The sequence below is a fragment of the Hyperolius riggenbachi genome, chromosome 8 (genome assembly GCF_040937935.1).
Source record: "Hyperolius riggenbachi isolate aHypRig1 chromosome 8, aHypRig1.pri, whole genome shotgun sequence".
Lineage (NCBI taxonomy): Eukaryota > Metazoa > Chordata > Amphibia > Anura > Hyperoliidae > Hyperolius > Hyperolius riggenbachi.
Window position 1 is genome coordinate 254,084,479 of NC_090653.1, and position 144,179 is coordinate 254,228,657.

At 45.9% G+C, this 144,179-nt stretch overlaps 1 protein-coding gene and 1 long non-coding RNA gene across 2 annotated transcripts; one reads left to right on the top strand and one right to left on the bottom strand.

The window, feature by feature from the left end:
- The first annotated feature begins 36,886 nt into the window (after positions 1-36,886).
- On the top strand, positions 36,887-73,878 carry LOC137527767 (uncharacterized). The gene is made up of 2 exons (XR_011023214.1): positions 36,887-37,182; positions 73,697-73,878. It is a non-coding gene; the product is annotated as an uncharacterized lncRNA (long non-coding RNA).
- CYSRT1 (cysteine rich tail 1) lies at positions 67,817-116,131 on the bottom strand. The gene is made up of 2 exons (XM_068248641.1): positions 115,934-116,131; positions 67,817-71,442 (listed from the first exon to the last, which is right to left on the bottom strand). Exon 2 carries the CDS (start codon positions 71,382-71,384, stop codon positions 70,968-70,970), a length of 417 nt encoding a protein of 138 aa, XP_068104742.1. The 5' UTR covers positions 71,385-71,442; positions 115,934-116,131; the 3' UTR covers positions 67,817-70,967.
- Between the last annotated feature and the right edge of the window lie 28,048 nt (positions 116,132-144,179).

The following is a 144,179-nucleotide window of genomic DNA, read 5'->3' on the forward strand; positions in this document are numbered from 1 at the left end:
GAAAATGCCAATATTCTTTTCACATTCATTTTTGCGGTAATAATGTTAAATTCGATTTTCGAGCGAAAATGCCATCGTAAATACATTTTATTTTTCACACTTTTTTTTCACTGTAAAAATATGGATTTTCCGTGGTAAAAAGTGTTTGCGGTAAAAAATATAGTTTCTATGCAAAAATGACTTTAGCAAAAGTTTGCAAGCAACACTGGTAGCCACTAGTGGCCACTGTCACCCCTATGCTGCTAATAAACTATACTAATTGCATTATTTCAGTAAGTTAGTATCTCTCTAAGCCCCCTTTCACACCTAAAACCGCAACGCTGGCGTTTTGCGTGAGTGATTTTTCCGCGATTAACGAAGAAAAATCAATGGACACAGCAACGTTTTGGGAGCAATCGCGATTAGCGGTTCTATCCATGCTAATCGCGATTGCTAATCGCAAAACGCTTCATGTTACGCAAGAACACTGCCATAGGCTTACATGCAGGGCCGGATTTCTGGCAAGGCCACATAGGCCATGGCCTAGGGCACCAGAAATTTAGAGGCGGCTCAGTGAGGGTCAGTAAAGATGTTCTGTGCAGCCATCCCTATCTACAAGGATATCTTTAACCCTATGTACTCTGTGTCCTGTACTTGTGTCGTCCCTGCAAAACCTGTAAGCTCTATCCTGCAGGTACACATCAGCCTAACTTTCATGGTGACAAAGTGGGTCCATCATTAACAAGATGGCAAACATAACATAAAAGTTCTTAAGGAAAACATAATTTATAATCTATACGCGTATTACTAAACTACTTATTGTCTGTGACATCCAATGATGTAAGTGGAATTCTCATTGGGGCACACAGAGATAACAACCATACAGACAGTATAGTTGGCCTTGGGCGGTAAAAAGTACAAATCCGGCCCTGCTTACATGGGCTAGCGTTTTTTAAAAACCGCTAGCGTTTTGCGCTGAGCAGGAATTACATGATTCCCACTCAAGTGTGAACGAGCCCTAAAGATGCCTAGAATTGCTCTGAGGCCTGGTGCACACCAGAGGAGGTTTTCTGAGCGTTTTGAGTTTTTAAATCTGGTGCTAATGTTATCCTATGTATCTGTGCACACTGGAGCAATGAGGTTTTGTAAAAAAACCCCATAGCATTACATTGGGAAGGTTGCAGTGGACTCACCTGTGACTGGGCCCACAGATAGAAAATCCCACTTCTTCAAGACATGAAAAAGGTGATAGCAGTATTAAAGAAAACCTGTAACAGAAAAAAGTGCCCCTGGGGGGTACTCACCTCAGTACAGGGAAGCCTCTGGATCCTATTGAGGCTTCCCCCATCCTCCTGCATCCCACGGTGGCAGTGCTAGAGGTCCCCAAATGGCAGGCATGTAATTATTTATCTTTCCGGCTCCAGCGCAGGCGCAGTAGCGGCTCTCAGCTCGGGATCAGATGGAATAGCCGATCCCAGTTGGGTCTGCTCTATTGCACAGGCACAAGTCGTCTGTGCCTGCACAGTAGAGTGGACCTGATTGGGATCGGCTATTTCCACCTTAACCCATCGGGGAGCCGCGCCTGCGCTGGAGCCAGGGAAAGTAAATATTGCAGGCGCTACTGCCCCTGTGCCACAGCTTGACAAATTGTCGGCTGTGGCTTCGGAGGGGCCCAGCAAAAGGAGGACAGTGGAAGCCTCGATAGGATCTGGACTCTTCCCCCTCCCGAGGTAAGTACCCCCAGGGGCACTTTTTTTTGTTACAGTGTCCCTTTATGCAGCTCCAGCTGAAAAGCTTATCTCTACAATGCTGTTATATTTGGCATTATCCTAATCTTCCCTTTTTTTTATTGTTTTCATTTTTTATATTTTTGAGTGTTTTCTGAATCCTTAGTGATATGTCTGAACCACCACATTCTTGCAGACAGTGGCGGCATGTTGCCCAGAAAATGAGATATGGGAGTGGTCTAGCAGGGATAAGGTAAGTCTACTGCCAGATGTCACAGTTTGGAAATTAGCCAATCAAACTGGACAGAAAGTTCATTTGATTGGCTCAGCAGGTCTAAGATGAATACAAATCAGCTGAAATTGTCATGCAAGTTGGGATTACTGTATAACAGGAGGAGAGCGCTTCCAAATGCAGGCTGCACCCAAATTGACCAGCTGCATAGATGTGCAGAGCTAAAACCCGTGCAGATTACACAACTTGCATTCAAAACAGATGCAACAAATGGGGGATGTTAACTTCCAATAAACAGTTTGTGCGCAGCTTGTTCAGTACTAGACTCCTCCACCACGTTGAGGGGTCCTCACAGAAGAGACCTAACCTCTAACTAAAAATTAAACATAGTGCAAACCTGGGGCAGCTAGCCATAAAATGGTCTACACATTTTCTAAAGAACAGCGAAGGCATTGGCAGCGCTCCTATTCAGGCTGCAACTGAAATGAATACCAACAGAGGTGTGCAACTCCCCCCAGAGACTTAAATACACACCTTGAATTCAAAACAGATGCAAACTACGCACTAAACAATAAAATTGAATGAAAACTGGTAAACACATGAATGCCCATGAATTGCATTTTTTTTTACCAGTCTCTGCATAATGGAGTAGTACAGTGGACAAAAGTGTAATTTACTCTCTCAGCAAAAGAACCATTTACAATCTGTATTAGCAGCAGTCACACATTCTGTTATAGCAGCAGTAACAGAGTATCTGTAGCAGCTGTTACAGTCTCTGCAGCAGCAGCAGTCACATTCTCTGTAGAAGCAGTAGTCACAGTCTCTGAAGTAGCAGCAGTCACAGTCTCTGAAGTAGCAGTCACATTCTCTGTAGTAGCAGCATTTACAGTCTGCAGTGCAGCAGTCACAGTCTCAGTAGTAGCAGCAGTTACAGTCTGCAGTATTAGCAGTCACAGTCTCTGTAGTAGCAGTAGTCACAGTCTCCGTAGCAGCAGCAGTCACAGTCTCTGAAGTAGCAGCAGTCACAGTCTCTGTAGTAGCAGCAGTCACGTCACAGTCTCTGTAGTAGCAGCAGTCACAGTCTCTGTAGTAGCAACAGCAGTCACAGTCTCTATAGCACCAGCATTCACAGTCTCTGTAGTAGCAGGAGTCACAGTCTCTGTAGTAGCAGGAGTCACAGTCTCTGTAGAAGCAGCAGTCACAGTCTGTAGTAGCACTAGCAAGAGTCACTGTCTCTGTAGTAGCAGGAATCACAGTCTCTATAGTAGTAGCATTCACAGTCTCTGTAGCAGTAGCAGTCACAGTCTCTGTAGCAGCAGGAGTCACAGTCTCCGTAGAAGCAGCAGTCATGGTCTCTGCAGTAGCAGCAGTCACAGTCTGTATTAGCACTAGCAAGAGTCACCGTCTCTGTAGTAGCAGGAATCACAGTCTCTATAGTAGTAGCATTCACAGTCTCTGTAGCAGCAGCAGTCACAGTCTCCGTAGAAGCAGCAGTCATGGTCTATGTAGTAGCAGCAGTCACAGTCTGTAGTAGCACTAGCAAGAGTCACTGTCTCTGTAGTAGCAACAATCACAGTCTCTATAGTAGTAGCATTCACAGTCTCTGTAGAAGCAGAAGTCACAGTCTGCAGTGGCAGCAGCACTCACAGTCTCTAAAGTGGCAGCACTCACAGTCTCTAAAGAGGCAGCAATCACTTTGTAGTAGGAGCAATCACAGTAGTAGTAACAGTGTCTGTAAATGGCAGCAAGCTTAATGTGTGTAAGATGGAAGTGGTCACTCATTTTTCTGTAAAATTGTATTTTATTTGAAATCAGAAATGGGTCAGAGGTGTGGGATGGGAGGAACCTGGCATGGTGAGATGTAGTGTGGGACGAGGCAGGGTGGCCACAAGGTGCACTTATTGTTGATTTAGTAATGCCAGGGGCGTGCTCAGGTTCCTTGAAGGTCAATGGCTCAAATTTTTCTTTGTGATGGTACTTGGAAGATCACTCTTCTTTAACCAAGCTATTTGGGGTGGGGAGGGTGGGGGTAGGTAGGGGGTGATATTGAAGCAATACAAAAAAGTCTTGTAACAAAAACAATGCACATAAAGTTTTTGTATAAAAGTATCTGGGTGCCTTGGTTACTGCTGGCCTAAGCAATGACTCCAATATTATTTAGATAAAGAGCTCCATTTCTTAATTTTCTTCTGAATGTATTTCTTTATAGTCAATTTGTATTTAAAGCGGAATATAACCCTGCATTTTAACTTTGCTCTAAAACATTATTTAGGCCTGGTGCACACCAAAAACCGCTAGCAGATCCGCAAAATGCTAGCAGATTTTGAAACGCTTTTTTAAATTTTTCTATGGCGTTTTGCTAGCGTTTTGCGGATTGCTTCTGCGGTTTTCAGTATAGTAGATTTCATATATTGTTACAGTAAAGCTGTTACTGAACAGCTTCTGTAACAAAAACGCCTGCAAAACTGCTCTGAAGTGCCGTTTTTCAGAGCGGTTTGCGTTTTTCCTATACTTAACATTGAGGCAGAAACGCATCCGAAATCCAAAAAATGCCTCACCCCGGGCATTTTTCGTTTCTGCAAAACGCTTCCCGCTCTGGTGTGCACCACCCCATTGAGATACACTGACCAAGCACATCCGCAGCCGCAAACGGATCTGAAAACGCCCAAAAAGCCGCTCGGTGTGCACCAGCCCTCACTTTTTTACTAGACCAGCATTGGAAGGGTTAAACACAGAGGTTTAAAGTTCCATGGAGAGATATGCAGAAGTTCAGATTGTTACATTCTATTTAGTTATATGTATCTATTGAGAAATGTTACACACTCTTTGGCTGTCCTCCAACTCCTTCTCAGTAAGAGAGATGAGTCACATTCAACACTTAGATACATTTATGTAAACAAAATGTATCTATGTCAGCTTCGGATGCGTCTGCTGAAATCTCCAGGAACTTTAAAGCACTGTGTAACCCTTCTAATGCTGGTCTAGTAAAAAAAAAAAAAAATGCTGGTTGCATATAATATACTGTAAATAATGTTTTAGAGCAAAGTTGAAATGCAGGGTTATATTCCGCTTTAAATAATGTTTACGTTTTTGCAATGAAAAGAATGTAAAATACCTGGTGCATCATGTAATGACTGCTGGTCTCCTTTATGCAGAATACCAATTGATGTAGCTCTTCTCCCCCCCCCCCCTCCCTTTTCCAAAGGCAGGTCTCAGACCCTAAACTTACATGAGCAACAAGGGGGAGGGGCTGATTGCTCTCTCCAGTGAAGCCACACCTCCTTCTTAACTGACATCCTACCTGAGGAGGAAGATGGAAGTCTTTGGTGAGGAGCTCACCCGAAATGAACTGCTGCACTAGGTATTTTACTTTTTTTTATTGCATAAACGTAACCCTATAAATAACATTTTATATGTAGTAAAAATATGAAATGAATTGCTAAGGCTAGGTTTCCACTTGTGTGTTTTGTGTCAGTTTTTCTGCTCAGAAAATTCGCACTAATGTAAGTCAATGCAGCCGTTTCCACTCTATGCGAATTTTCGTACGCGTTCGCACGCATTAAAAAATCGGAGGTCCTGCATCATATTTTCGGACATCGCGTACGATTCATGTACAATGCTTTGTGTAGGCAATGCGAATTTTCGCGTTATTTGCGCGAAAATTCGCAGTAAATCCATGGTTACAGGAAGTTGTCAGCAATCATGACTAAGCTGTTACTAGGCAGATTATGTGTATTTAACTAATGCGTACGAAAATTCGCATTAAAATGTGTACAAATTTACATGCGAATTTTCACCAATCAGAAAAATCTTATACGATTTTTTGCAGGCGAAAATGTAACGCTACAGTGGAAACGTAGCCTTAAAGTTGTATTTTGAAGCCAGGTCCCTGAAATTGGGCCCTGATGGGCAGTTCCCTCAGTGTCCTGGTTTCTTCAGACACAAGCACAACAGGAACAGCAGAACCAGTTTTTGCAGCATATCCGCCTAGGGAATTGGGGTTCGGACACGGACTCCTCGCAGGTGCCTGTGGGCTGCCTGCTGATTGGAACATTTTTTGAGAACACCTTGAGCTCTGAATCGGAGCTGTTCAGGGTCTTGCTGGTGGTACGAAGGCTGTCCTTCTCCGACTTTACTGCTAAAAAGGCAGCCAGGTCCACGTCCAGCATGGCCACCCCTCCGCGGGGTGTTGGTGTGTTTTGGCGGCACTGGGGGCAGGGGATCCATCGCTGCTCATTGATCAGTGAATCGAGCCGGCGGATACAGGCCTGGCAGAAGGTGTGGCCACAGTACAGCCGCCGTGGGAGGCGGTTTGTAAGGTTGTAGCTGGAGAAGCAGATGATGCAATCGATCTTGTGGCTGTTGCGTTTTGTCTCCTCTTCGCTCGTCGAGCCTTCAGTGATAACGGGCTCCGCCTTCTCCAACAATTCCTGGTTGTTGTTAAACATGCTCACCTGAAAAGATACAGCATCAAAATATCAATATTGTAGAGACCTTTTTTCCCAGATATACATGCGTGTGCAATTAACCTAAAGAGACACTGTAGCGACATATAGTAGAACACAGTAAATTATTCAGGATACCCCAGTGGTGTCACTAGGGGGGTACGGTAGGTGCGGACTGAACCAGGTGTCACCAGGAGCGGGGGTGACACCAAGCTCCAGGCTAAAGCAGATTGTAATAAGGCTATGCAAATATAGACCTTTTTTTTTACTACAGAAAAGTATTATTGGTTTTGCTTAGCCTGGTGAGGTTGGAGGCTCATGGGCTAAGAAAGGCACCATCAGTTTCCACACCGGGTGACACCAACCCTACTGACACCTCTGGGATACTACCCACTATTATGGTAATTGTCCTGGTTTCAGCATCAGAAACATTTCCTATATCTATATATTGCTGTATATTGGTGTGCAGCTCTGCCCAGGCCACTGCCAGTGATCCTTTGCTTAGACTGTTTAGCTATGCTGAATTCTCCTCCCATAGCATTCTGGGAAGCCAGGCATTATTTTCACTGGCTTCGTAATTCTCTGTATGGGCTGGTTCACACTGTAAGGGACCATTCACACTTGTAAGTCGCAAAACGTTAGTGCTTAGCGGTTTTGGGTAGGGTTAGGTATTAGTAGAGGGAGGGCTTGTGTGAGAATAGGGGTGAGGAGGGGGCGAGGTTAGGCATCTGTAGAGGGAGGGCTTGGGTAAGGATGGGGGTGGGGAGGGGGGGTGGTTAGGCATCTGTAGAGGGAGGCATTGTGTGAGAATAGGGGTGGGGAGGGGGATTGGTTAGGCATCTGTAGAGGGAGGGCTTGGGTAAGGATGAGGGTGGGGAGGGGGGGTTGGTTAGGCATCTGTAGAGGGAGGGCTTGTGTGAGAATAGGGGTGGGGAGGGGGGTTGGTTAGGCATCTGTAGAGGGAGGGCTTGTGTGAGAATAGGGGTGGGGAGGGGGGGGGGGTAGGCATCTGTAGAGGGAGGCATTGTGTGAGAATAGGGGTGGGGAGGGGGATTGGTTAGGCATCTGTAGAGGGAGGGCTTGGGTAAGGATGAGGGTGGGGAGGGGGGTTGGTTAGGCATCTGTAGAGGGAGGGCTTGTGTGAGAATAGGGGTGGGGAGGGGGGGGGGTGGTTAGGCATCTGTAGAGGGAGGGCTTGTGTGAGAATAGGGGTGGGAGAGGGGGGGTGGTTAGAGTTAGGCTTTGGTAGGGCTCATGTGAATATAGTAAAATATCAGAAAAATGTAACAATATTTTACTCAGAATTACCTCTGCCCAATAGTAGAACATCAGTAATTTTACCGATATTCTACTAATAGTGGCTGTCTCCAGTGCCCAAATTAGCGCGGCACCCTTTTTACATGTACGTCACAGAATGGGCTCACATGTGAATAGAATGCTCTTCCTTATCTCAAGAGAAACCACCTCGCATTGTCCAGCCATGAATGTTTTATGTAGTGTCAGCTATACAAGGAAAGGAGATGTCTCTGGTCACAGAACAGAAGGACGGTACACGGGGATGCCGGAAGTTTAGAGGAGGGATCCCCTGGGCTGGGGGAGGGAAAGGATCATCGGAACAGACTCTCACCTGCCTTCATGCAACAAGCGATCGGCAGAATTCCTCACTGGTCAAGCAGTTATCTCTCATGCACCAGTCTTACATTAGCATTGATAACTGTATTACATCAGGCTGAGATGAGCAAGGCTGGAATTATACTTTTTTCATCCCTAGGCCAGCTTGTTGCTGCTCCCCTTCCATGTGCAGTTCCATGTCTACCATTCATGAACAACAGCCCCTTTCAGTTATATACAGATCCCTTGGGCAGCATTTCCCTATTTCCATGTGTTGCTCCTTATTTGCAACCTCTGCGTTCTTTTAGCAGCCTCTACTTCTTATGCAGCAATCCCTCTTCCATGTCCTGCCGCCCTTGGCCAACTGCCACCCAAAACCAGGGCCTTTGTGGCCTTTTTAGAAATCTGGCCCTGGAGATGAGGATTAGAAGGTAGCAGATTAATTTATGGCTACTGGCACAATATAGATGGATGTGTAATAGCAAAATTGAAGTACACCTAAACTGGGGGAAAAGAGTTAACTTTTACTTACTTGGGACCCCCCCCCCCCCCCCCATAGTCTCCCCTCTGCATGCGCAATTTATGAAGATTTGCAACCGCACATGCGTAGAACGCTGCCAGCTATGGGAGCACGATCAAGGAGGAATGTGCCTGTGCCATAATGCGGGACCAAGTCTAAGACGTAATAAGGTGAAAGTGGCACATCAGAGTGGACCTGGAGAACACTGAGGGTTCCCAAAGACTATGGGGGCTGGAGGGAGGGTTCCCATTGGTCTATTAAGGGACCAATGGGGAGCCCTGGCTGTACTCTTAGCGATGCTCTGCTGGGGCTTGCTATAGTTTAGTATGGCAACTGCAATGTTTGTCGGGAAAATTCCATTGAGGTATTCAGAGGATATTAACATGGGACCTTTCAAGAGATTATTGGCGTGGGAACATTAATTAAAGGCAAGTATTTATGGTTAGTTAAGACTATAAAAGCACTTTTTTCATTGTGTTTTTGTTTAACTTTTTGTAAATGGGTAAGGCAGGGGTGTAACTACAAATGACGGGGCCCCCCAGCAAAACTTTGATGAGGCCCCTCCAATGTTCACTCCCCTTTTCTTGCCTACCAGTGGTGACCCTCACAGCCTGGAAGGTCCATCTTACAAGGGTCTTAATACAAGTGTGGACATCGTAATCTTCACACCCATAACAAGTGTAGCCACAAAAACACCCGATGTGAGGGAGTGAAGTAGTTGGGGCCTCCTTACAGCGCTGGGCCTCCCTGCAGTTGCTGGGGCTGCTCCCTTGTAGTTGCTCCCCAGGATAAGGGCTACATCACTGCCCTATACCCATTTCACCTGGGGAGTGGACTCCCAGATTCTGGTACCATGACCCCTCCCCCCCCCCCCCCGGCCTACTGTTAGGAATAAGTAGATGGGACTTTAGTGTTAGGAGTAGGTTGGGGATGTTATTGTTGCATGCAAGTGTGTGTGTGGAGGGTGGGGGGTAGTGTTAAGCATAAGTAGTATGAAGTTGGTGTTAGGAGTAGGTTGGGGGAGGCTAGTGTAAGGGACAGGTGAAGGGGTAAGTGTTAGCGCAGGTAGAGGGGAGGTTAATGTTAGCGGTGGGTGGTGTGGGGGGTCATTTTAGACATAGGCTTACCGATATTCTATCGCTAATACTTTAACATTTAACCCAGCACCATCATTTCCTGGGTGGTTTTATTACATGTGGACTTTAACCCTTACCATCACCTGGGGCTTGCATTTTAGAGGGTCATCAGTTAACTTACTCAGGGGCCTAACTAGAGGAGAGCAGCCCCTGCAGGGGGGCCTAGAGCTCTAAAAGGGCCCCAAGTACTAACCTTCCCTTTCTCCGATACAGGGGACTATCCTTCAGATCAGGTGTTTGCTACACTTGTTATGGGTCTGAAGATTATGACCTCCGCACTTTTTTTATGACCCTTGCGTGATGGGCCCCCAGGTTGTGAGGGTCACCAGGGGTGGGCAAGGGAAAGAGTGTTAACATTGGGGGCCCATTAAAAGTTTTGCTGGAGAACCGCATCATTAGTAGTGATGCCACTGAACTCACCAGTATGTTTTTGGAATATAGGAGAAAACCAGATTGACCAAGGAACCCGATGCAAATACGCAAAGCCCATAGCAGATAGTTTCCTGACCAAGAGTCCATCCTTCAGGATAGCTTTAAAGTTACTCAGCTTTGAACAGAGTTAATGATTGATAGTAGAACTTGTGATGATTACTGTTACCACTCACCTGTTAAAGGTACATGATCTACAGCCGATTGTCCCCAAGGTAACGGTTTTCATCGATGATGTGGAAACATCTGAGAAGTCGAAGCCTTGCTTTGGTCTTGTTCTTCTGAAAACCCTTCATTTTTTCCTTGCTCTCTGGATGTGGGCCAGTGAGAATCCTCCTCCCCATCATCATCCCATTAGTGTTCCGAAGATAAAGGCCCTCACTGGTGACTTGACAAGGAAGGAATCTCAGAGCTCCAACGCCAACACCTTCATCTGGCCAGTGAGAACAACAGTCCACCACATTTTTGGGCTAGAAAATTCTGGATGGGTTGAAATCCTTCTGAGGACTCTCTATCTCCTGTAAGTTTCATCTTCTGCAGGAGCCTCTGTGCTCCAGGTTTCCAGGGCTGGGCTTATCGCTGCCGTAATTATGTCAGGCTCAAGTTACCGGCCTCAGCTAAAGTGTCACACAACACAGGCCGTGCATGGAAATACAGCCTTGCAGAAGGCTCGGCCTGACAAAAGCTCAAGAAACTCAATATATTCCTCCGCTCTTAACTGTTTTCTGTCCCTGTAGCTGAGGCATGAGAGTTGCTCTTTGGAGACCAAGACAGACATTAGGCAGGAAAAGTATGTCTATGTCTGTGAAGAATCTGTTACAGAAATTGCCACCTGCTTCCAGTGGTTTTGCCAAAGTAAAATTGGAAGGAGCACCATAGACAGGGGAAAGTGGAAGCTTATGGGAAAGCAACATCATGGCTGTCACTGGAAGAGCAAATGTGTGTGCTAGGAATGGTCAGAAATGCCAATTTTTAATTCAGCAGAAACTCCGATTTCCGACAATGTCGATTAGCGGTTCCACAGATTTCTGTTTTCTGACTTCCATGTAGTCGTTTTTTGGATCATTTTTTGCATTATCTGATTGGCAAAATACCTCAGAGTTGACTCTGTATTCTCTGATTGTGATTGGTCAAATGCTTCTGAGTTCTGCGATTGGGCTAAAATTAACGAGTTGTGGGTAATGCAATATTTCCATAGAAATACTATTTTGCGATTTCCGGCAGTAATGTTTGCAGGGACACCAGGCGTAGGCAGGCCAGCTCCATTCATCTATGAATCAGAACTATGATAGACCTCAACTGCTAACATCCCCTCCCTCCGATACTCCAGATCAGGTGTTTTTGTGGCTACATATGTTATTGGTGTGAGGATCCTGATGACCACACATTTTATTAGGATAAACTGCAGGAGGCGCCCTAAGGTATACTTTCAATTTGTATGGTAATAAAATTATGTGTAATTTGGCCTTACCTTCTTCTAGGAACAAACCACATGAGGTAGAATATAGTATTTATTTGATGTGCTCATAAGACAGACGTGTTTCACGGGTACTGGCCCGCTTCCTCAGGTCGATATAAAGTGCCTAAGTTTCAGCAGTCACAAGTGTGGGTGCCTCTGAGGAAGCGGGCCAGCACTCGTGAAACGCGTTGTCTGTCTTATGTACATCAAAATAATATTATATCTGGAGTATTCTCCCTGGTCTGTTAATAGACCAATGAGGAGCCTTAGAGCCAAACTTAAAGATTCTTTTGGCTCTAAGAGTGCTTCTGAAGATGGCCGGCTCCGTACTGCACACGTGCAACTGTGTGTTCACACATGCACACGCATTTTGCAGTATACAACCCGCTTCCTCAGGTTACTGTGCCACAAGGCTCAAAGTATCTGACTAAACTAGGCTAATAACAGGAATGCTGGTGCCTAAAAAAAATAATAAAAGAAGGCAAAATGAGAGAAGTCAAAGCTACTGTAGCGGAACTTTCATATTAATACTACTCTTTTGGCATTGATACCTGAGGAAGAGGGGGTGGATGCGCACAAAACGCATCCAGACCATACTAGCACTTAATAAATAGTGAATTATTTGTGAGGTATGTAGCTTTAAGTACTCTCGGTTTGCCCTCTTTTCTGGTGGGAGCCTCCTCTTGTGTGTTTTATTATTATCAGTACCCCTGAGGACAGCGGGAGGCCGAAACTGGTCAGGTTGAGAGCGGGCAATCGTTGTCAGTGTACATTTAACCACTTGTTATGGAAGGCAAATTTTTACAGCAGGGTCTTCATTTCATTAGAGCCTGGATGTGAGTATGTACTAAATTATGTATGATACCATTGTGTTCTATTAAAGTCTTGGACTGATTCTACAAGTTGGACAATCTACAAGTACCAATCTCTTTATTCTCTTCAAGTGGCTATACTGGGGATCCTTGTAAGCACTCTCCTTCCAAGACCTTGCGAGGAAAGTCAATTGGGAAAGATAGTGCCACAGGTTTCAAAAGCTGTTAATATTACTATATGGGATAGCACTACACAGCAGTATGGTTTTGGATTACAGTGGATCATCAGACAGTGCAGTGTATGTGGTGACTGACTGTTTCAGAGGCCTTACCATAGAAAAAAAAAAGGGAATCCCCAACAGCATAGATAAATGTCAGACGTGACAAGTTATTCAAAATTGAAAAAGCAACTTTATTGATAGATACACACTGACAGTAAAAACAATTAAACCATCATGTCTCAGAGGCCTAACTGTACTGTAGCCCCTACAACCCATGTGACAGTGGGGAAGCCTATGGGCCTGTGCATGTCCTGCGCCAGGTCCTCTCTGCTCTAATTTGCAGCCACGTGCTACATGCTTCCATAACTCCGCCTCCCAATGCACGTCATGTGACAGGAGCCAGTCGAGGCTTGTATGATGCACAGAGCATGCAGGGAAGAGTAGAGGAGAAACACAGCACAGAAACAGGAAATATGATGGTCTCTGTGATGTGGGTAGTGGGTGCTGGGGGTGATCAGAGTGTTCTGTACATGCAGATAGGCACCCAGTATAACAAGTCAGAACTCTTTACTGAAGAAAAACATACAGAGATAAATCATACACAACCATCAGGAATGCAGCTTACTTAGAACAGAGAGGAACATGGAGTGGGATAAATACAAGAAAATCACATCATCATAGAGATCTTTACATCATTCTACACACAGTGACATCTTGTGGTTGCTTTACTATACTGCTTTAAAGTAATTTTGTTGATGCTGCCAACAGGGGAGAAGGAGGGGGAGGGGTTGTGGTGCGGGGGGAGCGGTGTTTTACTGGTCACATTTGGGAAGTAGGGAGGGCACCCTATGACATTTTCGCTTGGGTAGGGGGGCTATGGGTTGTAGTGGTGTTTCGCATTGCTGTAATCTGCACTACAACACTTGTGTCTCGGCCCCTAAGTCAGCCATGACTGTGACCTCTGTGACCCCGGTTCTTAGGCCACTGAGTACCTAGTGTGCATTTATGATCCAGGTTTTTTGGTTATGTCACTAATCTTAAGGACATCATTGCTGTGGATTTCACAGAAGATCCCAGGACTTACCTGAGCATTATAATAGATTAGAGCGATCAGAACTTCTTAGAAACGTTCTTCTTCAAACAAAGACTTTTGTTCCAGGACACTGTGATGCAAGCGCACAACTCTAAAGCACACGGTGTTCCGCTTAAAGAGGCGATGCAAATATTTTACTTCTAAGCCAAGAAAAAAGATACAGGAGCTAGTACCGTATATTACCACGCAATAGCCGACTTTCAAAAAAAATTACTCAAAAGTGGGAGGTTCGAATTGTTTGCAGGTGATATACTGCGGGTGACATGTGTGCGCCCCCCCATGCAGGTCTAGTGTTGGGGGACAGGATAGCTACATCTCCTACCTTCAGCTTGCATCCTCTCATCATCCTGACGGCAGTAGGTTAAAAAACAAGTGTTAAATCTATTTGTTTGAAAGTGTCTGGATTCATTTCCTGCAAAGGGTTCAGATAAGTGATGAGACAAAATTTTGTGTTTTCGTTATTATGACACCAGGGGCGTTGCTAGCCCCAAAGATCAGTGGCACATGCCACCAGGGGCGTTGCTATCCCCAAAGATCAGTGGCACATGCCACCAGGGGCGTTGCTAGCTCCAAAGATCAGTGGCACATGCCACCAGGGGCGCTGCTATCCCCAAAGATCAGTGGCACATGCCACCAGGGGCGTTGCTATCCCCAAAGATCAGTGGCACATGCCACCAGGGGCGTTGCTAGCTCCAAAGATCAGTGGCACATGCCACCAGGGGCGTTGCTAGCTCCAAAGATCAGTGGCACATGCCACCAGGGGCGCTGCTATCCCCAAAGATCAGTGGCACATGCCACCAGGGGCGTTGCTAGCTCCAAAGATCAGTGGCACATGCCACCAGGGGCGTTGCTAGCCCCAAAGATCAGTGGCACATGCCACAAGGGGCGTTGCTAGCTCCAAAGATCAGTGGCACATTCCACCAGGGGCGTTGCTAGCCCCAAAGATCAGTGGCACATGCCACCAGGGGCGTTGCTAGCCCCAAAGAACAGTGGCACATGCCACCAGGGGCGCTGCTATCCCCAAAGATCAGTGGTACATGCCACCAGGGGCGCTGCTATCCCCAAAGATCAGTGGCACATGCCACCAGGGGCGTTGCTAGCTCCAAAGATCAGTGGCACATGCCACCAGGGGCGTTGCTAGCTCCAAAGATCAGTGGCACATGCCACCAGGGGCGTTGCTAGCTCCAAAGATCAGTGGCACATGCCACCAGGGGCGCTGCTATCCCCAAAGATCAGTGGCACATGCCACCAGGGGCGTTGCTAGCTCCAAAGATCAGTGGCACATGCCACCAGGGGCGTTGCTAGCCCCAAAGATCAGTGGCACATGCCACAAGGGGCGTTGCTAGCTCCAAAGATCAGTGGCACATGCCACCAGGGGCGTTGCTAGCCCCAAAGATCAGTGGCACATGCCACCAGGGGCGTTGCTAGCCCCAAAGAACAGTGGCACATGCCACCAGGGGCGCTGCTATCCCCAAAGATCAGTGGTACATGCCACCAGGGGCGCTGCTATCCCCAAAGATCAGTGGCACATGCCACCAGGGGCGTTGCTAGCCCCAAAGATCAGTGGCACATGCCACCAGGGGCGTTGCTATCCCCAAAGATCAGTGGCACATGCCACCAGGGGCATTGCTATCCCCAAAGATCAGTGGCACATGCCACCAGGGGCGTTGCTAGCCCCAAAGATCAGTGGCACATGCCACCAGGGGCGCTGCTATCCCCAAAGATCAGTGGCACATGCCACCAGGGGCGCTGCTATCCCCAAAGATCAGTGGCACATGCCACCAGGGGCGTTGCTAGTCCCAAAAATCAGTGGCACACACCACCAGGGGCGTTGCTATCCCCAAAGATCAGTGGCACATGCCACAAGGGGCGTTGCTAGCCCCAAAGATCAGTGGCACATGCCACCAGGGGCGTTGCTAGCCCCAAAGATCAGTAGCACATGCCACCAGGGGCGTTGCTAGCCCCACAGATCAGTGGCACATGCCACCAGGGGCGTTGCTAGCCCCAAAGATCAGTGGCACATGCCACAAGGGGCGTTGCTAGCTCCAAAGATCAGTGGCACATGCCACCAGGGGTGTTGCTAGCTCCAAAGATCAGTGGCACGTGCCACCAGGGGCGTTGCTAGCTCCAAAGATCAGTGGCACATGCCACCAGGGGCGCTGCTATCCCCAAAGATCAGTGGCACATGCCACCAGGGGCGTTGCTAGCTCCAAAGATCAGTGGCACATGCCACCAGGGGCGTTGCTAGCCCCAAAGATCAGTGGCACATGCCACAAGGGGCGTTGCTAGCTCCAAAGATCAGTGGCACATGCCACCAGGGGCGTTGCTAGCCCCACAGATCAGTGGCACATGCCACCAGGGGCGTTGCTAGCCCCAAAGAACAGTGGCACATGCCACCAGGGGCGCTGCTATCCCCAAAGATCAGTGGCACATGCCACCAGGGGCGTTGCTATCCCCAAAGATCAGTGGCACATGCCACCAGGGGCGTTGCTAGCCCCAAAGATCAGTGGCACATGCCACCAGGGGCGCTGCTATCCCCAAAGATCAGTGGCACATGCCACCAGGGGCGCTGCTATCCCCAAAGATCAGTGGCACATGCCACCAGGGGCGTTGCTAGTCCCAAAAATCAGTGGCACACGCCACCAGGGGCGCTGCTATCCCCAAAGATCAGTGGCACATGCCACAAGGGGCATTGCTAGCCCCAAAGATCAGTGGCACATGCCACCAGGGGCGTTGCTAGCCCCAAAGATCAGTAGCACATGCCACCAGGGGCGTTGCTAGCCCCAAAGATCAGTGGCACATGCCACCAGGGGCGTTGCTAGCCCCAAAGATCAGTGGCACATGCCACAAGGGGCGTTGCTAGCTCCAAAGATCAGTGGCACATGCCACCAGGGGTGTTGCTAGCTCCAAAGATCAGTGGCACGTGCCACCAGGGGCGTTGCTAGCTCCAAAGATCAGTGGCACATGCCACCAGGGGCGCTGCTATCCCCAAAGATCAGTGGCACATGCCACCAGGGGCGTTGCTAGCTCCAAAGATCAGTGGCACATGCCACCAGGGGCGTTGCTAGCCCCAAAGATCAGTGGCACATGCCACAAGGGGCGTTGCTAGCTCCAAAGATCAGTGGCACATGCCACCAGGGGCGTTGCTAGCCCCACAGATCAGTGGCACATGCCACCAGGGGCGTTGCTAGCCCCAAAGAACAGTGGCACATGCCACCAGGGGCGCTGCTATCCCCAAAGATCAGTGGCACATGCCACCAGGGGCGTTGCTATCCCCAAAGATCAGTGGCACATGCCACCAGGGGCGTTGCTAGCCCCAAAGATCAGTGGCACATGCCACCAGGGGCGCTGCTATCCCCAAAGATCAGTGGCACATGCCACCAGGGGCGCTGCTATCCCCAAAGATCAGTGGCACATGCCACCAGGGGCGTTGCTAGTCCCAAAAATCAGTGGCACACGCCACCAGGGGCGCTGCTATCCCCAAAGATCAGTGGCACATGCCACAAGGGGCATTGCTAGCCCCAAAGATCAGTGGCACATGCCACCAGGGGCGTTGCTAGCCCCAAAGATCAGTAGCACATGCCACCAGGGGCGTTGCTAGCCCCAAAGATCAGTGGCACATGCCACCAGGGGCGTTGCTAGCCCCAAAGATCAGTGGCACATGCCACAAGGGGCGTTGCTAGCTCCAAAGATCAGTGGCACATGCCACCAGGGGTGTTGCTAGCTCCAAAGATCAGTGGCACGTGCCACCAGGGGCGTTGCTAGTCCCAAAGATCAGTGGCACATGCCACAAGGGGCGTTGCTAGCCCCAAAGATCAGTGGCACGTGCCACCAGGGGCGTTGCTAGCCCCAAAGATCAGTGGCACATGCCACCAGGGGCGTTGCTAGCCCCAAAGATCAGTGGCACATGCCACCAGGGGCGTTGCTAGCCCCAAAGATCAGTGGCGTTGCTAGCTCCAAAGATCAGTGGCAAATTAACGACACAAAATTTGCAATAACAACACAAAATTGTAATTTTTAATTATCAGAAAATTCACAATTCATAATTTCCAAATTCGTAATTTCGCTTCATAATTTCACTTTAAATTGTAATTTAGTGTATAATTTAGTGTTATTCGTTTTTACACAAAATTCCTCCCGAAAAATACTGATAATCCCAAAAAATTTTGAGGCCGGAGACACACTGCAGCTAGCTTGTCGATGTGTTTTCATTTTTAAAAACACACTCCCATTAACTTGCATAAATATCGCAGGAAAATCGCAGCAAAATTCTAATGCAATGGAAGCTGCCCTAAAGCCAATGATTTAGATTGTATTGTATGAAAACAGAACCTGGTGGGCCCAGATCCTGCCTCAAAGAACTGGTCAATCGGCACGGCAGAATTTATTTTCAAACATGCAATCGGTTTTCTTAAGCCCCTTTTAAGCCCCTTTTAGGCTGGTTTCACACCAGGACGTTGCGTTAGAGGGGACGTTAAGGTCGCATAACGTGCCCCTAACGCAACACCTGGTGGTGTTGGAGCAGGACGCTACCAAGAGCCGCGTTACAAGCAGCTCTTGGTGCGCCTACTCTGTCGGAGGAACTGCGGAGACCACGTGAGCGGAGCTCTCCGCATCACGAAGTCCCACCAGCCAATCAGCGGCCGCTCCAAGAAGAAAACACTGCAAGTGCAGTGAATATTAAGTAGCCATGTGCCTGGCTACGTAGCGGCCTCTTCCCGCCTCCTCTCCTCCGCACCCAAAATAAAAAAAACCCACCCGTACTGAGCATGTGCAAGCAGTCTAAACGCGGCTCTGCCGCTTAGAAAGTACTGCATGCAGTACGTTGTCTGGTTACTATGTAACGCAAAGTGGGCACTGTGAACAGCCCTTTGATTTATCATTGCTGTGCGGTGGGGTGTGTTACAGGCTGCTCTAACGTGCGCCTGTAACGTCCCACTGTGAAACCAGCCTTAGACTTGGCTTGCAAGTGTGCATTGGGTTACCCTGTTTTTTCCCACAGTGCAATGGTGCCTAGCACGCTTATCAGACACGTTGTGCTGGGAATTTCCTGATCGGCTTCCGACCTGCTGCAAGGTCAACAGGACGCTTCCGTCGGACTTCTGCAGCGATGCAGCGGCGGCGGAAGTAATGTGAGTAGATGGGCAATGCTGAAATTTTAAATGTATAGGCAGTAGCAGCACTACAGTTAAAAAAATCCCTACCCTCACACTGAACCCTCTCTCTACCGATCCCTAATCTTCTTAAAGGGAATGTCCGAGGTACAAAACAAAAAGGCGAGGCGAGGGCACAGGATGGCTGCAAGGGGCTGGAGGAAGCCTCGGGTAAGTAGATTTTTTTTTCTTTTTTTGTGCCTCGGACATTCCCTTTAACCATTTCACCCCCACAGCTAAACCTTAACCACCCACCCCCATGGCTAACCTTAGCTCCTCGGTTACCACTAGCAAAGGTCCAAAGATTTTTTGCTATCCTTTCTAATTTATTATTGTTCTTGTTGTAGTTATTTCATTACAGCAGAGTCTCCTACAGCCATACGCAACTCACTTTTTCTCTTACATTTTCTCCTGTTATTTTCACACATTGTTCATAAAATGCCGTTTAAGCCACCAGCAAGTACTTTTTCACCCACTTTGTAGTACTTTTTCAATTGCAGAGTGCTAAAAACTGGTTGTATTTCTGCTATATGCATCAACCACCACTAGAGGTCAGTAAAAGCTTTGCCATTCTACAGTGCCATACCCAAGCTTTTGCAGTCGGTATGGTTAGCACCATAAACTGACCCAAAAAATGGCATCAGACCCGCACTATTTTTTTTTTCCGTAGTAACTGTTGAGTACATCAGCACAATCCCTTACAGAGATTTTGCTAAGAATTATTTTTTTCTAAATGCATTTTAACGGGAATAATAAATATTAACGGGCATTTTAACGGGAATATTAAGAAAAAAATTGAAAAAAAATCATTATTTCTCAGTTTTCGGCCATTATAGCTTTAAAATAATACATGCTACCATAATTAATGCCCACACATTTTATTAGCCCATTTGTCCCAGTTATTACACCATTTAAATTATGTCCCTATCACAATGTATGGTGGCAATATTTTATTTGGAAGGCCTGGAACCAGCTGCAAAACGCAATCGCTAATCGCAATCGCTAGCGTTTTGTATGAGCAGTTTGTAAGCGATTTCATGAGCGTTTTAGGGAGCGATTTTAAAAAGTGTATCATTTTGCCAGCGGTTGTGTAGCGATTAGCGTTTTAAAGTCTGATTACTTTTAATTTTGTTACAGTGTGCAGTAACTTCAAAACGCTAGCAAAATCGCTCCCTGCAGGTTTTGATGAGCGATTACTCCAGTGATTATATACTTTACATTGAAGCACAAATGCAAAATGCTGCATGTCCTGCGTTTGCGATTTTGCTAATCACAATCGCTTCTGTGGAATTTGCACCATCCATTTGCATTAGCAGAGCGTTTAGGGAAATCGCTAGCGATTGATCACGCTCCCTAAACGCTCAAAAAAATCGCTCTAGTGGGTTCCAGTGGGTGCATTTTCTCAGTTTTGCATCCATCACTATTTACAAGCTTATAATTTGAAAAAATATTAGTAATGTACCCTCTTGACATGCATAGTTAAAAAGTTCAGACCCTTGGTAACTATTTATGTTTTTTTTTTAAATTGTAATTTTTTTTTATTAAATTTTTTTAGTTAAAATTTTATTTGGGTATTTTTTGGGTGTGGGAGGTAAACAGTTAATTTTAAATGTAATTTATTGTGTTATTTGGTAAAGAAATGTATTTGCGTGTAGTTTTACTATACAAAGATTTTTTTTTTGTTTTTCTATCCTACAAGGACGACGTGATTTTTTTTTTTTCAGAAAGACCGCTGCCTCTGAAAAGGACTTAGATCAATGAATGGGAACAATGTTCCCATTCACGATCGCGTACGTGAAAGTCACGTCCAAAAGGCGAAAATGGTTAAACAATACCAGTTGCCTGGCAGTCCTCCTCTGATCATTCTGGCGGCAGTATCTGACTCACTGTCTGACTCACACACCTGAAAGAAGATGGCAATTAAAACAGTCACATTTTTGTCAGAAACATTTGATCTGCATGCTTGTGCAGGGTCTAAAGCCTGGTACACACAATACAATTTTCCGGCAGATTTACCTGAATTCCGATCGATTTTCCGTTCACTTCTATGGAAATTGTTCGGAAAAACGATCAAAATTCAGATTGGACATGTTGGAAAAATCGATCTGGCAGGTAAATCTGCCAGAAAACTGTATCATGTGTACCTAGCATAAAAGTATTAAAGATAACCTAAAGTCAAAAAAAAAAAATGAGATGAACTCACCTGGGGCTTCCCTCAGCCCCCTGCAGCCGATCGGTGCCCTCACAGCTCCGGTCCGATGCCTCTGGACCCGCCGGAGAACACTTTCGGTTTGGCCGTCACCGGCCGACAGGCATGGGAACGCGAGTGATTGTTCGCGTTCCCAGCTTGTATATCGCCCCCTATGCTGCTATTGCGGCCAGTGACGGCCAAACCGGAAGTGCTCGCCGGCGGGTGCAGAGGCATCGGAGCGGAGCTGCGAGGGCACCGATCGTCTGCAGGGGGCTGAGGGAAGCCTCAGGTGAGTTCATCTCGTTTTTTTTGGTAGGCTTTAGGTTCACTTTAACCTCCCTAGCGTTCTCCCGCGGGAGGGTTTTTTTAACGTAATTTTTTTTTCATGCAGTTAGCTTAGCGCTAGCTACATGATTCCCCCTTCCCTGCGGCATCACCCTACCTCTTGATCGCCGCCGGCGATCATACCCATCAGAAAAACCTGTTCTGAACGGGATTTCCTGCAGGGCTTCCCCCGTCGCCATGGCAACTAACGGAATGACGTCATCGACATCGTGACGTCACAGGGAGTCCCGATCCACCCCATAGCGCTGCCTGGCGGTGATTGGCCAGGCTGCGCAAGGGGTCTGCGGGGGGGGGGGGGTGGCAGGCGCAGCACTATGTAGTGCCTTGTGCGCTGTGGCATTAGAAGAATTATGCAATCTCTGTCTCTTTAGTCTAAGCAGACTGTCTATTACTCTGTAATTCCTCTAACACCGTTCTATGGAAGCAGTAGGTTTAAAGAGCACACCAAATACTTTAGAATAACTTCTTTAATAACTTCAACTTTTCTTCATATAACACTGCAACATGTGCAGCAGATAGTCCATGTACAAAATGTGGTGGATACAAATCACAAAGGGTGGTTTAACAGTTTAATCTTGTCAGATAACATAAGATTGTCAGATAATATAAGATGGTGGATGTATTTGACTCTCTGTGCTTGAATCTGTACTCTGGATCTGATTGAATTTGTACTCTGAAGATGAACTTACATCTTATTCAATTTGATTTGATTTGATTTGAATTGATTGATTTGACTTGGTGGAACTGCAAGTAAACACATAACAACAGATTCACTATATAGGCCTACTCTCACACTACTAAACAATAAGGGAACATAGATAAGTGTATTAAATACCTATTTGGCCTTCTGTACTTCCATAAAACTTCTCTGGAACTCTGGTCTTTTCTCTCTCTGATGAGCAATGACTCTAGAATGATCTAGCTAGGGGGTTTCCCACACAGGCTCAGTGTGTAACTAGCTAGGATTGGTTGAGGCTCTGGTGCAGTGTGAGGCTGGCTGTGATTGGCTCATCTATGTGATGACTCTTAAAGGCATATTTCCCCCTGTTGCCTTTGATAACACAATGCATATATATTCTGTTATATAACATTCAGAAACATACATTTCAGCAATAACTCTGCTGTTTGGCTTAAACTTAAGAACATGTGAACTGTACTGAGGTTACTGGCAGGTTTTGGTGTATATTTATATAAACTATAATGGCAACCTAGGACAGGTCTTAGCTGGCCAGCTACACTCCCACCAAAATTACCTATAATTCTATGTTCTCAGTAGTAGGATTTGAACATGAATTTGTGGAATTTTCTATCAGGTTCTCAACTCTCAAGTGTCTCTTGTTACTCTCAGAACAACTAACTTTTGTATTGGACGTTCCAACTTGAGTGGAGTTGTGAGACGTCTTCCTTTTTTGTCAAGTTTTGAGTCTCCTATTTGTAACAAAGCTCTTCTTACTAGCCCGTCTTTGTCCTTTTGAACTTCTAGGACTTTGGCCAACTTCCATTGGCTTCTAGGTAAGTCGTCTTCTTTTACTAACACTATGTCATCAACTTGGACATTTCTTCTGGGTGTTTGCCATTTACTTCTTAGCATGAGATGAGCTAAGTACTCTTTGTTCCATCTTTTCCAAAACTGTTCTGATAGATATTGAACTCTTCGCCATCTTTTTCTGGCATATAGATCCTCTTTGGTGAATTTGCCAAGTGGTGGCTGTATGTAATCAGACTTAAGGTGAAGTAGATGATTGGGAGTTAAAGGTTCCAAACTTGTTGGGTCGTTGATGTTGTCGACTGTAAGTGGACGACTGTTAACAATGGACATTACTTCATAGAATAGTGTCCTAAGTGAAGCATCATCTATTCTTCCGGTGTTCTTTTTCAACACTGAACTTAGCACGTTTCTTACAGTTCTGATTTGCCTCTCCCAAACTCCTCCTGTATGGCTTGCATTTGGAGCATTCATGTGAAAATCGCACTGTTTCTCTAACAAGTACTCAGTTACCTTTTCTTTATCAATCTCTTTTAGAGCCTTGTTCAATTCGTTCTTTGCTCCAACAAAATTAGATCCTTGGTCAGATCTAAGCTCTCTGACAGTACCTCTAATGGCTATGAAACATCTTAAGGAGTTGATGAATGCGTCAGTTGACATATCTTCCAACATTTCCAGGTGAATTGCTCTGGAGCTTAGACATGTAAAAATTAGTCCATATCTCTTGTACTCTTTGCGGTTCTGTTTGGTGATAAATGGACCAAAACAATCCATTCCAGTATAAAGAAATGGCGGTGATGGGTTTACACGATCAGCCGGTAGATCAGCCATTCTTTGTTCTTCTGTAGGTCTACGTATCTTTCTACAGGTTACACATTTACTTATGTACTTCGCTATGACTTTGCTTCCTTTTACTATCCAGTAACCACCTTCTCTCAAACAACTTTGGGTAGAGCTTCTTCCTTGATGTAAGGATTTGTTGTGGTAATGATCAATAATCAATCTTGTGTATGTATATATAAACGGCGCTACAAAGGCAGAGTAAAGTCCACTAAAAGTCCACTTTCCCTTCAAACAATATATTCAAAATGTTCTTGCGTGTTTGCGCTTCTTGCTGAGTGTAGCTGCACCCTTCTAGAAAATGTCCAATGTTGTCAATCTTGTGAAGGTAGAATTTTTAGGAAGAATTGCTGGATGCTTAACTCTGCTTGGCAACGATGCATTTTCCAATCTCCCTCCCACCTTCAGTATACCATCCTGCAGAACAAGATTAAGCTTGTACAATGGGTGGTTGTTTGGAAGCCTTTTTGGTTCTTGACTAATGCTGGGAATACACGGTTCGTTTTTGCCTTCGTTTTAGCCTTCGTTTCGTTCGGTAAACGAATCGAGTGTTGAAAACGTATGTGAAAATAGTCATAATCTCATTATAGTTTCGATTAATAGACCCCAAAAACGAACGACTAGTGATCGAACATGTTTGATATTATCTCTCTTTATCCATCTAATCGAGCCATTGGTAGGCTTGATGGCTGTTCAGATCGATTATATGTTCGTTTATGCTAGTCCGTCCCTGTAAAAAGGGATTTTCGTTTCGTTTCTTTGCAGCCTTCGATCATTGGAAAAACGAAACCATCAGAATCGAAAAAAAAAACGAAACCGTGGGTGGTGATATTAACCGTATGTTTGATTATTTCGGGATCGAAAAGGACAAAAGGCACAATCGAAACGAAGGTTTAAACGAAGGCAAAAACGAACCGTGTATTCCCAGCATAAGTCTCTTCAGTTCTTCACTGTAGAATCTCTGTTGAATGAGTCTTATGACTGTTTCTTCAGCTTTCATTCTTTCCTCTACATTCAAGGATTATTTCTTTCTGATTCCTTTTGCCAAGCGTTGAATTCGAGCTACTACGTTTATGACTGTATTCCACTTTGAACATCTGGCTAGTCTTTCAAGCATGTCATCTTGACACTTGGCAGCAGTGCTCATGTTTGAACAACCTTTACTTCTGGATCACCAATAGACAGTTCTGTATAACCTTCACTGGGTATGATTTCCTTTTCCCAAAGGAACTCTGGACCGGTGAACCAGTTTGAATTCTTCAATTCTGTTACATTCAGGCCTCTTGAAGCATGATCTGCTGGGTTATGCTTTGTGTCAACATAATGCCAATGTTCTGGATTTGTTGTTTCTCGAATTTTCTGAACTCTGTTGGCAACAAAGATGTGGAATCTTCGAGCTTCATTGTTTATGTATCCTAGGACAACTTGTGAGTCTGTCCAAAAATACTCTTCATCTATTTTCATTTCCAATTCTTCTTTCAGAAACTGGCTTACTGATGCTGAAACAACAGCTGCTGTCAGTTCAAGTCTTGGTATTGTCTGAATACTGTTAGGTGCGACTCTGGCTTTTCCCATAACCAGGGCACAATGTACCTTTTCTTCTCCTATCACTCTGATGTAGGAGCACTGACCATAACCATGACTACTGGCATCAGAAAAGTGATGAAGTTCTATCTTCCTGTACTTTCCGAAATTGGGAGGTACAACACATCTGGGTATTAGAACTTCTTTCAAATTTTGCAAGTCTCTTATCCAACTCTCCCACCTTGGCCTCAAACTTTCCGGTATGAGTTCATCCCATCCCAACTTCTGTCGGCACAACTCTTGCAGTATTTCTTTTGCTCTGAGGATTACTGGTGCCAAGAATCCCAATGGATCATATATTGAAGCCACTGCAGAAAGAATGGTTCGTCTGGTTGGAACTTTCTCTTCCATGGATACTTCAAAGAAGAAATTATCGTTTTCTACATTCCATCCCAATCCGAGTACATTCTGAACTGGAAGATGATCATAATTAAGATCTACATTCTTCATTGTTGATGCACGTTCAGAGTCGCTTATGGATTCCAGTATCTCTCTGTTGTTCGAGATGAATTTGTGAAGGCGTAGGTTTCCCCTTGCGCACAACTCCTGGCTTTCTTTCACCAATTGTATTGCAGATTCTGTGGACTCTAGACTTATAAGACCATCATCTACATAAAAGTTTTTCTTCAGAAAATTTGCTGCTGATGGACAATCCTTTTCATTCTCATTGGCCAGATACTTCATACAATAATTGGCGCAACCTGGAGATGATGCTGCTCCAAACAAGTGTACTTTCATCCTGTATTCCACTGGCTCTGTATCTGTATCTCCGTTCTCCCACCACAGAAACCTCAAGAAGTCCCTATCTTCATTCTTCACATGAAACTGGTGGAACATCTTTTCAACGTCACACATGACTGCTACGGGATACTTTCTGAATCTACAGAGTACTCCAGGCAGGGTGTTTGTAAGATCTGGTCCTTTCAGTAAATGATCATTCAATGAAACATCATTGTACTTTGCCGAGCAATCAAAAACGACTCTGATCTTATCGGGTTTTTTTGGGTGATAGACACCATGATGTGGGATGTACCACACTTCTCCTTCTTTGGGATGACTATCAACTTTCTCTGCATGTCCGTCTTTGATGACGTCTTTCATGAATTTCAAATAATCATCCTTGAATTTTGGATCTCTTCCCAACCTTTTCTTTAAGCCTTTCAATCTTGCTAGGGCAAGATCTCTGTTATTTGGCAGACGCGGTCGTTCTCTAAAGGGTAGGGGCATTTCAAGATGACCTTGTTGATTTTGGTGAATATCATCTTCTAGAGTGTGTACAAACTTTATGTCCTCTTGGGATACATTCTTTTCACTGGAACTTACATCTGCAAAGTCGGATTCTAGGATCTTGATTACTTTCGCTGGACTTACAGTTGGTAACTCTTGGACAGATATTCGATGACACAATCCTGTCACCTGTCTTGAGTTTGCAATCTGCTGTTTTCCTCCAACAACACCCCATCCTAGATCAGTTTGAACTGCGTAGGGTTCACCCTTTCCTCCTGTGATTACCTTTCGTGGCACCAAGGCTTCGGGACAGTCGTAACCTATCAACAGTCCTACACCAAACTCCTTCAGCGGGGACATTTCATGAGATATGACAGACAGGTGCTCCCATTTGTTGGCTGTTTCACAGGTAGTTATGCGATCTCGATCTAGAGGTATGTCATCTTTTGTATAAGCTGGAGGTAGATCTATTATGCAGTTTGAATGAAGTCCTCTAACTCTCAGTCCTTTGACCCTTTGACTGTTCACCAGTGTGTCTCTTCCCGTCATTGTGGTGAGTTTGAGTTTCACTGGTTCTGTAGCCACTTGTAATTTCTTGCAGATTTCTTGATCAATGAAGGTGACATCACTTTGGGCATCCAGTAGCGCATAAGCGTATACTTTCTTGTTCCTCTTTTTAGGATTTGAAATGCACACTGGTACAACCATTGACGTGCCATTGAGTTCTCCTTCCCTCACTCTGCAAGAGAATACAGATACTTTCTTTTCTTCCTCAGTTTCTTTGAGCATTAAGGATTTCTCTTTCTTTGGACGCTCTTCATGCAGTGGTGTAGGATGGTGTCCTTTACAAATGCTGCATGTGGCCCTTTTCCTGCATTCCTTAGTAACATGGCCTTTTCTTAGACATCCAAAACACAGTTGGTTGTCAAGTACAAACTTCTTCTTTTCATCTGCAGACTTTTCCTTCAATCGTTGGCAGTTATGTATGGAGTGGTTCTCTCCACAGAACATACACTTGAAGGTGGTCTGAAGATTTGACAGTTCTGACTCTTTACTATTTCCAGTAGTGACTTTGTACTTGCTCTCATAGGTATCTTGACCTTTAGTAGCTGTATTGGTTGCAAAGCTAGTTGCTCTTGCGCGTCTTGTCTCTCTTGCAGGCCTTGTCTCTCTTGCAGGCCTTTCTTCAAAGGATTTTAAGACGTAAGATGCTGTTACTGGATTACATGCTATCCTTGCTTCCTCATTGACAAAATCAGAGAACTCTTTGAAACTTGGGAAGTTTTTACCTTGATCTAACTGCTTAGTCACATAGCGATTCCATCTAGAAGCCACTTCTTCAGGTAGCTTGGCTAGCATCCTGTGGTTTTCTAGGTAATCGTTCAGCACTTCTAGTCCTTGAACATGTGGGATTGCATTGCTGCATGCTTGCAGGAAGTCACCATACTCTTGGAGTTTGAAATGTTCTTTAGGATCTATTTTATGGCCAGTTTATCAATTTCTCTCTGAAAGCTCTTTGTACTAAGAAGGGATGACCATATCTTGCATTTAATTTGTCCCAAGCTTGCTTGTAGGCTTCTTTGTCTTTTCTATAGAAGTTACCTTCAAGAACTTTCTTTGCTTCACCACCAGTATATCTCTGCAGGTAGAATAACTTGTCAACTGGACGGAAGCAATGATGCTCAATGATCATTTCAAAACTTGCCTTCCACTCTATGAACTTCAGTACGTCTCCGGAGAATACAGTAGGTTCCGGAACAGGAAGTCTAGTGAGATATTTTCTCTGAGGTCTCGTTGGGACAACAGTTGTAACATCCTCATGACCGTTGCCATGACATACAGGAATAGAGTTATCTGGTTCTATTTTCTCACTTGGTTCCGATTTAGGTGAGTCTCTCTTTTTGTCTCTCTGAGCAGGGATGGAAGGACTATGACTTATTTCTTCACTACATGCTGGAGATTTCCTTCCATTCTCCTGGTTGTATGGAAGAAAGTAGGAGTCAGCTTCTTCACTTAGTACTGATTTTGACCCATGACTACCCTGAATTATATCCTCTTCATGTACTCTGAGTCTTGCTTCTATAATCTTAACTTCTTTTTGCCTTTCCAGACTTTTCATTTGTGCATCCATTTCAGCTATCCGTAGACGCTGTGCCTCAATGGCAGATTCCATCTCAATTTCAGCTCTCTTGGCAGCGAGTTGTTCAGCTAATTCCTTTCTTTTGGCTGAAGTATTTGAGGACTCTGATATGCAGCTGGCACTTCTGCTAGGAAAGGAAGTCCCACTTGAGATTGTGGTTCCCCCTAAGGACCTGGCATAGTCTTTCATGAAGAGTTCATTCATACCTTTTCGTGCTCTAATTTCATCATAGTTTGCTGCAGATGATAGTTCTTTCATGAGCCTTACTAAATCTCTAGTGACTGCTGTGCATGTGTCCATGTTCCTTACAATATCCTGGGAAGGTGTCATAGACGACCGCAGGTGGACATATGCTGCCATAAGTTCTGACTCAGATTCCTCTACTGACTCTATCATTTCACTCAGGTTCCCTATTATGCTTTCTTGTTTTAGTTTTCTACGAATGCCTATAATGTATAATTTCCACCTCTCATACATTCTGGTGAACCTTTTTCCTTTCAGTGCTGCCTCTTGCTCTAAATTTTCTAGCACCTTTTGGGTAGGTTTTCTGTTACGTGATGAACGCCTCAGTTCACCTGTTTGGGCTATATCTGTTTGGGAGGCAACTACTGTTACATTAGACCTTTCTGGCTCTGACAGGTTCTCTTGCTCTTCACCTTCTGCCATATCTATCTTTGCATTCTCTAATGGTGGAGTGATAATTCTAGGCTCAGACATTTTTGCAATAATAATACAAATAACAGGGAACTGTCACTTTAAATGCAATACTGACAAATGCATAGAAAAAACAAATGACTTTCACTTTAAATACTTTAGAGTCCGTATACTATAAACTGTCCTTTTTGCTTTAGACAAAAAAAGAGCAAAGTCTGTTTTTCTTGAACACACACAAAAAAAAATGTCTCTTGCAAAAAGCTTATGTGCAAAGATAAGTTATAAACAGGAAAGCTCTGACCTTATTTGAAGAGCAGGATACTGTGATCTGAAAGTTGCGGGAACAAATGTCAGTCTTAAAGGAGACTTGTCTTTTCTTGATGTGATGACTTGCGATGCTCTGATAACTTGCGATGCGCTGGCTTGGATACGCTGCTGCAGGCTTTGGGCCTAGTGGCGGGAAACTAGCTGGCTGCAACACGTGGTCTCTCTGTGGATAGCGGTGCGGGCACTCTGACTCTGGACTCTGGCCTCCCACCATGCGTCTTTTACTCTCTCTAGGGATCGCAGGGAGGTTGGCACTCTTTCTCTGATTATCTTGCCTTTGCCGTTCTGCCACTTTAAGAGTTGGCTGCAGTCTCACTAATGCACACGTTCTATGGCCTGTATGGTAGCTCTGCTGCAGTGTCCCTGCGTGCTCACTCAGGGAACAGTTGCTGCGTGGCGGTATATGCTGGCGCTCCGCTTCTCTAATGCACTCTTTACTTTGCTAGTTGAGGAACACTTTGCTTTGCCCTCTGAGGGTAATAGTTCCACTGAGGGTAATAGTTCCACTGAGGGTAATAGTTCCACTGTGGCAGGCGCAGCACTATGTAGTGCCTTGTGCGCTGTGGCATTAGAAGAATTATGCAATCTCTGTCTCTTTAGTTTAAGCAGACTGTCTATTACTCTGTAATTCCTCTAACACCGTTCTATGGAAGCAGTAGGTTTAAAGAGCACACCAAATACTTTAGAATAACTTCTTTAATAACTTCAACTTTTCTTCATATAACACTGCAACATGTGCAACAGATAGTCCATGTACAAAATGTGGTGGATACAAATCACAAAGGGTGGTTTAACAGTTGAATCTTGTCAGATAACATAAGATTGTCAGATAATATAAGATGGTGGATGTATTTGACTCTCTGTGCTTGAATCTGTACTCTGGATCTGATTGAATTTGTACTCTGAAGATGAACTTACATCTTATTCAATTTGATTTGATTTGATTTGATTTGATTGATTTGACTTGGTGGAACTGCAAGTAAACACATAACAACAGATTCACTATATAGGCCTACTCTCACACTACTAAACAATAAGGGAATATAGATAAGTGTATGAAATACCTATTTGGCCTTCTGTACTTCCATAAAACTTCTCTGGAACTCTGGTCTCTTCTCTCTCTGATGAGCAATGACTCTAGAATGATCTAGCTAGGGGGTTTCCCACACAGGCTCAGTGTGTAACTAGCTAGGATTGGTTGAGGCTCTGGTGCAGTGTGTGGCTGGCTGTGATTGGCTCATCTATGTGATGACTCTTAAAGGCATATTTCCCCCTGTTGCCTTTGATAACACAATGCATATATATTCTGTTATATAACATTCAGAAACATACATTTCAGCAATAACTCTGCTGTTTGGCTTAAACTTAAGAACATGTGAACTGTACTGAGGTTACTGGCAGGTTTTGGTGTATATTTATATAAACTATAATGGCAACCTAGGACAGGTCTTAGCTGGCCAGCTACAGGGGGGGCCTCTTTCGCGGCGGTTAGCAGCGAATCAATGGCGGCGATCGGAAAAACACGCAGCTATTAAAGTGCTAGCTGCGTGTTAAAAAAAAAAAATCGGCCCACCAGGGCCCGAGCAATCCACCGCGGCGTTAGTGGACGAGCTGAGCTCGTCCGTAACGCCCAGGTGGTTAAGCCTAGTACACACGTTCAGTTTTGATTGGCCAATGAATGGCTAATTTTGCCACCTCCATGTACAGGTAGTATGAAAATCATTAGATTTTGAATACTATTAACAGATTGTGTAAGTAAACTCTCATACTACATGGAAGTGGTGAAATTGGTCAATTGGTAAAGTTGAAGGTGTGTACCAGGCTTAAAGTGAACCAAGCACCATTTTTAGCACCCAGGTCATCTCAATAGCACATTAAAAATGCATGCCAATAATGTATCTCATAAATATATATATATATATAAAAAAAAACTTAAGTTTAACCTCTTCTTTTAGCCCAATCTACACGATACGATTCTTTGTACGATTCGATTACGATTCTATTTACGCTCCGATTAAATCCGACATGTCCGATCGGGATTCGATTCATTTCGATTTACCATTGCAAAACAATGGCAAATTGAAATGAATCAAATCGAATCCTGATCGGACATGTCGGATTTAATCAGATCGTAAATAGAATCGTAATTGAATCGCACAAAGAATCGTATCGTGTAGATGGGGCTTTTTACATTTAAAAGTTTAGCAGAGATTTTTTACCACGGCCTGCCCAACCATAGAAAGAGGACACTATGCTTCAAAGAGTTTAGAGAAGTAATTGATGCTATCTTCACACCTCCCCTGGATAAATAATGGGCAGCCAGAAAGGGGGGGACATGACAGCTCCTTTAGTTATTATAAACCAGGAATATAAAGTGGTTCCCTTTAAAGGACTGCTATCACAAAAAAATGTAAAATTTTAAATACATGAAAACACATAAGTACATTTCTTCCAAAGTAAAATGTGCCATGAGTTACTTTTCTCCTATTTTGCTGTCACAGTAGTAGAGATCTGATGGAACAGACAGGTTTTAAACATGCAGACACAAATATGGAGTCTGCCCTATGTATTTCCTTTTAAACAATACCAGTTGCCTGGCAGCCCTGCTGATCTGTTTGGCTGCAGTAGTGTCTGGATCACACCAGAAACAAGCATGCAGCTAATCCAGTCAGATCCGATAATAATGTCAGAAACACCTGATCTGTTGCATGCTTGTTCGGGGTCTGTGGCTGAAAGTATTAGAGGCAGAGGATCAGCAGGACAGCCAGGTAATGTGTATTGTTTATAAGTAAATAAATATGTCAGCCTCCATATCCCCCTCACTTCAGGTTACCCTTTACTGTAATATCACAGCAAACACAGGCCACTCTATGGCTGTTATCAGGATACAATGCAAGGACATGTTGCAAAGCAACAGAAAAGGCCCCATGATTACGCAGAATAATCAGTACAGTACAGTATTAGCGGTGAATTGCGGCTGGCGTTCTGGACTGAGCAGCCTCGGTCAGTGATTACTGTGACTCATTGAGGCCTGGGGGAGAATTGACTGCATGTTTAACTAAGCAATGATCTGTAGTGCTAAATGACTGTTTGGATTAGGCCGGCAGTTTACTCCTGTTTATGGCATTTATCGAACATCCTGGGCTTTTTCTAGCATCTCCCACATGAATGAGCTGATTGTCTCAGCCACAAACACTGAGAACTCTGCAGGCCGAGGCCACAGCCTGTCACAGGCAGCACAAGGCAAACAAAAGAAATGTAATTTAAAAAAAAAAACTAAAAAGTTAGTCAAAATTGTGTTTGGTTACGGCGACCCAGTTTACCAGGCGTCCCAGTTTACCTGGGACACGGGGTCCCCCGTCCCAGGCATGAATATGTCCCGGCTGCTGGACTCTATGTTGCCGCACAATTAGTTCAGCTCCCCTCGGGTTTCCCTGTGCTCCGCCTATGTGCCCGCCTCTTGCCCACCCACACATCTGCTGCCTTGATGTGTGTAGGCCGGTCAGCCATACGGTAGGCGGGGTTGGGGCTCGAAGTAGCAGCGCCACTATTTGCTCACTCAGGGCGGGTGTTTTAAAGGGGAACTGAAGAGAGAGGTATATGGAGGCTGTCATGTTTATTTCCTTTTAATCAATACCAGTTACCTGGCGGCCCTGTTGGTCTATTTCTCTGCAGTAGTATCTGATTAAAACCAGAAACAAGCATGCAGCTAGTCTTGTCAGATCAGACTTATAAGTCTGAACCACTGAAACACCTGATCTGCTGCATGCTTGTTCAGGGGCTATGGCTAATAGTATTAGAGGCAGATGATCAGCAGGGCTGCCAGGCAACTGGTATTGTCTAAAAGGAAATAAACATGACAGCCTCCATATACCTCTCTCTTCAGTTCCCCTTTAAAGCGGAGGAGACACAGCCATCATGAGGGTGAGCCTGAGACTCAGTTGGCTGAACGCTGCTCTGCATGCCGAGCAGGAAGTCGGTGGTGTAGACCTCTGCAACGTCAGGGCAGCGGTAAAATCTTCTCAATCAGCCAGAAGCAGGAAATTTAGGTGCCCGCTAGTTGCAGAAGTTAGGGTTAAGGCTGTGGAGTTGGAGTCGAGGAGTCGGAGCAATTTTGGGTACCTGGAGTCGGAGTCAGTGGTTTAATGAACTGAGGAGTCTGAGCCGGGAGTCGGATGATTTTTGTACAAAATCCAAAGCCCTGGTAAGTACTATACTAAGGAGTCAGAGCCATTTTGGGTACCTGGAGTAGGAGGTTTCATAAACTGAGTCGTCGGATGATTTTTTTACCAACTCCACAGCCCTGGTTAGGGTGCCAGTTGTAATTATCGGCAAGGATGGCAGATATGTCTTAATATAGGTACCCAGATATGCTCCCATTATTAGAAAGGCCCCCAGTATAGGGAGCAGATTTGCCCCCTCCCAGTATAGGTAACGTGTTTTTCCAGTATGTATTAGACATTTCCCCCATTACCCCATTATACATAGCCAAATGTGCCCCCCAGTAAAAACAGCTCCCCTATTATCGGTAACCAGATATTATTATTATTTATTTATAAAGCGCCAACATATTCTGTGGCGCTGTACAATGTAAGAAAACAAACAAGGGATACATAATGATACAGACAATGATATACCGTATATACTCGCAAGCAACCCGACCCACATATAAGCCGACTCCCCAACTTTTATCTTAAAAAATAAAAAAAAAAGGAAAAAATGATTGACCCTCATATAAGCCGGGGGTAGGAAATGCTATTTGTGTGATCCCCCAGTTTGTCCCAGTATAGCTATTATAGTGCCCTGTATAGCTAGTATAGTGCCCAGTATAGCTAGTATAGTGCCCAGTATAGCTAGTATAGTGCCCAGTATAGCTAGTATAGTGCTCAGCATAGCTAGTATAGTGCCCCAGTATAGCTAGTATAGTGCTCAGCATAGCTAGTATAGTGCCCAGTATCGCTAGTATAGTGCTCAGCATAGCTAGTATAGTGCCCAGTATAGCTAGTATAGAGCCCAAGTATAGCTTGTATAGTGCCCAGTATAGCTAGTATAGTGCCCCAGTATAGCTAGTATAGTGCTCAGCAAAGCTAGTATAGTGCCCAGTATGGGTAGGTAGTGCCCCAGTATAGCTAGTATAGTGCCCTGTATAGCTAGTATAGTGCCCAGTATAGCTAGTAAAGTGCCCAGTATAGCTAGTAAAGTGCCCAGTATAGCTAGTATAGTACCCTGTATAGCTAGTATAGTGCCCAGTATAGGTAGGCAGTGCACAGTATAGCTAGTATAGTGCCCAGTATAGGTAGGTAGTGCCAAGTATAGCTAGTATAGTGCCCAGTATGGGTAGGTAGTGCCCCAGTATAGCTAGTATAGTGCCCAGTATAGCTAGTATAGTGACCATATAGTGCCCAGTGCCCAGTATAGCTAGTATAGTGCCCAGTATAGGTAGGCAGTGCACAGTATAGCTAGTATAGTGCCCAGTATGGGTAGGTAGTGCCAAGTATAGCTAGTATACTGCCCAGTATGGGTAGGTAGTGTCCCTGTATAGCTAGTATAGTGCCCATATAGTGCCCAGTATACCTAGTATAGTGCCCAGTATAGGTAGGCAGTGCACAGTATAGCTAGTATAGTGCCCAGTATGGGTAGGTAGTGCCAAGTATAGCTAGTATAGTGCCCAGTATAGGTAGGTAGTGTCCCAGTATAGATAGTATAGTGCCCAGTATAGCTAGTATATTGCCCATATAGTGCCCATATAGTGCCCAGTATAGCTAGTACAGTGCCCCCACCTATATCCCCCCCCCCCCCCCGCGCGGCCGCCGCCATCACCTCAGCCGGCGCCACATCTTCTATTATTCCCCTCTCCGCTCGTAAAGTAATTCACAGCAGCGCGCCCCACGGCGGCTGCTGTGAAGATGAGGCAGGAGCAGTAGAGAGAGCGCGGTTCCCGTAGCTACAGGAAGCCGCTCTCTCTCTACGGCTCATGCTTCATCATCACAGCAGCCGCCGTGGGGCGCGCTGCTGGTAATTACTTTACGAGCGGAGAGGGGAATAATAGAAGGTGATAGCGGCGGCCATTGGGGTCGGGGGGGGGGCGGACCGCAGGTGACTCGCAAGCAAGCCGACCCCCCACCTTTTGACCCCCTTTTTGGGGGTCAAAAATTCGGCTTGCTTACGATTATATACGGTACATCAAATATGAACACTGATACAAAATACAGAACTGCTGATTACAATAGCAAATTTAACATGACTAAAATGTATAAATGTCTAACAGAGTGGAAGCAATTAAATTAATAACATTCCATGACACAAAAGGGTGAGAGCCCTGCCCTTGTGAGCTTACAATCTAAAGGAATGGGGTGGAAACGAGGTGGGGGAAGTATACAGTATATGTACAGGCAGTGCGTAATTAGGTTATTTAGCGGGTGCATGGTCTAAGCTAGAGGTGCATGGCCTAAGCCCCTAGTATTAGGCAGGCCCCCCAGTACAGAGAGCAAATATGCCCTCCACCACCACCAGTATAGGTAGCCAGCGGTGTCACCAGTATTAAAGAGCACCTCCGTCCAAAAAAAGATTTGAATGGCAATACATATTTGTAGTCTACGCACCGTGTACAGTTAGATTAACATGTAAAGTTTACATCTGGTACATCATAGTGGATAGAACAGACTCACATTGATGTCTGTAGTAGCACCTCCATTTTTCTCCTTATGCTAAAGCCATGCCAAGTACACCCTCAGTATTATGTCCTCCCATCCACCCTAGTGCTCTTCCCTGCCCCTCCCTCCCTCCCCTACTTTCTGCCTGCCTAGATCAAATTACTTCTCTTTTCACAGTGTATAGGAGAGAGTTTAGACAGGAGAGTCTTATCCTATCTGTTTGCTTTAATTAATATTTCAGATGTTTGTCTGCTTGCTTGGATTAGATCACATAGACATGAGGGGTGGAGTTATGGCATCAATCCCCCAGCATCCTTTGCACATCACCCTGGCTCAATTTCACACTAGGGGTGGAGATTTTAAGACCATATGTGTGAAAAAGGACCCTGGGGCTGAGAAAATCACACCTTATTGTGTGTGATTTTATATATCTTGGCAAGTTACTAGGTTTAAAGCAAACTGTCATTTATAATTTAGGTACACTTTTTCCCTAGTATGGGTAGCAAATGTGCCTGCAGCATTAATCCCAGCCCAGTATAGGTAGCAGATATTCCCCTCTTTCTACCAACACCCCCCATTGCAGCGTCACAAGCATAGGCGGATCCCCATTGCAGTGTCTCAGCAAGAGTGGCTCTTTATCAGTCAGGGGTCCAGTGCCCTCTGTACAGCTTCACAGCCTCTCAATGTGACATGCTAGTATGTGTCGGCGAGTCACATGAGGAGTGACACCTGCTGTAACCATGGAGACAGGATGATGGACATACAGCTGGTAGAGAGCAACTACCTGCTGTGGCCGAGGCATCGTGCCGACGCCCCTGCCTATGTGATGCTGATGCCCTTAGCGATTGCTCAGGTCAAAGGCCGACCCTGTGGATAGGTGCACAGCTACAGACTAACTGTGGTTTTCGTACTACAAAGGTAACACTTGTCATTTACACTAATTAACGGTATTGCTTTGAGAATGCGCCATGTTCCATTTTGGCCTGAGTTGGGCTTTGTAATCGATACCTATATTTCTGATCATCAAAGCAGGAACGTATAATTTTGAAAGTTACATTGTATTATCGTGCTCAGCCGTCTGTGGCGACCTTGTACTGCATACCTGCGCGGAGGACAAACCAGTTCCTCTCCACAATGCCTCTATTCAGAGCCACCAGCAGCCAGACAACTTCAGTCACTGTTGACTTCCTGCTAAATAAAGAGGACCTTTCATGCAGGATGAGGAGTGGGCATTGTCTGCTGCTGCCAGACCATAATCACCTGTCACATAATAACATGTCACAATGTTATTATATGCTCCTGTCTGCCACTGAGACCGCCTTTGTACAATATTCAGACCTGTAAGTTTTTGCTATGTGTCACTATATAGACATAGCTTCCAACTGTCCCTCTTTCGGACAGCATCTGCAGTGGAGAAGACCGGTCCAGGAGCCACTGGAGCTGCAGCGAGGTTACAGGACGGCTTCCAGGGACTGGTGGAAGCCCCAAATAAGTGGATTTTTGGTTTATAAATTACCTTGTATGTATACTTTAAATTGATATAGTTCTTATTTTCAAACATTAATATGAAGGCTAATGAACCAGGATAGAAAGGACAAGTGTGGTTGGAATTATAAAACAACTTATTTTTCTTATGAAATCTTAATGGCATGGCTGACTAGGGTGGGTCATGGGTGTGGCTTAAGTGTCCCTCTTTCTTATCTCAAAAAGTTGGGAGGTATAATAAAGATACTAAATTCCTTTAGGGCGCTTTTCCACTAGCTGCAAATTTGCAGCATTTCCGTTGCGTTTTGAAAAATTCATTCTCATTCATTTGAATGAGAATTGCAGCAAAGTTGCTGTGATTTTGAAACAAATTGTGGTAAGCGCTCTTTTCCACTACGAAATGTGATTGCAATCACGCTGCGATTGTGTCTCTTTTTTTAATTTACACTGCCAGGAGTCCCCGGGTGTACCTTGTGATTGCGGTGCGTTTTGAGTTTACAATTTTCACCAGGGAATTACCGAATCGTGGGGGAAAAATCACACCGTAGTGCGATTGCTATGTGATTTGCCTGCGCTCGTATACAAAGCTTACGGGCTGAATCGCAGACAAATCGCGGCAGGATGGCTCAAGAAAAAATTGTCCTGCAAGCAGATCACAATAATGGATACAGTTGCATCGTCTTCCGTTGCTGTTAGTGGAAAATGGCCCTATAATCAAGTGTGACAATTTTGCCTCAATTCTCATTCATGAGAACGTGTTTTTCCATACGGAGAATCTGCAGATTTGCAGCTAGTACAAAAAGGACCTTAAAGGAACTTACCTGGGGTTTCCTCCAGCCCCCATGTAGCCCGTGAGGTCACTTGGTGTCCTCTGGGTGCCTCCCGTTCTCATGCTGACTTGGCCAGGAGCCGTGCACAACTATGCATATGCAGCTTGTCTACATTTCTGGTTTGATCGCGCACCTGTTGCCGTGAGCATTCTGCGCATGCGTGGTTCTCGAAAGAATGAACCAGGCTGGTGCAGACATCTTACGGTGACGGTCGCGTGATCGAACCGGGCACACAGACTCCCAGTCAAGTCGCGCACCTACCGGAGCCACCAGCGGGAGAATGGAGGGGACCCAGAGGACGCCTGGGGACCTCACGGGCTACAGGGGGACTGGAGGAAACCCCAGGTAAGTTCAGATTTCATTTTTATTGTGTGTTCAGGGTCCCTTTAAATTGTCTCTGTGCACAAAACCTGTGAAATATTTATATGCCTTCTATCTTATGGTTTTATGTGAGTGGATACAGACTTCAGCCTGAGTTATAAATTATGCCCGCCTCTTCCTCCCACACTAAGTTGCACTCATTGGCCGGCTGCTGCTATCTCTAGTCATGTGATTTTGGTGATGGGATTTGCAGGAGGCGGTCTGCAATAAACCTGCTGTTGCTCTACTTGTGAAAGAGATAAAACCATAACTCAGGTCACGTCCTCTTGTGCTTAGTACAGATCTTGGTATATAAAAGTTCATTGTTAAGCTTTTATATTGCATGTATTTAGACATGTTAATCACCTCTAAGTCATTAAATTTTGTTCCTGGTAAGTGATACCTTCCAACCCTTAAGTGTACCTGAGATGAGTCAATTTTTTAAAATATATATACCTGGAGCTTCCTCCAGAACCCTTCAGGCTGATCAATCCTTTACCGCCCTCCTCCTCCGCCTGGATCCCCCGCTAGGTGGCCTAGTATCTTCGCAAGTCGGCACAGGCGTAGTCTGACCGTGTGCACTCCCCTGTTGTACAGGTGCAGAACTCTCCCGGCGACAGGCAGGGATGCTCTCACGAATAACAAGTGTGTAAACACTCAAATTTGTAATTTAAATGAGCATTAATTAGCACAGGTGTGCAGTGGGGACATAAGGGGTTAGTTACCCATAATTCTGCGTCTTCCCTGCGCTCCAAATAGCCTGCATGCGTCCTATTGGATGCGTTGCAAGCCTTATCACCACGCACTTCCTCCTTCCGGCTTTTTAGGAGGAAGTGCCCGCAATGAGGCTTGCAACGCGTCCAATAGGACGAATGTAGGCTATTTATAGCGTAGGGAGGACACAGAATTATGGGTAACTAACCCCTTATGTCCCCACCGCACACCTGTGCTAATTAATGCTCATTTAAATTACAAATGTGAGCGTTTACAAACTCGTTATTACTCGTGAGAGCAGGCCTGGCGACAGGAGCGTGGCAGTATGCCCCAACTTGGGAAGTTACCAAGCTACATAGCGGATGATCCAGGAGGCAGAGGGCAGTGAGGGACTTGAAGTCTCAGGTACCCTTTAAAGGACACCTAAAGTCAGAACTACTAAGCCTGCGCAGTACAGCCCGGAGGACGTCCGATGACGTCAGCGCGCCGGCGTGAAACGCACCATGGAGCGCAGCAGAAGCCCGACCTGGCCGCCGGCCTGGCCAGGTCGGGTCGGCCACCGGAGACCACCGGGAGCCTGCGGAGCGGCGCCGAGGGCACCTCCTGCCTGCCACGGGCTGGAGGAAGCCCCAGGTAAGTGGAAATGGATTTTTATTTTTTTTAGTTAGTCCCTGAACCTTCCCTTTAAGGGTTAATAGCAAAGCCCCCTTAAGTGCTAAGAGCCTCAAATTTGGAGAATATATTAAGGAGATCAGAAGGAATAAGAGGAAATTTTTTTTTTTCAAAAAGACCTTATAGTTTTTGAGAAAATCGATGGTAAAGTTTCAAAGGAAAAATATATACATTTAAAAACCCGCCAACTTTAACGGTTAATAGCAAAGCCTGCTTAAAATTTAGGAACACCAAATTCCCAGGGTATATTAAGGGGATCAGTGGGAATAAGAGGAACATTTTTTTTTTCAAAAAGACCTTATAGTTTTTGAGAAAATCAATTTTTAAGTTTCAAGGGCAAAAATGTCTTTTAAATGCGGAAAATATCAGTTTTTTTTGCACAGGTAACAATAGTGTATTATTTTCATAGATTCCCCCAAGTGGGAAGAGTTTTACTTACTTCGCTCTGAGTGTGGGAAATATAAAAAAAAAACGACGTGGGGTCCCCCCTTCCAGACCTCTTTAACCCCTTGTCCCCCATGCAGGCTGGGATAGCCAGAATGCGGAGCACCGGCCGCATGGGGCTCCGCACCCTGACTATACCAGCCCGCATGGTCCATGGATTGGGGGGTCTCGGAAGGGGAGGGGCAGCCAAGCTTTCCCCTCCCCCTCCGAGCCCTTGTCCAATCCAAGGACAAGGGGCTCTTCTCCACCTCCGATGGGCGGTGGAGGTGGAGGCCGCGATTTCCTGGGGGGGGGGTTCATGGTGGCATCTGGGAGTCCCCTTTAAAAAGGGGTCCCCCAGATGCCCACCCCCCCTCCCAGGAGAAATGAGTATAGGGGTACCTGTACCCCTTACCCATTTCCTTTAAGAGTTAAAAGTAAATAAACACACAAACACTTAGAAAAAGTATTTTAATTGAACAAAAAACATAACCACGAAAAAAGTCCTTTAATATTCCTAATTAACCATTAATACTTACCTGTCCCTTTAAAAGCCAGTTCCCACGCAATATCCTCGGAAATTGGCTAATCAGTTACAATGTAACAAAGTTGTTACAATGTAACAACTTTGTTACTTTGTAACTCCACCGCACCCGACGTCACTCGCCGCTCACCCGCCGGCCGCCGCATACACTAATTACACTAAGTCCCCGCCGGCTCCCACCGTCCACTCCGCCCACACCTGTCACCCATATACATGCTGGCACCCATGGGTGCCAGCATGTATATAGGTGACATGTGGGAGAGGCGGGGAGGGCAGCGAGAGCCGGCGGGACTTAGCGTCCTGCACGGAACACAGAGCTCTGAGCTATATAGCTCAGAGCTCTCTAAGCATCTTTGTATTTGGGCTCCAAGGAGCCCCATTGGTCCTTAGCAGACCAATGGGGTTCCTTCAAATCAGAAGGTACCTCTGAGTAAGATCGGAAATGTAGGTTGGACAGGTTTTGTGGACAGATTTGTAGGTCAGACACAGTATCTTGAATCTGATTCTGGACTGGATAGGAAGCCAGTGGAGGGATTCAAGGAGGGGATCCGCCATGGTGGAGCGATGAGAGCAGTGGATAATTCTGGCTGCTGCATTCATGATGGACTGCAGTGGGGCTGTTCGGGTCATAGGAAGACCAGATAGCAGGGCATTGCAGTAGTCAAGGCGGGAAATTATGAGGGCATGGATGAAGAGTTTGGTGGTGGCAGAGGTCAGGAAAGGGCGAATCTTACAGATGTTACGAAGGTGGAAGTTGCAGGACTTTGTGAGGTTTTGGATGTGGGGAGTGAAAGAGAGTGCGGAGTCCAGGGTGACACCCAGACAGCGGGCTTGAGAGGTAGGGTGAATGGTAGTGTGGTTAACAGTGACATGCACATCTGGGAGGTTTATGGATGTCCGGGGTGGGAAGATCATAAATTCCGTTTTGTCTAGGTTTAGTTTCAGGAACCTAGCGGACATCCAGGAGGAGATGGCTGATAGACAGGAGTAGACCTTGTCCATGGTAGTGGTGGATATGTCAGGGGTGTGGAGGTAGATCTGGGTGTCATCTGCATACAGATGATAGTTAAAACCCATGGAGGAGATAACCTTGCCAATGGAGGATGTGTATAGGGTGAACAGTAGGGGGCCAAGGACCGAACCTTGGGGGACTCCCACCGAGAGGTGGTTGGGGGTGGATGAGGACTCATTGAAGGCGGTTGTGAAGGAGCGGAGATACCCATATCTGAGTCTGTTCTAAAACTTCAATGTCCTTCCTCTAGTGTGGTGCCCAGGGCCGGATTTCTGGCAAGGTCACATAAGCCATGGCCTAGGGCACCAGAAATTCAGCCTTATTTAGGGGCGGCTGAGTTAGGGGCAGTAAAGCTGTTCTATGCAGCTATCCCTATCTACAAGGGCAGCTTTAACCTTTGAACTATCTGTCCTGTACCGGTGTCATTCCTTGTAATTTGTACTTTGTTTTTGTAAATCTTGTGTATATATTATTTTCTGCATTGTTCCACTTTTTTTCTGGAATATTAAATCGTTATTTAATAAGTTTGACTTCTGCTGTACTAAGCCAACGCTCATAGCCTAGAAGAGACTGCAGTGTAACTTGCATTACAAAGTCAGTGCCTGATTGTGCCTTGTTACTGTACGATTGTACTGTGTGTCTGCGTGGCGTTCCCGTATTCGGCCTAAAGCGCAAAGCTGACCCGAATACAAAAACGCGGATTGCATGCAGATCACTCTACAGCAGAGTGGAAGTGTCTAGCGGCAGCTAGTGGTGGCAGTGAGAAGTGTTTGAGGGGTCACAGCCTTGTGTTAGCTCGACTAAGGCTGCTTTCCCTCTCGATCTGGTCAAACCCGCAGTCGGGAACCGTATCTGCAGGCTTGCCGCGGGGCTGGTTCCTGACAGAGATGGCAAGTGTAACATAAAAATTCTTAAGGAAAACATAACTAATAATCTATATGCTTATTACTAAAAATGCTATGGTCTGTGAACTTAACCACTTTACCCCCAGCGGTACGGATTTCTCCGTCCCTTTTTCCACCCTGTTAACACCAAGGGACGGAGAAATCCGCACCTGACGCCGCTCCCGCCGCTGTCCGTGCTCCTGCTCGCTCGTCCGCGCACCCCGCGCTCGTGCACGCCGCTGCCCGCTCGCCCGGAGATCAATGAACGGGAAAAACCTTTCCCGTTCATTGATCTCTGCCCCCCGCAATGATCAGCTGCTTCTACGAGAAGCAGCGATCATTGTGAGAAAAAAAACCCAGCCTCCTAACCCTTCCTGCAAGCGTACTTCCTGTATGCTTGCAGGTCGCATAAACAAAAAGTTACTGTGGCCATCTTGTGGCCAAATAGTAAAACTACACCCTAAAGCATTTTTCATATACAAATACATTACTTTTACACTAAAAATTAACTCATTACCTCCTACACTCCCCAATTATTTTTTTTGTAATTAAAAAAAAAATTACAATAAAAAAAAATACATAAATAGTTACCTTAGGGACTGAACGTTTTAAATATTTATGTCAGGAGGGTATAACACTGTTACTTTATAAACTATGGGCTTGTAATTAGGGATGGACGCAAACCTGAAAAAAATGCACCTTTATTTCAAAATAAAATATTGGCGCCAAACATTGTGATAGGGACATTATTTAAACGGTTTTATAACTGGGACAAAAGGGCAAATACATTTCATGGGTTTTAATTACAGTAGCATGCATTATTTAAAAACTATAAAGGCTAAAAACTGAAAATAAAATTTTCCCACATTTTTTCCTATTTTCCCATTAAAACACATTTAGAATAAAATAATTCTTGGCATAATGTCCCACTAATGAAAGCCTAATTGGTGGTGAAAAGAACAAGATATAGTTCATTTCATTGTGCTAAATAATTATAAAGTTTTAGATGAATGAATGGAAGGAGCGCTGAAAGGTGAAAATTGCTCTGGTGCTCAATGGGTAAAACCCCTCAGTGGTGAAGTGGTTAATGATGGAAAGTAAGGCAAATTCTCATTGGCCTCAATTTACTAAGCTTATCTCCTGTCTTTAATAACTCTTCTAGAGTTGTTACCATGGTGATAAGGCATGTAGTATTCAGGAAACATTTTACCTCAGGCAAACCTAAAGTTAACTCTTCTGTCTTTAAGTTAACTCTCCAATCCTTAAAATAACTCTAGAGTTAAAGACAGGCTGTTAATTAACTGTGTGTGAAAATAACTACAGAGGAGGTAAATTAACTACAGAGGAGGTAACTAAGGAATGAAGAGATAAGATATCTCTCTCACTGTGTGGAGGTAAGTTTTCTCTTGCCTTATTATCTCCAGCATGATCTTAGTGAAATGCGGCCATTGTGACACACATAGAGATAAGAAACTGTACAGACGGTATAGTTGGCCTTGGGCAGTAAAAAGTACAAATCCGGCCCTGGTGGTGCCCAAAAATATATCTGATACTCCAAACATTGCCTCAGAAGTGATTTATACAAAGGGAGTAGTATACTATGAACTTGTGACTTTATTTCACATTTTATATGCTTTAGCCACATTGGGTACACTTGTTCAAATTATTAACCAGAACTCCGAAATCTTATGTTCCCAGCTGTATGCCACTGGTTTATATGGTACTTTGCTGTTTGATAGTCCAAGGTGACATTTATCTACATTCAGTTTCAGCTGCCATATGTCTGCCCATATAGCTATGCTGTCAATATTGTTCTGTACTATGTCACTATCCTGTGGAGTGCTGATAATTTTACATAAACTTTGCATCATCCTTCCGGCATGAAGGAGGAAGTGCAGTAATGAGTGGTGGAACGCGTCACATACGTTGCATGCGAGGGGAATGGTATGCATATAACCCTCAGACTTCTGGGTAAATTAACCCCGTCTCCCGCAGTCACACCTGAATTAATTAAGATTAAAATCTGAGTAGCTCTGAACTCATAGCTACTTGGAAGCCCATCACTGCCTTGACGGACCCCTCTTTTAACAGTTTCCCATTTTAGGTATGTACTACTACCCTTTGCTTTCGGGGACACACTGGAGACAGAAGGGGACACACTGGAGACAAAAAATAGGGGGACACACTGGGGACAGGAAGGAGCACATGGAGGACACAATCTTTGGGGAATACATGTACAAGGCGCTCCTGGAACATGGACACACCAGGTTTAGGATACATTTTATTTCCTGGTTTTTGCCCTCTAAACCTGGGTGCGTCTTATATTCCGGAGTGTCTTCTACGGCGGCAAATATGGTAGTTAGATTAGGGACCCTTTCCATAAGAGGAAACCTCAAGGCTGGTGATGAAAATGTCTAGTACTGAATGCTTTTCTATGCAATGCATCTTGAAAGCGAATTTCTTCTTTCTGCAACTGAATACAATTTGCAATCTAGTTGGTTTTATTTCTGCTAGTGCTCCAGCTTGCAGCAAGTGTCTTGAGTGCAGGGGGGCTAATTATTGTTTGCATGTAAATTGACCACACCCTTGCATACATCAAAAAAAGGGTGCCAGAAAATGTGGGCGCCCTGAAAAGCTGAGAGTTTAATACCAGTAAATTAACAGATATTCTACTGTTAAAGTGGGAAAAAAAATGTCGGTATTACATACCGATGTCTTACTACAGCTGGACCTAAGTCTATTCTCACGCTGAACCCTCCCACAACCCCATGGCTAAACTTAACTCCCCCTTCCCCACACACCTAACTTCAACTGTCCTCGCTAACACAATGAAAAAAAAGAAAAAAATGCAAAAAAGGTAACATTTTCGAGCACTGCCCTAGGCTCCCATTGAATCACCATGAAGGAGGGGAAAATTGGGTGCCTGCAGCGCCCAATAAATATCGCGATTCGGGGCATCCTGCAAGGAAAAAATACAGCTACAAATAGTGGGAGCGCTTGCCTATGACGGCACTCAAACTTCTGCCACTAGCGGGCCCCCAAATTTCCTGTTTCCCCCCTCAACACCTGCTTTTCTCTTTTAAAATCATGGTCCCTAAGCAGGGAGAACATAGCTCCCCCCATTCTTGTGTATGTGTCAGAGATAGCTCAAACCTCAGATTTTCGGTTCGCAAACCGCGAACTTGTGAAAAAGTTTGCGAACTAGCGAACATCGCAAACCGCAATAGACTTCAATGGGCAGGCAAACTTTCAAAACTACAAACACTGTTTTTGGCCACAAAAGTGATGAAAAAGATGTTTCAAGGGGTCTAACACCTGGAGGGGGGCATGGCGGAGTGGGATACACGCCAAAAGGAAAATTTTGGATTTGACACAGAGCAGGGTTATAATCCCTAAAAGGCAGAAATCACATTGCATTCCTAAATTGGAGGCCTAAAGTGCTTGAAAGCATCTTGCGCGTGTATACATGGATCAGGTAGTCTAAGTAGTGTACTGCTTCACACTGACAAACCAAACTCACTGTGTAACGCACCTCAAACAGATGGCTGTGCTGGTGCGCACGTTGGTGAGAGTGCAGGTGATGGTGGCTTTCCAGCCCATATGGTCGGGTTGAGGTAGCTCAATGACAGAACAACAGTGAATGGCCAGATGATCGAATTGGGTCTGTCCACAATGAAGCAACGACCTTATTGTCTTGTGTGTGCCCCCCCCCCCCCCAACACACTCATATAGGTCATTACTTCATTGTGCTACGCAAGCCCCTTCACTGCGGCAAGGTAACGATCACAAAGGGGAATTGACACATGTACATGCTTTTTGTTTTGTTGTTGCAGCCGCAGTACAGCCAGAAAAATTAGGCAGGCATGTACATGCACCAGAAAAATTATTCTAGCAGCGGCCTTAAAATTCAGGAATCCACCTGGAGTCCTGGACCCTGTTGGTGGTGGCGGAGAAGGCAGTCAAGTGGCCTGCAAGCAGAGATATGTGTGGGGACTGACAGTCTTGGGGCAGGCACAGCGGCCGGCAGACATGCTGTGTGGGGACTGACTCAGGTCCTGTTCAGACTGTCAGCGTTTGTAGAATGCGTATAAATTCAAAGAAACGCAATTTGAAAAACGCATGCGTTTTTCTTGCGTTCGAATGAGTTTTCTATTGCGTTTTGCACACACACGTGACCCGGGGGAAAAAAAATTATGGGAACCGCAGAGGGAAACGTACGCTAAAATGCAATAGTACGCGTATTTGATACGTGTCCATAGACTTTCATTGCGTCCGCAGAACTGCGTGCAGCAATGCGGATGAGAACCGTATGCGTCTCATACGCATACATGTGAACGAGGCCATCGGAAAGCATTGATAGGCGTTTCTATATGTATATTGTACCCGTACATGGTCCCTCAAAACGGCTAGGAACGCACATAGTCTGAACAGGGCCTCTTGGGGCAGGCAGTCACACGGCGTCAGAGTCGGGACAAGGTCCTCCAGCACCCAAGGCTGAGACACCAAAGTGCGCCCCTCCATCCCTCCCACCCCAGCTGTCACACACTGATTGCTATTAGACTAAGAATCGCCACAGGGCCCACAACCTCCCCAACACCTTAATATCTAGTTATCTGGCTTGCAGTCACTGCTATGTATCCCCTTTTCTTATTTCTTTCTGCTTCAAACACAATTAGGAATGACAGGTGAATGAATTGTGCGCCCCCTCCTACACTGCGCCCTGAGGCTGGAGCCTCTCCAGCCTATGCCTCGGCCCGGCCCTGCACGGCGTGCAGGCAGAGATGCTGTGTGTGGAGACTGACTTAGTCTTTCGGCAGGCAGTAGCCCTCCGGGATCCATGCCTCATTCATTTTGAAAGAGGTGAGGTACTGAACACTTTTTTGACCTAGGCGACTTCTCTTCTCAGTGACAATGCCTCCAGCTGCGCTGAAGGTCCTTTCTGACAGGATGCTTGAGGCAGGGCAAGCCAAAAGTTGGATGGCAAATTGTGACAGCTCTGGCCACAGGTCAAGCCTGTGCACCCAGTAGTCCAGGGGTTCCTCGCTGCTCAGAGTGTCTATATCCGCACTTAAGGCCAGGTAATCGGCTACCTGCCAGTTGAGGCATTGGTGAAGGGTGGATTCGGAAGGGCTAATGTGCAGTTACACAGGTGCAGTGAAAGGTATGCAGTGACTCCTGGTGGTATGATATAATGTGCAGTCGCACAGGTGCACTGAAAAGGTATGCAGTGACTGCTGGTGGTATGATACAATGTGCAGTCACACAGGTGCACTGAAAAGGTATGCAGTGACTGCTGGTGGTATGATACAATGTGCAGTCACACAGGTGCACTGAAAAGGTGTGCTGAATGTGCTGGGCCTGGCACAGTATAGCAATTAGTAAGGGCCAGCTGGGACAGTCAGGGCTGTATATGCAGTGTCAGTGGGCCACACGCACAAAAAAAAAAAATCACCACAAGAACATTAGCTCTCAAAAGAGCTGTTTTGGTGGTGCTTTTCAGTTCAGCAACAAATATCAACAAGGAGCAATCTAACAAGACCTAACTAAGCTTTCCCTACCTCTGCAGCAACCTCTCTCCCTTTTCTCACTAATAACAGCAGCAGGCAGTGTGAGAAAATGGCCGACACTGCTGCCTTTCATAAGGGGGGGCCTCCAGGAGGGAGTGCAGCCTGATTGGCTGCCATGTGTCTGCTGACTGTGATGCAGAGGTTAAAGTTTAGCCCAATTATGTAGTATAGGGGGCAGGTCGAACACGCTAAATGTTCACGTTTCACCGCGAACGTAAACTCGCGTTGTTCACGTGAATAAGTTTGCGTGCGAACCGTTCGGGCCATCTCTATGTGTCATACTATCAGCTGAATTCATCTTACGTGTCTTTGCATGGCACTGTAAAATGTCCCTATACACATTGACTGATGATACATTGGAGCTGTAATACACATGTACATAGTTACCGTCCTTGATCTACACTGTGGCTGTGTGCCAATGTCCTATATCAGGAAACCACCGCAGTGGAGGAAGTAAGCAAGCAAGCATAGCTATTGCTCCTATGTTTCGCCATGAAAGACTGACTTCCTCAAGGAGTGTCACTACATGGTAAAAATAAAAGAATCTGCAACACTAGATCCAGGTAACTTATCGTAAGAGTGTACACCCCTCCCCCCCCCCCAAAAAAAAATCAAATACATTGCGCTGACCCTCCTTCCACTGTAGTGACCCCACATCTCCATGTACAGTCGCCCCTCCTATGTGCTGAAACAGCTCCCATTTCATTGGGAAGCCCCTCTTCTCATCTGTAGTAACCGCTCCTTCCCATACTTGGAATTCCCCATAGCCATCCCTCATGTGACCTTTGCTTATTATTGACTCTAAAAGGAATGTATTTTTTGCAAAGTCTTTAGGTTAGAACCAGCCACTAAAGACACAAGTCAAGCTAGTTCAAACTGAAGGTGAATTCGCACACACAATAGGTGTCACCTCACCTGTAGTGATTGTTGCTCAATCGACAGAGCAGTTATGCAACTACAATTCATCATGGGCCCCCCAGCTAAAGTTTGATGGGGTCCCCCAATGTTTACACCCCTTTCCTCTCCTCCCCCTGGTGCCACTTATAGCATTGGGGCCCATCTCACAAGGGTCATAAAACAAGTGCAGCCATCGGGATCTTCACACCCATAACAAGTGCAGCCACAAACACCTGATCTGAAGTATAGTCCCCTGTATGGGAGGAAGGGAAGGTTAGTTAGTTGGGGCCCCCACTGCTCTGGGCCCCCCTTGCCTGATCGCTGGGGTTGCTCCCCTCCAGTTACGCCCCTGCAGCAGCACCACAGTGGGAACAAGCGCTATGCTGACACATAGCTAGTCAAGCTACAGTACTTTCAGTGGAGAGGGGAGGAGGGACAATGGCTGCTTTTACATTGAAAATCACAATTACATTTTGTGATCTTCACTGGATGCTAGCAACTCAAGAAGAAAGAAAAAATGCAACATGCTTTTTTTCTCTCCAAAATTACATAAAAAAATAAAAATAATAATATCGGAGTTGCATGTAGTGTAAAAAAAGACCTTAGGGCAGGGTTTCTCAAACCGGTCCTCGCGACTCCCCAATGGAGCATTTTTTGCAGGCAACCTCACTTATGCATTAGTGTCTCAACTAGGTGGATTACATGCAGCTGAGACACTGATTATCGCACCTGTGCATAAGTGAGGTTACCTGCAAAACATGCACCGTTGCGGCGTCACAAGGGCAGTTCTGAGAAACCCTGCCTTAGGCCCAGTGCACACCAAAAGCCCTGAGCACATGGGTCCCCAACCTGGGGGCCGTGGCCCCCTGGGCAGATTTCTGGGGGGCCGCGGCTTCTCCCTCTCCCCCTGCGGCCGCCGCTCCTGTTACCTTATGAGCGGGCGGCCGCTTCCTTCCTTATATTCCTCCAGCCGCGGCTCTCCTCTTCGCAGCATGTCGTATTACAGCAGCGCTTCCTGCACAGCTGCTGTAAGGAGCCAAGGGAGCCGGGACAGCGGTTCCCATAGTAACGGTGATGCGTATCGCCGCTACAGGAAGCCGCTATCCCACCTCCTTCCCTCCTTACAGCTTACAGCAGCCGCGCAGGAAGCGCTGCTGTAATACGACATGCTGCGAAGAGAAGAGCCGAGGCTGGAGGAATATAAGGAAGGAAGCGGACGCCCGCTCATAAGGTAACAGGAGCGGCGGCCGCGGGGGGGCGAGGGCACCTCTGCTAGCTACACTGGGGCAGCTATACTGGGGTAACTACTGGGCTAACTGTACTGGCTATACTGTGGTAACTATACTTGCTATACTAGGCTAACTGTACTGGCTATACTGTAGTAACTGTACTTGCTATACTGTGGTAACTATACTTGCTATACTGGGCTAACTGTACTTGCTATACTGTGGTAACTATACTTGCTATACTGGGCTAACTGTACTTGCTATACTGGGCTAACTGTACTTGCTATACTGTGGTAACTGTACTTGCTATAGTGTGGTAACTGTACTAACTATACTGGGGTAACTATACTAACTATATTGGGGTAACTATACTACCTAACTAACTATACTGAGGCAACTATAGTCCTTATACAGGGGCAACTGTGTTAGCTACCTATACTGGGGGCAACTATACCTAGATACCTACTTACCTATATACTACACTCAAAATCAGGGAAAAGAGGGGGTGCTGCCACCGCTACTAACCACTTCCCCCCTCCCCCCGGGGGGCCCCAGAGAAAAGTTTGGTCGGGATAGTGGGCCCCGCGCTTAAAAAGGTTGGGGACCCCTGCTCTAGCAGATCTGCAAAACAGAGTTTTTTTGAAACAGATTTCAGAGCGTTTCTAGGCATGTTTAGAGAGGTATTCTAAACATGCCTAGCGTTTTTTGGAGTGTTTTTTTTGTAGCAGATGTCGTATATTGTTATAGTAAAGCTGTTACTGAACAGCTTCTGTAACAAAACCGCCTGGCAAACCGCTCTGATGTAGCGTTAGAGCGGTTTTCCACTTTCCTATACTTTAACATTGAGGCAGAAACGCCTCAGAAATCTAAAAAATGCTGCAGCCCCCGAGTTTGTGTTTGTGGAAAAAAACGAACCGCTCTGGTGTGCACCATCCCATTCACTTTCATTAGCCAAGCGGTTTTCTCCCTGCAGGTGTGCACCAGCCCTGTGTGTGACAATGTATCGGTGTAATTCAAGGTGCCCATTAACAATACAATTTAGTGAACGATACATCAGATAGGAGTATTGATGGTGCCAATCGACCACAAACTATTTATTTTATCAATCAGATGATCGATCTTTTTTTTGGATTGAAGCTAAATGATCAGATTGGTTATATTTTACATCCCATTTATGAGTCCGATCTTGCCTTTCGATCACAATTATCATGGACAGGTAGATTATTTGCTCAAATTGTTTCATTAATGGACATCTAAGCGATGTGGCAGAATACCGGTTCACACTCTAGATGGCACCCCAAGCGCATCTACGAGGCTTAATTAAAGTGGACCTGAACTCTTGCACAAGACAGAAGGAAAACAGAAAGAATTGCACCCTGTATGTATTTAGAGAGTTTGGCCTGTCTAATTTCCCCTCATCTGTGACTAATCACAACTGTAATTTGATCTCTCAGCTGTGGCAGCTGGCTGTCTCTGCAGAGTAGCTAATTTGTTAACCCTATGTCGGTTTCCATAAAAGCAGCAAGTACACTGCAGATTTATTACAGGATTTGTATCAGCTGTAACAAATCTTTTTTTTCTTTAAAGGGAACCTAAACTGAGAAGGATGTGGATTTGTCCTTTTAAAATAATACCAGTTGCCTGACTCTCCTGCTGATCATGTGTCTATAATGCTTTTAGCCACAGCCCTTCAACAGGCATGCAGATTAGGTGCTCAGCCTCTGACTGAATTCAGACTGCATTAGATGCATCCTTGTTTCAGGTGTGTGATTCAGCCACTACTGCAAAGAGATCAGCAGGACAACTGGTAATGTTTAAAAGGAAACATCCATATCCTTCTTAGTTTAGGTTACCTTTAGGCTGCTTACACACAGGGACGTTACAGGCGCACGTTAGTGCAGCCTGTAACGCTCCCCCAACGCACAGCAATGTAACTCAAGTGGGCTGTTCACACAGCCCACGTTGCGTTACATGTAACGCTGTACGTTGCCCGGAAAGTGCAGCATGCTACGGCGTTAGAGCGGCAATAGCCACGTTAGACTGTTTACACATGCGCAGTGGGGGGTGAGAGGAGGCAGGGAGATGCTGCTACAGTAGCCGCGCACATGGCTACTTAATATTCACTGCACTGGCGGCCGCTGATTGGCCGGCGGGACCACGTGATGCGGAGTGTCTCGCTCCGCGTCACGTGGTCCCACCGGCCAATCAGCGCCACTCTGGGAGACTTTATCGGAATAGAGCCGCCTAACGCGGCTCACTCTACCGTCGGCTCTTGCAGCACCATACGTTGTGTTAGGTGCACGTTATGCGACCTTAACGTAGCACCTAACGCAACGTCTTGGTGTGCAAGTAGCCTTAAGGCTGCTTTCACAGTGGGACGGTAAAGTCCCACCATTACAGCAGCCTGTAACGCAGCCCAACTCACAGCAATTAAAAATCAATGTGCTGTTCACAGTGCCCACGTTGCTTACGAGTAGAACGCTGCACGTTAAATTAAAGTGCAGCATGCTGTGCGTTTTACTCCTATGTGGCTGCGTTAGACTGCTTTGCACATGCTCAGTAATGTATGTCAGGAGAGAAGGGGAGAGTCGCTATTGTTCCTAGCCACATGGCTAATTAATATTCACTGCACTGTAAAGCTGAGTACACACGTACGATAACGATAGTTCGAAAACGAACGATAACGACAATTGGACCAATAATCGTGCGTTCCAAATTTTCCAACGATCTTTTTTTGGACGATAACGACAGTTATCGTTCAATCCGACCGATCCAACCCGGCGGATTTTTTCAAAAGATAATCGTTCAATCGTTGCAGTGTGTACAAAGATCGTCCGATAATGATTATCTGTGGAGTAGTACGCATGTTCTTATTGCCTGTCATAACGTCACTCCCGTTTGCGCACGCATTTTTTTATTGTTCGTCGTTCAGTACTTTATACTTATATCGTTCGTGTGTGTACACAATCGTTCATTCCGAACGATCTTTTCGGTCTAATTTGAATATCGTGTAAACGTCACGAATCGTTCGTAACGAACGATCTTTATCGGACATGTATACGAACCTTAAGTGTTGTCCAGATCATGAACGATTCGGATCTTTGATCCAGATCTTTTTTGTGAGTCGAATCATCCGGATCATCACAATTAACGATTCGGTTCACAGTGGATGTCTGGAAGAAACAGGAACTGCAGCTTCTGTGCACAAGCACAATCTTCCTGCTGCATCTCTCCCTTCCCCATTAGCACCCTCAATGTGCCCTCATTCTTCTGCACCTCTCACTCTGCTGCACCCCTGCTTCCTGCTTCCCTAGTAAAATGATTCAAAGATTCGGTTCAAAGATCCGGATCTTTTCAATGATCCGATTCAAATCATCCGAATCATTGAAAAGATCCGGACTTCCCAGGATAGAAAGTAAACGGCGCACCAAGAGCCGCATAACGCTGCTCAATCTGACGTCCAACTTCAACACCACCATGCATTGCGTTAGGGGCACGTTATGCGACCTTAACGTCCCTTAAAACGCGTCTTGGTGTGAAAGAGGCCTAAAGGTTATCATGCTGTTGCTTATCTTTTACATTATTATTATTATTTAGTATTTATATAGCGCCGACATATTACACAGCGCTGTACAGTGTATATATATATATATATATATATATATATCTTGTCACTAACTGTCTCTCAAAGGAGCTCACAATCTAATCCCTACCATTGTCATATGTCTATATTATGTAGTGTAAGTACTGTAGTCTAGGGCCAATTTTAGGGGGAGCCAATTAACTTATCCGTATGTTTTTGGAATGTGGGAGGAAACCGGAGTGCCCGGAGGAAACCCACGCAGACACGGAGAGAACATACAAACTCTTTGCAGATAGTGCCCTGGCTGGAATTCGAACCAGGGAGGGACCCAGCGCTGCAAGGCGAGAGAGCTAACCACTACGCCACCGTGCTAGAGAGGAAGTTCTGAGTTCAGGTCCAATTTAATTCTCACACATATAGTCAAAGAGCCACCTGCAAACGGTATAAACCTCCTCAGCAGAAGACTTTTGCAAGGCAGAGATAAAAAATTCCAATGAGGCGTAAAAGACAAATGTGACTGCCCTTCAGTCCCCGATCCAGTCACATTGCCTGAAGTTATCCCTGTAAGTTTACCTGTATCCATAACAGCTGCCATCTGATGTGAGTCATTTATCAGCTGACCTCTGGACTGTCAGATAAACTGGGTGACTCTTGGCCTCCAGAGAGATAGAGAGAAAATTTCCACCTGCTTGTCACACAACTGTCAGACAGATAAATAATCAACAAAACCAATCCCTTTATTGAAAAAGTGTGACAGCTTTATTGCTCGGTAAAAAGTCACGTAAACACTCCCGGTTACATCTATTTCCTCCTCCAGAGTTGTAGGGAAACTCAATGCAGAATGTACACACCGCAGGTACCCAGAGATGGATTAAAGGGTACTCGAGGTGATAGTTCCTGTCCAGGTCAGACTATTTACATAGCCCTCACTGATAAGGAATTACGGCCATAAAACACTTTCCTGTCAGAAAATGGCTTCTGAGAGCAGGGGGGGGGAAAAAAAAAGGGTCAACAGTTCGTAGATTTTAGCTCTGGCATATGTCCATGCATGTGTCATTGAACAGAGACAATGGAACAGTGAAAAACTTAAAAAGCAGATTTAAATATAAAATAAAATTGTGCGACATCTAAAAAGGTCATTTTTAGGGGGAGGATGAAAGATACAATTGTTTATCTTATTTTCACCTTGTGTTTCCTTTAAGATGGGCCCTAGGCAAGATAGATTTGGGGCCCCCTTGTGGTCTTTTTAGTAAGCACAAGTGGAGAGAGATCAGAGAAGGCTGCTGGTGGACCCCTTGACAACAACTAGGCACCTGCCTTGGTTGCCTGGTGGATGATCCAACAGAGAGAGAACGTCTGCTTTCACTGAGAAAAAGGTTTTCAGTTTGGCTTCTTATTATCTACCTACTTCTCCTCCTCACCTTCCATGAAACAATAAAGGTGACCATACACTAATAGATAGCCACCAGAAAAAATATTTGATTAGAGAGGGATCTATTAGCTGCCCACACACTGCACACAGATTTTCAGTTTTCGTGAACGGGTGGCTTCAGCTTACGGTACTCATGCTTCAGGAGGAACGCGGTGGCAAGCGTGGAATCAGACAACTTGTTGGGTTCCTTTGTGGTGGGGAGTACGGTCGAGGCTGCACTCAGCAACAGAGGATGACATGGGAAGCCTCTACACACAGCCATTCTCAACTGGGGTTTTGTGGGTAGTGATTGCTGCATTCGTAACTTGGGGTAATGATTGCTGCATGTGCAACTTGAGGTAGTGATTGCTGCATTTGAAATGTGAAGTATTGCTTTGTAGAGGAATAGTGCAATTATTGTTAAGGTGGCCACTAACTATACAATTCGGCAAATGATCGGTTAAGAGCATATTTACTTGAACGATCAGAAGTGAACATTTGGAACTAAGAGACGAAAATCTAACCAATCCGATTAATGAAACCGCTTTAACCACTTGCCGACTGCCCACAGCCGATGGGCGGCGGCAAAGTGGAGCCCGAAAGGACCGTAATAAGTCATTCGGTGGCGGCTCCTTAGGGCGTGTCGGGGCAGCTATTGCGTCACTAGTGACGCACTCTGCCCCTGGCAACAGGCTCCGCCCACCGGCAACATCATCCCGCCAGCCATTCGCAAGCGCCGACGGTTAACCCCTCGATTGCCGCATGCAAAGTGTATAATACACTTTGTAATGTATACAAAGTGTATACAGGCTGCCTCCTGCCCTGGTGGTCCCAGTGTCCAAGGGACCACCAGGGCAGGCTGCAGCCACCCTAGTCTGCACCCAACCACACTGATCTCTCCCCCCCTGCCCCCTGATCGCCCACAGCACCCCTCAGACCCCCCCCCCCCTGCCCACCCGCCAGACCCCTTTTTGCACCCAATCACCCCCCTAATCACCTATCAATCACTCCCTGTCAACGCTATTTTTTTAATTAGGTCCTAATCTGACCCCTGGGGGCTCCTGATTACCCCCCCCACCCCTTAGATCCTCCCCCCCCCCCCCGTGTACTGTATACATCTATCCTCCCCTATAATCACCCAATGGTCACCTTTCAATCACCCATCAATCACTCCCTGTCACCACCTGTCACTGCCACCCATCAGATCAGACCCTAAACTGCCCCCTGCGGGCACCCAAACACCCGCCCACACCCTCAGATTGCCCTCAGACCCACCATCAGATCACCACCAAAGTGCATGGTTTACATCTGTTCTTCCCTCTAATCACCCCCTAATTACCAATCAATCACTCCCTGTCAATATCTGTCAGAGCTATTTTATAGCTTTTGTTCCTAACTGCCCTCTGGGGGCTCCCGATCACCCCCCCCTACCCTCAGATCCACCCCAGACCCCCCCTGTGTACTGTATACATCTATTCTCCCCTGTCAATCACCCATCAATCATCCCGTCACCACCTTTCACTGCCACCCATCCGATGAGACCCTAACCTGCCTCTTGCGGGCATCTGGTCACCCCCACACCATCAGATCACCACCAAAGTGCATTGTTTACATCTGTTCTTCCCTCTAATCAGGCACAGACTAACCAGCAAGCTCATGGTGACCCAGAACTCATTGGGGTGTGTAAGGGACTACAATGGTCCTAAAAGCCCCCTTACTAAGATGTTAAGAAAAACAAAAGTTTGCTTTTCTGTTTTAGGAAAGCAAACTTTTGTTTTTCCCTCTAATCACCCACTTATCACCCATCAATCATCCCGTCACCACCTGTCACTGCTACCCATCAGATCAGACCCCAATCTGCACCTTGCGGGCATCCAATCACCCTCCCACACCCTCAGATAGCCCCCCAGACCCCCTCTGATCAACTCGCCAGTGCATTTCTTGCATCTATTCCCCCCTCTAATCACACCTTGAGACACCCATCATTCACCTCCTGTCACCCCCCTAGCACTCCTATCCATCAGATCAGGCCCTAATCTGCCCCATTTTAGAAAGAAGACACACCAAGGTATTCCGTTAGGTGTATGATGAGTTCATAGAAGATTTTATTTTTTGTCACAAGTTAGTGGAAAATGACACTTTGTGGAAAAAAAAAAAAATAAAAATCAATTTCCGCTAACTTGTGACAAAAAATAAAATCTTCTATGAACTCACCCAGTGGCGTAGCTAAGGAGCTGCGGGCCCCTATGCAAGTTTTACAATGGGGCCCCCCAAGCACTCTATACATAACCATTGATACGGTGCCCCAAAACCTGCCAATGGCAAGTAACGTGTCAGAGGTGCAAGGAGGGGATGGGGAACAGTTTGTTAATGATTACCACTATTCAAAGTGCCTATAGAAGTCATTATTATGAGCACAGGACCAATAGAGAGCTACTACTGTAGTTGAGGGAGGGCCCTTCAGGGCCCCTCTGGCCCAAGGGCCCCGATGCGGTTGCTACCTCTGCACCCCCTATTGCTACGCCCCTGAACTCACCATACTCCTAACAGAATACCTTGGGGTGTCTTCTTTCTAAAATGGGGTCATTTGTGGGGTTTCTATACTGCCCTGACATTTTAGGGGCCCTAAAGCGTGAGGAGTAGTCTAGAAACCAAATGCCTCAAAATGACCTGTGAAATCCTAAAGGTACTCATAGGACATTGGGCAACTTAGCGCACCAAGGCTACAAAAAGTGTTACACATGTGGTATCGCCGTACTCAGGAGAAGTAGTATAATGTGTTTTGAGATGTATTTTTACACATGCCCATGCTGGGTGGGAGAAATCTCTCTGTAAATGGACAATTGTGTGTAAAATCTAAAATATTTCTCCCACCCAGCATGGGTTTGTGTAAAAATACACCCCAAAACACATTATACTACTTCTGAGTACGAATATAATGAAAACTAAAAATCAAAGTTATGTCTTTTTTGATGAATATAATGAAAACTAAAAATCGCAGCAGCAATCAAATAGCACCAAAAGAAAGCTGTAATAGTGACAAGAAAAGGAGGTAAAATTCATTTAGATGGTAGGTTGTTTGACCGAGCAATAAACCGTGAAAGCTGCAGTGGTCTGAATGGAAAAAAAAGGCTCTGGTCCTTAAGGGGTTTTAAGACAGCGGTCCTCAAGTGGTTAAAGTGAAGCACCATCATGTATTTACCATATAGATCAGTTGGAACAATAGAGAAAACGTCTACCCTGCTCTCAGTTTCATTCTTCACTGCTCAGCCTGCTTTTTTTCAGCCCTGATAAAATCCCCAACTGAGCAGCAGTCTGGTTTTGCTCAGGAATAATTATAGCAGAGCCACAAAGGGGGCAGGCGTGGGCTTGAAAAGACATCACAGAAGACAGACTCCGCTATAAAGATTCCTGAGCAAAGCCAGACTGAATGCTCAGTCAGGGATTTTATCAGGACTGATAGGAAGCAGGCTGAACAGTGAAGAATAAAACTGAGAGCAGGGTAGGCGTTTTCTGTAATGTTCCCACTGATATCGTCTCTGGTTCACTTTAATACTTTCAATCTGATCGGATCAGTTAGGAGATTGTTAGTGGTCCCAAACATTCATACGAATAATCGTTCGTAAAAGAACGTTCATCAAATTGTATTGCTAGTGGTCACCTTTAAAGTGAACCAGAGACGAAGCACCCTCATGTATTTTACCATATATATCAGTGGGAACATTAGAGAAAACACCTACCCTGCTCTGTTACATTATTCAATGCTCAGACTGCTTCTAATCAGCCCTGATAAAATCCTTGACTGAGCATTCAGTCTGGCTTTGCTCAGGAATCATTATAGCCGAGTGTCTTTTCAAGCCCAAGCCTGCCCCCTTCTGGCTCTGCTATAATGACTCCGCTATAATGATTCCTGAGCAAAGCCAGACTGGATGCTCAGTCAGGGATTTTATCAGGGCTGATTAGAAGCAGTCTGAGCAGTGACTAATGTAACAGAGAGCAGGGTAGGCGTTTTCTCTAATGTTCCCACTGATATATATGGTAAAATACATGAGGGTGCTTCATCTCTGTTTGTGAGGTGTTCGAGAGATCCGCAAAATTTTGTAAGGGTTCCTCGACTCTAGCAAAGTTGAGAAAGGCTACTCGCCTGCTCTTTGGGATCCAGGGACTTGCTATTATGATTTTGAAATTTGATTTTGCTAAATCCATTCATAAATTTCATGTTACGTGAGATTACAAATGCGGCAGTTGTACATTTTATTACCAGAATTGTGAAAAAAATGTTTGTGCAAACGAGAATGGTTCGGGAGAAAATGTTATTCAAATTGGTAAAATTACATTTTGCTGTGGTACCATTTAATAGATAGGAATTCCAAATTCTGTACACTCATTTTTATACATTTTAAGAAAATGGATAGTGTTTTTGCACAATTACATGTAATCATGAATTCATGTAATTAGTTATGCACAAAATTAATGACACATTTGTCAGAGATTTTGCATTATGATTTTGCATGGCAATTGCAAATTTGATGCAGCATTATGATTATGCGAATTTCATGCTCAAGACTACAGAAGATGCATATAAAATTGAATTAAAGAGACACTAAAATGTCTTTTTTGCCTCATTTTATTATTCAGCCAGCTTCAGCAGTAAATTCCAAGTGGATTTGCTGCATTCCCGCAGCAAAACGAGTGATTTATGTCCCTGAAAGAGCCCAGCAAAGTTCCAGGGCTTGCAGATCTTCCTTACTGGTAGAGGCAGAGATGTGCGCAGTAGCTCTGCCTCACCTCTAGTCAATCTCCACCTCTCTGCACCCCTCTGTCTTCTTTCACTCAGAGAGGCGGGGAGAGGAGGAGATTGACTGGATAAGAGGCAGAGTTACTGCGCTCAGCTATGCCTCCCCCGGGCAGCAAAATCTGCGACCTGCAAAGTCGTAGAACTTTGCTGTCCTATTTCAGGAGCATAACTCACTCGTTCTGCCACAGGAATGCGGTGAATCCCACTTGGAATTTACTGCTGAAGTCGGCTGAACGATAAAATAAGGTAAAAAAAAAAAAAAAAAAACCACTTCAGTATCTCTTTAATGTGATTTTCAGAGGGATGTTTATTCTCTGAGCCTCCTTTTAAGCGTTCACAAATTGCAGATCTGGTTTTGCCAGTAATTTCAGAATGGAAAAGAGCAAATGCAAAGAAAGTTAAAAAATGTATTGCTCAACCTAAGCTCTTTGCTACGAGGCAGCCTGGCAGCCATGATGACGTATGTGGAAGCGTGACGTCTTTTATTTCATATGGGGAGAAATATGCCCCCTCCCTTGCTGCAGGCAAGTGGCCTTCATGGCCCAGTCTCCGTGCAACACACTTATTTTTTTTAAAGAGTTCATGACTCGGTTCACAAATATGCGTCTAACCAGACCCGAAACGGAGCTTGGGAAATTTGCAATGTGCGGGCTTCTTGCTCCTCTGTTTCTGCGGGCCAATATTTCTCATGCAGTCAATGCACTTTCTATAGTGAAAGGCGGACAATGCAAACACAATCAGGCAGAGGAGAGTAAGGGAGGAAATGACATCAGGATTGGCTTCAAGACAGACATGGTTAAAATGGGAATGCTAAGAAGGATTTTCTCTTTTTTTTACTGTAGAAAAATCTCTAAAAATCAAAACGTGGACAGAACAATACATATGTTATGAAAGTAGAGCAAATATTTAACATGTGTTTTTTTTCTGAGATAGTATGGCTGACAGCTCCTCTTTAAAAAAATTCAAAGAAAAAAAAAAGTTTTTTAAATTCAGTAGAAAAGACAGAGGTGGTACAGGGGGATACTGAAGGCACAGAGGAGGTATATAGGACAGAGATGGTACAGGGTTCCGACTTAAAGGGAAACTAAAGCCAAGTAAAGTGCGTTTCACTTACCTGGGGCTTCTACCAGCCCCCTGCAGCCTCCCTGTGCCTGCGCCATCATGGAACAATCCTCCAGTCCCCAGCCGCGGCTACGTTTTGGTTTTGCCAGCCACGCGCATCCTTGTCCTTGCTGATCTCTGTGGCTCACAGCCGGGCTGAGGCAGAGGTGAGAGAGGCTCCAGCCTCAGGGCGCAGTGTAGGAGGGGGCGCACCACTCACTCAGCTATCATTCCCCTATTGTGTTTGAAGCAGAGAGCAATAAGAAAAGGGGATACATGGCAGTGATTGCAAGCCAGATTAAGGTGATGGGGGCCCTGGGGTGCCTCTTAGTCTAATAGCAATCAGTGTGTGACGGCTGGGGTGGGAGGAATGGAGGGGCGCACTTTGGTGTCTCAGCCTTGGGTGCTGGAGGACCTTGTCCCGGCTCTGCTGTGGTTGGCAGTAGTATCTGAATCACACACACCTGAAAAAGCATGCAACTAATCTAGTCAGACTTCAGTAATAAAACGTCTGATCTGCATGCTTGTTCAGGGTCTAGGGCTAAAAATGATTAGATCAGCAAGACAGTATGGCAATGCGCATTGTTTAAGGCTAATTTCACACCAGGACGTTGCGTTAGAGGGGGCGTTAAGGTCGCATAACGTCCCCCTAACTCAACGCCTGGTGGTGCTGGATCTGGACGTCAGAGTGAGCCGCGTTGTGCAGCTCACTCTGGCGTCAGTGATGCCGTGATGCGCACTCTTGTGCGCATGCGGCATCACGTGGTCCCGCCGCCAATCGCCGCACAGAGCGGCTGCTCCAGGATGTAAACACTGCACGTCACAACGTGCAGTGCATAATAATTAGCCATGTGCCTGGCTGCTCTCCGCTCCTCCCCAACATTACTGAGCATGTGCAAGCAGTCTAACGCGGCTCAACCGCGTCCAAAGTACTGCATGCAGTACGTTGTCTTGTGACGCAGCGTTACAATGTAACGCAACGTCCGCACTGTGAACAGCCTCATTGATTTTTCATTACTGTGCGGTGGGCTGCGTTACAGGCTGCTCTAACGTGCGCCTGTAACGTCCCACTGTGAAACCAGCCTAAATAAGGAAATAAATACATCAGTCTACATATGCTTCAGGTTCCCTTTAATGGTTTGCCTGGCAAATATTTCAGTACAAAAAAGTCCTCGTTTTACTGCAGTACAGTAAAGTAAAACTAGGTCTATAGAAAAAGTCTCAGTTCTCAACCATCAAGTCTGGGGACTTGGCTTCAAACAGAGGTTTAGTGTTATAGGAGAAAACAGGTAAAAATCAGCTCAAGAAGCCAATTGAACCCAGCTCAACAGGAAAGCCATTTCCTTAAATACTCCTTTGTGATTCTTCCAAATACCTGCCCATGGTGGAGTTTGAGCGGAGGTCCGCCTGCAGCTTACAATCCATTGATTACGCACACCTGAATATGGGACAGTTCAGTGAATGACATCAGCACCAGGATTAAAATAGCCTGTCGTGTGCAAATAAAATTAAGCCATGTTCTACAAAACCACACTTTGCATTGCTTTGCATAGTTTGGAAGTCTTTCCTACACGCTACCAGAAAACCCTTCAGGTGAGATATATATATAACTTTGCATAGTTTGGAAGTCTTTCCTACACGCTACCAGAAAACCCTTCAGGTGAGATATATATATATATATATATATATATATATATAACTTTGCATAGTTTGGAAGTCTTTCCTACACGCTACCAGAAAACCCTTCAGGTGAGAATATATATATATATATATATATATATATATATATATATATATATATATATATATATATATATATATATATATATATATATATATATATATATATATATATATATATATATATATATATATATATATATATATATATATATATATATAATCTCACCTGAAGGGTTTTCTGGTAGCGTGTAGGAAAGACTTCCAAACTATGCAAAGTTATATATATATATCTCACCTGAAGGGTTTTCTGGTAGCGTGTAGGAAAGACTTCCAAACTATATACATATATACACACACACACACACACATACATATATATTGTATACACACACTCACAAGCTCCAAACATACAATTATTGTTATTTTATATGGGTTGACTCCTCTTGCCCTATGCTGCAGTCACCCCAGATTTGGGCATCGTTGGCGCATAGGGGATATTGGAAGCCAAAAGGAAATTATGAGCTTACCTAGACCAGAAGTGTAGATGGAGAAAAAGGAGAGGTCCGTGGATTGGATTTGAGCCTTCAACGTAATTAATTTTTTCCAGGGTCATACATCAGACTCCAGATTAACCCAGTTTGCTTCTTAATCAATAACATAAGCTGTGATGCATCGCCCCCTCCCATGAGATTGGAAAACACTCTAAGCAGATTGGGGAACTCACCAAGTTTTAGCCTGTCTGCCTATACTGCGGACACCTATGCCTGGCTACCTATACTGGGGGCATCGATACCTGGCTAACCTATACTGGGGGCACCCATGTCTGGCTGCCTATACTGCGGACACCTATGCCTGGCTACTATACTGGGGGCATCGATACCTGGCTAACCTATACTGGGGGCACCCATGTCTGGCTGCCTATACTGGAGACACCCATGCCTGGCTACCTATACTGCGGACACCTATGCCTGGCTGCCTATAAAAGCGGACACCTATGCCTGGCTGCCTATACTGCGGACACCTATGCCTGGCTACCTATACTGGGGTACCGATACCTGGCTAACCTATACCGGGGGCACCCATGTCTGGCTGCCTATATTGGGGACACCTATGCCTGGCTACCTATACTGGGGGCACCAATACCTGGTTACCCTATACTGGGGGCACCCATGTCTGGCTGCCTATACTGGGGGGACACCTATGTCTAGGAACCTATACTGCGGGGCCAAATACATCGCAAATAAAATTGCGCCCCCTCCCCTTTGGGCTCAAGAATTGTGACACCCTCGCCCTGAGAGGACTTTAGCTTAGAAACTGCCCTAGTTTGGAGCGGTGTATTATGAACTCAACATTTGAGGTGTTGTCTCTGCATCATATGAAGTTTCCTTAAATATAAAGGTTTAAAGGGACTCAGAGCACCTCTCATGGGTATGCCTTTAAGCATACCCACAAACAATTGAGTGTGTAAGCACACTTACCAGCCACTTGTTTTATCCAAACTCCCTCTGGTATTGCCGCTATAAAATGCATAGGGCCAGACGACTTCCAACAAAGTCGTGCTATGACCCCTCTGGAGGAGCCTCTTGCAATGGCCATGCGTGTCACTTCCTCTTCCTGCTTCATACAGTGATGCACTTCTCTAACAAAGACAGGGGTGACCCGGAAGTTCTATCATAGTCAAGATGGCAGCCACGATTTTTACATTGAAATCAAACGAAAACTATTTGGTGTAGAACATCGATTCAGGGATCCAATGAAAGAGCACAAGCTACAGAAAGGTAGGCATCAGGGGCGTAACAATAGACCCTGCAAGGGATGCAGCTGCAGGGGGGCCCAGGAGCCACAGGGGGCCCTGTCCTGAGAGACTGGTGGCAAGGAGAGAAAAAACGTTCTGCTCTCTGCACAACTGTTCTAACAACTGCATCTACTCAGCCACTGATAAAGAATCATACAAAGTTTTGCAGACAAAGATTTGTAGACAGTCCCTATTCAGTGCTCAGCAGGGTCTTGTGTACAGGGCTGCTGTACCCCCAGCTTTTCTACCCCTGCCCAAGTGCTATGTCCTGTAGTGATACTTAAGGAGTCTGGGCACAGAAAGAAAGTGCTTTCTGCTCTCTGCACAATTGTTCTAATGACTGGTGGAGGTGGGGTTTGGCGGGAGGGGGCCCCATCCAAAGTTTCGCAGGGGGGCCCAAAGATTTCTAGTTACGCCCCTGGTAGGCATCTTTAAGTACTGTGAAAATTAACGAAAGAGACTCCGACCAGTACTGCAAATACTCATTCCTGTTTTGGTTTTCCGCAGCTTGTTTGGGGAAAAAAAAAAAAAAAAAAAAGTGAAAATCACAATCCCTAGGCTTCAGTGGCCACCAGCACCCACTGCAACAGTCTTCACCTCTCCACCACGGTATGGGCTCGATTCACAAAGCGGTGCTAACCCAGTTAGAGACTTTAGGCGTGATAACCATTGCACCACGCTGGTGACAAGCCAGTTTAGGTGTGATAAGTTTAGGTGTGATAAGTTTAGGCATGCTAAGTTTAGATAAGTGTAGGTAGCGTGCAAAGTCCTGCACGCAAAGCAGCGCCATTAAACTCTATGCAAAGTGCACCAGACTTTGCTAGCGCAAAACTTTTGATCAGCTGTGCACTGCGGTGCTAACGCAGTTGGTGCTTAAACTTATCATGCCTAAACTTATCACACCTAAACTTATCATGCCTAAACTGAGTTTAGGCGTGATAAAGGGCTTTTCACCAGCATGCTAACTGTTAGCACCGCTTTGTGAATCAGGCCCAATGTGTCAGATTTGACTCCAGCACGTATGCATTGCTTGTACTGTGACTAGTTACACGCACTTTTTGGAATAAAGCAAGATTCAGCTGTGCCGACTTTTCCCATTTCTTCCCATCTTAATTATAATCACCACCAAACATCTTATGCATGCCCCCCAACCGTCCCGGATTGGTCGTGATTCTCACGATTGGGGGGGGGCTCTCCCGCTATCCCAGGAAGCCCCCTTAAGTCCCAGCCAGCTGGGGAGAGAAGACAGGAAGAAAATGATTGATGCGCCAGCCGCTAATAAGGGATGCGGGAGCCTGCTTTATTCATCCCTCCCTTCCTCTGAATGATGCCCCCACCTGCTGTGAATGTTCCCCCCCCCCCCCGTAGGCAGTGTGTGTGCGCAGCAGAGCAGAGCGGTAGGTCCTCTTACCACAGATCCATGCGCACCGGCAACTAGTCTCCACTTCCTGTTTACCATGACGTCACAGGAAGTGGAGACTAGTTGCCGGTGCGCATGAATCTGCGGTAAGAGGACCTACTGCTCCGCTCTGCTGTGCACACACTGCCTACGGGGGAGGGGGGGACACACACATTCACAGCAGGTGGGGGCATTCAGAGGAAGGGAGGGAAGAATAAAGCAGGCTTCCGCATCCCTTATTAGCGCGGCTGGCGCATCAATCATTTTCTTCCTGTCTTCTCTGCCCAGGGCAATCTCCGCCCCACACAGGGGCACCTTCCTCCCCACCCACGGGCATTCTCCCCCCCTCCACTGACAACCCCCTACCCACTAGCACCCTCCTATCCTCCCCACTCACTGGCACCCTCCTCCCCACCCACTGGCACCCTCCTCCCCACCCACTGGCACTATCCTCCTACCCCACTGGCACCTTTCTCCCCCACCCAGTGTCACCCTCCTTTCCACCCACAGGTACCCTCCTTCCCACTGACACCCTCCTCCTACCCACTGGCACCTTTCCCCTCCACCCACAGGTACCCTTCTCCCCACCCTCATCCTACCCACTGACACCCTCCTCCTACCCACTAGCACCTTTCTCCCCCACCCAGTGGCACCCTCCTTTCCACCCACAGATACCCTCCTCACCCAGTGTCACCCTTCTACCCACTGACACCCTCCTCCTACCCACTGACACCCTCCTCCTACCCACTGACACCCTCCTCCCTACCCACAGATACCCTCCTCCCCACCCACAGGTACCCTCCTCCCCACCCACTGGCACCCTCCTCCCCACCCACTGGCACCCTCCTCCCTACCCAGTGTCACCCTCCTCCCTGCCCACTGACACCCTCCACTTTCCACTAACACCCTCCTCCTACCCACTGTCACCTTCCTCCCCCACCCACTGGCACCCCCCTTTCCACCCAGTGTCACCCTCTCCCACTCACTGGCACCCTCCTCCCATTCCTGGAACCCTCCTCCCATTCCTCCCCTTGTCACCCTCCTGCAAAAGCAGGGGTGTGGCTTAAGGCCACACAGGGGGCGTGGCTTAAGTGTCCCTCTTTCCCATCTTCAAATGTTGGGAGGTATGTCTTATGTAGCTATGTGAAAGGAATACGCTGAACACTCATTTGTTATCTTAACATGGATCATTTAATTACACTTGCATATATAAAACATAAAAATGGCATTGCACATTAGTGAGCTGGCATCGTTGCCAATGGTCCCTTCTTTGCACTAATCCACCTTTTCACTTGCCAATATTATTGGATAAATAACAGATGATGGGTAAAACCAGTGAGGCTGCAGTCTTTATACACAGAACAAAATATGGGGGGCGGTTACCAAAGGCGTGATTAGATTTTCATGAATCCTTTGCCTGGAGAATAATGTGCTTTGGGTGACCTAACCCCGCTTACCCAGCTATCGTTTCGTTTCTCAGGTTCCCATACATTTTAGTTCCTGACACGTAACAAGCAAGAATCTATGAAATGCTACCTGCAATGTGGACCTGAATTCAGCACTTCCTCTCTGCTCTAAAAGATAAACAGCATAACTACCTTTACAGAAGAACATTTTTTGTTACAGCTGATACAAACCCTGCAATAAATCTGCAGTGTGTCTGCCTCCTGCTTTCATGGAGGCAGACATAGGGTTAACATCCTGTGGTACAAATTAGCTGCTCTGCCGTGGCAGCCAGCTGAGAGATCAAATTACACTGGCGATTAATTACAGACGGTGGGGGGGATTAGACAGGCTAAACTTTCTAAACACATACAGGGTGCATTTCTCGGTTTTCCTTCAGTCCTGTGCAAGAGTTCAGGTCCAATTTAAGGAGCCCATATATCTAGTGCTGTCATCTCCATTACCTAGAGCAGGGGTCCCCAAACATTTTGGGTCGAGGGCCGGGTCAACATACTTCAGACTGCTGGGGGGCCGGAGTATACATAAGATGATGTAGAAGTCTTTGTGGGCCAGGCAGTGAAGCATACCCAGGTGACAACCTGCAGTCTAATTGGACAACAGTGTCACCTGATGTGGAATTTGATTGGAAACCAGCAATTTACTGTTTTCTGGCTTCATTCTATATGCAGACCACCAATATTTAAAGATGTAGCTGACTGCATCTGTAAAACATTTTGTGTGTGGGGGGCCGGTAAAAAAGCCTCAGGGGGCCACATTCAGCCCGCAGGCCTTAGTTTGAGGACCACTGACCTAGAGGAAAAATGGCTGATTACAGGAACTTCATAAATTCTTGCCTTAGGCCCAAAATTTTGAGCAGGTACGGAAGAAATTTAGGACTGCACAGAGTAAGTTCTGATCCCTCCAACATAAAGGAGGTCCAACCCCACATCCCAACAAATTTGCAAGATCATTGGCAAGTAAAATCTACTAGGAGATTAGGCAGGAAACATCTAAAGAACGTTAAAACCGATAGTCATCAACAAGGACCATCGCTGCAAGAATAAGACCTTGACAGAGACAAGGATCATCGCTTCTAAAAACAAGGTTTACACAAAATGCCTTTTTGGGATGAGAAAACATACACAAACACATAAAAAAGACAGACGGTGCCCTCCAAAATTCAAGATTATGTGATGGTCATGTATAAGTGAGAAGAAAAAAAAAAAAAAGTAAAAAAAAAAAAGTAAAAAAAAAAAAAGTTATGATTACGTAAAGGTCAGTTTATTGCCAGTTTATAGATGGTTATGCCTATATGCCTTGGTTGAGCCATCTTGCCTCCAAGCCAATATGTCAAATAAAGTCCATCAATGACCTGAGAAGAGAGGAGTTTGGTTCTTTTGCTCCAACATTGCATAAACTGGACAAAGTTCCTCCTTAACACAAGTAAATTATATTCATGTCGTGGGTGGAGAAAAAAAAAAGCCTTCGAGGTAAAACAGGGTCAGATTTGTCTAAAAGTCTTTCAATAAAACGTGTTACCAATTTATGGACAGTTATACTTAGCCCTTAGATGAGCCATGTTTTGCCTGTCGGAACTATCCAGACAGACATGTTTTATCTCAGTTATGTGCTTCAAAATGTTCCACCTCGATCTTGACGATAGGTAGAATTTCTTTTCCCTTTGGTACCAACAAACCTCTTGTACCTACGCTAACTATCTCAAGACAACAGATTTTCTGTTTTGAAGATTGTGGCGATCACGTTTAAAAGATATTTCATACTAAAAACGGAATGAGGAAATAGGTTTACTTTTTTCCCCTCCTACTCTAAATATTGAGACCCAAAAAGCTCACATAGGAAGGTTCCACAACATCGACATGTCAACAAAACAGCAGCTCAATAGATAGAATGTATGGTGTGCCCAGTCCAAGGAGAACAAACTATTGGGATTACACCACCTTCCTTATGTCGAACACCACTACTGATTTAAGTGGGGGTTGGGGGGGGGGTTATCGATCCTTCATAATGCAGACTTAAGTCAGACAAAACACGTCTGATCTGCTACCGGAGTGTTTACAATGTAAAATACTGAGAGGGTATACAAGACATTTTTTTGAAGCCCAACACCAATTGAAAACAATTAGATACAGTAGAGAAGGGTTCTGTTATCTGTGTCTATATCAGAGATTATACCCGACTTCCGGTTTCTGTGACCTCAGTGGATAGTCTTAGCTTGAATGCAATCCCTTGTGGTCCTAGAATAAGGACACAAAGGACAGCGATAAAATCGATTCTGAAGCTTCTTCTGATGAGGACCTAGACAGTGAGACATTCTAACCCTTTTCACATTATCCAAAGCTAAAACTAAAATTTTTGATTCAAGTTGAGCTTATATACCAAGAGGTATATTGAATTTAGGCACCCAGGTACATCAGTTAAAGGTTTCTAGTACAAATTTAAAGTTATGGAAAGGATTTGGTAAAAATTGAGCAGATTGTGTTTAAAAGAAAGAAAAAGAGAAAGAGAGAAAAAGTAAAAATGCACTAGTTAAACCAGGCATGTTGGTGTTGAGAGTACTATAATAAAATCAAAAAGCTGATCCTGTGATTCAGAACATGGCATTCTTTTTCAGAATTCCACAGCATTTGGCAACTGAACCTTCTCTCAAGCAGGCAGAACCGTCCCTTGTGGGACCTCGTTGAACAAGCAGCATCCCGGCTAAAGTTTTCACTTTGGAACTTCACAAGTTCATACTTTGAAGCGAAGAACCTTATTTTGTTTGGTGTTGGATACAATCAGATTAGTGGGTCTTTTGTTTTCTGGCTCGGAGTAAAGTCACCACTTGGCCAGACCAAGCTTAAGAGATAGAGAGGTTTTTAGGAAATGACACAACAAGGTTTTCGACAACAGGAACAACAAGGGCACATGGGATAGCAACAGCAAGGATCCTCTTCCTTCACCTGCTGTTTGTGTTGTCGTCTGTCCAGATCGACGGTGTACATGGCACTGGAGTGACCCCCGTTTTGAGACAGGTCAGGAGCATAAGGATTGTACGGCCGTCTCCAAGATTCTTGGGTGCGGATTTTGTTGCCTTCGAAAGCAGGGTTTGGGGACTCATTGCTGAACCTGTCCTCTGTTATTTGGGGGGAGTAGGTTGGCACCACTGATGGGTTGGCAATGACTACCCCATCGAAATCCGCTCCGGTGGTGTTCCGGACAAAGCTGCTCTTGAGTTGGGCACGAGGTATGGCGACCCCAGCATAGGGATTCTGGATACTGCTTCCGTTGTTCATGATGGAGATTTAGGATCGCTGAGATAAGGGTTCAGGCCTTTCCAGCAATTAACAACACCTAGACAGAGAGAAACATGAAATTATACAAGAGCTCAAACAGAAGCAATGCATCACAAACAGTCCACACTTTGTTCAAATGCTGAAACTAGAAAACCAATCCATTTGAAAAATAAAAATAGAAATCTGATGGCTTTTGGATTCCCCAATCCAAAGGGGGGGGGGGGGGGGATTTTTCATTCATTAGACTCAACATGAATATTATTTACTAGTTAAAGGGAGTCTAAACAGAGGGATATGGATGTTTCCTTTTAAACAATAACAGTTGCCTGGCAGTCCTGCTGATCTATTAGGCTGCAGTAGTGGCTGAATCACACATCTGAAACAAGCATGCAGCTAATCCAGTCTGACTTCAGTCAGAGCACCTGATCTGCATGCTTGTTCAGGGGCTGTGGCTAAAAGTATTAGAGAGGACGGGATGTGGTACTAGAGATTTTGTTGGGTTATTTCCTTTGCAAACATTGCAAACTGTCATTTTCTGTTGAGTAGAGGTAGCCATACACTGGTCGATGTGCCATTAGATCGACCAGCTGACAGATCACTATCTGATCGAATCTGATCAGAGAGGGATCGTATGGCTGCCTTTACTGCAAACAGATTGTGAATCGATTTCAGCCTGAAACCGATTCACCATCTGCTGAGCTGCTCCTGCCGCCTGTCCCCCCCCCGTATACATTACCTGATGCTGGCTCCGGGTCCTCTTCTCCGCATTGCACGGCTCTGTTCCGGATCCACTACGGCGCTTCCTGTCAGTGGCGTAGCAATAGGGGTTGCAGAGGTTGCAACCGCATCGGGGCCCTTGGGCCAGAGGGGCCCCGTAGAGCCCTCCCTGAACTTCAGTATTTGCTCTCTATTGGTCCTGTGTTCATAATAATCACTTCTATAGATGCTTTCAATAGTGGTAATCACTAACAAACTGTTCCCCCACCTCTTCTTGCACCTCTGACACTGTAGTTGCCATTGGCAGGTTTTGGTGCGCCGTATCAATTGTTATGTAGAGAGTGCTTGGAGGGGGCCCATGTAAAACTTGCATCGGGGCCCACAGCTCCTTGGCTACGCCACTGCTTCCTGTGTTACTCCGTGACCAGGAAGTTCAAATAGAGCGCCCTCTATTAGAACTTCCTGGTCACTGCAGTGACACAGGAAGCGCCGGGATGGATGGAGCCGGAACAGAGCCGTGCAGCACGGAGAAGACGCCCGGGAGCCAGCCTCAGGTAATGTATACCTGATCGGATCGGCCGCCGTTAGCGAAGCGCACTTTACCCGCGGGCGATCGAGGGTAATTTCCCGCACGGCGCGACCGATCCGATTCCGGGAGGGAATCGGATCGGCGGCTGCGTTTACCGCGAACGATTGGCAGCAGATTCGATCCCAGGATCGAATCTGCTGTCGAAACGGCCGGGAATCGAGCCAGTGTATGGCTACCTTAACTGTTCTTGAGCTAAGCCTTTTGTTCTCCTGTCCTGGAATGCAAAGGGACACGAGCAACCATTTACAACCAATAACACGTAATTTTACATTTTAACTGTAACCGTAAATAAACACTGAAAAGTGGGTTCCAGCCTGGAACCCACTACAAATCGCTAGCAGAACCGCTAGAGTTTTTAATTAGTTGTTTGCAAGCAATTTCATGAGCGTTTTCTGGCAGTTTTAGTAGAGTGCGCAAGCGTTTTGCCAGCGATTGTGACAGCAATTTGCGATTTTAATTCTGATTGGCCCTTTCATTTACAATTTTTTTTTTACAGTAATAAAAAAAAAAAAAAAAAAAAAAATTGCACACAAATCGATGTGTGGCGATTCGCCAGGGCTTCATTACTTGACATTGAAGCGAAAACACTCCCAAAATGCTGCATGCACTGCGATTTGCTATTCGCAATCGCTACCGTGGAATTTGTTACATTTACATTGGCAGCGTTCAGGGAAAAACGCTAGCGATTTAAAGCGCTTCCTAAACGCTAAAAAAAAAGCGCTCTAGTGGGTTCCAGGCCTGAGTCTGCCAGAAGAAAAGGACGATATACATTTTTTAAACTGGAACCTGTGTCTCCACTTTAAAAAAGCCAAAACAATCTAACGGGACTGTTTTACCATCTAGGCCCTGCCATTTGTCTAGTTATTTAATTATATTGTATATTTCATGTCCTGAGCAATTCTGCTGATTATTATGATTGTACGGTGTGAGCTCAGTTATTCTAACGTAATTCACACCCTTTGTTCTTCAAGTGTCAGTTACAAAATCTTTTATTTGCTTTTTATAGGCAGTTAATAGGCACTTGTGAAAACGTGACGGCGACACGATCTAGCACTTGAGAAATGTGGCGATTCTGTGACCGGCACCCTCAGGAATCTGATGAAGACACCACCCAAAATCTACAGCGCCTCAAAGACATAAAAATAGTGATTACAGAGGAGGCTTCCAAAATTAAACAAACAAGGTGTTTCCAAAGACATTTTTTAAAGAGGCCCTGTAGTGACGTAGTAAAATGCAGCAGATTGATAATTCAGGATACCCACTTTTATGTATCAGAAACCCTAACTATTTGCGGTATATTTTATCCTGTTCCCTTAGTGATCCTAGCCTAGGCTGATTAGGTAGGCGGAATTCTCACTCCCAGAGGATTCTGGGAAACCAGGTATATTTTGTACAGGCTTCGGAGTTCTCAAAAAACATTCTGCAAAGATCACCTGCCAGTGCTAAAGAGGTCACCCACCAGCAATACATTTCAGAATGTAAACCAGGGAGAGGAGATTTTACAACGAGCAATACTATATAATCTTCTTGTCTCTGCGTCCTACTGTGTCCCTGCGCCATGCCTGGAATGCATGCGCGTAACACAGACGGACTTTGGTCACCACATGAGGACAGGCGCAGGGGGGCAGGTGTGCGAGCGCACGCACGCGTTAAACAGGGCTGTGGAGTCAGAGTCGAGGAGTCCGAGTCGGGGCAATTTTGGGCACCCGGAGTCGGAGTTGTTGATTTCAAAAACTGAGGAGTCAGATGATTTTTGTATAAAATCCACAGCCCTGATAAGTATTAGACTAAGGAGTCGGAGTCGGAGTAATTTTGGGTACCTGGAGTCTGAGTTGGAGTTTCATAAACCAAGGAGTTGGAGTCGGAAGATTTTTGTACTGACTCCACAGCCCTGGTGTTAAGGGGGAGGGGGCCCAAGGCCTGGCGCCGTTTTTTTTTTTGTTTTTTAACAGGCCGGCCTTTAAACTAGTCACTGACTACAATTCAAATATTGGGGGGGGAGCAATTTTAAGTAGCGCGTAACATCTTATTTTTGCTTAAACTGCCAGTTCCCTGGCTGTCATTCTGATCACTTGGCTTTAGCAGTGCCTGAATTCAGAAATGGATTAAGATGAAATGGGGCCCCAGGCAATATAGCAGTGTCCCCAGGTGGTCACCTGATATTTTGTTGTTGTTGTTTTTTTAAGAAGTGGATCCGAGATAAACTTACTCATTTCAGAATTGTGTTCCTTTCATATAGTTTATAGGGCATTCCTCAAGCCAAATACTTTTTTTTGTTTTGTTTTAATACTCTATTTCCCTATAAACTAAACAAGCCTCGCCCACAGCTTTTCACAGAGCCTTGGCATTTTCAGACAGTAGTAAGGGCTCATGGGAGCTCAGTCTGGGCAGGAGGAGAAGCAGGTGACTAGCCATTGATTTCAGAGGCAGAGGGGAGAAGGGAGGAGGAGAGGGGACTGAATTTACACACAGGCAAGCTGATAGCATCTCCAGCCCTCAGCCTGTAACAATGTGACAAACGGAACACGGCTGCCCTCATTACAGGAATAAATAATCATAAACTTAAAGCTGTTTGCAGACAGATATGCTGTGTAAACTATCTAAACTTTAAATAACATAGACAAGTTACTTGTTATAGTTAGTTTTTCATCTCGGATCCGCTTTAAGATTTGGTGGAGGCTAGTATCCACCTGGCCCGCAGACTTTCTCTAGGCCCTATGCAACTGCGTAGAATAGCTTTGTGGATGATCCGGCTCTGCCTGAATTCCACACCCGGAACAAGCATGCAGCCAGAACACCGGATCTACACAATGGTTTTGGGTCAGTGACTTAGAAATGTCGACAGGAAAGAAGAGTTTTCGAGTGGAGTTAGCAGTGGCTCCACCCACATCCCTCCCAGTTTACTAGGTTTCCTGCAACAATGTACCTGAACTTGGCCAACAGAAGTTATAGCCGATTTCTTCTCACAAAGACAATTCCAGACATGCATTCAGTTTGAAAATCTGAAGCCCCATTGGGAGGAGGCTCATCATGGGTTTCACCATATCTGATAGTACTCCAAGGCCCATATGCAATTAACTTTCTTTTAAGTTTTCACCTGGGTGATCTTTTTACACCTCATCAATATAATGCCTTTTAAAAAGGGACACCTGAAGTGAGAGTCATATGGAGACTGCCATATTTGTTTCTTTTTAAGCAATACCAGTTGCCAGGCTGTCCTGCTGATCCTCTGCCTCTAATATTTTTAGCCATATACCCTGAACAAGCATGCAGCTGATTAGATGCTTCTGACATTGTCAGATCTGACAAGATTAGCTGCATGCGTGTTACTGGTGTTATTCGGACACTACTGCAGCCAATAGATCAGCAGGGCTTCCAGGCAATTGGTATTGTTTAAAAGGAAATAAATATGGCAGCCTTCATATTCTCCTCACTTCAGGGTCCATTTAACCACTTGGGAATCGGCCACTTAACCTCCCTTTAGGGACCAGATCAGTTTGCCCGGTTTAGGGGTCCCCAGTTTAGATAGCTAGCCATCGTGTCCCCAGCATAGCCAGGTGTCCCCAGTGCAGGCAGCGGCCATTACTGACTTCCTTGGGTCCGATGAGCAGCTCTCCCTGCCTCCTCTCCCCCCCCCCCCCCCCCACTACATGCAGCCTTGCACTGCTAAGTTCAAGGTCCTAGCTTGATTGAAATAATCAAGCCAGGACTCGGAACTTAGCGACAGAGCGAGGATGGATGCCGGGAAGAGTTGGGGGGGGGGGGGGGGGGGCGTCAGGAAGGAGAGTGGATCCTCTTCATCTGCCACCACCGCTTCAGTGATCACTAGGATCGTGGGGACTTCAAGGATGTTACAGCCTACCAGCCACGGACCACCACACAGAGGACGTACCTCTAACGCCCTTGGTCCCAAAGAGGTTAAACCACCAGCTGGCGGGAAAATAGTTACTTTAAACCAGGGGTCTCAAACTCAATTTACTTGGGGCCGCAGGAGGCAAAGTCAGGATGAGGCTGGGCCGCATAAGGGAATTCACAAAAAAAGTCAATCAGCATCTCCCACCCACCGTCGCCACCCTTGCATTGATTTTTAATTCAAAATCAAATTCACACTGAAGCGAACTATTTTGCCTATTTTACCTTATAGTTCACTTCAGTGCTCCCATTACAAGTAATCCGCCGTGTCCCTGCCGCAAAACGAGGGCTGCAGAGCCCCCAGATCGCCCGGGGGGCAATCCGCCGGCATTTCCTGGAAGGGGCAGAGCTTTCAGCTTCAGCTCTGCCCCTCCTGACGTCAATCGCGGCGCATCGCCGCCTCTCCCCGCCCCTCTCTGTGAAGGAAAAGTGAGAGGGGTGGGCAGATGTGGCGATGCGCCGCGATTGACGTCAGGAGGGGCAGAGCTGAAGCTGAAAGCTCTGCCCCTTCCAGGAAATGCTGGCGGATTGCAGCCCTCGTTTAGCGGCGGGGATGCGGCGGATTACTTGGGAGCACTGAAGCGAACTATAAGGAAGCTTTTGCCGGCGCAGGCCACAAAATATTGTATCGAGGGCCACAGATGGCCCGCGAGTTTGAGACCCCTGCTTTAAACAGAAGATGAGAAAATTATCTCCTAAGAGAAAAAAGTGAATTGAATAGGGGAGGAGAGCTTTGCCTGACTGCTGTACCTTGATCTGATTCTCTAGTATAGCATGTTGCACTAATGTAAACAATGGGAATAAAGTATACAAAACAAGCCAGGGATAGGATCAAGTAGATGGATGTTAAGCTCAGGTCTCTGTTAAAAATGCAGTTGGTGATCAGGGACAGGTGAAATACAGGTCAATCCACTCCCCCCCCATACAGAGAAAGCCAAGTGAAGTGGGAAAGCCAGAGGGTGAAGTGTTTACAGAGAATTAAGCTCCTGCTGCGCTCTAGTTCATTGGCACAGTGTCACCACAAAGCAAACATTGCACAGAGTGCTGTTCCACATACGCCAAGGCAAACAAGCTCGCTCCCTTATTAGGGTGACTTTATGTGACAGACATAGTAACCACCATTAGGCAAAAAACAAAAAGGACCACACAATCTAATCCCTACCAAAAATCAGTCTTGTTCCAATTTTAGGGAGAAGTGACCAGCTGACCAATAATATATCCACATACACATGCCATCCAAAAAGTAACAGCCTTTTGATTTTATCTGACACGCACAGGTATTCTTTCAGTGTAATGTAACTTACAGCTGTCAGGTTAAAACTATTTTCTCCCTGCACAGCTTGCCACGTGACTGCAGAATGCTAGTAACGGTTTGTTTAGCAGCATTAACATAAAGCCCTCAATTCCTCCAATCCATAGGTAATGAATGTGATGCTACTACAAAAAAAAAAAAAAAAAAGGGATTGAAAACCTTATCAAAAGAGATTATAAATGCTTAAAGGAATACTGTAGGGGGTCAGGGGAAAATGAGTTGGACTTACCCGGGGCTTCTAATGGTCCCCCGCAGACATCCTGTGCCCGCGCAGCCACTCACCGATGCTTCGGCCCCGCCTCCAGTTCACTTATGTAATTTCAGACTTTAAAGTCTGAAAACCACTGCACTTGCGTTGCTGTATCCTCACTCCCGCTGAGGTCACCAGGAGCATACTGCACAGGCCCAGTATGGTCTGTGCTTGCGCAGTACGCTCCTGGTGACAACAGCAGGAGCGAAGACACGGCAACGCAGGCGCAGTGGTTTTCAGACTTTAAAGTCTGAAATTCCATAAGTGAACTGGAGGCGGGGCCGGAGCATCGGTGAGTGGCTGTGCGGGAACAGGATGTCTGTGGGGGACCATTAGAATCCCTGAGTCAGTTCAACTCATTTTCCCTCGACCCCCCTACAGTAGTCCTTTAAAGAGACTCAGTCTTTTTACTTACCCGGGGCTTCCTCCAGCCACAAAAGCATGGATGCATCCCTCACTGTCCTCCCGAGTGCCTCAGTTAACAATTTAAGGACCGCGTGATTTATCTATAATCTGTGCTGGGTGGGCTGAGTTGCAGGCAGGGCGATCTGACTTTCCCCCTTTTTTCCCCACTGGGGGAGGGGGGGTCTGATCGCCGCCAGCTGTTTGTGTTTAGCGGGTAGGGGCTCCTCAAAGCCCCCCTCCGCAGCGCTATTCCCCCCTCCCTCTCCTTCCCTCCCTCCTCACTGTGGGCGGCACAGTACGGCGATCCGTCCTGTACTGCCTGATAGGCTTTAGCCTATCAGATGCCAGCGATCCCTGGCCAATCAGAGGCCGGGGATTGACAATCTTTATGGCGCTGCTGTAACAGCAGTGCCGTACGATGTAAACACCGGGGATTTCTTCCCCGCCGGTTTACATTTAGTCTGCGAGCCGTGATCGGAGGCTCGCAGGCTGTTCACGGAGCCCCCCGCCGTTTCCATGGAAATCCACAAACAACCAGCTGTTAGCTGGTCGTTAAGTGGTTAAGCTGCAATCTTCTCTGGTATTCGGCTCAGTGATGTCAGCAAGGGGCCTTCTGTGCATGTGTGGACCGGCTGACATCACTCACATCAGACTGAGAACGACTGAGCTGGGGGTTGATTGCGGCTGAACCGAGGACTCCGTGAGGACAGCGAGGGACGCATCCACGCTTATGGGGCTGGAGGAAGTTAAAAAAAAAAAAAAAATTAAATAAAGTCAAGCCACTTGACTCATCTCGGAGTCTGTTTAAATAAAGGAATGTTTAACCTCTTGAAGACCGCAGTCAAACTCCCCTGCATTTTTTAAATTTGTTACCCCCCCTCCCCCCGCCAGTCAAATAGTGCGATCGGCTGTCATAGGCTTCAGCCTATGACAGCGGATCGCACCTTGCCGCCCAGGGGGACAGTAGTGTCACGCGGCTGTCCCCAGTGCAGCACTGCCTTAGATCGCAGCGCTGTACAGAGTCAATAGACAGCGGTTTCGGCGTCTAACAGTCACTAGCAGCGATCGCCGCTGGGAGGACGATGACAGCAGAGCGCTTCGGTGCGCACGATCCCTGCACTTCATGCCAATTGGTGTTCAGAAGTCATAAGCTAGTTAAAGTGAACCTGAGTATCTTCATCAGTTGTGGTGCCCTACACATGCGTGGCCTTGCCACGTGCTCTCTCCCCCCCCCCATGCGCAGAATACCGAGACGCCAACAGAAGATACCTGAGCTGATCCTGGGACAACAGAGCGACCGGGGAGTCCACAGGCCTCATGGGCTGGAGGAAGCCCCAGGTAAGTATAAATGGAGAAAGCAAAAGCAAGGAGAAGACAGAAGCTGGGCAAATGTCACCTTTATTTCATCCTCAAAATCAAGACAGCGGTTGCATAGCTGTATGGCCTGACAGCCTGTTTTCGCAGAAAGATCTGCTTCTTCAGAGGCAAAACATATACAGTATGTGTGTGACATTTGGACTTTGAGCTGGTGCCCGGATTCTGTCTTCTCATTGCTGCTACATTGAATCTGGTTGTCCAGAGGCAGAGTTTATGTGATGCTTTCCCTCGGTGGTCAGTCCAGTGATCTTGTGCCAGTCTATCGCTCTCCTTCCAATCGATATGTATAAATGAGGCACAGTGTACCTTCGCAGGTACACTTTACATACAGGCGATAAGGTGGAGAAATAGTCAGAGAAGATACAGTGGCCCATATTTCATTCACTTTCTAGTAAGTGATAGTTTTACATCCTCAAAAATGAAATCCATAAAAAAAAACAAAAAAAAAAACCCAGAATAAAATTTTGACTGTACTTTAATGGCAGAATGCTAAGAAGTTATATTAAAAACGCAAGATGAACAATCGTCTCTTAAGTGAAAACAATGAATTGAATTAGGGCCAGCTTGTCGAACATAAAATGTTCCCTTAATTGATAACTGCTATTTAAACAAGATTACCACATTCCTGACAGCAGCAGGATTGCTGGTGCCAGATGGGTAGTAGTAGTATTTTTTTTTAATGCTGATCTCCCAGGATTGTCATGCCCACAATCACTAGAGTTCACTCTGTGAAGACTATTCAGTAAGTGGGCAGACATGCCATGCTGACAAAGATAAAAATACAACAAAAACACACATTCTTTACAGATGCAATGAGCAGAAAAACTTCTCAGAACACACAACACTTTGTCCCATGTTAAGTTCCACTCCTGTCAGCCAAGAACAGAAAGAGGCTGTAGTGGGTACAAACTCACCAGAACTAGAGAGCTGAAGACCTGGCCGGATGAGTCTGGATTTCCTCTGAGGCATGCAGATGTCAGGTTCAGGTGACAATGTCATAAATCCACAGAGCCAGCCTGCCTGGTGTCAGCATTGGGAGTGGTTTGTGAGGTGGGAGGGGCTGGACATTCATAACAGAATGTGCAGCTGACCTCATGCAATTCCTGCAGATTTGTCATCATGTCAACAGGGAATAGAACCTCAAAGGAATGTTTCCAACACCTTGTGGAATCCGTGACACACTTATTGGACAGAGGAAGGAAGAACAAGATTTTTTACGATTCAAAATTCAAAGTTTTTAAGTTGTGAGCCAAAAAGTAACTTCTGTAAAGGTAGCCATACATCTAGAGATGATGGGCAGATTCGACCAAGAGACAGATCTCTCTCGGATTGAATCTGATTAGAGAGAGATCTGTCAGCTTCCCATTACACCACAGGCCGATTCCTGATCGATTTCATGCTGAAATCAATCCAGGATCGGCCCTGTGACGCCGCATCTGACTGCCTCCCGGCCCAACGTTAAGTGCCCACCTAATGTTAAATGCCCACCCCGGATGCCCCGTGCATGTTATACATTACCTGTCTGCGACCTCTGCTTGTCCCTGCTGGCTTCTGGGCGTACTCTGCTCTCTATACACACGCACTACATGGTTGCCTAGTAACATGGCCATGTGTATGACATCATGACAGGTAATGTATAATATGAGCTAAGGGGTGGTATAATATGAGCTAAGGGGTGACAGCATCGGGGGTTTGATAGTGTTAGCTTGTCCCGAAAAATTGCACAGTTACTGCCGTGAACCCGATCAAGCAAGACTGCCATGAACCCGATCAAGCAAGTCTTATGCAACCAATTTCGTCCTGAAAGTGGTCACATTGTTTGTCAGGCATGTACTTGGTGGCACTGATTTTTAATCGATTTGATTCTAATAATCGAAACGGATGGTTGACCGGCCGCCAAATCGCCTGAGACGTTAAATTAGTCCTAGACCACACTTCTCTTGCACACAGAATTAAGGCACAAAAATGTCTCATCAGGCAAGGAATCTGTACTGATCAGGTGGCCAGGACCTGGTCTCATTTCAACTTCCTGCTTTCGGCTAGGGACCAGTCAAATCGGAGGAGTACTAAGTGATCACGTGCCAAGATGGGGCCAAACTGTTTTGGTGGCACAGTGATGGCATGGGTGGGAATTCTATAGTTTGAGGTTGGCAACTGGCATCACTTAAAAGGCATAAACATTACCCACGAATGGATTCTGTTTCACAATGCAACACCATGCATTCCATCCAGCCTGCACCCAACTGGTGCCACTTTGACAGGTCGATAACCATGCCAAACACACCCTCAGTACTTCTGGAAAGGGCAAGACTCCTGTACGGGAGTGAACTGTACATGGGGAACGCTGGAGAGGTGGACGCAGACAAATATAGGTGAAGTTCATATTTATTGAGGAAATTGTGAAGGTGTATCCAGTGAGGAGATTCGAATGAGCCAGTGTCATGTGGTACAGAAAAGGAAGGTGACATCTACAGATGGCTGACTGCTTAGAGGTGGAGGACAACCTGGTAACCATCCCAAGGCTCTCTTGGATCCCTATAATCTAGGATCCCACCACAGCGGCTTTCACTATACATAATAATAATCTGAACATTTGTATAGCGCTTTTCTCCTGTCGGACTCAAAGCGCTCAAGAGCTGCAGCCACTGGGACGTGCTCAAGAGGCCACCCTGCAGTGTTAGGGAGTCTTGCCTTGAACTCCTTACTGAATAGGTACTTGACCTAGCCAGGATTCGAACCCTGGTCTCCCATGTCAAAGGCAGAGCCCTTAACCAGTACACTATCCAGCCACTAATATTGCATTTCTGTGGACCACCAAACCAGTGAGATCCACAGGAGAAAAATTCAGATACTTACCTTGGTAGGTGGAAGCCTCTGTGTCCTCGTCCCATGTCCTCCTCCTGAACACCAATACAATGCTGGACCCTGTGGAAGTTCACGGCCACGCTCTAAGCTAAACAAGTACAGGATAGGCGCAATGCAACTGTGAGATTCCCTACACTGTGCTGGTTTATGGATGGGAGTGTGGCCATGGCCAATGTGCATCTCTTGACAAAGCCCTTGATGAGGTTCCCCAGGGTCCAAGCACTGTATTGGTGGAGGCAAGGGAAGCGGTGAAAGCTCTACTGAGACAAGTAACCATTTAGTGTACTTGATGGAGCAGAGTGGTCTATACATACAAATAGGCGCCCAGTATAACAAGATAGAACTCTTTACTGAAGGAAAACATGCAGAGATAAAACATACACCACCATCAGGAAATGCAGCTTGCTTAGAAACTAGAAGAACGCAGAATGAATACAGGAAACAATGCCATAGAGTTCATCGCCACATTTTAAAGACAGTGACATCTTGTGGTTGCTTTACTATACTGCAGCTTAGGTAATAATCCTGTTGATACTTCCAACACTTTTTTCCCCCTTCAGATATACTTGAATGTGTGTATGTAGCTTAAAGGTTAAACAAGCGCACAAAGTGCAAAGGACTATCCGCACAACATGTATGTCCACACGTCAGGACAGATAAACTACCAACTCATTTACATACTGTGGATGACAGTGGGACGGACTACACATGGAAAACAAGTAATTTAACAGCCGTTCAAACAACTTGTACACACAGACCAACTGCACAATATCAGACGACTGTAGATCAACATAGATCGGGCGCAATGCCTGTTATCAGTCGCTCGTCAAGTGAGTAGGCAAGCCTGATTAGTCCGTTTTTATAGACTGTTGGACGACAAAGTCGGACGACAATCAGGGAATTTTGTGGTGTGTGTACGGGCCTTTAGGGCCCATTCACACTAGAAGTGCTTTTCTGGAGCGTTTTGCGACTGAATAGTGGTTAAAAATCACTTCCATTCACTTTCATTAAAATTGCCGTATAAAATTGCCACGATTTTCACGTACGCGATATCGAGGCGATTTTTACAAAAGTGAATGAGAGAGATTTAAAAAAAAACGCTAATCAATTGCAAAACGCTCAGAAAAGCGCTTCTAGTGTGAATGGGCCCTTACACTTCAAGGGTGGACTGAGATACACCCAGCATGGCTGTCCAGCAATCTGACTTGAATCCCATTGAGGCGCTGGGAGGGAGGAGCTGAATTACAAATTCTGAGAAAAACATCCAACCAAGGACATCTTTGGGAAATTCTTAGAAAATAAAAAGGCAATTTGTACAAATATGTCCCAACGTTAGCCTTGATCATTATCAAAAAACATCTACTTAACCCATAATGACTAATATTGTAAACAGGCTAAGCCATATATCCTGCAAATTAGAGGGTGTTACCTGAAGTGAATTGTATTACAGGGCCTGTCAAAAATTCGGTATCGGTCTACATATAAACAAAAGACACACCTATCCATGCATAAATAATCAGTACACAATAATCAGTTTACATATATAAAAACACGTGGACACTTATTGTGACATCTTAAATAAGCACAGAATGACTTATCAATATACACTGTATACAGTTACCTATATATATCCTAAAGAGTCAATAAACCTGCCAGGTGGCATGACTGGTATTCATTTTCTCATTACATTGGCATCTGTTGAGGCGTGGGATATACTATACAACCAGTACCCTCCAACCTCACCAAATTTTGCTCACATTTATATAGCGCTGACACCTTCTGCAGCACTTTACAGAGTACATAGCCATGTCTGACTGTCCTCAGGGGAGCTCACAATCTAATCCATACCATAGTCATATAGTCTCATAGTTCCTCCCATATTACTGTATTATGTATTTAAATAGCACTGAATGTCCTCAGATGAGCTCATAAAATTATTAGCCATAGTAGTCTTATGTCCATATATGTCTGAAGCTCCACACACTGGATGATAACAATGCGGGAATGGATGGAAATTTGGGTACCTGGAGGCTACCGATAAAATAGCAGTCTTCCTGCTATGCAAATTGTGGCTTTAAATAGCACAACATATTTCATCAGGTGCCCGGATTTCCACAAGTCGTGGCTTTTATAATGAGCTCCTATGGCTGTGCCCTTCTTTGGGCAAGGGGGGGGGGGGGGGGGGGGGGAGAAAGAGTAGCCAGTCTTTGTATGAAGCCAGAGTGCCTAGATGAAACCCACGCAAACCAGGGGAAACTATACAAGCCCCAGAGAGAGAGTGTCATGCCCTGGAGTCATACTAGAAGCTCACAACAGCAAGGCGAGTGCCATCCATGCCTCCATGCTGTGCCCCGAGTATAACAAGTGGAGCCTGCAACCGCCAAGACACACACCCCCCCCCACTTTACCACCGCACTTCCAGTAATCCCCCTTCTGACCTCCGAGAGGCACAATTTGCATTTGGAATAGTGTTGCTGGGTGGCTTTCCATTTCTGACTGGACTGCTTTAGTCACTCAGGGCTGTAGAACACTACAAGAAGATTTGAGTATTTTGTCCTTTCATTTCCGCTTTCAAGTGCAATTCTGCTTTAGGTGAAAGGGAAACCCCTCCAGGTCAGTGGTGTATGCCAGGGAGAGATCCTGCTGCCTCTGCATGTCACCCCTCCACCAGCAGGGGACACCTCTGTAAGGGCCCGTTTCCACTACAGCGAATCTGCATGAGTTTTCTGCATGCAGATTCGTATTATTATTATGTTTTTATATAGCGCCGACATATTACGCAGCGCTGTACAGTATATATAAATATATCTTGTCACTAACTGTTCTCAAAGGAGCTCACAATCTAATCCCTACCATTGCCATATGTCTATATTATGTAGTTTAAGTACTGTAGTCTAGGGCCAATTTTTAGGGGGAGCCAATTAACTTATCCGTAGGTTTTTTGGAATGTGGGAGGAAACCAGAGTGCCCGGAGGAAACCCACGCAGACACGGAGAGAACATACAAACTCTTTGCAGATAGTGCCCTGGCTGGGGATTCGAACCAGGGACCCAGTGCTGCAAGGCGAGAGAGCTAACCACTACGCCACTGTGCCGCCCAGCATAACCCATTACAGTAAATGGGCCCGTTTCCACTTGTGCGAGATTCTGTGCGGTTTGTCGTGCAGAACAACATCTACACGGCAGACCCATCAGAATTCGCATGTCGCACACGATTCGTCGGTAATGTAACTAAATAGGAAAAACGCAAGCGTTCTAGTCTTGCGGTTTTCCCAGCGTTTCCACGTGCGTTTTTTTGCTTAAAACCCATGTCAATGCTTGCCGGCATTGACATGGTTAAAATAGTGTTGCGCAAACCGCAAGCGATTCCGTGTGAAAATCTGCATAGAAACGCCAACAAAACCGCATGCGGATTCGTTGCCGCGATTTTCCCATCGAAATCGTGCCACACAAGTCAGTTATATCACACAATACTGGCAGGACTCTGAGAACAGATCAAAACTGTTAGCAGTCAAAATGGGAAATTCAATTCAAATTCAATGTGTGTACAGCCTGCTTAAAGTGGACCCAAATTAAAAATACAAGATTTCAGAAATAAAATCTATTTTCTAAATTATGATCAATAGCAGCCTTTTTTCAGATGCATGACGACAAATATAAAATATTTGACATTTATTGGAGGAACCCCTCCCTTCCTTTCATATTGCTGGGATTTTTCCGGCAAACTGGTGGAGGAGATTAAAAAAAAAAAAAAAAACACAGGCTGCTACTGATGATGTCACAGGGGAGGTGATCTCAGCTTGTGTGAGATTTCACATAGACGACGCCCCTGTGAGGGAGGGTAGCAGATGACAAACACACCCATGATCTAAAACCTCCTACTAAGCTCAGAAGTAATGGCTGCCACCTGTATAACCCTGGTTATGAAAAGAGAAGGGTGAAAAGCATATACTGAAATGCTCATAGGCTTAAAGGAGTGTTTATTTATCTTTGTATGTGTCAGAGTGGTGCAACTAAATATTTTGAATTTAAAAAAAAAAAATTTTTTTGGTTTGGGTCCGCTTTAAAGGTGATCAGCCATACAATAAGATTTTCTCCTGGAAAAAAAAAAAAAAAAAAAAAAGGAATTGGTTATATCAGGCTCTCTCAACCAGGGTTCCCTGGCATTTTCCCACATCGTGGGGGGGGGGGGGGGGGGGAAGTATGATAGAGCACACTATAATAGGTGGTACTTCAACAAGAAGCACTAAATTTGGGGCTCAGGAGACAGTATAATGAGTGGCAGTGTAATGGGGATAGTAAAATAAACAGCCACACATACTTTTAAAGACCACGCCTCCTGCAAATTAAGTGCAGGGGTTCCTCGAGATCAAAAAATTGTTAGCAGGGGTTCCTTGAGATCCCAAAGTTATTTGCAGGGTTCCTCCAGGGTAGAAAGGTTGAGAAAGGCCGGGTTATATAGAAAAATGTAGTGTTGCGTTTCTTTCTCAATCAAGAAACATGAATGAAAAATACTTTATTGAAGAAAAAAAATATAAAAAAATAAAAATGAAATTCTATTGACTGTGGTGGAGAAATGAATGGTGTAGGATAGAGGCTATTGATTAAGAGGCTAAGATCATTTTTTTCATAGCTTGGGAAAAATGGAACAAGTGTGTGATGCATTGGACAGATGTTTAAAAAAAAAAAAAAAAAAAAAAAAAGATAAGAATTCCAATTTTCATTTTATTACTCTCCTCAGGGTCCCTGTTCAGAGGCCTGTTCAGCGGATCTAAATGGACCGAATCCTTTGTTTTTCATAGATTGGGGGGCAGCTCTCTGAAAATCTAGATTTGCACGTGGGACATGCAGTTCCCTCAGGGCTCGTTCCCACTATCGCGAATCTGCATGCGTCCAACGCATGCAGATCCGCACATGTAATGCAAGTGGATGGGCCTGTTTCCACTGTAGCGTTGTTGAGGTGCGTTTTTTTCAGCGTGAAAAAAACGCACAAAAGAGCCAACGATTTCGCCTGCGTCGGGAATCCGTGCGAATCGCCGCTAATGTATTTAATAGTAAAAACGCATGCGTTTGTTACATGCGTTTTTACCCGCGATTTTGCGTGCGATTTCGCACCTTTTTCAATTTTATTTAGCCCTGGCAGTGTCATGGTTAATTTCGCATGGCACCCTGCCATGCGAAATCGCATGCGAAATCGCGGGTAAAAACGCATGCGGAAACGCATCCGCATGCGTTTTTACAAGCGTCGGAATGCGGCCGAAATCGCGTCGCAACAGTGGAAACAAGCCCTCACAGAGAAATGATGACCCAATTAACTTTTTATCATTTTTACCATTATCATAAAGGTTTGCACAGCCAAACAGATGTTTTATGATCTCTATTTTTCACGATCAGCTGCAGAGTGACTTCCGACTGCAGAGGTAAAGTACGGTCTTATTAACCCTTGCAATGAAAACAGATTAAAGGGAACCTAAACTGAGAGGGATATGGATGTTTCCTTTTAAACAATACCAGTTGCCTGGTAGCCCTGCTGATCTCTTCAGCTGCAATAGAGGCTGAATCACAGACCAGAAACAAGCATGCAGCTAATCCAGTCTGACTTCAGTCAGAGCACCTGATCTGCATGCTTGTTCAGGGGCTATGGCTGAGAGTATTAGAGACACAGGATCAGCAGGAAAGTCGGGCAACTGGTATTATTTTAAAAGGAAAAATCCATATCCTTCTCAGTTTAGATTCCCTTTAAGGAGAAAAAAAAAAAAAAAAAAAATTAACACAGGCAAGTTCTAAGTATATCAGATCATGTCACTTTGAGTAGCCTTTAATAATAGAGCCCTGACACTCCGCAGTATAATCTGCAAATGCCAGTGCCTTTGAGGCTGCATTTCCACTTGTGCGGTGCGAATCACCGCGGTAAAAATTCGCATGCGGATGCGAAATTCGCATGCGGGTCCATGCGAATTTTCATGCAAATTCGCGCGCGAATTCGCATGGATGACGATGTATGCGAATTTAACCATGGCACTGCTGGTGTGCTTTTCCATTGTTTCTATGCGAATTCGCATGAAAATTCGCATACCTAAACTTCATGCGAATTTCCTATTAAATACATTGTATGCGATTCGCATAGCGGTATGCGAATTCTGATGGCTCTGCCATGCGAATTTTTTCTGCACAGAAAAACGCAAAGGAATCCTGACAAGTGGAAACAGTCCCATTCACTTGTATTGCTATGCGAATTTGCATGCGAAAAACGCATGCGAATTCGCGATAGTGGAAATGAGCCCTAAGTGTCCAGAAACTATGACCTGCAAATAGCTTCCTCTAGAATCTGTGGAATAGACAATGGCCGCAATTCACTAAGCTCATCTCCTGTCTTTAATAACAATTCTGTGCTGTTTTTACTGTTATCACCATGGTGATAAACAGGGCTGTGGAGTCGGTACAACAAAACAAAACAAAAAAAAAAACAAAAACAAAATCTTCCGACTCCAACTCCTCAGTTTATGAAACCACCAACTCCGACTCCAGGTACCCAAAATTGCTCCGGCTCAAACTCCACAGCCCTGGTGATAAAGCATTTAGTATTCACGAAGCAATTTACTTCAGGCAAAACTTAAAATAGGGATTCTGTCCTTAAGTGAAGGAGTGATTTCTAAAGTTAAGGTTTCAATCCTTAAAATAACGACAGAATTGTAATGCCTGGTACACAGGATAAGATTTTCTGGCAGATTTATTGTCGGATCGATTATTTCTAACATGTCCAATCTGTCTCCCTCTCTCTCCTTCCCTGGCTGCCATACACAAGCTCCAGTCTGGCTGTAATCATGCTGGCACAGAAGACAGCTAGAGACGTGAAACTACATCCTGCCTTTGTGTGCTCCTCCCCATCTACTGCATGAAAGAATAACTGCATGCTCTCACTGTGAAAACTTATCACTACATGTTAATAAGGCAAACTTTTTTAATGAATTAACACTTAAAATACTGATCAATGTGTGGTGATAAGTTTTCACTTGCCTTATCACCAGCATGATCTCTGTGAAGTGTGGCTTAAGACGGGATGTTAATTCACAGAGAGGAATGCAAGTGAAAACTGTAAAGTGTGTGAGGAGTTATCACTTGCATTCCTCTCTGTGAATTAACATGTCTTAAGCCACAATTGACTAAAATCATGCTGTTGATAAGGCAAGTGAAAACTTACCACACATTGATCAGTATTTTAAGTGTTAATTCATTAAATAAGCTTGCCTTATTAACATATAGTGATGTTTTCACAGTGAGAGTGTGTAGTTATTCTTTCATGCAGTAGATAGGAAGGGGAGGAGCACAGACAGGCAGGATGTAGCTCCGCTTCTCCAGCTGTCTCCTCTGCCAGCATGATTACAGCGCAGCCTGCGCGCGACCTCCTGCATTAGCTGGCCCCAGGACTTTACGCCAATCAGCGTTAGGCAGTCCTGGGGCTGCCATTGCGGCCACGCCCATCGGCGTGATGCGGTCGACAAGAGGTTAAAAGTGTGTGTGTGTGCGTGTGTGTGTGCGTGTGCGTTCTCTACACAGTTCCCTTCTGCATAACACTAAACAAAAAAAAATGAAGCAGACAACTCAGAATCCTGCACTTTACATTGCTGTCTCTAATAAACACTCCACTTAATGACAGATCAGGCCAGGTAATAATTACGCACACATTTTACAAATATCACTTGCATTGCTTTCTGTGAATTAACATCCTGTCTTTAAGTTCAGGATTCAGCCGTTAAGTTTAAAGTAAACCTTCAGACTAAAAATCGACTCAGCAGCACTGAAAAGGCCTGGTGTTTCTTTAACAGTTTCACAGCATCAGAACTTTGTTTCTCTTATACAAGCCTCATTTTTAGCTGCACAGAAGAAAACTGCCCGGGCAGTTTTCCCCTTATGCTGTGCAAAGCATGATGGGATTTCTGATGTTCTCGTTCTGCTGTTTTGGTGCAATTTTTTTTTTTACATTTTGAATTTGACATTTGAAGCCTAGCATGTGCAGCTGGGAGGGGTTATCAGGACACAGGACAGTTGGAACTGTGTCTCCTGCTCCTTGCCACCTCCTTTCAACCAAAAAGATGGCTGCCCCCATGACAAAGATGGCAGCCCCCATGAATCACAAACATTTGCCTGTTCTTTTAAAACAGGGCGAGTGAGAGATTACCAATCTATTCTAATTAACATAACTAATGTAACTTAATGACAGTATGTTTGTTTAGGCTGAAGTTCCCCTTTAAGGAAAGATTCCTAAAGTTAACGACTGAATACTTAAATTAAGGACAGAAACCTCATTTGCAGGTTTGCCTGAGGTAAACTGCTAAGTGAATACTAAATTATTTATCACCATGATGATAACAGTAAAAACAGCACAGAATTGTTGTTAAAGACAGGAGATAAGCCCAGTGAATTGCGGCCATTGTCCAGAGGCTTCCCCCATCTCCCTTCACCTCTATAGCACCGAGTCCCCCAAAGTGAGGCCACACTGTACATGCGCAGTACTATGGACCCACTAGGTCAAAGAGCCAAGCATGACCAGGTCTGTCCTATGTGCAGGTGGCTCACCGCTGAGCAGTAGTACAGACTTGGTCAGGCCTGGCTTTTGCTGCCGACACTAGCGGGCAGGCATAAGCTGCACTCCTCCGTGCGGTCCAAACAGCTTGCATGCATCCTATTGGAAGCATTGCAAGTCTCACCACCGGACACTTCCTCACAGCTTGAAGGAGGAAGTGCGCGTAGTGAGGCTTGCAACACGTCTAATAAAACGCATGCAAGCTGTTTGGAGCGCAGGGAGGACGACGGACTTATGGGTATCTAACCTCTTCAGATCCAGCCGCACATCTGAAGCAATAAAGCCTCATTTAAATCATGAATTTGAGTCCTTAGACACTCGTAACTACTCGTGAGCCCATGCCTGCTAGCAGGTCTGTACTACTGCGCATGCACGAGCTGTCTACAAGCAGACAGCTTCCTGCTGGACAGGAAGTACATCACAGGGATTCCCAGACATGCCCGTCGTATCCCGCAGAAGTCAGCAGGAAATGGTCTTGACTTTGCGGTGGCTCAGGCCATTCTGAAGCAACGCGGTGTGGTAAGTTTGCTAGACCCCAATCCGTTACCCTGGGTAACGCATTGCAGGTTTACAATGCAAGTGTAAAAGGGGCTAAACATTTTTGAAAATGCTCAGTAAAGCTCAGCTGTTTTCTGCTTTACTGAATGCGATTTGGCTTTGTGAAGCGACAAGAAAACAGCAGACTAATCACAGAGATGCCAGATTAATGTGTCTAGAATAGAATAATCAATTGCTCAGTAAAAACACATGCAATAGATTTGATAAGGTGGAGATAAGATCAGGCACTATCCCATGTACACATTGCTATATGATCGTTATCTGTACTGCGACACCCTGTGAGCAATCCCCATCTGTGAGTCACATGACAGGAATGCAGGGCACCGAGATTCCAAAACTCACCTCATCTGTGAGGTAATCAGGATTTTCTGACAGGAAACCCCTCCCAACCCTCTGTCTATTTTTACTTTGTATTATTTTACCAGGAAGGGGAAAAAAAAAAAAAAAAAAAAAAAAAGCACACAATACCTGAGAAACCGGGGCAGAGGAGCGAGGCCTGGCTGCAGGCACAAATATTTCCCCGGCGCTGTGGAGAACTCAGAGGCAGAGCGTGATTTTATCTGCGGAAAAGCCGTGTGATTAGCTCATGACGGGTTTTTTTTTTTGGTAATATCTCCAGAGCTGCAGGCTGTGGTCTGTTTTCTTGCTCTCTGAACAGCAGAATGTTACCGAGCAACAACAGTCCTGGCCACAATCTGGATATTAACACTTACAGCTGGGCTGCTTCATGTCACATGATCAGTGATCACATTTTTAATTAAAAAGGACCACAAGGAAGCTCAAATCTACTACCTTGCCTAGGGCACCATTACCTCTTAATCCCATCGCTGCCTGGACAAAACCCCATTTGAGTTGGGATTTATGGGCTCTAACCCCCAAACCCAAGAACGATGACTTGCAGGTTTTGCCGACTGGTAAACCACACACAGTGCAGCCAGTCAAGCTCGCCCCCCCAAAACCACATCACACTGACTACATCCAAACACTGGATATGAAATATACATCTAACATGTAGCTACTAACGCTGTCAAAAAGGTTATCTATTCAGAACCGTGCCTGCGTCGTCACAGAAACCGTATCGATATCTATGAGGTCATTCTGCAGACTGGGAAAGGAGCAGGCAGAAAACGGGTTGCTTAGGATCTACGAATCACATATTTTGATTGTATACACACACGCGCGCGCGCTTTTTTAGCTGGGTCCTCCACCCGGCTAATTTTGGTGAACACCCGGCTGCTGTTGGCTCGGCTCCTCCTCCTATGCTGTAAGCAGAGTTGCGCCGGCCCTTCATCCCCCTCTGGTGCCCCACCCGGCTATTTTATGATGCCACCCAGCTGGAAAAAAAATTCTGGGGAGAACACGGATATCTCTATCTCTCTATATCTATTCTTTTTTTTTTTCTTTTTTTCGACAGGGTTTGGACTAGTTCAGCTCTCCATAGGGGATTCTCAGCATGGCCTTTATTCTTTATAAAGAAACTCCCTGAAAAACCATACAATTTTTTTTTGGCAGTTGGACAGAGCAACTGCCATTCACTAAGTGCATTTTGAAAGAAAGAAAAAGAGAGAAGCCGCCCCCCCCCCCCCCCCCCCCCCCACGAGGAGATGGGCTAGTGCAAAATCTGTTGGTTCTGTCAGTTTTCTACTACCTACTGTAAGTGACGGCAGCATGGGAGAAAAGTAATTTATGGCTCATTTTACTCTGGAAAAAACACTACTTATTTGTAGGAGTTTTAAATTTTAAGATTTGCCCCACAGTTCCTCTTTAAACCCACAGTTGAAAATTTATCCTAATTCATCCTAATCAGTAGCCGAGTTTTTCATAAGTCAGATATCTGTATGGCTGATATTGTGGGCCATGGCAGTTTCCGGTCTGTGAATCTCATTGCATTGTGGGAACACCTCCCTCTGTGATATAGATATAGATATCTAGAGATACAGATATAGATATATATATAGATATAGATATATAGATATATATCTCAAGCATCATGAGCAGATTACACAGAGAGTAGCAATCATTTCTTGATCTGCGTACTTTTTTTTACGTTTCACTTTGTAATGCATTGACCTATTAGACCACCCCACCCCCCAATCTTTTGGTACAGTTCCTCTGTACCAAATATGAGACTTGCACAATCTGCAGGAGGGCCCAGGTCATTGCCTGGCTCACCTGACCAGCACACCATTCCAACTCTCTGTAGGGATTATGTTGCTAATGCCCCCACCCCCCTCCATTAATGTACTCTCCCTCCACTAAAAAGGGGCCATTGTGTCCTGCCAGCCTATTATACACAGTCAGGACATGACATAAGTTACAGTATCTCCTCCAATACAGGGAAAACAGGTTGGGGAAGGTACAACTCTAGCAGTCCCTGGCCCCAATCTACTAAAGCCTCATACACATAGTATACTGTATGTTACACTTAAAGGACACCTGAAGTGAGGGGTGTGGTGGCCAAAAAGGGCGCTGGAGCCCTAATGGAGAAAAGAGCACCACTGTAGGCACCCATTATAAAAGCTGTGACTTGCAGCAATGCAGGGACATTTGTGCACTTGAGAAAGTCAGACGCAAAGGCATTTCCATACACAAATTGCAGCATTACATAGTTGCAGAGAGCAACACCGCAATTTGCATATCGGCATGCCTCGGCGCCCCCGGAATTTTATTGGGTGCCCCAATTCACCTGCATTGCCACAAGTCGCAGCTTTGCAGTGGCACCTCCAGGCACAAATTTACATTGTTTGCCGCAGGTGCCGAGGCATGCCGATATGCAAACTGCGGCATTACATAGCAGGCACCCAAATTTCCTCTCTTTGCCTTTTATTCTTTGCCACGAATCTAGGCTTCCAAATGGGCGGGAGGGGGGGTGGTTTAAGTGTTAGGCATTGGCAGAGAAAGGTCTTCAGGAAGGCATCTGAAGTATAATAACGGTAAAGATTACTGATATACTATTGGAATTAAGTACAGTGGTAGACTATCGGTACTTTTGCCGATATTGTACTAGCAGCAATCCCTGCACCTCTTTTTACATGAATGCATGGTGGCTGACACATTTATTTCCTTTTAAACAATGCCAGTTGCAGAATGTGGGAATACCACACCTGAAACAAGCAGGCAGCTAACCTAGTCAGAGTTCAGTTCACCTGGTCTGCATGCTTGTTCAGGGTCTATGGCTAATAGGTATTAGAGGCAGAGGATCAGCAGGACAGCCAGGCAATGGGCATTGATTGAAAAGGAAATTAATATGGCAGCTTCCATATCCGTGTCTCAGTTCAGGGGTCTTATACAAAAGATATATACAAGCTGTGCCACACTAGAGCAGACAAATTAGTTTCCCTTTCTTTCTATGGGACCCCAGAAGGCACAGTTATGCTGGGAATGCACGTTTCGTTTTTGCCTTCGTTTAAACCTTCGTTTCGATTGTGCCTTTTGTCCTTTTCGATCCCGAAATAATCGACCGTACGGTTAATATCACCACCCACGGTTTCGTTTTTTTTTTCCGATTCTGATGGTTTCGTTTTTCCAATGATCGAAGGCTGCAAAGAAACGAAAGGTAGTACAGGGACGGACGGCATAAACGAATATATAATCGATCTGAACAGCCATCAAGCCTACCAATGGCTCGATTAGATGGATAAAGAGAGATAATATCAAACATGTTCGATCACTAGTCGTTCGTTTTTGGGGTCTATTAATCGAAACTATAATGAGATTATGACTATTTTCACATACGTTTTCAACACTCGATTCGTTTACCGAACGAATCGAAGGCTAAAACGAAGGCAAAAACGAAACGTGTATTCACAGCATTACCCCCCTGCTCATAACACAAGCAGCGGTGGAGAGCCGCCCACCTGATGCACCTCATTACATAATGAAGCGGAACAGACAGCATGTAATAGATCCCGCTAACAGGTAACCTACTCCTGCTGTAACATTACTCAAGGCCCCGATACTGACACCGCACAGGGGAAGGTGTCATATCATAGCCGAGAGCAGTATGTACAGCAACCACTGCAAGATTCCACACAGGCGATAACAAGAATGTGCACCCCCCCCCCCCCCCCAATCACCACACAGCTGCCAGTGTTACCAGTCTGCAGCCCTACCATTCCTCCCAGCATGCAAATCTGAGGGAGACCAAAGCCTCATCCAAGTGTACGAGACCCGTCGCCTAGGCCAGTGATCTGCAAAACTCGCTCTCCAGCTGTTCAGGAACTACAAGTCCCACAATGCATTGCAGGAGTCTGACAGCCACAATCATGATTCATAAAGGCAAATGCATTGTGGGACTTGTAGTTCCTTAACAGCTGGAGAGCCAAGCTTGCACATCACTGGCATAGGTGGTTGCCATGGATGGAGCAGAGTGGTTTGTATACGGATAGAGGCACCCAGTGTAACAAGTCAGAAGTCTTTACTGAATAAAAATACGCAGAGATCAAATCATACAGCATCAGAAAAAGCAGCGTACTTTGAACACAGAATACAGGAAACAACAATCCCATCAAGATCATCATAAGATTTCACACACAGTGACATCTTGTGGTTGTTTTACTATACTGCAGTTTAGGTAAACTAGTTGTGGTTCCCTCAAGACCCTCATTCACAAAACGTTTTTTCAATAAACCACACCTCCAAAGTGCTTTCTGCAAAGTAGTGTGCCCACTCTCCAACCCGACTGAGGCTCCGCCATTCCAGCATGTGTGATTGCTAGTTAGCAGAAGCAGTGAGGTACGTCCGGGACCTCTGTATACACAACACACACACACACACACACACACACACACACACACACACGTAGACTGGCCCCCTCAACCAAGAACAGTCTGGTGTAACTGCAGTGAGAAGACTATGAAGGCTCCATATTTATTTCCTTTTAAACAATACCAGTTGCCTGGCAGTCCTGCTGATCCATTTGGCTGCAGCAGTGTCTAAATAAAACCAGAAACAAGCATACAGCTAATCCAGTCAGATCGGACGATGTCAGAAACACCTGGTCTGCGCATGCTTGTTCAGGGTCTATGGCTAAAAAGTATTAGAGGCAGAGGATCAGCAGGACAGCCAGGCAACTGGTATTGCTTAAAGGGAACCTAAACTGAGAGGGATACGGATTATTCCTTTTAAACAATACCAGATGCTTGTCAGCCCTGCTGATCTCTTGCTGCAGTAGTGGCTGAATCACATACCTGAAACAAGCATGCAGCTAATCCAGTCTAACTTCAGTCAGAGCACCTGATCTGCATGTTTGCTGAGGGGCTGTGGCTAAAAGTATAAAGCCTAGTACACACTAGCAATTTTGATGGATCAATCATTGGTCAATTTTACCACCTCCATGTAGTATGAGGGCCAAACAGATTTTCAATTCTATGCAGATTATATAGGTAAATGGTCATACTACATGGAGGTGGTAAAATTGAGCAATCATTGGTCAATCAAAATTGCTATTGTGTACTAGCCTTTAGAGACACAGGATCAGCAGGAGAGTCAGGCAACTGGTATTATTTTAAAAGAAAAAATCCACATCCTTCTCAGTTTAGGTCCCTTTTAGAGCAGGGGTGCCCACACTTTTTCGCCTCGCGAGCTACTTGAAAATTTGCCGAGGCCAGGAGATCTACCAACGTAGGTTAGGTTGTAGGTTAGCCAGGTATATGGGGCCCCCAGTGTAGGTTAGCCAGGTATATGGGGCCCCCAGTGTAGGTTAGCCAGGTATATGGGGCCCCCAGTGTAGGTTAGCCAGGTATATGGGGCCCCCAGTGTAGGTTAGCCAGGTATATGGGGCCCCCAGTGTAGGTTAGCCAGGTATATGGGGCCCCCAGTGTAGGTTAGCCAGGTATATGGGGCCCCCAGTGTAGGTTAGCCAGGTATATGGGGCCCCCAGTGTAGGTTAGCCAGGTATATGGGGCCCCCAGTGTAGGTTAGCCAGGTATATGGGGCCCCCAGTGTAGGTTAGCCAGGTATATGGGGCCCCCAGTGTAGGTTAGCCAGGTATATGGGGCCCCCAGTGTAGGTTAGCCAGGTATATGGGGCCCCCAGTGTAGGTTAGCCAGGTATATGGGGCCCCCAGTGTAGGTTAGCCAGGTATATGGGGCCCCCAGTGTAGGTTAGCCAGGTATATGGGGCCCCCAGTGTAGGTTAGCCAGGTATATGGGGCCCCCAGTGTAGGTTAGCCAGGTATATGGGGCCCCCAGTGTAGGTTAGCCAGGTATATGGGGCCCCCAGTGTAGGTTAGCCAGGTATATGGGGCCCCCAGTGTAGGTTAGCCAGGTATATGGGGCCCCCAGTGTAGGTTAGCCAGGTATATGGGGCCCCCAGTGTAGGTTAGCCAGGTATATGGGGCCCCCAGTGTAGGTTAGCCAGGTATATGGGGCCCCCAGTGTAGGTTAGCCAGGTATATGGGGCCCCCAGTGTAGGTTAGCCAGGTATATGGGGCCCCCAGTGTAGGTTAGCCAGGTATATGGGGCCCCCAGTGTAGGTTAGCCAGGTATATGGGGCCCCCAGTGTAGGTTAGCCAGGTATATGGGGCCCCCAGTGTAGGTTAGCCAGGTATATGGGGCCCCCAGTGTAGGTTAGCCAGGTATATGGGGCCCCCAGTGTAGGTTAGCCAGGTATATGGGGCCCCCAGTGTAGGTTAGCCAGGTATATGGGGCCCCCAGTGTAGGTTAGCCAGGTATATGGGGCCCCCAGTGTAGGTTAGCCAGGTATATGGGGCCCCCAGTGTAGGTTAGCCAGGTATATGGGGCCCCCAGTGTAGGTTAGCCAGGTATATGGGGCCCCCAGTGTAGGTTAGCCAGGTATATGGGGCCCCCAGTGTAGGTTAGCCAGGTATATGGGGCCCCCAGTGTAGGTTAGCCAGGTATATGGGGCCCCCAGTGTAGGTTAGCCAGGTATATGGGGCCCCCAGTGTAGGTTAGCCAGGTATATGGGGCCCCCAGTGTAGGTTAGCCAGGTATATGGGGCCCCCAGTGTAGGTTAGCCAGGTATATGGGGCCCCCAGTGTAGGTTAGCCAGGTATATGGGGCCCCCAGTGTAGGTTAGCCAGGTATATGGGGCCCCCAGTGTAGGTTAGCCAGGTATATGGGGCCCCCAGTGTAGGTTAGCCAGGTATATGGGGCCCCCAGTGTAGGTTAGCCAGGTATATGGGGCCCCCAGTGTAGGTTAGCCAGGTATATGGGGCCCCCAGTGTAGGTTAGCCAGGTATATGGGGCCCCCAGTGTAGGTTAGCCAGGTATATGGGGCCCCCAGTGTAGGTTAGCCAGGTATATGGGGCCCCCAGTGTAGGTTAGCCAGGTATATGGGGCCCCCAGTGTAGGTTAGCCAGGTATATGGGGCCCCCAGTGTAGGTTAGCCAGGTATATGGGGCCCCCAGTGTAGGTTAGCCAGGTATATGGGGCCCCCAGTGTAGGTTAGCCAGGTATATGGGGCCCCCAGTGTAGGTTAGCCAGGTATATGGGGCCCCCAGTGTAGGTTAGCCAGGTATATGGGGCACCCAGTGTAGGTTAGCCAGGTATATGGGCCCTCAGTGTAGGTTAGCCAGGTATATGGGCTCTCAGTGTAGGTTAGCCAGGTATATGGGCCCTCAGTGTAGGTTAGCCAGGTATATGGGCCCTCAGTGTAGGTTAGCCAGGTATATGGGCCCTCAGTGTAGGTTAGCCAGGTATATGGGCCCTCAGTGTAGGTTAGCCAGGTATATGGGGCCCCCAGTGTAGGTTAGCCAGGTATATGGGGCCCCCAGTGTAGGTAGCCAGGTATATGGGGCCCCCAGTGTAGGTTAGCCAGGTATATCAGCCCTCCAGGTATATGTACCTGCAGCGTAGGTTAGCAGGCAGGCAGAGGAGAAGAGGCGGCAAGGAGAGACTGGCAGGCCAATGGGATGCAGGAGAGAAGCGGCGGCGAAGAGAGAGGCGGCGCGGCCGCTACGTCATGGCTGGGGGCGGCGCCGAGCACGTTACAAGCACGCACGTTGCCGCCCCCAGCCATGACGTAGCGGCCGCGCTGCCTCTCTCATCCCTCTCTCCTCGCCTGCATCCTTATTGGCCAGCAGCTAAACACGATGAGCTGCTGGCCGCAACAAACTTTCACGAGACGCGGCCGAGAGGTAGATCGCGACCGCACTATTGGGCAGCCCTGCTTTAGAGACTTAAAAAAAAAAATCCCTCTGGGGGATACTTGCCTCGGAAGGGGGAAGCCTCAGGGTCCCAAGGAGGCTTTCCCCTCCCATGTAGCTGCAGGGAATCCATTGCCGTTTCCCCCGACAAGCTGCGATATTTACCTCTCCGGGATCCAGCGCAGGCGCAGTAGCGGCTCTTCATTTGGGTAAGGCAGAAATAGCCAAACCCGATCGTATCCACTCTACTGTGCAGGTGCAAAAGACTCGCGCCTGGGCACAGAGCAGATACGATCAGGTTTGGTTATTTCTGCCTTACTCAAACAGAAAGCCGCTAGTGTGCCTGCGCAAGATCGTGGTAGGTAAATAAATATTTTCCGCGCTGCGGTTTTGTAGGGCTGCCGAGACAGACGGGGTCTTCTGAGACAAGTATCCCCCAGAGGTTTTTTTTTGTTTTGTTACAGAGTTAACCACTTCAGGACCGCAGTGTTAACCCCCCCCCCCCCCTAAAGACCAGGGCATTTTTAATTAAATTGGCCACTGCAGCTTTAAGGCCAAGCTGCAGGGCCACACGACAGCACACAAGTGATTCATCCCCACCCTTTTCTGCCCACCAACAGAGCTCTCTGTTGGTGGGGTCTGATCACCCCCCAGATGTTTGTTTATTTGTTGTTGTTTTTTTTTTTTATTAAAAAAAAAAAGGGGTTTTTTTGGTACTTATCCGTTAGCCGGGCGCATCCAGCAGGTGGCTGTTGTAACTAATTTCATTCATACTTCATACTTGAATGGAATGAACATGAAGCCATATCACTTTTCTGCCCTTCTCTCCTATAGAACACTGCCAGCCGGGGGAGGGACATGCGTGTCCCCCCACAGTCGTTCGTCGCAAGCAAACAACCAGGATTCCCTGCCACGACAAACGACTCTGGGGGGACACGCATGTCCCCGTCGGCTGCCAGCATTGTATAGAAGAGAGAGAGGGCAAAGGGGGAGAAGAACAGACGAAGCCGGCGGCTTCATCTGTTACATTGCCGCCGGATTCATGTTAATTCCATTAACTGCCGTTTACTTCAAACACCATTTATTCGCTTACATTGAAATTAGCTACAACAGCGCCACCTGCCGGATGCGCCCGGCTAACGGATAAGTACTTTTTTTTTTTTTTTTTTTTTTTTTTTTAATACACACTTTCTTGTACTCCCCGTGATCAGCTGTCATAGGCTTCAGCCTATGACAGCTGATCACCCCTGTGCCTCTGGAGGGGACAGCCGTATCACACAGCTGTCCCCAGTACAGTGCTGCTGCAGATCGCAGCGCTGTACCAGTACTTTCGCCGTCTAACAGTCTCCCGAGCAGCATCTCCTGCTCCAAAGCAGGAGATGCACACGCAGCTTGCGCGCGATCTCCTGCAAAACAGAGCCCCAGGACTTTACGCCGATCAGCGTTAGGCGGTCCTGCCACCATCGGCGTGATGCGGTCGGCTACAGGTTAAAAGGAAATCAATATGGCAGCCTCCACATCCCTCTCGTTTCAGTTAATTTAAACAAAAAAACAAAACAAAAAAGCAGTTTAACACCTGGGCTTCTTCTTGCAGCCCCCTGAAGTCATCCTGGGTCCGCGACCCTCCTGCCAGCAGTGGCGACAGGATGACTGACTGCAGGGGCCGCAACAAGCCCCAGGTAAGCTTAACTTTTTTTTTTTTTTTTTTTACTTAGGTTACCCTTTAACCACCTTACCCCCGCCCGTACGAATTTCTTCATCCCTTTTTCCATCCTTTAACCCCCAGGGACGGAGAAATCCATACTTTCCGCGCTCCCGCTGCTGCCCGCACTCCCGCTCGCTGTAGCGCGCACTCCAGCTCGTAAACACGCTGCCCGCCGCTCGCCCGGAGAATCCATTCCCGTTCGTTGATCTAAGCCCCCCAATGATCCGCTGCTTTTCCGCTAAGCAGCGCGATCATTGTGGGAAAAAAAAAAAAAAAAAAAAAAAAACCCTTACCCAGTCTCCTAGTACTTCCTCCAAGCGTCGACGCTTGGAGGTCGCATTAAACAAAAAGTTACTGTTGCCATCTTGTGGCCAAATAGTAAAACTACACCCTAAATCATTTTTCACATACAAATTGATTACTTATACACAAAAAATTAACTCATTACCTCCCACACTCCCCATTTTTTTTTTGTAATTAAAAAAAAACAAAAAAAAAACAGAAAATAGTTACCTTAGGGACTGAACTTTTTACATTTTTATGTCAGGAGGGTACAACACTGTTACTTTATAAACTATGGGCTTGTAATTAGGGATGGACGCAAAACTGAAAAAAATGCACCTTTATTTCCAAATAAAATATTGGCGCCAAACATTGTGATAGGGACATAATTTAAACGGTTTTATAACTGGGACAGATGGGCAAATACATGTCATGGGTTTTAATTACAGTAGCATGCATTATTTAAAAACTATAATGGCCGAAAACTGAAAAATAATTAATTTTTTCCCACATTTTTCCTATTTTCCCATTAAAACATATTTAGAATAAAATAATTCTTGGCATAATGTCCCACCTAAAGAAAGCCTAATTGGTGGCGGAAAAAACAAGATATAGTTAATTTCATTGTGATAAGTAATGATAAAGTTATAGACGAATGAATGGAAGGAGCGCTGAAAGGTGAAAATTGCTCTGGTGCTCAAGGGGTAAAACCCCTCAGTGGTGAAGTGGTTAAGGGTCAATATTTTCTAGAATACTGTTTTTATTCGATCTAATGGCTGATTTTTGGATAGTTTATTGATCAAATATATGACTGGTGGCATTTGTGGTAAATTTTCGTGAACAGCTTTGCGCTTCTTCATGCAATACAGTGCTAGCCAGAAGTTGGGATGTTCCAACAGGATGTGAATCGCCTCTGAGATGATGCAATTTTTGTTGCAACGTTATACAGCTTGGAAACGGACCAATCAGATACAGCAGCAGCATTTGATCTGTTTCCAAGGCAGTACAAAGCGGTGGTTAAAAAAAATAAAAAAAATAAAAAGCGAACAATGGGTTCCTTCTCAAAAGTAGCTAATGAAGCAAAACAATAAGTTCTAAGCAGTCATACTGGAAGGTGGGAACTTGTAAAAGAGTCTGCTGCAAAGAAATGCAATTTAAAGAGGAACTGCAGTGAAAAGTACATAATAAAATTGCTTATTTACAATATTCATTGAGAGATTATTGTATGGAGAACACCATGGAAGGCTACAGAGCAGCACCCCCAGTAAGCTGTGCCTATGGCAGAGCAGGATCAGCCACCAGGCAACCTAGGCAGGTGCCTAAAGGGTGTCAAAGGGCTCACTGGCTACCTTCATCTTACCAAAAGGACCACAAGGGGGCCCCAAAACTACTACCTTGCCCAGGGCCCCATTATATCTTAACTACTTGCCGACTACGTAACGCCGGTTGGCATGAATGTGGTGGCAGCCCCAGGACCACTCCACACCAAATTGGCATGAAGTCCTGGTGTGGGGTTTTGCAGGAGATCGCACGTCCTTCTCCGCTTGAATGACTCCCAGCGGCGATCGCCACTAGGAGAGACTGTTAGACGGCATAACCGCCATCTAATAACACTGTCCAGCGCTGTGATCTAAGGCAGCGAAACTGGGGACAGACGTGTGACATGGCTGTCCCCCTGGGAGACACTAAAGCGATCCACTGTCATTGGGGGTGGGGGGCTTAGAGAGGGGTGGCCTTAATCCATCTCTGGCTGGCCCATGGCACAGCTGTAGATACACCTCTGGATTCATAGCATGTCAGAAAATGGAAAGATCACTTTGTGGGTGGCATTACATTGTGCTGCACGGATCCAGGTTTATAGCAACCTTTTTACACTACATTATGGGGTCACAGTTCTGGGAGTTTTGAAAACTTTGGGGAAAAGTTTAGCAGAAAAATCACACAAGTAGCATAGAGGTCGCCGTCTGCCCATCAGGAGTATTTGAGAGTCACTAATGGTTTCCCTCATTACATGGTAACCAGACCGGCCAGAGGATAAATTATGCACCTCAGAAGCAACTGACCTCCTCCACACTCCATTTCTCCCTCACACGAGCTTTATACAGATGGAAAGGAACTATGTACTGATAATGGTCATGGGGTAAGAGGTGTGGAGTCCTGGCAGATTGACCTCATGGTGGAGCCAAGTTTCCCCCTTGAATTATATGGATATGTGAAAGAAGAGACATTAGACAATATGGATTGAGGCTCACCCCAAATGCCACCAGGCTTTTTTTTGGAAAAGGGGAGCGGATGAAGTTACAGAGAAGGGGTTAGGCAGGCTTTCCAGACACCAAACAGGCCCTGGGCAGCCTCCTAAGTTGCCTTCTGCGTGATCCAGCTCCATTTTGAGTTAGCCACACAAGTTCATGGATAATGGGATTCTAATGAGAACCTTTTGTCTGCAGAAGTTTGTACCGATCACACCACAACAGACACAAACCGTTGTCTGGACGAAGCTGCAAAAATTTGATGTCAGATTGTTACAATGCACAGCTAGCCATACACGAGTCTCAGATAAACTGACTGGAAAGAAATTAAATTTGATAATTATGCTTATAATTTTGTACTGCTCCATTCATGACAACACTGAGTGGCCATCATTCAACCAGCCCTCTATTCAATAAAAATCAAGACCTCTTTCCCACGACAGGCTGAAGGCGGTGAATTGCATGTCCGCTGCTCCTGAGCACCAATACTTGGCACGCGTGGTGAAGAGACTGCCCCAGAGCAAGTAAAAAAAGGTGGTCACTGTGGGGATACCATGGTCACCTGTATGACAAGGAGAGGCCAGGAGCCAAATGGTGCAGTCAGGGGAGGACTGGGACCTTTTGGCCTGGGGGGACAACACAAACTAGAGGCCCGTTTCACGGCATCCCCAGCCCAAAGCCATATCTTTCTTGTGTGCAAATCTTCAAATTGTGATGACTAACAGCCCCAGCCACACACACACGCACACACTATGTACCTGATGCCTAACCCCATTTCTCCGCACAATCTACCTGTCTGTGTCTGATGCCTAACCTTAAAGGAGTTATCAGGCTTTTTTTTTTTTTTTTATGAAAATAAGTGCTACTTACCCAGGGCTCGTCCAGCCCCAAGCTCCCAGCATGTCCCTTGCCGCAGCTCTGCAGTCAGCTGTTCGCTGCCGCTGCCTCCCAGCCCCCGGCGATGACGTCAGGCCGACTGCGCCTGTGCGAGCGGCGCTGTCAATCACCGCCACATGGACCAGAGCGTACTGTGCAGACGCAGAACTACTGCGCCTGCGCAGTACACTTCGGTCCACGTGGCGGTGATTGACAGTGCTGCTCGCACAGGCGCAGTACAGGCCGACATCCAGGTCGGACTGGTGCCATCGCCGGGGACTGGGAGGCAGCGGCAGCGAATGGTTGACTGCAGAGCTGCGGCGAGGGACATGCTGGGAGCGTGGGGCTGGAGGAAGCCCGGGTAAGTAGCACTTATTTCATTAAAAATGCCTGATAACTCCTTTAAACAACCCCCCCCTCCCACACACACACACATACCTACCTACCTGGTGATGCCTAACCCCACTCCTGCCCACCCACCATACAAACTACTTGTCTGACACCTACCCCCCCCCCCTCCAACTACCTGTTTGACAGTGCCTAACTGCCTGCCTCCCCCCTCCTCTGCCGCCAATCACACCACATCAAGAAAAAAACGTTCCCCCTCAGGCCAGGGTCAGAATGGGGATGATTATCACACACAAAAAAAACTCAGAGGGCACTGGCCTGGACAGAGAATTGAATTTGACAGCAGTAGCAGGCAGGCAGCAAAGTGTGAGTAACTCAGTGACAAGAAGTGAGAAGAAGTACAGAAACAAAATTTATAAAAACCACCTTCTCCTCTGGCAACCTGGACCCGACCTCCTCTATCCTCCTGTCTCCTCAGTCCTACACCTCCTCCTCCTCCACAGCAGCAAGCAGCTATAGGTGGCATCTCCGACTCCCAGCCCCCCCGAGTGTCCGACTCCTCCAGCCAGGACAGCCAGCCAGCCACTCGTAGCCGCAGCTCCAGGCCCCCAGCCCCCCCAGCACAGAAAGCTGAAGAGTGAGACAGCTCACTTCAACGACACCTCAGGCACAGCAGCACAGGGGAGGACTGTGTCCGAATCCTCCAGCCAGCCCAGCCAGCCACTCGTAGCCACAGCTCCAGGCCCCCAGCCCCCCCAGCACAGAAGAGTGAGACAGCTCACTCACGATGACACCGCAGGCACAGCAGCACGTTGCGGGCAGCAATGGCTCCAGGCGGGGGGCGGAGTCAAGCAGGGTCAACCCACCTGGCCGGAGAGGACCTAAGCTATTTGTGTCACATCCACCGCAGGCGCAGCCACGCACAAGGGCACACCACGGCCAGCCGCCTCAGCCCCTTCTTTGATTGGATACTTCAACTTGCCGGGAAATATCGCGCGAGGTTGCGATCCCCACTGCGAACCTGTCACCTGTGGTATGTCTGCGGCCGCTGCGTATAGCAGTGGCCGGCCCTAATTACTTAAGATTCGGGCGGCCCGGGGGGCAATTGCCCCCCGTCCCCCTGGGCCAGTCCTCCCCTGGGTGCAGTATTGTGGGGTATTAGATGTTAGGTTGTAGTATGACAGTATTTATACTCACACAGGTGGGTTGCAGTCCCTGCAACCACTGCATCATCACCAACGGGGAAATAACCGTTCCCGCTCGGTATTCCAGGTCCTACTGGATGGTCGCACTCCTGGTTGGTTCTTCTTGGTTGTAGATAACACCTCACCCGGAAGGAGAACACCTCCAAAGGAGATGTAATGTATAGTACTGGGGAGTGGAGGCGCCCAAAGATAGGTAATGTGATGAAAAATAAATAAATAAATAAGGGGGAGGGAAGTGTCTTTACCACTCCAGATGGAAGAACTCAAACCACAGGGTTAATGTAGAAAAAAAATTATTCAGAACGATTAAAAAGGACAACACTTTTCACAGGTCTCAGCCTGTTTCTTCAGGTCAATACAAGTGCCTTTAAAATATGGTCACAAGCTTTTTCTGGCGTCCATGCTTGTGATCATATTGTAACATAGGTTTTCTATTTCAGGAAAAAAAGGACGCACTAATACGTACCAACGCACACTAACGCAAACGCATGCCCCACACAGCAAATCAGGTGTAAAAGGAGCCTAAGGGTGTCCATACGCCACTCAATTTTGTGGCCCAAATCAACCATCCATTTTAATAAATTTTAACGAATTGGTGCTGCAACGACCTCCCAAATTGATATTTGACGAAATCAGTCAAATGGATTAATTGGGAATGTCGTAAAAATGTTGGTCGCAAAGACTCGAACGGTTGTGCGGTGGTATTGATATCAGGATGCCCAATGACTGGCTGGTGTCCCCCCCAACTGCTAAGAGTTGTGCCCATCACCTCCCCAGCACAAGTATCTACGTCCCTGTATGTAAACAAATATAAACACATGTAAACACTTGGTTCTGTCTTCTATTTTTAGAACACCAACTCTGTATCTCCATCTTGTGGCCAAAAAGTAAAACCACATCCAAATACCCCATTATCCACCCTCTCAGAGAAAAATGAAATACATTTTCATTATTTTTAAAAACCCTTGGAGTTGAAGTGGTTAAAATCTTACCTCCACGCCAATATGATCCCTCGTCTCCTCCGGGGTTCAATGTCACTGTGCGCTCCTGTAACACGGGTGCATGTGTGATGTCACGACATGTGCCGAGTCACGCGGTACCAAGATAGACAAGCGCAAGAGCTGCAGCCACTAGGGCATGCTCAGTAGGCAGTCTTGCCCAATGACTCCTTACTGAATAGGTGCTGGCTTAGTGAACAGGAAGAGTGGAGATGTGAACCCTGATCTCCTGTGTCAGAGGCAGAGCCCTTAACAATTACACCATCCAGCGCTCTCTGTGATGACAGTCATCAGAGTAGGCCAGGAGTCGCGGAGTCGCACTGGCGGAGAAGTGGGACATCGGAGCACGAGGGGGGGGGGGGGGGGGGGGGGGCGACACTTCACACTTGCAGCAGATTTATAGATGTAATAAATCTTTTGGAAAATCGCTGGGCAATGTGTGAGCAGGCAACAGATGCCCTTTGTTCAGGGCCCAGTCACACTAGAAGTGCTTTTCTGAGCGTTTTACAATTTATTAGTATTTTTAAAATCGCTCCCATTCACTTTCATTAAAAGCGCAGCGATTCTCGCGTACACAATCACAAAATTGCAGTAAAAATTGCAGAAAAATTGCGGTGATTTTTAACACGATTTTAATGAAAGTGAATGGGAGCGATTTTGAAAATGCTAATCAATCGCAAAACGCTCAGAAAAGCTCTTGTGTGAATGGGCCCTCAGAGAGGGTTCTATCTAATGGACAATTTTCCAAGTGGAGGCTGCCATATTTATTTCCTTTTGAACTATGCCAGTTGCCTGGCAGCCCTGCTGATCTATTTAGCTGCAGTAGAGTCTGAATCACACCAGAAACATGCTTGCAGTTAATCTTGTCAGATCTGACAATATTCTAAAGCTACGTACACACATGCGACAACGATCGTTCGTTGTCAACGACGAACGAACTTTTAATTGATGAAAGAACGACCTAAGTAAAGTTAGTTTTAAAAGGTGTGTAACGATCAGATCGTTAGAACGAACGTTACATCACGTAAAAGTAACTATTGCGCCTGCGCATAAAAATGAAAAGTTCCATGGAGAAATAGTGAAACGCGCATGTCAAGCCTAGTACGAACGATCGTTTCCAACTATGTACTACTTTTGCAAACGATCAACGTTGGGAAAAATCCACCAAGCTAGATCATTCGTTTTGAACGATGTAGCTCATCCGTCGTTAGACTTAATGGTCGTTGGCTGCTTTTTCTTCAAACGATCGTCGTTTGAAAGCATCGGGGGAAGGATCGTTTCAAACGACTATAGTCGCATGTGTGTACGCACCTTTAGAAACACCTGATGTGCTGCATGCTTGTTCACGGTCTATGGCTAAAAGTAATTAGAGGCAGAAGATCAGCAGGACAGCCAGGCAACTGGTATTGCATAAAAACGAAATAAGTATGGCAGCCTCCTGATTATTTCTGTGTTGAGACTGCCAAAGAAATGCTAGCAGCAGCGACTTGTATGCAAACCTAATGCATATAAGATGCAGCTTGGAAATGGGCCAACTGAAGTCAGCAGTCTGTTAAGCCAATTCCCAGGTGTATCCCATTTCCATGCAAGACTCTCCCTAGAAACAGACTGCTTTGGTAGCCTATAGGCTAGCGACCCCTCTGTACAGAACTCGGCCCTGAACTTTCATCCGACTCTGAGAGATTCAAGTCCTTATCCCTACGGGGAGAGGAGGGGGGAGGAATAGTTTAATGTGTGTACCACTCTCACCATTGCTACCTACAGATCCTTAAATACACACATATATAAATTATACAGGTCCTGTGGCTACTTAGATGCAGTTTAGGCATTGATTATGTATAAGTAGCCCCAGAACCTGTATGAGGTAGATGCATCACAGCCGTGTCATCTTCCAGATACGTGGACAATCCGGGTATTTTTCAATTCACTCTCCCTGACAGCACTTTTGAGGGTAGCCTGGCGTTCTATTAAGATCTGAAAGTTGGCTGCATGAAAGCCCACTAGAGGGCGCTCCTGTTGCGTACTTCTGATCACCTCCGGCGATCAGAAGTAACAAGAAAGGCCGTGATGAGCGGCCTTTCTTGATTTGCTTTCCTCGTCGCCATGGCGACGAGCGGAGTGACGTCATCCAACGTCCTGATGTCAGCCGCTTCCGATCCAGCCCTTAGCGGTGGCCGGAACTGTTTGGTCCGGCTGCGCTGGGCTCGGGCGGCTGGGGGCCCCCCTTTCGCCGTTGCACGCGGCGGATCGCCGCGCTGCGGCGGCGATCAGGTAGCATACGCGGCTGGCAAAGTGCCGGCTGCGTGTGCTCCTTTTTATTTGAAGCAAATCGGCCCAGTAGGGCCTGAGCGGCAGCCTCCGGCGGTAATGGGCGAGCTGAGCTCGTCCATACCGCCAGGCTGGTTAAAGGGAACCTGAGACAAAACAGGTCCCATACTTACCTGGGGCTTCCTTAAAGTGGAATTGTCCCTATAAAAATCAAATTTCAACACCAACTGGTCTGAGTGTATTAAAGGGGAACTGAAGAGAGAGGTATATGGAGGCTGTCATGTTTATTTCCTTTTAATCAATACCAGTTGCCTGGCAGCCCTGCTGGTCTATTTCTCTGCAGTAGTATCTGATCAAAACCAGAAACAAGCATGCAGTTAGTCTTGTCAGATCAGACTTATAAGTCTGAACCACTGAAACACCTGATCTGATGCATGCTTGTTCAGGGGCTATGGCTAATAGTATTAGAGGCAGAGGATCAGCAGGGCTGCCAGGCAACTGGTATTGTCTAAAAGGAAATAAACATGACAGCCTCCATATACCTCTCTTGTCAGTTCCCCTTTAAGTGATAAAGATGCTAATCCTGCATTCTAAACTTGCAAAAAATTTTCTGCTGTTATGGTTTGGAGTTATCACATACTTTAGGAGCACTGGCCCTAGTGCCAAAGAGTTGAGTGCTGGGAGTTCTTTTTATCTATAATGTATTCCTCCTCTTCCATTTATTTCCCTGCCTGGCTGCTTATCAGAAACACCCTCTGATTACTTGTGTTTACAAGCAAGGCTGAGGTGACTCAGTGATTGGAGGATAAGACAGTGCAGTTGTTAGTATACACCTCAGTGGGAGTGTCTGAAGACTCTGGGAGGAGGGCAGCTAATTAATACACAATGAGCAAGAGAAGGAAGGGAGGGGGGACAAGAATCAAGGAGGATATGATGTCAGCATTAGCTTGGCAAGATGGCCACTGCCTAGAATAGGATTTTCTGCTTTTCCTTTATAAAATTCACAGGAATCATTACGTGGATAGCACATTACATCTGTTATGTAAGTAGAAGTAGTATTTATCTACTTATATATGTTTTTTATTTCTAGGTTAGCATGGGTGTCGCTTGTTCTTTAAAAAAAGGGACCCTGGCGTTCTATTAAGATCACCAGGGCGGCTGCGGGAGTTTTTTTTTTAAATTAAAAAAAAAACGATTTCATGCAGCCAACTGAAAGTTGGCTGCATGAAAGCCCACTAGATGGCGCTCCGGAGGCGTTCTTCTGATCACCTCCGGCGGCCAAAAGTAACACGGAAGGCCGCAATGAGCGGCCTTCCGTGTTTTGCTTACTTCGTCGCCATGGCGACGAGCGGAGTAACATCATGGACGTCAGCTGCCTCCGATCCAGCCCTTAGCGCTGGCCGGAACTATTTGTTTCGGCTGCGCAGGGCTCAGGCGGCTGGGGGGACCCTCTTTCGCCGCTGCTCGCGGCGGATCGCCGCAGAGCGGCTGCGATCAGGCAGCACACGCGGCTGGCAAAGTGCCGGCTGCGTGTGCTGCACTTTATTTGAACAAAATCGCCCCAGCAGGGCCTGAGCGGCACCCTCTGGCGGTACTGGACGAGCTGAGCTCGTCCATACCGCTAAGGTGGTTAAGCCAGGAATATTATAGAACACAAAAAAAAAAAAAAAAAAACCACCACACACACACACACTTCCTGGGGCTTTTACCAGCCCCCTGCAGCCATCCCGTGCCCTTGCAGTCACTCACAGAGCCTCCGGTCCCCTGCCAGCAGCTAGTTTCATTTTTGCTGACAGGCCTGGCCATGCGTATTTTTCTTTGTGTTCCTGTCCGCACTAGCATCCTGCGCCTGTGCAGGACGCTATCGAGGACGGGAACATGAAGGATACGCGTGGCCAGGCGCAGAAATCCCACCGACTCCCTGTCAGCGAAAACGAAACTAGCTGGCGGCGGGGGACCAGAGGCTCTGTGAGTGACTACAAGGGCACGGGATTCCTGCAGGGGGCTGGTAGAAGCCCGAGGCAAGTAAAGGTGGCCATACACTAAACAATCTTACTAACAGAGTGACCAAACGTCCCGCTTTACCTGGGACGCGTCAAGCCTTCGGGGTCCGCTGTCCCAGGCTGCATGAGGTCCCGGAAAACGTCCTTTTAGCTGCGGGACGTCCCGGCCTCGGGACTCTGGCCACCGTACTGAATGAACTAGCCGCAGTGTCTGATAGATGCTGCACCAGTTTATAGCCTGCAGCCCCGCTCCAGCCTGCATAGTCTCCGGCAGGCAGAGCAGGGCTACGGAAAGATGGCTGACAAAGCCCTGTATTGGAGACTATTTGTGTCTCCAGTACAGGGCTTTGGACGCCATCTTGCCGCAGCCCTGCTATTACATTCTAGTGCGGGAGACTGCAGGAGGAGCAAGATGGTTCGGGGAACTGCACGCCAGAGGCCGGAGACTTCTTTTAGGATAGTAAATTATTTTTTTTCCCCAGGTGAAATGTTGCCCACAATGCGTTTATTTTGTACTGACATGTTGCCCCCATTGCATTTATTTTGTGCTGACATGTTGCCCACATTGCGTTTATTTTGTGCAGCCCCCCCCCCCCCCCCCCCCCAGGTTGATCTGGTCACTCTATAACATCCATGTAGTATAACAGCACTTGGTGATTGATTGTACAGCCAGATTGCATAAAAATTGTATGGTGTGTGGCCACCTTAAAACTGATTTTTTTTTACTCCTGACTTAAGTGTCCCTTTAAGCCCCCTTGAGGCCGCTCAGTTCCTCATCTTCCCAGGATGCTCCTGTTCCCTGCTGGATGTTCTGGTAGCCTGGCTGAGTCGCGCTTCGTCTGTAGTTAGCTCTCGGCCGACGTGACCCGCCAGGATGCATCGCTGGTTGAGCAGTTGGGCGGGTTCAGTGACTGCCATACGCACGCTGTATATTCAGCAGAGGCAGTCATTATCAGTAATACAGTCACTATTAAATTAGGCTGCTCAGAACAGTCGTTTGGGATGGTTTCAGGCACTTTTCCAAGTGCGTACACGTGTCACCTGATGTCTGCCAAGAACTTATTAGAAAATCAAACACACTGGCATAAACCCTGCTCAGCTGCAAGCCCAGGTAACGCAATCAACTGCACGCCAAACTACAGTACATTTCTATAGCACCAAATGTGCTGCCCGAAACTATCTGTAATGGCAGACATACATCTAGCGATGAGAAGCAGATTCTCTCCGATCCAATCTGATTAGAGAGAGATCTGTCGGCTGCCCATACACTGCAGCCCGATTCCTGATCAATTTCATGCTGAAATCGACCAGGAATCAGCCTTGTGACGCTGCATGACATCACACACGCCCACGTTACTCTGCCAAGCACGTTTATGGACGGAGGACTGAGCCAGCGGTGGACACGGACAGGTAAAGTATAATGCACAGAGCACGGGGGTTGTGGTGGTGGTGGGGGGGTGAGTGGGCACATTTGACATTGGTGGGACAGCGCCGGGTGTTTTGTCGCTCGTCCTAAAATCGCTTGCATGCGATCGACCACTACGGCCGAGATGCTGTGTGATCATCATACTCCGCCTGAAATTGGATGCAGCATCAATCAGGCAAGCACTTGGCAGCACAGATTTTCGATAACCGAATCGGATGGTCGATCGGCCGCCAAGTTGCCCGATATACAGTATGGCCACCTTCAAGATCGTTTTGGCCTCTGAAGGCTTGCAAGGCCTTTATATCACATTCTTCAATTATAACATCTGTCTAAAGACTGACATACGGGGAGGAAGTCCTTTGCCAAAGTCTTCCTGCTCATGTGACGTGCGCAACCACGTAAAACGCCCCATCAGCAAACAATTAAAGATAACTTATTGCTTTAACCTGTTCTGCTTGACAATTACATGGTGGTATACACATTACTGGTATACAACACAGAAAAATAATTACCTATAGAGCACTTTATAGGGGGCACTTTTTCCCAGTTATAAACAATATAAAAAAGGTATAATCTGATCATTCTGGCCCATCATCATAAGTAAAAAAAATAAAATCTAAAAATTCTTATTTCTAGTCATGTAAGGACGAGATTAAATCTAGCAATCTATTGGTTAATTTTTTTTTTCCTCATCAAAAATTACCTCATGCAGTAAAAGTGAGGAAAAAGTGTGGTAATTACCTCAAAATGTATCTCCAATTTGAGATTCTCAATTGAAAGGTTGGTGTTAATTAAGGATTTTTTTTATCACCTACAAATGGTAGGTGATAATTATCACTTCTCTGCTTTTGGCCTTCAGGATGGAGCCTTTTGAGCTTTGTTTGCTCGAGTTTATGTCAATTTTACACAGAAGACAGAGAAGACAGACCTCGTACAGTCTTTTAGATGATTTAATAGATGCCGAGGAAGAAATTCCTCTCTGCTCTAAAGAGATAAGCAACAGCATAATAACCTTTAAAGATTTTTTTTTTCTTTGTTACAGCTGATAAAAAAAATCCAGCAAAAATTCTCCAGTGTATGTACTGCCTGCTTTTGTGGAAGCAGACACGGGGCTTGATTCTCAAAGCGGTGCTAACCTACTTAGCACGTCTAAAGTCTTTAGGGTGCTAAGTAGGTTAGCACCAGATTTCTCAATCAGATCACGCACAAAGTTTTGTGCGCAAAGTTTTGCGCGCGCAAAGTCCTAAGCGCGTGCTAAGTCCCATAGGCTTCAATGGGCACTTTGCGCGGAGCGCCCTGCACGCGCAAAGTTTTACGCGCATAAAGTTTTACGCACGAAAAGCTAGTTTAGACGTGCTAAGGGGGTTTTCACAGGTGTGCTAACAGTTAGCACCGCTTTGTGAATCAAGCCCATAGGGTTAACATCCTGTGTTTACAAAGTAGCTGCTCTGCTGAGGCAGCCAGCTGGCACAGCTGAGAGCTCAACTTACAGTTGTAAATATTCACAGATGAGGGGAAATTAGACAGGCTAAATTATATACATAAAGGGTGCATTTATATAGGTTTTCCTTCTGTCCTGCGCAAGAGTTTAGGGCCCACTGTCAATGTGACAGGCTTTCCTGGGTCGTCTCTGTGTAATGGGTGGCAAGCATATGGGCTGCACTACAGTGGTCAAAAAAAGCGTTATTTCCGTACATATTACTGACTGTTTTATCACCTGGTTTACCGCACTTTTATCAAACATTTATCACACTCTGTTAATTTTTCACCCAAAAAGTTACCGCACGTTATTGTGAATAGAGCCCATTGTAATTTTTTTTTCCCAACAGAGCGCCAGGTGTGGTCCAGAAAATTCTAGATATCGCTAGGCTACACAGGACAAGGACTGGAAAAATAAATGACAGGCAATAAAGCCGATCCCCTCCACAGTCCGATCATAGTACAAAGAAGGAACAACTCCGGCTTGGACAAAGGGCAACATTGCACCAGCTACATCATAAAAAAAAACAACAATACATGAAAATACACTTTAAAGTGTACTTGAGACTGGAGGGGGAAAATGAAATAAAAAAAATATATATACATACCTGGGGCTTCCTCCAGCCACCTCCAGGCTAATCGCTCCCTCGCTGCAGTCCTCCTGCGCTGTCTGGATCCTCTGCAATGCACCCCGGTCCTGCACGAGCCCCCATCGCACCCACATTACAGGGAGCAAAACACCCCCAGCCACAGGAACGTGACAGGGCAGCACACAGGTTTGGACTGCGCCTATGCCGACCGAAGGACTTTCCATGGCGAATCGGCCCCAGGTACGTATATTTTTTTTTTAAATCCCCCCCCACTCAGGTACCCTAAGAGGGGCCCAAATAAAGCACCGGACAGGAAGTCAGGGTCAGACCTCAACAATCCAAACATTGTAACAGAAACTAAAATAAACTTTGAGGAAGTTTGAACAGCTGGCAGGTCAGATGTAAAGTCACCAGACTGGCTGAGCGAGGGTTAAAGCGGGCTTACCTGGGCCGGCGTCAGTCCATATCTCAGAGCCTGTGGGGAGAGGGGGGATTCTGAGTTTAGGGGTCTGATGTTGGGTTCTGGGGAGCACTGTTCCCTCTGGATCTGTAGACCAGTCTGTGTAGTGAGACTGCTGCTGCACCTGCTGGGAGCTCTGTGCAGGGGGAGGAGAGCAGCAGTATCAGGCTGGGTGTGACACAGCACACAGGTTTCACATAGCTGCCTGCGCCTGGCCAGGGGAACTTATTGACAATTCAAATCAGGCTGGAGTCTCCACCTGGGTGGAGGGAGGAGGTGGAATGCTGCTGACTGTGCTGCACTCCTCCTCTGTCCTGGAGTGACATCATCATGTCCCAGCCACAGGCTCACTCATCAAAGTGTCTGACATGTCACCTGTCTGTGCTGGATAGTGGACCTGATCTCTTACGCAGCACAGAAGGAAAACACAGAGAAATGCACCCTGTATGTGTTTAGAGAGTTTAGCCTGTCTAATTCCCCCTCATCTGTGACTAATAATAAGTGTAATTTGATCTCTCAGTTGTGTTCACTAACTGCAACGGCAGAGAGATAATTAGTAAACACAGGATGTTAACCCTATGTCTGCTTCCATGAAAGCAGGAAGTAGACATACTGCAGATTTATTGCAGGATGTGTATCAGCTGCAACAAAGAAAATGTTTTTCTTTAAAGGTTATTATGCTGCTGCTTATCGTTTGGAGCAGAGAGGAAGTTCTGAGTTCAGGTCTGCTTTAAGAGGAATATGGAGGTTGTCATTACTAAATTACTAGTTTAGTTTAGGGGCGTACATACAAAAAAGGAGCATTGGAAATTTGGGCGCCCAGCAAGGCGGATAGTAAAATATTGGTATTTAATACAGATATGTAACTACTAAAGCTAAAGTGTAAAATATCGGTATTCAATAAAAATAGTAAAATATTTTACTATAACGAAACCTAACCCTACTCTCACACAGAACACCCCCCCCCCCCCCCCCGGGCTGTGGAGTCGGTACAAAAATCATCCGACTCAGACTCCTCAGTTTATGAAACCACCGATTCCGACTCCAGGTACCCAAAATGGCTCCGACTCCACAGCCCTGCTCCCCCCAACACCTAACCCTTAAACCCCGCCCCCACAATCGACCTGCCTGACGGCGGGGCTAACCCTTAACCGCCCCTCCTCCCCGAGCACCCTGTCTGATGCCTAAAGCAAAGCCCCCCCACCCGCACGAACTACCTACCTGACGCCTAACCCTTAATAACCCCTCCCCCTACGCAAACTACCCGCCTGATGCCTACTACCTACCTGACACCTAACCCTTAAACTCTGCCCCCCACAAGCTACCTGCCTGATGCCTAACCCTTAACCCCCCCCCCTCCCCCAAACAAACTACCTGCCTGGCAGCTAATCCTACCCTTACTTCCAGACTTGAGATGAGCTGATGCAAATGTTATGTCAGTTGTATGCCACGTTGGAACTGGATTAATAAAATGGTCAACTAATATGTTTGATTGGCCCAATTCCAATCTATTCAAAATAATTTCATCTCATTGATCATCTGTACTCCAGACAGGCAGACTATGAAGAAGTTATGAATTAATGATATATAGCAGAGTCCCCAGAATCCGGCACCAGCGGGAATCGCCTGATGCCGCATACATGTGCTTGAGCAACCGGATGAAAAAGCACAAACCCCCTCCTTGCAGCATAAAATACTCACCGACCCACCAGCGCTGCCTTCTACCCTTCCTGTAGCTCCTGGCGGCTTCCCGTGACACCAGAGGCACACCACACACTAGAGAATATAAACCATGTGCCGTATTGGGTGGATGCATAATGCAGGGAGTCCCTGAGATACAAACAATCCACCTCGCATTTCATTGCACACCCCCTTCCTGCACTACCCCAGCACAGTGTGTAAATACAGAGTATAGTGCAGCCGAAGCTATGCTCTCACCTCTCCGCTGCAGTCCAGTGCTGTGCTTCCCCCTGTCCGATCAACCCTTAACCCTAGTGCCCAGCATCTCCTACCGGATGTAGCGTGATTACACACTACATGAGGAGAGCCAGCACTAGAGGGAGCACAAAACAGACAGGATGGTCGCACAGGCACAGCACTGGGCTCCAGAGGGGAGGTTAGAGCACAGCTTCTGCTGCACTGTACTCTGTCTTTACACACTGGACTGGGGGAGTGCAGGAGGGGGACAGGAACAGGCAGTGGGACAAGGGGACAGAGGGAGGCACAAAGGGGGACAGAAGGAGGCACAGAGGGAATCGCACAGAGCTGGATCATCCACAAGGCACTTAGACAGGTGCCTAGGGGCTGGAGAGAGTCCAGGGGCCTGGTTTATGCTAACCTCCAATAAATCTTGCCAAGAAAGTTAGGTGGCTATCTGACTGGATTTAGCCAAGTGCATTCTCCTCACCACTTTCCTCGCCCGCCACATCCTGTCACCCCTGAGCTGCTCAACTGGCCCTCAAAACCCTTTACCCACACATGGCAACAGTACTTGCCGTTAGCCTGCAGGCTAGCCACCTGTCTATACAGCCTCATCGTCATTCGAGGGATCGAGTCCTGATAGTCACCGGGTGACATACAGTATGTGTAGGAGGCATTATAGTCTCCCCAGGAGAGATCGTCTGTGATTAGCTTCATTGTATGTCTTAAGGCTGGGTGCACACTTAGCAGAAACGCTAGCGTTGCAGAAAACGCCACGTTTTTGCCGCTAATGGACGTCTATGGGCCGCAGGAAAAAGCGCATATAAGAAACGCATATGTGTTTTCTATGCGGTTTCAAACACACAGGTTTTGTTGCATAACATGCTTCAAAAATGCATATAACGAGAGTCAATGGAAACGCAACGGTATGCGTTTTTCATGCTTTTTTTTTTAAATTAATTTGTGATGTATTTCCACTTCCTGTTGTCTTCCTAGTTATTTGCATAAAAGGCAATTGAAAAACGCATGAAAAACACAAAAAGCATATGCGTTTTGTATATGTGAAACGCAAACGCATTAAAACGCACGTAAAATGCTTGAAATACGCATCTGCAGTAAAAAAACGCAACGCAAGCTGTGTGATGCTGGTATTCGGCTGATATCCCATCTGTCATCCTGGCACCAGCCTCTCCGTGAACCCTGACAGCTGTGTCATAAATACTTACTTATATATGAAGCGATCGCTCAGTTCTCTGTATCCAGGGAAGAGATTACTGAAAACTTCTGATTCATAACAGAGATATGCTGCAGACTTTGTCCCAAGTTTCATTGTTATACAACCTGTCATGTGACCTCGGATTATCAAACGCTCTCAATATGGAAACAGTTCTTAACCCATTCAGGTTCCGTCGTTTTCACGTGAGAAATGTTCACCTCCCATTCATTAGCCTATAACTTTATCACTACTTATCACAATGCACTGATCTATATCTTGTTTTTTCCGCCACCAATTAGGCTTTCTTTGGGGGGGTACATTTTGCTAAGAGCCACTTTACTGTAAATGCATTTTAACAGGAAGAATAAGAAAAAAATGGAAAAATTCATTATTTCTCAGTTTTCAGCCATTATAGTATTAAAATAATGCATGCCTCCATAATTAAAACTCACGTATTGTATATGCCCATATGTCCCAGTTATTACCCCGTTAAAATTATGTCCCTATCACAATGTATGGCGACAATATTTTATTTGGAAATAAAGGTGCATTTTTTCCATTTTGCATCTATCACTATTTACAAGTTTAAAATAAAAAATATATAGAAATATTTCATCTTTACATTGATATTTAAAAAGTTTAGACCCTTAGGTAAATATTTACATGTTTTTTTTTTTTTTTTATTGTAATGTTTTTTTTTTTTATACTAAAAATTTTATTAGGGTACTTTTGGGAGGGTGGGAGGTAAACAATAGATTTATAATGTAAATGTGTGTTAATTCTGTTTTTTTTTTTTTCAGGTGTAGTATTACTTTTTGGCCACAAGATGGCGGCCATGAGTTTGTTTACATGACGTCACTCTAAGCGTAGCACGCGCTTAGAGTGACGCATCAGGAAGAAGACGGCCAGAAAAAGCTCAGCTTCCGAGAGAAGCTGTCGCTTTTTCAGCGGGGGAGAGGAATCAATGATCGGGCTCCGTAGCCCAATACATTGATTCCTTGGCTACCGAATCCGCGGCCGGGAGTGCGCGTGCACGCGCACGATCGGCCGCGGGGGAGCGCGGTAGCGCGCATGGTTCCTGGACGTAGTTTCTACCAAAAAAGGTTAAAGAGACTCAGAGATCAATAAATGTAAAGCTTATAGACCCATATCTTTGCTGAACCTTGACGCTAAGATCCTGGCAAAGATCCTGGCCAACAGATTACTCCCTTACATACCTGACCACATTAATAGTGATCAAGTGGGTTTTGTTCCAGGCAGAGAGGCGAAAGAAAATGTCATGAGAACAGTGGGCATGATGGCATTTGCCAAAAAACACAATATTAGTTCCTTCATTCTATCCACAGACGCAGAGAAGGCATTTGACAGGGTGGCATGGGATTATATACGTGCCACCCTGTCAGGCCTAGGGTTGGGTCCCTTCTTAAGACAGCTAATCGATCTTCTGTATTCGAATCCGTCTGCCCAGGTGAAGGCGAACGGCTGCTTATCCACCCCATTGAAGATTAGCAACGGAACAAGACAGGGTTGCCCTTTATCCCCCCTCATTTACATTCTCACGCTTGAACCCTTCCTGAACGCGATAAGAGAGGACAGATCGATTAAGGGAATCCAAATTGGTGCTCACTACCATGTGGTAGCTGCATTTGCGGACGATCTCTTGTTTTTCCTACAAGACCCATTACGTTCCCTTCCTGGTCTAATGCACAGATTTGACGACTTTGGGTATATATCAAACTTGAAAATAAACTTCCATAAATCCGAAGCTCTAAACGTTACTCTAGATCAAACTGTGGTAGGACTGTGCAGAGCGTCGTTCCCTTTTGCCTGGGCAGATGGCAGACTGAGATACCTGGGGATCAATATCACCCAAAACCTCAATGACCTCTATAAACAAAACTTTGAGTGGGTGGGGACTGCGTTGAAGGCCGACCTGTTAGAGTGGGGACAAAAAAAAAAGCCTTTCCTGGTTTGGACGCATGGCCTCTGTAAAAATGAACCTCCTTCCTAGATTTCTCTATATCAGCCAATGCTTACCGATATCACTACCCCCGACTTACCTGAGAGACCTTCAAAAATATATTAATAAATTTATCTGGGGAAGTAGACCACCCAGAATAAAAAGAACAATACTTACCTCTGCCAAGGAAAACGGGGGAGTTGCCCTGCCGGATCTGTGTGCATATCATGTAGCATCACAACTCTCCAGGGTTGTTGAGTGGTCGAACCACAGGTGTCCTAAAAAATGGGTTCTCATTGAACAAGAAACCGCTGAGAGAAAAGCACAAAATATTGGATGGTCAGATGTCCCGAAAGCGATCCAAAAGACCTGGGTCAATCCCTTACTCCTGGCCACAATCAAAACAATGCGAAAAATACTCCCTTCCTTGGGCCTATCCTCTTTCCCAAGTAAAATTACCCCATTAGGTGACAATCTAGCCTTCTTACCAGCCCTCGAGGTTCCTTTCCTCAGAGACTGGCCAAAGGATGGTTGCCCTAGAATTAAAGATTTTGTATCAGGAAATTCAGTCAAATCTTTTGCTGAGATGTCTGTGCTGAGAGAGGGTAAGGTCCTTAATCAATGGCAATTTTTCCAAATTAGGCACTTTTTGAACTCTCTTAAGCAAAAATTTAATTGGGGAAAAACACTTACTGCTTTTGAAGAACTAATAGTAGCTGAGGAGAAGCCGGGCCACCTAATTTCTATTTTGTATCAGATGGTAGTACAGAAACCAAATGCAGATAAATTTAACTTTCAGAGATACTGGGAAGAGGACCTGGGTGTAGGGTGGGATGATGAGCACTGGCAAAAGATCTTCATTCTGAATCACAAGGGATCCTTAAATGTCAACACCCAAGAGATGGGTTATAAAATTATTTCACGCTGGTACAGGACCCCATCCTCCCTACATAAAATTTATCCGTCAGTTCCTGACACATGCTGGCGATGCGGGTCACCGGGAGGTTCACTTCTGCACATATTCTGGTCATGCCCACTAATTAAACCATTTTGGTCACAGGTCCATCGAATCATGGAAAAAATTTCATGCGACCAAATTATCTTCTCACCAGATTCCCTTCTACTCCACAACACGATGGAATCTATTAAAGCATACAAAAGATCCCTTGTGATTTATATGGTTAATGCGGCCAGGGCCCTGATACCTGCGAGATGGAAAAATTCTACCCCACCTTCAGTGAAGGACTGGATCAGAAGGGTAGACTCAATTGAGAGTATGGAAAAATTGATACACATGTCTAATGATCAAAGCGAAAAGCACTCATTGACCTGGATGGTGTGGTTTGACTATCAATGTACGGATGAATATAAGAATTTTTTGGCTTCTTAATCAAGTGCTAATGTCCCTATAGGCGAATGGGTCCAACTGTCATTTCGGTAGTAAGACACTTACCACTCCTCTTCTTCCTCTCCTTTCTGTTTCCCGTTTATTCCCTCTTCTCCTTTCATACTTGGGTACATGGACACATAGGCAATTAATGCTAGTTGGTAAAATTGAACACACCTACTTTGACTACAATTAGCGTGACTCATCTGCTGTCATATGAGAAGGACTGGTTATTAATGTTTAGTGTTTCCTGGGCCATTTCGCTTTTCTTTTTCTTTTCCCTTTGTTTTTACCAAACAGGCCCCTTTGGAACTTTGTTGGAATACATATGCGACCAAATCCATTCTTTTGAAATTGTCAGCTGTATGGTGTTTATTCTATTGTATTGTTACTTTCTTTTGCTCAATAAAGCTTGAAATTGTGAAAAAATAAATGTAAAGCTCTGATACTTACCCGGGGCTTCCTCCCGCCCCAGAAAACACGTCTAAAGGGGCTAACGATTTTCCCGCCGATATACAGCTGTTTCGATCACAGTGATCGAAACGGCTGTGAAATCGCCGCACACACCGTTGACAGAACGATCGATTTCCGTCCGAAATCGATCGTTCCCGTCGACCCATCCGCGCGGAAGATTTTTCTCGGTCGCCGTCTGGTCAGGAGTGCGTCGATAGCGGCGTTCGAATCCCCGACAACCGACGCAATGCAGTGGGCATACATTACCTGCTCCCTCTACTGTTTAAACTTCCTGCCGGGCAGGAAGAAGTGAAGCATGCCGGAGACTAGACCAGAGCGGAGAAGACAGCAGTGACAGCGAGACTCGCACCGGCGGAGCAGGTAATGTATGCGGGGGGGGGGGGGGGGGGGGGGTTGGCGGACAGGCAGGAGGGAAGCTGCGGCAGCACCACCACCACAGATTGTGAACGGTTTCATGCTGAAATCTGTTCACAATCTGTTTGCAGCAGAGCAGGGACAAGGTCCTCCAGCACCTAAGGCTGAGACACCAAAGTGCGCCTGTCCATCCCTCCCACCCCTGCTGTCACTCACTGATTGCTATTAGACTAAGAGGGCCACAGGGCCCACAACCTCCCCAACACCTTAATCTCTAGTTATCTGGCTTGCAGTCACTGCTTTGTATCCCCTTTCTGTTTCAATATTTTTATTGAATTTTGTCATGAAAGTTTAACAAGCAGGATTGCATTTTTGATGCAAATCATCAGACAGTGAGACAAGGGGGATATTAACAGTAAAAGCAAGAATAATTACAGTGTGGATTCGAGTAGTCTTGCCAATGGCTTCACAGATAACACGTTATATCAACAAATGAACCCATAATCCAATACCGCCCTTATCTCAAGATTCTTATCAGCTCTTGGTGGGCCAGAGCACAGTCCCCACTTTTGTGGAGCGTGGGACTGGCCCATAGATGAGGAGGAGTCAAGAAGATAAGGAGAAGAACGAAGAGGGAAGAAAGAAAGGAAGAAAGAAAAAGGGAAAGAAGAGAATCTGATCATCCATTGGGGTCTATAATCTATTTTTGATAATTATCTGCTCAGGGTAGACCAATAAACAATCTCCAGGGGTCCCATATTTTAGAAAATTGTTTGGCCTTGTCTTCAAGTTGGCTAGCCATCTGTTCTTGAATCAGAAAGGCTGTCACCCTATTCTTGACTTCCTCAAAGGACACAAATTGCGTCCTCCATGCTTTAGCAATCGTCTGGGAAGCTGCCACAAAAATAAAATGAGCTAGAATGTTCTGAGTTTTGGTAAGGGAGTCTACTTTGTGATGTAATAAAGCTGACCAGGGGTCCCTGGAGATAGTTTTGCCAAATAGTGCAGATAAAAGTCTGTACACCCTTCCCCAGAATCTAGATAACATGGGGCACGACCAAAAAGTGTGCAGCATATCTCCTCTCGCTTCACATCCTCGGAAGCACCTGCCTGAGTTTGAGGTGGCTAAATGTGAAAGTCTGGCAGGGACCCAATACCACCTAAATAGGACTTTGTAGGCTGATTCAATCATCATCAAGTTTAGAGAAAGTTTTGGGACAATAGCCCATACTTTTCCCCATTCCTCTTTGGTTTTGTTATTTTTCAGGTCTAATTCCCATCTAGTCACATATTTATGCTGGAAGGATTGCGGCGGATCATTCAGCAACGCGTATAATTCAGAAATTATGCCCTTCGAGAAGGGGTTCTTATCACAGAGGCGTTCAAAACCAGTGAGAGGGAGGGGGAATTGTGTTTGAGCAGGGAGGAGGGTTTGTAACCAATGTCTCAGTTGTGTATACCGGAACCATTCTCCCGCTGGAATATGATATTTTATTTGAAGATCTTCCCATGTTAGAATCCCTGTCCCTCCTATCAGAGATTGTATTTGTTCTAGACCATTGTTTCTCCACCATTTAAAGCTGAGTGGATTTTCATGCCCAGGGGGAAATCTGGGATTATTGATAATTGATAAAAGTGGCAGTGTAGGTGACATCAATTTTCGGGAGTACCTAACATTGTCCCATATAGCCAGGCAGTGCTGCAATATTTTACTTAAGTTTCGTGGACGCAGAGGTTTATGAAGCCACATTGGGGTCTGAACCGATTGGGGAGCTGAGGCCAGTATATCAAAGATAATCCATGTCGGCATTCTAGTTCCCTTATAGAGATCAATCAAGTGTACTAATTGAGCTGCATAGTAGTAATTACATAAATTTGGAACTCCCAGACCCCCATCTCGTTTATGTGCATATAAAGTTAACCTAGGGATTCGAGGGCGTGATCCGGCCCAGATAAACTTAGATAATCTTCCCTGAAGCATCCTAAGGAAGTGGGGAGGAACACGTACAGGAAGCATCCTAAAATAATAAAGAACCTTTGGCAATAGGGTCATCTTTATAGAGTTTATCCGGCCCAGCCAAGAGAGGTTATAGGTAGACCATTGCTGCAGCAACTGGGATATAGTTTTGACCAGAGGATAGTAGTTGTGCTGGAACAGAGTTTGATAGGATGAAGTCAGGTTTATACCTAGGTATTCCAGGGTTAGCATTGGCCAGGTAAACGGAAAAATAGATTTAAGAGATTGGAATGTTTGGGTAGATAAGGTTATATTTAGGGCCTTGGACTTTCCTACATTGATTTGCAAACCAGAAATATTAGAAAAACCTTCCAGCAATGCCAATAATTCTGGTATGGAGCTTTCAGGACGGGATATAAACAGTAGCAAATCGTCCGCAAATAAATTTAGTTTATGATGTACTCCTGCGCACTCGAGTCCTGAGATGCTGGGGTTTTGTCTGATTGCTTGAGCTAAAGGCTCGATAGCCAGTATAAATAAAATAGGCGATAACGGGCACCCTTGTCGGGTCCCTCGGCCTATCGTAAAAATTGGGGAGGAATAACCAGAATAGTGTATACTGGCCGTTGGTTGAGAATACAGGACTTTGATCCATTTAATGAAGGAAGCTCCAAAGCCCCATTTCGTGAGGACCTTAAATAGGTAATCCCAGGAGACTGTGTCAAATGCCTTGTATATGTCTAAGGAAAGACACAGCCCTGGGACTTTCCTATCTCTGAACGATTCGATAACTTGTATTGCTCTTAAAATCGCGTCCGACGCTTGACGGCCTGGCACAAAGCCGACCTGGTCTTTGTGTACAATATCTGCTAAAAATAGGTTTGTTCTGGTTGCCAGAATTTTGCCTAATAGCTTATTATCTATATTTAATAAGGAGATTGGCCTAAACTGAGTCGGGTCGAGGGGTTCTTGATCTGATTTAGGGAGCATTGTGATGTCTGCTTGTAAGGAGCTAACATGCGGGAGAGAGCCTTTTTTATATGTGTTAAAAAGAGACACCAAGAGGGGGGTCAAGACTGCTGAGAACTTTTTATAGAACAGGCCTGAAAACCCATCTGGGCCTGGTGTTTTGGATATCTTCAGAGATTTGATGGCCTCTTGAACCTCCTCGGAGGTGATGTCTCTGTTTAATAAGTCTGTTCAATCTGTTGAGATGGTAGGGAGGTGGATAGTCTCGAGGAAATTGTCAATATCCGAGCTGTTGGAGAGGGGCTGTTGTGTATATAACTTACTGAGAAAGTCGTAAAAGCTGGAGGTTATTTTATTAGGGTCTGAGGTAATTCTCCCTTGTGTAGTCCGTACAGTCAGTGTTGGGGGCTTGTAAACTCTATTCTTAAGTTTGTTGGCCAGCAGGGTGTGGGGTTTATTACCCCATCTGTAATATTTGTTGCGCTGCCATCTGAGGTGTTTCTCAGCTAAGTTAGTCAGTTTTAAATCCAACTGTGTGCGTAAATGGTCTCTGGTTTGTTTTGAGCTAGCAGAGGGAGTGGCCTTCCATATTGATTCAGCTGTCTCTAATTTGTGGGACAGGTCGGTAATTTCCTCTTGACGTTGCTTTTTTTTAAAGGAGGCCAAACTAATAAGGCGACCCCTAACAGTAGCTTTAAAGGCCTCCCATAAGGTAATTGGGGATTGTACTGACCCGCTATTGTCATCTATGAATTCTGATAGAAAGGAGTGGATTTTTTCTAAGGAGCTATCGTCCGAAAGCAATGAATCATTCATTCTCCACCGGAAACTAGTCTTCCGGGGCACCAGGGAGGAGAGTTGCAATAGGAGGGGACTATGGTCCGACCAAGATACTGATAAAATTTTGGCCTTGGTGGCATTAGGTAAAAGTGCTTGCTTTAAAAAGAAATGGTCAATACGGCAAAAACTTTGATGAGGGTTAGAAAAGAACGTGTAATCTCGTGTGGTCGGATTAAGCTCCCTCCATACATCAAATAACCCTTGGGAGTGGAATAGAGTATTAATTGCGTTCGGACGGGGGGCCCCAGGGGATTGGGAAGGAGTATTTTGAGGGTGGGGATTAGATCTGTCTAACATTTCGTTTAGTACAGAGTTCGTGTCCCCACACAAAATCAGTGTGCCTTTCCTGTGGCTTTGTATGACCTGTAATAAATGTGAAAGGAACCTTTCTTGGAAGCTGTTGGGGGCGTAATATGACACAAGTGTGATACGAGAGTCATGTAAATCTCCCACCAGTAGAACATATCTACCTGTTGGGTCAGATATTTGAAGATTGCATTTAAAGGAGAGGCCTCTACGAAAGGCAACCGTGACTCCCCTCACCTTCTCACGCGCCCGAGAATGATAAGCCAGAGGATAATGGTAGCTGAGGTAGGAGGGGCACGAAGAGATAGAAAATCTTGTTTCCTGAAGGCAGACAATATCCGCCTTACAAGATTTATAGAAATGAAAAGCCTTTGTTCTTTTTTGAGGGGCGTTAAAGCCCTGAACGTTGTGGGATGTAATGGAGAGATCAGCAAAATCAGTTAGTGTGGCCATCCTACCTCAGGTAGCGTCCAATATCGAGCTGAATTGGGATCAGAGGTTGTACCCAGGATAACTTCTTTGAACCCAATGGACTGATCAGAACCTAGGAAAGGGAGTAGGGAGAAAAGAAAGAAGAGAAAAAGAGAAAAAAGCGTGAAGGACAGAAGTGTGCATCCCCCTGGAAGGAGGCCAAACAGGGGGGTGCAAAAAGAAACATTAAATTGGCTGGCTCTGCATCGATCGGACGCAGAGGAACCAAAAAATCTACCTGGCTTTACCGCCGGTAAAGCCATCCAAGGAACAGGAGGGGATCAAGTGGTCCCCCCCGCTCGCACAGCGTGTCTAGAAAACATGATGATCAAGTTCCATCGCAACGGGAGATATACCACTCACCTATATCTTAGAAGAAATAGGGTCGCAAACGCTGTGTGCCCAGCCCAGCCCGGCCGCGCCACGTAAATGTGGCGCAGCAAGGGCTGGTCTCCGCACACACCCACTTCAGATATAACAGTAATGAACAGTGCTTAGTATAACATAATAAAAATTTCAACCTGTAAAAGTTAACTTCTTATTAGCATGTAAACATGGATGCAAAGGGCAACAAGTTCAAGCAATAATCATCCATAAAATAAGGAAACATAAAGATATATAAGACTAATGGAAAGGAGTATAAATTCCCTTTTTTGGACTGGGAATTTGCGTGAGCTCAAAAATCTCAAGCTTTCAGGTTTAAGGCACACAAGGCAGCTAAAGAGGGAGTTCATCCGGGGTCCGAAAGTCGGGAAGGTGAGTCAGGGCTATTGCGACGTCTCGAGGTCGTGCGTCTTGGTTTCACCGTTTCCCAAAGCGGAGTTGAGCGTGCAGATTGTTGGCTATGGGTGGGGGATCCTGCTGGGAGGCGTAATTTCAGTTTTTCAAACTTCTGCTGAGCCTCATCCAGAGTTGAGACAGCAATTTGCTTATCTTGGTATGAAAAAAGCAGTTTAAAGGGGAACCCCCACTTGTATTTTATCTTGTGAGCAATCAGAATTTGTACAAAAGGTTTCATAGCCCGCCTACGTTGAACCGTGGCAGGGGCTAAATCTGTGAACAGTTGGTATGTGTAACCTTGGAACGTAAGTTCTCCTTTGTCTCTTGCCGCTTTCAATAAAGCCTCTTTGGTGTTGTAAAATGTGGGCTTGATAATTATGTCTCTAGGAGGGCCGTTAGGTTTCAGGGGTGTAAGGGCCCGATGGATCCTATCAAATTCCAGTCTATCAATAGGGATAGTTGGGTCCAGTTCCTGGAATAAAGCCGTGATTGTTGAGGTAAGATCGGTGACAGTCTCTGGGACCCCTCTAACCCTTAAATTCACCCTTCGGGCTCTGTTCTCAAAGTCCTCTAGCTTAAGCTGTGTGAACTGTGAGTCCGCCTGGACAGATTCCATCTCCCCTTCATGTGCAGCTAGTACTACCTCTGCTTTATCCATGCGTTGTTCAAGAGAGTTAGTACGCACACCCAGCTCCCTTATCTCCTTCTTTAACTGAGACGTTATTTTTTTTGTAGTCTCGTCTAACTTACGCTGTAAGATCAACTCAAATTGTTCTAAGAGCTTTTGGTCCCTGTTTGGGGCTTCCCCGGTACCTTTAGTTGTGTGGGCATGTCTCTCCGATTTCCTTGTAGATTGGGAGCAGGCTGAAACACTGCTGTCATCGGAGGCCTGAGCAGGGGAGCTGCTGCGCTGTTGTCCGGGCGCCATCTTGGGAGTATTCTGCCTGGGAGAAGAGCGCCGTGCAGAGGAGTGCTTGCGGGGTTTATGAGACCGCCGACCTCCCATTCGGGTCCAGGAGCTGCAGGTGGGTCCGTGTGCGCCTCTGCCTGTATTCAAATCCCGCTGCTGTGCGGATTAATAAGGCTTGTGCGAGCGGTGGGTGCGGAGCAGGGCTTCTATGCCGCCATCTTCTTCGGCCGCTGGCCACGCCCCCTGTATCCCCTTTTATTATTTCTTTCTGCTTCATACACAATTAGGAATGACAGCTGAATGAAATGTGCACCCCCTCCTACACTGCGCCCTGAGGCTAGAGCCTCTCCAGCCTATGCCTCGGCCCGGCCCTGGTTTGCAGTAAAGGTGGCCATATGATCCCTCTCTGATCAGATTCGATCAGAGAGGGATCTATCTGTTGGTCAAATCTGATGGCAAATCGACCAGTGTATGGCCACCTTTCGTCCCACGCCGTCCTCCCGCTGTCTGCCGTTCAGCCGCGGTGAGCTCCGTTATCAGACGCAGTCTATGCCAGTCACGGTCTACTGTGCACACGCAGACCTCCCGCGCATGCGCAGTAGACCTGGACTGATGTCACTGAGCCTGATAACGGGGCTCACCGCGGCTGAACGGCAGGCGGCGGGAGGATGGCGTGGGACTTAGATGTGTTTATGGGGGCGTGTTTATGGGAAGCCCTGGGTAAGTATCAGAGCTTTACATTTATTGATCTCCGAGTCTCTTTAACCTCCTTAGCGGTATGCCCGACACTGTGTCGGGCATACTGCTCTGTGGCCCCAGGAGTCCCCATGCAGAAAAAATTTGATCCAATGGTTGTAAATCCTCTAGCTAGCACTAGGCTAGCTAGTAAGAGTCTCCAGGACCCTCCGCTCCCCGTGATTCCCCTGTTTATCCGTTACCCCCCCCCTCCTGGATCTAGCGATCGCGCAGCCCCCCCGGCACAGCTCCGGTCTCTCTATGGGGAGGATCGGGTTTGCGCATGACGTCATCTGCGATCCTCCTCATAGTGAAGACCGGAGCTGGCCGAGGAGGCTGCGCCGATCGCTAGATCCAGGGGGGGGGGGGGGGGGGGGAGGGGGTAACGTATAAACGGGGGAGCGGCTGGGACTGGTAGGTGCCGGAGACTTCTTCTAGCCAGCCTAGTGCTAGCTAGACGATTTACAGACATTTAGCACAATTAATGTAAAATCGGGCAAAAAATAACAAAAAATAAACTTATGAAATAATGAATTGCATGTGTAGTAGAGCTAAGAGATAGAACATTAGTAGCACAGGTACGAGTCTCATATTGTTTCCAGTACAGGAAGAGTTAAGATAGCCATACATATAGCGATGACGGGCAGATTCGACCAAGAGACAAATCGCTCTCTTAATTATTAATCTGATTAGAGAGAGATCTGTTGGCTGCCCATACAACACAGGCCGATTCCCGATCAACTTCACCATAAAATAACATATATTACCTGTCCTGTGTCCGTCTCCCGCCTCCCATTAGCCGCATACACGCTGCTGGTGAGGCGTGCACACACACAGTGCTGGGGGTTTCGTCGCTTGTCCCGATATCGCTTGCCATTACCACCAAACACCCGTTCAAGCAATTCAGCCCTACATCTTGCAGCATGTCCTATCAACAAATGCGACCAATGTTGGTCAGAAATCGGTTGCATTGTCGGTCGGGCATGCACTTGGCCACAACGATTTTCATCTGATTTAAATTATAATAATCAAGTCAGATGGTCAATCGACCGCCAAGTCGCTTGATGTATGGCCACCTTTAAGAAACGTCTCTTGTTATCAGGGTCGGATTTAGCATAAGGCACTGTAGGCACATGCTCACAGGCGCCTGATGATAGGAAGGTGGCTCACTCTGCTCCTTCAGTGCCTTCCTCCCTCCTTCCCTATGGAACTTAATACTGAGGGTACCTCTGGCTACCTAATATTAAGGGACACCTGTAGCTACCTATGACAGGCATTGGAAGTAAGGGAGGAGTGACCGCTGGGCAAGCCAGCACATTTTCGGTGCGATTAGGCAGGAGTTTGTAGGCTCATGGAGGGCGGAGTCTAAGGGGCCAAGACATCTGTGCCTATAGGCTCCTGTGACGTAAATCCGGGCATGCTTGTTATCTATCCAAAAGAGCTTCTCTAAGCTCTCCGACTAATTTAGTCAGAGAGCAATGCTATTTTCTGAAGAACTTATGAAACTGCAGGAAGTTCAAAGGGTCATTAGCTCTGCTCTGTTTCATAGTTCAAAATGCAGAGTGTAGTTTCCAAACTGCAAATATTAGAGAATGATGCAATGTTATAAAAAAAAAAGCTATTTACCTGAAAATAAAAATGAGACTCTTTTCTTAGCTTCTAATATTCTATTAATTATCCATTTTACACATACAATTCATTATATCATACGGTTATTTTTTCGCTTCAGTGTCACTGTAAAGGGTAAGAGTAGTCACAGAAGAGGTTCCAATCAGCTGTTTGTGGGGCCAGTAGTGGCTTAACTTTCGCCCCTGCAAACCAGCGACTGTGGAGGGGCGTGGCTATGCAGGTCTGCCCCTCCTCTCCCTTCTGTGCAGTAACAGAGGGAGCAGTGTAATGCTTACCTGCTTCAGTGCTGTGTCAGGTCTCCTCCTCCTCTTCCTGGCAGCCCTGACCCAAGCTTGACCCAACCTACCCTGATGAGGGAGGGAATTATAACACACAAGAGAGGAGGCACATCCTGCAGTTGTCTGCTAGACACTCCTATAGCAGCAGAATACAAAGCTGGCCCTGGGTCACTTGACAAGTTTGATTTAGGGAAAAAAAAGGTATTTAGGCTGTATTACAGTTGGCAGTTAGGTGTTTTTCCACATGCAAAAGGGGAGGGAATAAATAGTTGGATAATTTTGGAAACTGATAATATGCATGGTTAGCAGGGTGACGTAGTGATTAGCACTCTCGCCTTGCACCACAGGACTCCATTTCATCATAAACCATCTATGATGAGAATATAAAGGGTCATCTTATCAGGTCAGCTTAGCAATTTAACCATTTCAGTCCCCGGGTATTTTTCACCTTATGCATCAGAGCAATTTTCACCTCCCATTCAGTCGCCAATAACTTTATCACTAATTATCACAAATAATTAATCTATATCTTGTGTTTCCTGCCACCAATTAGGCTTTGTTTGGGTGGTACATTTTGCTAAGAATTATTTTTTTCTAAATGAATTTTAACAGGAATATTAAGAAAAAAATGGAAAAAAAATAATTATTTCTTGGTTTTTTGACATTATAGCTTTAAAATAAAACATGCTACCATAATTAAAACCTATATTTGCCTATTTGTCCCGACTATTACACCATTTACATTATGTTCCTATCACAATGTATGGCGCCAATATTTTATTTGGAAATAAAGGTGCATTTTTTCAGTTTTGCGTCCATCACTATTTACAAGCTTATAATTTAAAAAATGTTTGCAATATACCCTCTTCACATGCATATTAAAAAAAAGTTCAGAAACTTGGGTAACTATTTATGTTTTTTTTCCTTTTAATTGTAATTTTTTTTCCATTAAAAATTTTATTTGTGTCAATTTTGGTGTGGGAGGTAAACTGTTAATTTTAAATGTAATAATATGGGTTTATTTTATTAAAAAAATGTATATAAATGTAGTTTTACTATTTGGCCACAAGATGGCCACAGTGGGATTTTTTTTTTTTTGCCCAGCAAGCATAAGGAGCACGGGAAACTTTTTTTTTTTGTCAAAAAGATTGCGGCCCCTGATGAGGAGCCGTCGGTTTTTCTGCCAGGGACTTAGATCAATGAAAGGGAACTATGTTCCCATTCATTGATCTCCGGGCTACCGGGGGGGGGCGGCTCGAGGGCACGCGTGCAGTTGCGTGCAGAACCACAGCAGCAGCCGCCTGGACGTGACTATCACGTCCAGGCGGCTTAAATGGTTAAAGTGAACCCGAGGTGAGAGTGATATGGAGGCTGCCATATTTATTTCCTTTTAAACAATACTAGTTGCCTGGCATCCCTGCTGATCTATTTGGCTGCAGTGGTGTTTTAATAAGAGGCGGTTGACACTTGAGTAGATGCAGAATGGGAGCGGTAAGTGCATCCGCAAGGCAGATGCATTCCGTCCGTTCTGCATGCAACAATTTCCCCCCTTACGTTCCGCTTCTGCACCTTGTCACACGTCGCAGAGTCAATCATGTCGGCCCGTACGCATCACTGCTCTTCAACAGCCCGAAGGCCGGCAGATGCATGCGGCTCTCCACATGCTGCAGCAGGCCAATTCTGCCTAGCAACAGGGAGAATTTTCATTGGTCCAACATAGCGATTTCCCAAGTGATTTTAAAGAGGACCTGAACTGAGAATAAAAAGTCAAAATAACCATACACATACTTACCTCCTGTGTAGTCTATTCCTCAATCTCTTTCTCCTCTCCTGTTTGTCCACTGTGATCAATGGAATTCTCCATCCTCCATTTTAGAAATGGCCATTACCCCAGAACAGCTTCCTGGTCAACACACAGTTAAACTGTAATATCCCCCACTTGAGCCATAGGGGAACATGGACATACCTTGCACATTCAGTTGTAACTGACAGCTGCTGACATATAACTGACAGCAATTGATACATTTCAGTTCTGACAAAATATTGTCAGAACTGGAAGGGATCACTGTAAGAAGAAAACGGTGAGCTTCTGAGAGGAACTGACGGTGAGGTTAGTATGTAATATTCATTTGCAGCTACGTCATGTGTTCATTTTAAATAATTTACTCACTTCAGGTTCTCTTTAAGAAGAGTTCACTTCCTGATTGACGTCAAGAAGTGAAAATCTCAATCGCTCAGCAAAAGCGCTTACAAAAGCACTGTTGTAAGCTCAAAGCGCAGGGAAAAGCGTTTTGAAAAAAGTACAATAAATCGCTCAGCACTTTTGGTAGCGCTGGCGATTTATAATGTGAACAATTCCTTATAGACACTCTAAAATTGCCACACTGTGTTTAAAGCTGGTAGACACATAATAGACTGTTGTTGCTAAATACACATTTCAAATGTAACCTAGTGAGACGTGAGTCCCTGATCTGCATGCTTGTTGAGAGTGGCTAAAAGTATAAAAGCTCTAGGATCAAGGTCACAGCCAGGCAACTTGCATTGTTTAAAAGGAAATACATATGTCAGCCTCCATATCAATCTCACCTCAGGTTCCCTTTAAAGTGAATGTTTACCCCTTAAAAAATCAAAAAGTCAGATACTCACCTAAGGAGAGGGAAGGCTCGGTCCTAATGAGCCTTCCCTCTCCTCTCCCAGTGCCGCGCAGGATCCCCCATAGCAGTATTCGACCAGTTCGGTCAAATACTGCCACTTCCGCAGCCGAAGGGAGCATTCGGAAGCCTTCGGGAGCACTCGGGCTCCCGAAGACGGGCCGCTCCATACTACGCATGCGCGAGCGCCCTCTATGACGCACTCGCGTGTGCGTAGTATGGAGCGGCCTGTCTTCGGAAGCCCGAGTGCTCCCGAAGACCTCCGAAGTCCCTGCGGCGGCGGACGCGAACGGGGGAGCCAGCGCAGCACCGAGGGCACCGAGAGAGGAGAGGGAAGGCTCATTAGGACCGAGCCTTCCCTCTCCTTAGGTGAGTATCTGACTTTTTTATTTTTAAAGTGGTAACCATTGGCTTTAAGTTATTAGGATCCCATTGCCTGTCTTCTATGCTGCACATGCAGGGTTAGGAAAAAACTTGGCTCGGAAGTAGAGCTTTAGAAAGTGCTGTTACTATCGATTAGGACTCTTGTTCTCGTAGGATGAAGTCAGCAGCTCCTCCTGTTTGTCTTCCTGACTAAGCTGCTACTACAATGAGTGATCTAACAATAGGCCGGGTAGCAGGTTAACGTGTCCCTCCTGCGAGTGACACCCAATCTCACTATCTGGAGACGTCACCTATTAACTCACAGGAATGTTTCATATCCACACCACCGTTAATGAATAGCTGTACATTTCTATAGGTGCCCAGACCTTTCTGTAATTCAGCACTGCTAAAAAGTACTTCTTCTCTCACACTGGCCCTATCCACTCACATGTTATATTTATTTTATGCACTGCCTAAGTATACCTGACCTGAGGCAAAGTGAGGTACAGTACTGTATAAGCTAGGTCTATTTTTAACATTGAGGGCTTATTCACAGTGGGCTGTTGCGTTGTAATGCGACGTTAAAGTCACAACGCAGCTTTACAACGCAATGCGAAAAAAAGGTGGTAACGCACATTAACGCTGCGCTAGCGTCGCATACAGTAGGTACAGTAAAGCATACAGGCAATGAAAAGCATGCTTTCCTGTACCGGGTAACGTGTGTGTTTAGCGGTAATGCACTGCAAGCAATACGTTACCATAATGCTACACGGTACAATGCGACGCTAACATCACACTGTGAACGCCCCATAGGATTAGCATTGCGGTAAGCTGCGTTATAAGTGCTCCGCAACGTCCCATTGTGAATAAGCCCTGAGTCTCATGCAACCAGAAAGCACACTTAAGGTGGCCACACACCATACAGTTTTTTAAATATCTGTTCAATTTAAGAATGGCAACATTTCAAAAAAATATGACCAATGTAACACACACCTATGTAAAATGTTTCCCCACTGTATTGTTATCAAATCATTTGCATGATCTTGTCTTGTTGTGAGTTTCCGTATGTTCTACCTGTATGTTAACCCATTTATCTATTGTGCAGCGCTGCGTAATATGTTGGCGCTTTATAAATACAATAAATAATAATAATAATAATAATTATGATAAAAAATGATTGGAAACTTGCTAGGGTGTGTATATTAATAAATTGACAATCTAACACACTCTTTACAATCCTTAGAGAAATTGAAGAAAAATATCTGGCCTTTCGGATAGATAAAAATCGGGAAAAAACGGGAAATCCGATCGGATTTTTCAGTGAAAAAAAAAAAAAAAGCTTTACATTTTTTCGGGAGATCCGATTGTTTTTATCAAATTGCTGTGAAATCGGATCATTTTACTGTATCGTGTTTAAGGAGCGGGTTCAGGGAGGGGTTGAATAAAGTAAAAATACATACCCACTTACCTGGGGCTTCCTCCAGCTCGTGGCAGGCACGAGGTGCCCTCGCCGCCGCTCCGGAGGCTCCCGGTCGTCTCCGGAGGCCGACCCGATCTGGCCAGGCCGGCTGCCAGGTCGGGCTCTTCTGCGCTCCAATCTGCGCCTCACGAGAGCGCGCTGACATCATCGTACGTCCTCCGGGCTGTACTGCGCAGGCTCAGTAGTTCCGATGACGTCAGCGCGCCCGCATGGGACGCAGAAGAGCACGTCGTTGGAGCGCAGAAGAACCCAACCTGGCAGCCGGCCTGGCCAGGTCGGGTCGGCCACCAGAGACCACCGGGAGCCTGCGGAGCGGTGGCGAGGGCACCTCCTGCCTGCCACGGGCTGGAGGAAGCCCCAGGTAAGTGAATATGTATTTTTATTTTTTTCAACCCCTCCCTGAACCTTCCCTTTAAGGCTTTGTTCACATCTAAAATCGAAATCGCTGACGCCAGTGATTTTAAATTTTTCGCGTGTTTTCCCCCCCTGCACTGCGTGCTACGATTTTGTACAAAGCCCTTTTGTAAGCGCTTTTGTAGAGCAATTCCATTTTTTCACTTCCTGACGTCAGTCAGGAAGTGAACTCTTTCACCCAGAAATGAATAAATACAAAGTAGTATCTATTCATAAAAGTGTCAACGCAATTGCCGGATAAAGCGATTTGTGGGCGTTTCGCGCTTTTCCTATACCTTCCATTGTAGCAAAATCCCCCCGAAAATGGTAGATGCACCGCTTTGCTGAGCAGAATGTGGACGAAACGCGCTGATATGAACTGTCCCATAAGGAATCATTGAATTAGAGATTTCAGGGCGTTTTTAAAAATCGCTGGCGCTCAAAAAAGAACACAAAACGCCCTAGGTGTGAATAAGCCCTTATTCAGCATTAGCCGATACTTGTTGGTGCCGGATAACCAAGAATCCATTGTGCATGTAAATGCTTTCTATGGTTTGTCTCAGGTACACTTTAGATAACAATCGTTAACAGATAATTAGCAGATGAACGTGCGTTCGCCAACTGGAATGCAGATCTCCTAATTGAACATGCCTATACAAGATATGCAGAATGGCTATATGTTCAAAGGACCAATCAGTAATAAATACTGCGCGTACATACAGAAGTCCTGTCACAGTTTGTTGGGTGACGATTCTGCACATGCGATCGGTATCTAACGATATCCATACACACTTTTACAAATAGAAGATCATCCTTTTCCACCAATATTGGTTGGTCAACGTTAGTTTTATTAATAGTTTTTGAACGGTTTTTGCAATATTATCTGACCATCAGGGGCGTAACAATAGACCCTGCAAAGGATGTAGCCGCAGGGGGGCCCCGTCCTTAGACACAGACTACTAAGGGCAAGGAGAGAAAAAGCTTCCTGCTCTCTGCACAATTGTTCTAATGACTGCATCTTCTCAGCCATTGATAAGTATTCATACAAAGTTTTGCAGACAAAGATTTGTAGACGGTCCCTATTTAGTGTTCAGCAGGGTCTTGTGTCCAGCTCTTTTCTACCCACCCCAAGTGCTGTGTGCTTTAGTAATGCTTGAGGAGTCTGGGCACGGAGAGAAAAAGCTTTCTATTCTCTGCAGGTTTGGTAGTAGGGGGCCCAATGATTTCTAGTTACGCCCCTGTTGACCATTGATCATTTTGGAGCCGTTTCAAATGACTATAGTCTAAAGCCCATTTACACCATACAATTTTTTGTGCGATTCGATTCAATTTGATTCGATTCAATCCGACATGTCCGATCGGGATTCGATTCATTTTGCCATTGTTCTGCAATTGCGAAATGAATCAAATCGTATCCCGATCGGACATGTCAGACTAAATCGAATCGAATCTAATGAATCAAATCGAATTTAATCTAATCGCACAAAAAATTGTATGGTGTAGATGGTGCTTTAAGTATCATTATGTAGGCAGATTAAGCCTGGTACGCACATCCAATGTTACCACTTCCGTGTAGTATGAGAGCTTATCTACACAATCTATTCATAGACTTGTATTGAAAATCTTGCCAATGCTGTTGATTCAATGGAGAACCTTATGAAGACGTGGTCCTCTTGAATCACGCAAGTATATAACAGTATCTTAGGCCTCACTTTCTTTCTTAATTTTGTATCTGTGATCTTCATCACTCAGCTGATTCATATGGCAGGTGACAGGTGCAGTTAACCTGTCACCCGCCCTTCGGAATGTGGCAGATTCTGTCGCCCTAGTCCCAGGCCTTGGGGGCCTGCCCCTAAATCCGGCCCTGTCCATACCCCACACCCAATCAAAAATCTTTGCTGTTGTAAAACTTTTACATGTTGATTAATGGGCAACCTGTTTCCAGATGATCTATAACCCAGAATGTATGTGATCCTTATATGACAAGCTTCTGTGTGCTCTTTTGTAGCCATGCGTAGGTTTGATCACAAAGGCTGGTTTACATCTGACTCATATCTTCTGCTCAGAGGGCCTGTTAACACTCGGGCTGCTGGAGAGCTGCTTTGCTGAGCACTCACGCCCATATATTTTCACACATATTCTCATCTGTGCGAAAACTAGACATTTTTGCCAAAATTATGAAACGAAAATAGTTATGTTTGTCCATCACTACTATAGGGCATGCTTACTGCGAATATACTTTCACAAGTAAGGGCCCGTTCACACCGAAAACCGCAAAACGCCCGTGATTACTGCTTTGCGGGAGTGATTTTTCCACGATTAACACGGAAAAATCACTGGACACCGTAGCGGTTTGGGAGTGATCTATACATGCTAATCGCGATCGCTCCGGAATCGCTGGCAAACCGCTGCATGTAACACGTTTGTGGTTAACGCTAACCGTAAACGCGGCAGTGAGAACACTGCCATAGTGTTACATGTGCTAGCGGTTTTTAAAAACCGTGCGATTCCCGCTCAAGTGAGAACGAGCTCTTAGGCCTGGGACCCACTAGCAGCCTTTTCTAAGCACTAATGATTTGAAGAAGCTCTTGCTAATGTAATGCTATGGGGGATTTTTATAAAATCACATCGCTCAAGTGGGATCACACCCATAGCATTACATTAGCAGGAGCTTTTCAAATCACAAAGCGCTCAGAAAAGCACTCCTAGTGGGTTTCTGGCCTTAGGGCTCGAATTTTTTTGAGCGTTTAGGGGACGATTCAAAACGCTAGCGATTTCCCTAAACGCTCAGCTACTGTTAATGGATGGGCCAAATTCCACAGGAGCGATTGCGATTACCAAAATTGCAAACGCAGGACATGCAGCATTTTTGAGCGTCAGCGTTTTGCGTCAGAATTTTTGCAATGTAAAGTATATAAAACGCTGGCATAATCGCTCATGAATCGCTATACAGAGCGATTTTGCTAGCGTTTTTAAATTACTGCACACTGTAAAAAAATTGAAATTAATTGAAAGGACCAATCAGAATTAAAAACGCTAATTGCAAATCTCTGGCAAAACGCTTACACCTTTTAAAATCACAACCAAAATCGCCAGAAAATGCTCATGAAATCGCTTACAAAACGCTCATTAAAAACGCTAGCGATTGCGATTAGCGAAAGCGCTTTGTAGTGGGTTCCAGGCCTCAGACAAAATTACGTTAGTGGGTTCCATGAACGTCATTCTGCCTAGCCTGAGAAAAATGGTGCACAATCCAGATTACCAACTAAACCATTCACAATATTCACAAACATAAAATGACCCATTCCTATCAATGCTACTTGTCACACTGTCCAAAACCAAGGAAAAAGTTATTCCTGGAATTGATGCGCTCAGGGATGAGCAGAAACTACGTCAGTGCCAATTTACGCATCGTAGTTCGTTGGTGCCGTTTCAAAACTACGCGTCTAATTTTCCGCTTACAAATTTATGCGTTGGAAAGGGGAATGTACGCATAGAAGAGTTCCCAGTATCAGCATTTAAAGAGGAATTAGTACGTAAAATTTTCTGCATGCGGGCATAAGCATCCTCATACAATATGCTTCGCACTACGCGTAATTGCGGATTTTAATGCGTAGTCTTCGAAATGTATATGAAGCGAATATTTGATTTCAAAGCCGTAGTTTGGCGAAGCGTAATTGCGTAAAACTATGCGTAGTTCCAGCGTAGCGAAGTTGACTGACTACGACCATCCTATGTGCTCCCAATAAACAGAAATAAAGGCCTCTGACAGTGAAAGGTATTCTATATTTAGTCTTGGGTGACAGAAGCAAGAACTAAGCGACGCACCTGCCACAAATCTGCAAAGCAAACCACTTGCTGCGTTTAATTTCACGGTACAAGTCCAGGCGTGTTGGTGACAATGTGACAGGATTAAAATTCCCAGATTCTACAATAACCCTCTGACCTGCTATTGAAATATGAAATAGTTACAACAATGTCTGGATCAGCCGTTGGATATCAAAGAACACAAAACCCCCCTTCTCATGTAATGCCAATACCTCCGCTGTCTCACCAGAGGAGGGGTGGCTGTTTTATCAACAATTCATTGGTTGGAGCATCCATGCTTCTTACCTTAACCTATGTCCTCTACTGTATAATCCCATGCAGGTGAATTCAGCAGTACTTTCACAGTGCCTCTGGGACTACTCATTCCTCTTGCTTCGGTGCACATCTGCCATCCGAATCCGCCACTTTTACATTAGGCCCTATATGCGCTGCCAGCGCATAGCACCCTGGCTGGTGTGTGACGTCACAAAAGCACTAAGCTGACGGCATGTATGTGGCTAATGAAAGAGCGGCGGATTCAGTAGATGGACAGGGCACCACAACACAGGCCTACCCACCTCCTACCACACAGTAAGGCCCAGTGCACACCAAAACCGCTAGCAGATCGTCAAAACGCTAGCGGTTTTGGGAGCTGATTTCAGAACGATTCTAGGTATGTTTAGAGGGGTTTTCTAAACATACCTAGCGGTTTTGGGTGCGTTTTTGTGTAGCAGATTACACATATTGTTACAGTAAAAGCTGTTACTGAACAGCTTCTGTAACAAAAACGCCTGGAAAACCGCTCTGAAGTAGCATTTTTCAGAGCGGTTTTGCGTTTTTCCTATACTTTACATTGAGGACGAAACGCTTCCGAAAACCTCGCCTCCTGCTGCACGTTTGCGGCTTGGCAAAAACCTTAAACCAGGGCCCCCAACCGCCCCGTTTTCGGCGGGACGGTCCCGATTTTGGGGGGCCGGCCCGCTGTCCCGCGCTGCCCCCCCTGGTCCCGGCCGCTGGGGAGTGAGGGGGAAAAAAGCCGATCCAGGCACCAGCCCGCTATGCGGCATGGATGGCCGCCGCCGCTATTAACCTTCTCCTGGGGGGGCATATTAGGAGGGAGGGAGGGAGAAGGTTAATGGCGGCGGCGGCTATCCATGCCGCATTTCGGGCTGGTGCCTCGATCGGCTTTTTTCCCCCTCTCTCTGCCCACCCACAGCCACCCTCACCCTCCTACCCACCCACCGGCACCCTCACAGCGCCTCCCCTTTGGGAGTAAAACAATATTTTTTAAAAAAAAATTCCGTGGGGTGGGCGTGGCTAGGGGTGTGGCCAAGGGGTGTGGCTTAAGTGTACCGTTTTGAGCCATTCAAAAGTTGGGAGGTATGCTCAAACCGCCGGTGTGCACTATCCCATTGCAATACATTAGCCAAGCATTTTTACAGGCGGATGCGGCCGGCGGATCGCTCCAAAAACCGCTTGGTGTCCACTAGGCCTAACTCTCTAAGGAATATTTAACAGCCCCACCTAGTGTTTCCACCCCACCCTTTAGATTGTAAGCCTCTGGCAGGGTCCTCCACTCCCTAGTGTAATCTACAGGATCATGTGCTCCTGTCCTATGACAGCCTGTACTTGTATTACTGGGCCTACCTAACCAGCCCATATTGCATGATCATGTATTTTGAACAATTTGCATGTTTAACTTTGTTCTATGTTGTATTTAACCTAGTTATGTCTGTCATCCTTGTATCATTGTATATATTTATTGTCCAGCGCTGCGTAATATGTTGTCGCTTTATAAATACAATAAATAATAATAATAATAATAATAATAGGTAATGTATAAACGCACACATGCACAGAGCACCCATGTACGTTTATATACTAGGGAACAGCAGTGAGACAGCGGACTCTGCTGATTCCCGAGAGTTTTCATGCTGAAATCGATTGGGAATCGGCCTGCGGTGTATGGGCAGCTGACGGATCTCTCTCTAATCAGATTCGATTAGAGAGAGATTGGTCTCTTTGCTTTGTATGCATCTCTGACAGGCTCCTTTGACATGCAAGCGTTTTATGAACTTTGGTAGCAACCTGCAATCAGATTGCCGGTCGCATCTTCATGAAGTCCCTTCAGCTATTTCTGAAAAGACACCTGAAGTGTAAAGATGGCCATACATCATGCGACTTGGCGGCCGACCGACCAACCAATTAGATTATTATAATCAAATTCGATGAAAATCGGTGCCGCCAAGTGCATGCCTGACCGACAATGCAACCGATTTTGGGACGAATGCAATGCTGCAAGATGACGTGCTCAATCGAGTGCGTGGCGGTAACAGCGTGCAATTACCCGACGAGTGATGAACGCCCTGTCGCCGTGCCCCACTAATGTAAATGTGCCCCGTGTAAAGTATACATTACCTGTCCGTGGCCTGCGCTTGTCCCTCCGCTGCTCCAGGCGCATTCCCCTCTTCATACACGCGCGCCCCACGTGGTTTCCTAGCACCCTTACTAGGAAACCACGTGGAGTGCGCGTGTATGCGGAGGAGGAATCCCGTAAGCAGCAGGGGACAAGTGGAAGCCGTGGAGAGGTAATGTATACTTTACATGGGGGGACATTTACATTAGGGGGCACAGCTCCGGGGCAGCGAGGCAGCGGATGCGGCGCACAAGGCCGATTCCGGATCGATTTCAGCATGAAATTGATCAGGAATCGGCCTGTGGTGTATGGGCAGCTCACAGATCTCTCTATTATCAGATTCCATAAGAGAGTGATTTGTCTCATGGTGGAATCTGCCCATACATTGCTAGATGTATGGGCTACCTTTACACTCAACTTTATCCAATTGATCTTCAACACTACACTACACCAGTGGTGGGCCGAAACTTGGCATATGCGAAATTTCGCCTCAAATTTCACAATTACGCATTGTAATCATAATGCGAAATTTCAGAGAAAATCGTAATTAATTTCATACGTAACAGTAGTATTTCAACATTTCACGTAATTTTCACGAAATTTCGCATAATTTTTTATCCGACTTTAGAGGTTAATAGCAAAGCCCCATACATGTTATTACTACCACAATTGCTACCTATGTTAAGCAGAATAGGGGGTATAAAAGTCACAAACATTTTTCAAAAAGACCTTATAGTTTTTGAGAAACTCGATTTTAAAAATGCAAAGAAAAATGGTTTTTAAACTGTCATTTTTCTAAGTTTAAAAACCAAATTTACTTGCATTTTTAAAATCAAGTTTCTAAAAAACTACAAGGTATTTTTGCAAAATTCTTTCTTTGCGTTGTACCCACGATTCTCCTTAACACATGTTGCAATTTTAGTGTCAATAGCGTG

Bases quoted from the DNA above. Each gene is read 5' to 3' on its own strand.
- CYSRT1 (XM_068248641.1), bottom strand. From the start codon at position 71,384: ATGAACAACGGAAGCAGTATCCAGAATCCCTATGCTGGGGTCGCCATA.